The 144,179-nt window shown below is 50.1% G+C and overlaps 2 protein-coding genes across 3 annotated transcripts in view; both read right to left on the reverse strand.

Moving 5' to 3' along the window:
* Nucleotides 1-35,852: 35,852 nt before the first annotated feature.
* TIMMDC1 (translocase of inner mitochondrial membrane domain containing 1) lies at nucleotides 35,853-97,172 on the reverse strand. Of its 2 annotated transcripts, none has more exons than XM_063956889.1 (8): nucleotides 96,973-97,172; nucleotides 95,438-95,585; nucleotides 67,077-67,242; nucleotides 50,127-50,215; nucleotides 38,149-38,216; nucleotides 36,582-36,660; nucleotides 36,403-36,513; nucleotides 35,853-36,332 (listed from the first exon to the last, which is right to left on the reverse strand). In XM_063956889.1, the coding sequence occupies exons 2-8, from the start codon at nucleotides 95,539-95,541 to the stop codon at nucleotides 36,182-36,184; spliced, it is 768 nt and encodes a 255-aa protein (XP_063812959.1). In that variant the 5' UTR covers nucleotides 95,542-95,585; nucleotides 96,973-97,172; the 3' UTR covers nucleotides 35,853-36,181. The 2 variants fall into 2 exon arrangements, with proteins under 2 accessions (XP_063812959.1, XP_063812958.1); XM_063956888.1 differs by having other exon boundaries at nucleotides 96,963-97,170.
* A 24,974-nt stretch (nucleotides 97,173-122,146) lies between these two features.
* The window catches only part of POGLUT1 (protein O-glucosyltransferase 1), a 56,880-nt gene continuing 34,847 nt past the window's right edge, over nucleotides 122,147-144,179 (reverse strand). The window contains exon 11 of the mRNA XM_063956895.1: nucleotides 122,147-123,769. Within this exon, the coding sequence (XP_063812965.1) occupies nucleotides 123,766-123,769 (4 nt within the window). The 3' untranslated portion in view covers nucleotides 122,147-123,765. The remainder of the gene's footprint in view (nucleotides 123,770-144,179) is intronic.

A 144,179-nucleotide genomic window follows, 5' to 3' on the forward strand; every position in this document is an offset into this window, starting at 1 on the left:
GGGGAAGCATATGTAACATGTGCAGAGTGAGTAAGATTTGGGTGGGGTGTGTTAAAGCATCTCAATAATTTGCTGTGTTTAAATTAAACAGCCTGTATTTTCCATGCCCATAATTGAAAAAGTAAAACCAAATCTAACTCTCTCTGCACATGTTATATATGCAACCCCTGCAGAGCACATGCTTTTGGACAATTGCAAACTAAATTCCAGCTGTAATCCCCTTTGAATTACCTACATTTTACAGTAAGTGGTAGGCTAATTGCAACCTTCAGTCTCCTTTTTAGGAAATTAGGTCAGTGTGTGTGGTTAGGGGAAACAGTACTGACTGTAGTAAAGTGACACGAAACAAGTGCATGTTTCCAAGAAATAAGAAGCAGCCAGGAAACTGGTCCAAAATACTTGATAAGTGCTGGCTATATAATAAGGGCCCTTGAATAGTAATCTGGTGATGTTGCCTAGACAAATCACTATGACTCAATGGACTAGATTAAGGAATGAGCTTCAAAGTTAAAGTTTGGCTTCATTTTGTTTGCTATGGCCAACATGAAGAGGATCTTAACATGTTTGATTTTCTATTTTAAATTTTTTAAACAAAAACATGTAACATAACATTTATATTTAAAAATCAATACTATGTAATTTGGCATGATTAAAAAATGTGGACAATATTTTCATTCTAGGACAACAACGGCACAACTCCCCACCCCCTTCCCCTTCCCACTCCCCCTCCCCTTCTCACTCCCCCTCCCCTTCTCACTCCCCCTCCCCTTCTCACTCCCCCTCCCCTTCTCACTCCCCCTCCCCTTCACACTCCCCCTCATCTTCACAGTCCCCCTCAGCTTCCCAGTCCCCCTCAGCTTCCCTGGCCCACTCCACTTTCCATTCCCCTTCTCACCACACCTCTCCATCTCTTTCTGGGACCCCTTCTCCTCCTTCCCATACCCCTTCTCCTTCCACTTCGACATCCCCATCTGAACCCCCCTCACCCTCTATTGCTTTAAATTTCTCTCCGCCCCCCTCGCCCTCTCAATCAGACCCCCCCTCTGAAATTGCGGCACTAATCCAGCCTCCTTCCCCCATCCAGCCTCCTGCCCCAATCCCTCCTCCTTCCCCAATCCCTCCTCCTTCCCCAATCCCTCCTCCTTCCCCAATCCCTCCTCCTTCCCCCATCCAGCCGCCTTCCCCCATCCAGCCGCCTTCCCCCATCCAGGCAACATCCCCACCAAGTGAATGGGCAGAGGAAGCCCCTGCAGAACATTCCGGGAGTCTGGATGTTTCCGAGGAAAGTAAGTTTATTTAAATTTTATACAATAAGATTACCCACTTACACTTACAATGGCAAAACATGCAGTGTTGTACTGTTTGAATTCTTGGACCCTGGAAAAATATTTAAACATTTCATCATGGTGTACATGTTGCCTTTACATATTTGTGAGTGTCATTATATGTACAGTGTGTATGTGTGCAATGTTTTGTGTGTCCACTCTAGGTTGACACTCATTAGGTAGCCAGGGTTGCCAGGACAACAGGGTTTATATGTGTTACTTTTTCAGTGAAACAGTTAGACCTGAGTGGAGTTTAGTATGTTGTTTGCCTTTTACACTTGGGCCTGTGTAGTCTGAATATTTACACTTACAAATCACATGCTTCACTTTGTTATGCAGCCTAATGACACACTGTTTTTTTGTGTGAAAGTTACATTCTCAAAATTAATAATTGTTCGAGTCAAACATGTTTCCACTTATTTAGTAAGGGCAGCTTTCAGGGAGTGTGGGAATGCTATGATATGTTGGGCTGCTGAAGATGTGTTTATGCAGTGTGATGATGCAGGACCAACCCCCTAAAAAAATAAAAAAAAATAAACAACAAATGGGAATGAATGCCAACATGGTGTCACATTGACGAAGATGGTAGTTATCTTTAACATGGGATGTCGGACATAGCAACCAATAAGATTATACTTAAAAAATTGGGAGCCACTTCTACAATATAATAATCATATTTTGGCTTGATTGCTATGGGCAACGTTCCATCTTAAATATAACTCACATAGTACTAAATGTAACACATGGTCTGGAACACTTTAAAATCTGAAAAAAAGGCTGAGCAGGCTTGTGTGTTCTGCTAATGATTGTACCATAAAACAGCCAGGATGTAGTAACTTTGCCATTAAAGCAGACCTGTCCAAACTGCGGCACTCCAACTGTTGAGAAACTACACATCCCAGCATGCCCTCACACAGCTTTGCCATTCCCTGACCACAAAACTGTGTAAAGGCATGCTGGTATATGTAGTTTCACAACAGCTGGAGTCCAGCAGTTTGTACATGCCAGCATTTAAGTGTGCTTTGCGCCTTGCTTGGCTAATAAGTAATGTAATTAAGTTATTAATGTTTGTGTTGCATCTTAATTTCAGATGTTGCAGTTGGAGATCCCACAAGTTTTGCAGGGATTCTAAACACCATGCGCCAACACCTGCAAGCAATGCTGGATTGTGTGGACCATTTGGAAAAATTTGCATAATTTAGAATATTTGATTTACCAAAAAAACAAAAAAAAAACAAAAAAAAATAAAAAAAAAGTTGTTTAAAGTTAACCGGGTGTTGTGTTTCTTAATGCAAAAAAGGATCAGCAGATTTGCAGGTAGAATTTTTATGACAAAAAAATTACACACATCTAACGTTACATTTTTACCCAAAAAAAAAGGATAATATTGTGTTAAGAAACATGTAAACACCTTCATTCACAAACAACACCTTTAAAAATTAAAAAAGTGAAGAAAAAAAAAAAAAATTTACACTTTGACATGTTGATGGGCAATTATGGCAACAAAGTGTTAATCTGGTTTTGTTCACAGACTTAATTGTTTTTGAACATTAACAATCAAAACACTAATTGGGTTCGTAATTGAAAAGGGCTTGTGGTCTTTAAAAGGAAAGGTGTAATTGCACTTAATAGTCCAAAAAAACATTTTTGTGCGTTTTACCTTAAAAGTGTGCACTTTTACGCCAAACTTTGTAAATATACTCAAACTTAGTATTTTTACGATTAAGTATGTGTTATTGCGATGATTTCGCAATGCTGCGATGGTTTTGCATTACTGCGATGTCATTTGGCGTACGCCCACTTTGTGTAATACTGCGTGCGAATTTGCAAAAATACGTTGAGGGCGGAAGTTCGCAAAATTACTACATTAACGCAACTTTGCGAATATGTTGTGCGTCCGAAAAACTTAGCGATCAACTCGGAATGAGGGCCATTACACGTATCCCCCCCATTACCTGTGTCTTCCATGTGTCCCCAGCACATCACACGTATCCCCCCCATTACCTGTGTCTTCCATGTGTCCCCAGCACATCACACGTATCCCCCCCATTACCTGTGTCTTCCATGTGTCCCCAGCACATCACACGTATCCCCCCCCATTACCTGTGTCTTCCATGTGTCCCCAGCACATCACACGTGTTCACCCATTACCTGTGTCCCCAGCACATCACACGTGTTCACCCATTACCTGTGTCCCCAGCACATCACACGTATCCCCCCATGACCTGTGTCTTTCATGTGTCCCCAGCACATCACACGTATCCCCCCCCCATTACCTGTGTCTTCCATGTATCCCCAGCACATCACACGTATCCCCCCCATTACCTGTGTCTTCCATGTGTCCCCAGCACATCACACGTATCCCCCCCCCATTACCTGTGTCTTCCATGTGTCCCCAACACATCACACGTATCCCCCCATTACCTGTGTCTTCCATGTGTCCCCAGCACATCACACGTATCCCCCCCATTACCTGTGTCTTCAATGTGTCCCCAGCACATCACACGTATCCCCCCATTACCTGTGTCTTCCATGTGTCCCCAGCACATCACACATATCCCCCCCCATTACCTGTGTCTTCCATGTGTCCCCAGCACATCACACGTATCCCCCCATTACCTGTGTCTTCCATGTGTCCCCAGCACATCACACGTATCCCCCCCATGACCTGTGTCTTCCATGTGTCCCCAGGCACATCACACGTATCCCCCCATTACCTGTGTCTTCCATGTGTCCCCAGCACATCACACGTATCCCCCCCATTACCTGTGTCTTCCATGTGTCCCCAGCACATCACACGTATCCCCCCATTACCTGTGTCTTCCATGTGTCCCCAGCACATCACATGTATCCCCCCCCCCATTACCTGTGTCTTCCATGTGTCCCCAGCATATTACACGTATCCCCCCATTACCTGTGTCTTTCATGTGTCCCCAGCACATTACACGTATCCCCCCATTACCTGTGTCTTCCATGTGTCCCCAGCACATCACACGTATCCCCCCATTACCTGTGTCTTCCATGTGTCCCCAGCACATCACACGTATCCCCCCATTACCTGTCTTCCATGTGTCCCCAGCACATCACACGTATCCCCCCCATTACCTGTGTCTTCCATGTGTACCCAGCACATCACACGTATCCCCCCCATGACCTGTGTCTTCCATGTGTCCCCAGCACATCACACGTATCCCCCCCCATTACCTGTGTCTTCCATGTGTCCCCAGTACATCACACGTATCCCCCCCATTACCTGTGTCTTCCATGTGTCCCCAGCACATCACACGTATCCCCCCATTACCTGTGTCTTCCATGTGTCCCCAGCACATCACACGTATCCCCCCCATTACCTGTGTCTTCCATGTGTCCCCAGCACATCACACGTATCCCCCCCCCCATTACCTGTGTCTTCCAGGTGTCCCCAGCACATCACACGTATCTCCCCCATTACCTGTGTCTTCCATGTGTCCCCAGCACATCACACGTATCCCCCCCATTCCCTGTGTCTTCCATGTGTCCCCAGCACATCACACGTATCCCCCCCATTACCTGTGTCTTCCATGTGTACCCAGCACATCACACGTATCCCCCCCATGACCTGTGTCTTCCATGTGTCCCCAGCACATCACACGTATCCCCCCCCATTACCTGTGTCTTCCATGTGTCCCCAGCACATCACATGTATCTCCCCCCCCCATTACCTGTGTCTTCCATGTGTCCCCAGCACATCACACGTATCCCCCCATTACCTGTGTCTTCCATGTGTCCCCAGCACATCACACTTATCCCCCCCATTACCTGTGTCTTCCATGTGTCCCCAGCACATCACACGTATCCCCCCCATTACCTGTGTCTTCCATGTGTCCCCAGCACATCACACGTATCCCCCCATTACCTGTGTCTTCCATGTGTCCCCAGCACATCACACATATCCCCCCCATTACCTGTGTCTTCCAGGTGTCCCCAGCACATCACACGTATCCCCCCATTACCTGTGTCTTCCATGTGTCCCCAGCACATCACACGTATCCCCCCATTACCTGTGTCTTCCATGTGTCCCCAGCACATCACACGTATCCCCCCCATTACCTGTGTCTTCCATGTGTCCCCAGCACATCACACGTATCCCCCCATTACCTGTGTCTTCCATGTGTCCCCAGCACATCACACGTATCCCCCATTACCTGTGTCTTCCATGTGTCCCCAGCACATCACACGTATCCCCCCCCATTACCTGTGTCTTCCATGTGTCCCCAGCACATCACACGTATCCCCCCATTACCTGTGTCTTCCATGTGTCCCCAGCACATCACATGTATCCCCCCCCATTACCTGTGTCTTCCATGTGTCCCCAGCATATTACACGTATCCCCATTACCTGTGTCTTCCATGTGTCCCAAGCATATTACACGTATCCCCCCCATTACCTGTGTCTTTCATGTGTCCCCAGCACATTACACGTATCCCCCCATTACCTGTGTCTTCCATGTGTCCCCAGCACATCACACGTATCCCCCCCATTACCTGTGTCTTCCATGTGTCCCCAGCACATCACACGTATCCCCCCATTACCTGTCTTCCATGTGTCCCCAGCACATCACACGTATCCCCCCCATTACCTGTGTCTTCCATGTGTACCCAGCACATCACACGTATCCCCCCCATGACCTGTGTCTTCCATGTGTCCCCAGCACATCACACGTATCCCCCCCCATTACCTGTGTCTTCTATGTGTCCCCAGCACATTACACGTATCCCCCCTATTACCTGTGTCTTCCATGTGTCCCCAGCACATCACACGTATCCCCCCATTACCTGTGTCTTCCATGTGTCCCCAGCACATCACACGTATCCCCCCCCATTACCTGTGTCTTCCATGTGTCCCCAGCACATCACACGTATCCCCCCCCCCCATTTACCTGTGTCTTCCAGGTGTCCCCAGCACATCACACGTATCTCCCCCATTACCTGTGTCTTCCATGTGTCCCCAGCACATCACACGTATCCCCCCCATTACCTGTGTCTTCCATGTGTCCCCAGCACATCACACGTATCCCCCCCCCCATTACCTGTGTCTTCCATGTATCCCCAGCACATCACACGTATCCCCCCCCATTACCTGTGTCTTCCATGTGTCCCCAGCTCATCACACGTATCCCCCCCATTACCTGTGTCTTCCAGGTGTCCCCAGCACATCACACGTATCCCCCCCATTACCTGTGTCTTCCATGTGTCCCCAGCACATCACACGTATCCCCCCCCATTACCTGTGTCTTCCATGTGTCCCCAGCACATCACACGTATCCCCCCCATTACCTGTGTCTTCCAGGTGTCCCCAGCACATCACACGTATCCCCCCCATTACCTGTGTCTTCCAGGTGTCCCCAGCACATCACACGTATCCCCCCCATTACCTGTGTCTTCCATGTGTCCCCAGCACATCACACGTATCCCCCCCCATTACCTGTGTCTTCCATGTGTCCCCAGCACATCACACGTATCCCCCCCATTACCTGTGTCTTCCAGGTGTCCCCAGCACATCACACGTATCCCCCCCCCATTACCTGTGTCTTCCATGTGTCCCCAGCACATCACACATATCCCCCCCATTACCTGTGTCTTCCAGGTGTCCCCAGCACATCACACGTATCCCCCCCATTACCTGTGTCTTCCAGGTGTCCCCAGCACATCACACGTATCCCCCCCCATTACCTGTGTCTTCCATGTGTCCCCAGCACATCACACATATCCCCCCCATTACCTGTGTCTTCCAGGTGTCCCCAGCACATCACACGTATCCCCCCCCCATTACCTGTGTCTTCCATGTGTCCCCAGCACATCACACATATCCCCCCCCCATTACCTGTGTCTTCCAGGTGTCCCCAGCACATCACACGTATCCCCCCCCCCATTACCTGTGTCTTCCATGTGTCCCCAGCACATCACACGTATCCCCCCCATTACCTGTGTCCCCAGCACATCACACGTATCCCCCCCATTACCTGTGTCCCCAGCACATCACACGTATCCCCCCCATTACCTGTGTCTTCCATGTGTCCCCAGCACATCACACGTATCCCCCCCCATTACCTGTGTCTTCCATGTGTCCCCAGCACATCACACGTATCCCCCCCATTACCTGTGTCTTCCATGTGTCCCCAGCACATTACACGTATCCCCCCCATTACCTGTGTCTTCCATGTGTCCCCAGCACATCACACGTATCCCCCCCATTACCTGTGTCTTCCATGTGTCCCCAGCACATCACACGTATCCCCCCATTACCTGTGTCTTCCATGTGTCCCCAGCACATCACACGTATCCCCCCCATTACCTGTGTCTTCCATGTGTCCCCAGCACATCACACGTATCCCCCATTACATGTGTCTTCCATGTGTCCCCAGCACATCACACGTATCCCCCCATTACCTGTGTCTTCCATGTGTCCCCAGCACATCACACGTATCCCCCCATTACCTGTGTCTTCCATGTGTCCCCAGCACATCACACGTATCCCCCCATTACCTGTGTCTTCCATGTGTCCCCAGCACATCACACGTATCCCCCCCATTACCTGTGTCTTCCATGTGTCCCCAGCACATCACACGTATCCCCCCCATTACCTGTGTCTTCCATGTGTCCCCAGCACATCACACGTATCCCCCCATTACCTGTGTCTTCCATGTGTCCCCAGCACATCACACGTATCCCCCCATTACCTGTGTCTTCCATGTGTCCCCAGCACATCACACGTATACCCCCATTACATGTGTCTTCCATGTGTCCCCAGCACATCACACGTATCCCCCCCATTACCTGTGTCCCCAGCACATCACACGTATCCCCCCCATTACCTGTGTCCCCAGCACATCACACGTATCCCCCCATTACCTGTGTCTTCCATGTGTCCCCAGCACATCACACGTATCCCCCCCATTACCTGTGTCTTCCATGTGTCCCCAGCACATCACACGTATCCCCCCCATTACCTGTGTCTTCCATGTGTCCCCAGCACATCACACGTATCCCCCCCATTACCTGTGTCTTCCATGTGTCCCCAGCACATCACACGTATCCCCCCCCATTACCTGTGTCTTCCATGTGTCCCCAGCACATCACACGTATCCCCCCCATTACCTGTCTTCCATGTGTCCCAAGCACATAGCACTTATCCCCCCATTACATGTGTCTTCCATGTGTCCCCAGCACATCACACGTATCCCCCCATTACCTGTGTCCCCAGCACATCACACGTATCCCCCCATTACATGTCTTCCATGTGTCCCCAGCACATCACACGTATCCCCCCCATTACCTGTCTTCCATGTGTCCCCAGCACATCACACGTATCCCCCCCATTACCTGTGTCTTCTATGTGTCCCCAGAACATCACACGTATCCCCCCAATTACCTGTGTCTTCCATGTGTCCCCAGCACATCACACGTATCCCCCCTTTACCTGTGTCTTCTATGTGTCCCCAGAACATCACACGTATCCCCCCAATTACCTGTGTCTTCCATGTGTCCCCAGCACATCACACGTATCCCCCCCATTACCTGTGTCTTCCATGTGTCCCCAGCACATCACACGTATCCCCCCCATTACCTGTGTCTTCCAGGTGTCCCCAGCACATCACACGTATCCCCCCCCATTACCTGTGTCTTCCATGTGTCCCCAGCACATCACACGTATCCCCCCCCCCATTACCTGTGTCTTCCATGTGTCCCCAGCACATCACACGTATCCCCCCCATGACCTGTGTCTTCCATGTGTCCCCAGCACATCACACGTATCCCCCCCATTACCTGTGTCTTCCATGTGTCCCCAGCACATCACACGTATCCCCCCCATGACCTGTGTCTTCCATGTGTCCCCAGCACATCACACGTATCCCCCCCCATTACCTGTGTCTTCCATGTGTCCCCAGCACATCACACGTATCCCCCCATTACCTGTGTCTTCTATGTGTCCCCAGCACATCACACGTATCCCCCCATTACCTGTGTCTTCCATGTGTCCCCAGCACATCACATGTATCCCCCCCCATTACCTGTGTCTTCCATGTGTCCCCAGCATATTACACGTATCCCCCCATTACCTGTGTCTTTCATGTGTCCCCAGCACATTACACGTATCCCCCCATTACCTGTGTCTTCCATGTGTCCCCAGCACATCACACGTATCCCCCCATTACCTGTGTCTTCCATGTGTCCCCAGCACATCACACGTATCCCCCCATTACCTGTGTCCACAGCACATCACACGTATCCCCCCTTTACCTGTGTCTTCTATGTGTCCCCAGAACATCACACGTATCCCCCCAATTACCTGTGTCTTCCATGTGTCCCCAGCACATCACACGTATCCCCCCATTACCTGTGTCTTCCATGTGTCCCCAGCACATCACATGTATCCCCCCCCCCATTACCTGTGTCTTCCATGTGTCCCCAGCACATCACACGTATCCCCCCATTACCTGTGTCTTCCAGGTGTCCCCAGCACATCACACGTATCCCCCCCCCCATTACCTGTGTCTTCCAGGTGTCCCCAGCACATCACACGTATCCCCCCCATTACCTGTGTCTTCCATGTGTCCCCAGCACATCACACGTATCCCCCCCATGACCTGTGTCTTCCATGTGTCCCCAGCACATCACACGTATCCCCCCCCATTACCTGTGTCTTCCATGTGTCCCCAGCACATCACACGTATCCCCCCATTACCTGTCTTCCATGTGTCCCCAGCACATTACACGTATCCCCCCCATTACCTGTGTCTTCCATGTGTCCCCAGCACATCACACGTATCCCCCCCATTACCTGTGTCTTCCATGTGTCCCCAGCACATAACACGTATCCCTCCATTACTTGTGTCTTCCATGTGTCCCCAGCACATCACACGTATCCCCCCATGACCTGTGTCTTTCATGTGTCCCCAGCACATCACACGTATCCCCCCATGACCTGTGTCTTTCATGTGTCCCCAGCACATCACACGTATCCCCCCCCCATTACCTGTGTCTTCCATGTATCCCCAGCACATCACACGTATCCCCCCCATTACCTGTGTCTTCCATGTGTCCCCAGCACATCACACGTATCCCTCCATTACTTGTGTCTTCCATGTGTCCCCAGCACATCACACGTATCCCCCCATTACCTGTGTCCCCAGCACATCACACGTATCCCCCCATTACATGTCTTCCATGTGTCCCCAGCACATCACACGTATCCCCCCCATTACCTGTCTTCCATGTGTCCCCAGCACATCACACGTATCCCCCCCATTACCTGTGTCCCCAGCACATCACACGTATCCCCCCTTTACCTGTGTCTTCTATGTGTCCCCAGAACATCACACGTATCCCCCCAATTACCTGTGTCTTCCATGTGTCCCCAGCACATCACACGTATCCCCCCCATTACCTGTGTCTTCCATGTGTCCCCAGCACATCACACGTATCCCCCCCATGACCTGTGTCTTCCAGGTGTCCCCAGCACATCACACGTATCCCCCCCCATTACCTGTGTCTTCCAGGTGTCCCCAGCACATCACACGTCTCCCCCCCATTACCTGTGTCTTCCATGTGTCCCCAGCACATCACACGTATCCCCCCCCATGACCTGTGTCTTCCATGTTTCCCCAGCACATCACACGTATCCCCCCCCATTACCTGTGTCTTCAATGTGTCCCCAGCACATCACACGTATCCCCCATTACCTGTGTCTTCCAGGTGTCCCCAGCACATCACACGTATCCCCCCCATTACCTGTCTTCCATGTGTCCCCAGCACATCACACGTATCCCCTCCATGACCTGTGTCTTCCATGTGTCCCCAGCACATCACACGTATCCCCCCCATTACCTGTGTCTTCCATGTGTCCCCAGCACATCACACGTATCCCCCCATTACCTGTGTCTTCCATGTGTCCCCAGCAAATTACACGTATCCCCCCCCCAATTAGCTGTGTCTTCCATGTGTCCCCAGCACATCACACGTATCCCCCCCATTACCTGTGTCTTCCATGTGTCCCCAGCACATCACACGTATCCCCCCCCATTACCTGTGTCTTCCATGTATCCCCAGCACATCACACGTATCCCCCCCATTACCTGTGTCTTCCATGTGTCCCCAGCACATCACACGTATCCCCCCATTACCTGTGTCTTCCATGTGTCCCCAGCACATCACACGTATCCCCTCCATGACCTGTGTCTTCCATGTGTCCCCAGCACATCACACGTATCCCCCCCATTACCTGTGTCTTCCATGTGTCCCCAGCACATCACACGTATCCCCCCATTACCTGTGTCTTCCATGTGTCCCCAGCAAATTACACGTATCCCCCCCCCCATTACCTGTGTCTTCCATGTGTCCCCAGCACATCACACGTATCCCCCCCATTACCTGTGTCTTCCATGTGTCCCCAGCACATCACACGTATCCCCCCCCCATTACCTGTGTCTTCCATGTATCCCCAGCACATCACACGTATCCCCCCCATTACCTGTGTCTTCCATGTGTCCCCAGCACATCACACGTATCCCCCCCATTACCTGTGTCTTCCATGTGTCCCCAGCACATCACACGTATCCCCCCCCATTACCTGTGTCTTCCATGTGTCCCCAGCACATCACACGTATCCCCCCATTACCTGTGTCTTCCATGTGTCCCCAGCACATCACACGTATCCCCCCCCATTACCTGTGTCTTCCATGTTTCCCCAGCACATCACACGTATCCCCCCATTACCTGTGTCTTCCATGTGTCCCCAGCACATCACACGTATCCCCCCCATTACCTGTGTCTTCCATGTGTCCCCAGCACATCACACGTATCCCCCCCATTACCTGTGTCTTCCATGTGTCCCCAGCACATCACACGTATCCCCCCATTACCTGTGTCTTCCATGTGTCCCCAGCACATCACACGTATCCCCCCATTACCTGTGTCTTCCATGTGTCCCCAGCACATCACACGTATACCCCCATTACATGTGTCTTCCATGTGTCCCCAGCACATCACACGTATCCCCCCCATTACCTGTGTCCCCAGCACATCACACGTATCCCCCCCATTACCTGTGTCCCCAGCACATCACACGTATCCCCCCATTACCTGTGTCTTCCATGTGTCCCCAGCACATCACACGTATCCCCCCCATTACCTGTGTCTTCCATGTGTCCCCAGCACATCACACGTATCCCCCCCATTACCTGTGTCTTCCATGTGTCCCCAGCACATCACACGTATCCCCCCCATTACCTGTGTCTTCCATGTGTCCCCAGCACATCACACGTATCCCCCCCATTACCTGTGTCTTCCATGTGTCCCCAGCACATCACACGTATCCCCCCCATTACCTGTCTTCCATGTGTCCCAAGCACATAGCACTTATCCCCCCATTACATGTGTCTTCCATGTGTCCCCAGCACATCACACGTATCCCCCCATTACCTGTGTCCCCAGCACATCACACGTATCCCCCCATTACATGTCTTCCATGTGTCCCCAGCACATCACACGTATCCCCCCCCATTACCTGTGTCTTCCATGTGTCCCCAGCACATCACACGTATCCCCCCATTACCTGTGTCTTCCATGTGTCCCCAGCACATTACACGTATCCCCCCCATTACCTGTGTCTTCCATGTGTCCCCAGCACATCACACGTATCCCCCCATTACCTGTGTCTTCCATGTGTCCCCAGCACATTACACGTATCCCCCCCATTACCTGTGTCTTCCATGTGTCCCCAGCACATCACACGTATCCCCCCCATGACCTGTGTCTTTCATGTGTCCCCAGCACATCACACGTATCCCCCCCATTACCTGTGTCTTCCATGTGTCCCCAGCACATCACACGTATCCCCCCCATTACCTGTGTCTTCCATGTGTCCCCAGCACATCACACGTATCCCCCCATTACCTGTGTCTTCCATGTGTCCCCAGCACATAACACGTGTTCACCCATTACCTGTGTCCCCAGCACATCACACGTATCCCCCCATGACCTGTGTCTTTCATGTGTCCCCAGCACATCACACGTATCCCCCCATGACCTGTCTTCCATGTGTCCCCAGCACATTACACGTATCCCCCCCATTACCTGTGTCTTCCATGTGTCCCCAGCACATCACACGTATCCCCCCCATTACCTGTGTCTTCCATGTGTCCCCAGCACATCACACGTATCCCCCCCATTACCTGTGTCTTCCAGGTGTCCCCAGCACATCACACGTATCCCCCCCCCATTACCTGTGTCTTCCAGGTGTCCCCAGCACATCACACGTATCCCCCCCATTACCTGTGTCTTTCATGTGTCCCCAGCACATCACACGTATCCCCCCCATGACCTGTGTCTTCCATGTGTCCCCAGCACATCACACGTATCCCCCCCATTACCTGTGTCTTCCATGTGTCCCCAGCACATCACACGTATCCCCCCCATGACCTGTGTCTTCCATGTGTCCCCAGCACATCACACGTATCCCCCCCCATTACCTGTGTCTTCCATGTGTCCCCAGCACATCACACGTATCCCCCCATTACCTGTGTCTTCCATGTGTCCCCAGCACATCACATGTATCCCCCCCCATTACCTGTGTCTTCCATGTGTCCCCAGCATATTACACGTATCCCCCCATTACCTGTGTCTTTCATGTGTCCCCAGCACATTACACGTATCCCCCCATTACCTGTGTCTTCCATGTGTCCCCAGCACATCACACGTATCCCCCCATTACCTGTGTCTTCCATGTGTCCCCAGCACATCACACGTATCCCCCCCATTACCTGTGTCCCCAGCACATCACACGTATCCCCCCTTTACCTGTGTCTTCTATGTGTCCCCAGAACATCACACGTATCCCCCCAATTACCTGTCTTCCATGTGTCCCCAGCACATCACACGTATCCCCCCCCCCCATTACCTGTGTCTTCCAGGTGTCCCCAGCACATCACACGTATCCCCCCCATGACCTGTGTCTTTCATGTGTCCCCAGCACATCACACGTATCCCCCCCATTACCTGTGTCTTCCATGTGTCCCCAGCACATCACACGTATCCCCCCCATTACCTGTGTCTTCCATGTGTCCCCAGCACATCACACGTATCCCCCCCCATTACCTGTGTCTTCCATGTGTCCCCAGCACATCACACGTATCCCCCCCCATTACCTGTGTCTTCCATGTATCCCCAGCACATCACACGTATCCCCCCCATTACCTGTGTCTTCCATGTGTCCCCAGCACATCACACGTATCCCTCCATTACTTGTGTCTTCCATGTGTCCCCAGCACATCACACGTATCCCCCCATTACCTGTGTCCCCAGCACATCACACGTATCCCCCCATTACCTGTCTTCCATGTGTCCCCAGCACATCACACGTATCCCCCCCATTACCTGTGTCCCCAGCACATCACACGTATCCCCCCTTTACCTGTGTCTTCTATGTGTCCCCAGAACATCACACGTATCCCCCCAATTACCTGTGTCTTCCATGTGTCCCCAGCACATCACACGTATCCCCCCCATTACCTGTGTCTTCCATGTGTCCCCAGCACATCACACGTATCCCCCCCCATGACCTGTCTTTTCCAGGTATCCCCAGCACATCACACGTATCCCCCCCCATTACCTGTGTCTTCCAGGTGTCCCCAGCACATCACACGTCTCCCCCCCATTACCTGTGTCTTCCATGTGTCCCCAGCACATCACACGTCTCCCCCCCATGACCTGTGTCTTCCATGTGTCCCCAGCACATCACACGTATCCCCCCCCATTACCTGTGTCTTCCATGTGTCCCCAGCACATCACACGTATCCCCCCATTACCTGTGTCTTCCATGTGTCCCCAGCACATCACACGTATCCCCCCATTACCTGTGTCTTCCATGTGTCCCCAGCACATCACACGTATCCCCCCCCATTACCTGTGTCTTCCATGTATCCCCAGCACATCACACGTATCCCCCCCATTACCTGTGTCTTCCATGTGTCCCCAGCACATCACACATATCCCCCCCATTACCTGTGTCTTCCATGTGTCCCCAGCACATCACACGTATCCCCCCCATGACCTGTGTCTTCCATGTGTCCCCAGCACATCACACGTATCCCCCCCATTACCTGTGTCTTCCATGTGTCCCCAGCACATCACACGTATCCCCCCATTACCTGTGTCTTCCATGTGTCCCCAGCACATTACACGTATCCCCCCCCATTACCTGTGTCTTCCATGTGTCCCCAGCACATCACACGTATCCCCCCCATTACCTGTGTCTTCCATGTGTCCCCAGCACATCACACGTATCTCCCCCCATTACCTGTGTCTTCCATGTATCCCCAGCACATCACACGTATCCCCCCCATTACCTGTGTCTTCCATGTGTCCCCAGCACATCACACGTATCCCCCCCATTACCTGTGTCTTCCAGGTTTCCCCAGCACATCACACGTATCCCCCCCATTACCTGTGTCTTCCATGTGTCCCCAGCACATCACACGTATCCCCCCCATGACCTGTGTCTTCCATGTGTCCCCAGCACATCACACGTATCCCCCCCCATTACCTGTGTCTTCCATGTGTCCCCAGCACATCACACGTATCCCCCCATTACCTGTGTCTTCCATGTGTCCCCAGCACATTACACGTATCCCCCCCATTACCTGTGTCTTCCATGTGTCCCCAGCACATCACACGTATCCCCCCCATTACCTGTGTCTTCCATGTGTCCCCAGCACATCACACGTATCCCCCCCATTACCTGTATCTTCCAGGTGTCCCCAGCACATCACACGTATCCCCCCCCCCATTACCTGTGTCTTCCAGGTGTCCCCAGCACATCACACGTATCCCCCCCATTACCTGTGTCTTCCATGTGTCCCCAGCACATCACACGTATCCCCCCCATGACCTGTGTCTTCCATGTGTCCCCAGCACATCACACGTATCCCCCCCATTACCTGTGTCTTCCATGTGTCCCCAGCACATCACACGTATCCCCCCCATGACCTGTGTCTTCCATGTGTCCCCAGCACATCACACGTATCCCCCCCCATTACCTGTGTCTTCCATGTGTCCCCAGCACATCACACGTATCCCCCCATGACCTGTGTCTTCCATGTGTCCCCAGCACATCACACGTATCCCCCCCATTACCTGTGTCTTCTATGTGTCCCCAGCACATCACACGTATCCCCCCATTACCTGTGTCTTCCATGTGTCCCCAGCACATCACATGTATCCCCCCCCCATTACCTGTGTCTTCCATGTGTCCCCAGCATATTACACGTATCCCCCCATTACCTGTGTCTTTCATGTGTCCCCAGCACATTACACGTATCCCCCCATTACCTGTGTCTTCCATGTGTCCCCAGCACATCACACGTATCCCCCCCATTACCTGTGTCCCCAGCACATCACACGTATCCCCCCTTTACCTGTGTCTTCTATGTGTCCCCAGAACATCACACGTATCCCCCCAATTACCTGTGTCTTCCATGTGTCCCCAGCACATCACACGTATCCCCCCCCCCCATTACCTGTGTCTTCCAGGTGTCCCCAGCACATCACACGTATCCCCCCCCATTACCTGTGTCTTCCAGGTGTCCCCAGCACATCACACGTATCCCCCCCATTACCTGTGTCTTCCATGTGTCCCCAGCACATCACACGTATCCCCCCCATGACCTGTGTCTTCCATGTGTCCCCAGCACATCACACGTATCCCCCCCCATTACCTGTGTCTTCCATGTGTCCCCAGCACATCACACGTGTTCACCCATTACCTGTGTCCCCAGCACATCACACGTGTTCACCCATTACCTGTGTCCCCAGCACATCACACGTATCCCCCCATGACCTGTGTCTTTCATGTGTCCCCAGCACATCACACGTATCCCCCCCCCCATTACCTGTGTCTTCCATGTATCCCCAGCACATCACACGTCTCCCCCCCATTACCTGTGTCTTCCATGTGTCCTCAGCACATCACACGTCTCCCCCCCATGACCTGTGTCTTCCATGTGTCCCCAGCACATCACACGTATCCCCCCCCATTACCTGTGTCTTCAATGTGTCCCCAGCACATCACACGTATCCCCCATTACCTGTGTCTTCCAGGTGTCCCCAGCACATCACACGTATCCCCCCCATGACCTGTGTCTTCCATGTGTCCCCAGCACATCACACGTATCCCCCCCATGACCTGTGTCTTCCATGTGTCCCCAGCACATCACACGTATCCCCCCCCATTACCTGTGTCTTCCATGTGTCCCCAGCACATCACACGTATCCCCCCATTACCTGTGTCTTCCATGTGTCCCCAGCACATCACACGTATCCCCCCATTACCTGTGTCTTCCATGTGTCCCCAGCACATCACACGTATCCCCCCCATTACCTGTGTCTTCCATGTGTCCCCAGCACATCACACGTATCCCCCCCATTACCTGTGTCTTCCAGGTGTCCCCAGCACATCACACGTATCCCCCCCATTACCTGTGTCTTCCATGTGTCCCCAGCACATCACACGTATCCCCCCCATTACCTGTGTCTTCCAGGTGTCCCCAGAACATCACACGTATCCCCCCCATGACCTGTGTCTTCCATGTGTCCCCAGCACATCACACGTATCCCCCCCATTACCTGTGTCTTCCATGTGTCCCCAGCACATTACACGTATCCCCCCCCATTACCTGTGTCTTCCATGTGTCCCCAGCACATCACACGTATCCCCCCCATTACCTGTGTCTTCCATGTGTCCCCAGCACATCACACGTATCCCCCCCCATTACCTGTGTCTTCCATGTATCCCCAGCACATCACACGTATCCCCCCCATTACCTGTGTCTTCCATGTGTCCCCAGCACATCACACGTATCCCCCCCCATTACCTGTGTCTTCCATGTATCCCCAGCACATCACACGTATCCCCCCCATTACCTGTGTCTTCCATGTGTCCCCAGCACATCACACGTATCCCCCCCATGACCTGTGTCTTCCATGTGTCCCCAGCACATCACACGTATCCCCCCCATTACCTGTGTCTTCCATGTGTCCCCAGCACATTACACGTATCCCCCCCCATTACCTGTGTCTTCCATGTGTCCCCAGCACATCACACGTATCCCCCCCATTACCTGTGTCTTCCATGTGTCCCCAGCACATCACACGTATCCCCCCCCATTACCTGTGTCTTCCATGTATCCCCAGCACATCACACGTATCCCCCCCATTACCTGTGTCTTCCATGTGTCCCCAGCACATCACACGTATCCCCCCATTACCTGTGTCTTCCATGTGTCCCCAGCACATCACACGTATCCCCCCATTACCTGTGTCTTCCATGTGTCCCCAGCACATCACACGTATCCCCCCCATTACCTGTGTCTTCCATGTGTCCCCAGCACATCACACGTATCCCCCCCATGACCTGTGTCTTCCATGTGTCCCCAGCACATCACACGTATCCCCCCCATTACCTGTGTCTTCCATGTGTCCCCAGCACATTACACGTATCCCCCCCCATTACCTGTGTCTTCCATGTGTCCCCAGCACATCACACGTATCCCCCCCATTACCTGTGTCTTCCATGTGTCCCCAGCACATCACACGTATCCCCCCCCATTACCTGTGTCTTCCATGTATCCCCAGCACATCACACGTATCCCCCCCATTACCTGTGTCTTCAATGTGTCCCCAGCACATCACACGTACCCCCCCCCCCATTACCTGCGTCTTCCAGGTTTCCCCAGCACATCACACGTATCCCCCCCATGACCTGTGTCTTCCATGTGTCCCCAGCACATCACACGTATCCCCCCCATGACCTGTGTCTTCCATGTGTCCCCAGCACATCACACGTATCCCCCCCCATTACCTGTGTCTTCCATGTGTCCCCAGCACATCACACGTATCCCCCCATTACCTGTGTCTTCCATGTGTCCCCAGCACATCACACGTATCCCCCCCATTACCTGTGTCTTCCATGTGTCCCCAGCACATCACACGTATCCCCCCCATTACCTGTGTCTTCCAGGTGTCCCCAGAACATCACACGTATCCCCCCCATTACCTGTGTCTTCCATGTGTCCCCAGCACATCACACGTATCCCCCCCATTACCTGTGTCTTCCAGGTGTCCCCAGCACATCACACGTATCTCCCCCCCCCATTACCTGTGTCTTCCAGATGTCCCCAGCACATCACACGTATCCCCCCCATTACCTGTGTCTTCCATGTGTCCCCAGCACATCACACGTATCCCCCCCATTACCTGTGTCTTCCATGTGTCCCCAGCACATCACACGTATCCCCCCCATTACCTGTGTCTTCAATGTGTCCCCAGCACATCACACGTACCCCCCCCCCCCATTACCTGCGTCTTCCAGGTTTCCCCAGCACATCACACGTATCCCCCCCATGACCTGTGTCTTCCATGTGTCCCCAGCACATCACACGTATCCCCCCCATGACCTGTGTCTTCCATGTGTCCCCAGCACATCACACGTATCCCCCCCCATTACCTGTGTCTTCCATGTGTCCCCAGCACATCACACGTATCCCCCCATTACCTGTGTCTTCCATGTGTCCCCAGCACATCACACGTATCCCCCCATTACCTGTGTCTTCCATGTGTCCCCAGCACATCACACGTATCCCCCCCATTACCTGTGTCTTCCATGTGTCCCCAGCACATCACACGTATCCCCCCCATTACCTGTGTCTTCCAGGTGTCCCCAGCACATCACACGTATCCCCCCCATTACCTGTGTCTTCCATGTGTCCCCAGCACATCACACGTATCCCCCCCATTACCTGTGTCTTCCATGTGTCCCCAGCACATCACACGTATCCCCCCCATGACCTGTGTCTTCCATGTGTCCCCAGCACATCACACGTATCCCCCCCATTACCTGTGTCTTCCATGTGTCCCCAGCACATTACACGTATCCCCCCCCATTACCTGTGTCTTCCATGTGTCCCCAGCACATCACACGTATCCCCCCCATTACCTGTGTCTTCCATGTGTCCCCAGCACATCACACGTATCCCCCCCCATTACCTGTGTCTTCCATGTATCCCCAGCACATCACACGTATCCCCCCCATTACCTGTGTCTTCCATGTGTCCCCAGCACATCACACGTATCCCCCCCATTACCTGTGTCTTCAATGTGTCCCCAGCACATCACACGTACCCCCCCCCCCATTACCTGCGTCTTCCAGGTTTCCCCAGCACATCACACGTATCCCCCCCATGACCTGTGTCTTCCATGTGTCCCCAGCACATCACACGTATCCCCCCCATGACCTGTGTCTTCCATGTGTCCCCAGCACATCACACGTATCCCCCCCCATTACCTGTGTCTTCCATGTGTCCCCAGCACATCACACGTATCCCCCCATTACCTGTGTCTTCCATGTGTCCCCAGCACATCACACGTATCCCCCCATTACCTGTGTCTTCCATGTGTCCCCAGCACATCACACGTATCCCCCCCATTACCTGTGTCTTCCATGTGTCCCCAGCACATCACACGTATCCCCCCCATTACCTGTGTCTTCCAGGTGTCCCCAGCACATCACACGTATCCCCCCCATTACCTGTGTCTTCCATGTGTCCCCAGCACATCACACGTATCCCCCCCATTACCTGTGTCTTCCATGTGTCCCCAGCACATCACACGTATCCCCCCCATGACCTGTGTCTTCCATGTGTCCCCAGCACATCACACGTATCCCCCCCATTACCTGTGTCTTCCATGTGTCCCCAGCACATTACACGTATCCCCCCCCATTACCTGTGTCTTCCATGTGTCCCCAGCACATCACACGTATCCCCCCCATTACCTGTGTCTTCCATGTGTCCCCAGCACATCACACGTATCCCCCCCCATTACCTGTGTCTTCCATGTATCCCCAGCACATCACACGTATCCCCCCCATTACCTGTGTCTTCCATGTGTCCCCAGCACATCACACGTATCCCCCCCATTACCTGTGTCTTCAATGTGTCCCCAGCACATCACACGTACCCCCCCCCCCATTACCTGCGTCTTCCAGGTTTCCCCAGCACATCACACGTATCCCCCCCATGACCTGTGTCTTCCATGTGTCCCCAGCACATCACACGTATCCCCCCCATGACCTGTGTCTTCCATGTGTCCCCAGCACATCACACGTATCCCCCCCCATTACCTGTGTCTTCCATGTGTCCCCAGCACATCACACGTATCCCCCCATTACCTGTGTCTTCCATGTGTCCCCAGCACATCACACGTATCCCCCCATTACCTGTGTCTTCCATGTGTCCCCAGCACATCACACGTATCCCCCCCATTACCTGTGTCTTCCATGTGTCCCCAGCACATCACACGTATCCCCCCCATTACCTGTGTCTTCCAGGTGTCCCCAGCACATCACACGTATCCCCCCCATTACCTGTGTCTTCCATGTGTCCCCAGCACATCACACGTATCCCCCCCATTACCTGTGTCTTCCAGGTGTCCCCAGAACATCACACGTATCCCCCCCATTACCTGTGTCTTCCATGTGTCCCCAGCACATCACACGTATCCCCCCCATTACCTGTGTCTTCCAGGTGTCCCCAGCACATCACACGTATCTCCCCCCCCCATTACCTGTGTCTTCCAGATGTCCCCAGCACATCACACGTATCCCCCCCATTACCTGTGTCTTCCATGTGTCCCCAGCACATCACACGTATCCCCCCCATTACCTGTGTCTTCCATGTGTCCCCAGCACATCACACGTATCCCCCCCATTACCTGTGTCTTCCAGGTGTCCCCAGCACATCACACGTATCCCCCCTATTACCTGTGTCTTCCATGTGTCCCCAGCACATCACACGTATCCCCCCTATTACCTGTGTCTTCCATGTGTCCCCAGCACATTACACGTATCCCCCCATTACCTGTGTCATCCATGTGTCCCCAGCACATCACACGTATCCCCCCATTACCTGTGTCTTCCATGTGTCCCCAGCACATTACACGTATCCCCCCATTACCTGTGTCATCCATGTGTCCCCAGCACATCACACGTATCCCCCCCCCCCATTACCTGTGTCTTCCAGGTGTCCCCAGCACATCACACGTATCCCCCCCCATTACCTGTGTCTTCCATGTGTCCCCAGCACATCACACGTATCCCCCCCATTACCTGTGTCTTCCATGTGTCCCCAGCACATCACACGTATCCCCCCATTACCTGTGTCCCCAGCACATCACACGTATCCCCCCCCATTACCTGTGTCTTCCATGTGTCCCCAGCACATCACACATATCCCCCCCATTACCTGTGTCTTCCATGTGTCCCCAGCACATCACACGTATCCCCCCATTACCTGTGTCTTCCAGGTGTCCCCAGCACATCACACGTATCCCCCCCATTACCTGTGTCTTCCATGTGTCCCCAGCACATCACACGTATCCCCCCCATTACCTGTGTCTTCCATGTGTCCCCAGCACATCACACGTATCCCCCCCATTACCTGTGTCTTCCAGGTGTCCCCAGCACATCACACGTGTCCCCCCCATTACCTGTGTCTTCCATGTGTCCCCAGCACATCACACGTATCCCCCCCCATTACCTGTGGAAACGTGTGTCCTACGTCCTGGAGGTAAGCAGCGGTCGGTGTGCCAAAGTATCGGTGCATTTCCGCTGTAAATACCTGGGAACCAGGCCGCGGGAGTATACAGCGCCGCATAGGGGGGGTGATGGAGACGCAGCACGGCATGTCCTCTGGACAAAAGAGTGCTGCCGCTCAGTCTTCTAATAAAAGCTTTCTTCAATTTCTTCAATTTTTTCTTCTGTGAGTGACCTGCACTGCAGGCACCAACTTTAAAACTGAGCTCCTGTGCACAGAGGAGGGGTTATATAGAGGAGGCGGTGCAGTGCATCCTGGGAACAGTCAAAGCTTTTAGCCTGTTGGTGCGTCGGATCAAGATCCAACTCTACACCCCGATGTTATTCCCTGTGGAAACCAGTGTACCCCGCAGCAGAAATAAAAGTTTAAAAGAAATTGAAGAAAAAACTTGCAGAGTGTGCATCCTCATCCTCTTAAGTGACCTGTCCTTTGCTCCTTTGGACCCGTCTATACCCCATCATACTAATCTGTCCCCCAATCTCCCTTATGGATGCTAGAGAAAATAGGATTTTGGTTACCTACCGGTAAATCCTTTTCTCGTAGTTCGTAGAGGATGCTGGGGTCCATATTAGTACCATGGGGTATAGACGGGTCCACCAGGAGCCATTGACACTTTAAGAGTTTAATAGTGTGGGCTGGCTCCTCCCTCTATGCCCCTCCTACCCGACTCAGTCTAGAAACTGTGCCCGAGGAGACGACATACTTCGAGAGAAGGAATTACACAGATAGTGGCGAGATTCATACCAGCTCACACAAACATGAGAATCCGGCCAACATGCCGAAACAACTCAGCAACAGCTGAAACATAAATAACGCAGAACTTACCTAGTAACCAGGTAACAATGAACCATAAGACCAATGCAGGAAAACGAAGCCCTGGGCGGGTGCCCAGCATCCTCTACGGACTACGAGAAAAGGATTTACCGGCCGGTAACCAAAATCCCATTTTCTCTTACGTCCTAGAGGATGCTGAGGTCCATATTAATACCATGGGGATGTACCAAAGCTCCCAGAACGGGAGGGAGAGCGTGGAGGCTCCTACAACACTGCTTTACCAAACCGGAGGTCATCAGAGGCCAAAGTATCGAACTTGTATAACTTGGGAAACGTGTTCGCTCCAGACCAAGTAGCTGCTCGGCAGAGTTGTACCGCCGAGACACCCCGGGCAGCCGCCCAGGAAGAGCCCATTTTACGAGTAGAGTGGGCCTTTACAGATTTTGGACACGGCAATCCTGCCGTGGAATAGGCATGCTGGATAGTGAACCTGATCCAGCGGGAAATCGACTGCTTAGAAGCAGGACATCCAATTTTCTTGGGATCATAGAGGACAAACAGAGTCACTTTTCCTATGACGAGCCGTTCTCTTCACGTAAATCTTCAAAGTCCTCACTACATCCAAGACCTTTGAAGTAATTGAGGAGTCAGTAGCCACAGGCACCACAATAGGTTGGTTGATATGGAAAGCCGACACAACCTTAGGCAGAAACTGTGGACGAGTCCTAAGTTCCGACCTGTCCTCATGGAAGATCAGATAGGGGCTTTTACAAGATTAAACCCCCAATTCCGACACGCGTCGTGCAGAAGCCAAGGTCAACAAGGTGACCGCCTTCCATGTGAGAAACTTGAGATCGGCCTCGTGTAGAGGCTCAAACCAAGCAGATTGCAGGAACTGCAACACCACATCAAGATCCCATGGTGCCGTAGGTGCCACAAAGGAAGGCTGGATGTGCAGAACCCCTTTCAAAAAGGTCTGAACCTCAGGAAGAACAGCCAATTGCTTTTGGAAGAAGATGGACAAAACAGAGATCTGGACCTTGATGGAGCCCAATCTCAGTCCCATATCCACCCCTGCTTGCAGGAAAAGAAGAAAATGTCCAAGTTGAAACTCCACCAAGAAACATTTTTCTTCCAAATGCGATGGTAATTGTGACAGGACGGTACCGTACGGAAGCACTCGCCGCTTGCCGCGTCCCGTCGACTGCGCACAGAATGGAAGGTCAAGCCGCACGAGGCCTGACCACATAGGGGATTCCCGCTTACCGTCAGTAACCGCCTGTTACTGATTCCACCCACTGCGCTGTGGGCGGGTTCTCGCTGCCACCACCAAACTCCTAACCTGCCGTGGCGTTTGGAACCACGGTTCTGCTCTGTATGTGCCGACGCACTGCTTTACCACAGCTGTGTGGTGCTGACGAATCCCCACTAGCCACTTGCTAGGCCTCTACCGGTAGCTGGCGGAAGGCGGAGCTTGGAGACGCTAGGTGCTTCCCTGGACAGCCGGAGGACGGGGCTAGGTTTGGCCTAACCCTGTTGGTCACAAGATGAAGCAGTCTTCTTGAGGCAAAGATGTTTATTTGCTCAATAGTTCTAAAGAGAACCCTTCCCTATTGCTAGGGGCAACAGCATACAATCAGATGTTTCAGCAGAATAAAGATGGTACAACTACAACTCTGGAGGCACGCAGGTCTCCTTTTTATGTCAGTTTTCCACACAGTACCACAGGGGGGTAAGCCCTCCCTGTCTTCTCCAACCAATCAGGTTATTTTACAAAATACCAATAAATTACATTTTACAAGGATATAAGTGCAATAAAACAATATCCTCCTTCCTGTCACCCAGACAACGTTTGGTATCAGATTAACATTCACTATTGATAAATTTATCACATATCTTCAAAATACAAATGTGTCTGGTCATTCCCATCTGCAGGCAATCCCAGTGTTTAAGATTACAACAGGAATGGCTACAATACAAACAAACAGTCTTCCTTCCTTTATCTGCCATTCACGGATCGTAAATCAATTACATCCCCTACATGAAACAGATTCCAAGCCCATAGACCCAGTGATTAGTATCTCTCTCTAAGGAACTTACACATCAAAAGGTTTTGTCCTTCACACCTCTCTGCTAGCACAGAGCCATTTTTCCTTTAAATACATTTCATTTAAACACGTGTTTCCCTTTAAATATACACCAAGCTTGTCTTGAATATAAAATAAATACATTTAAACATGTCTTCCTACAATGGTGCACAGAGCACTACATATGACATGTTAAAACACATCATTCAACAAACTTTTAAACAGTCCGCAACATGGCGCTGGGCACGAGGGTTAACCCCTTCAGTGCCGCAGACGCCATTACACGTGTGGCTGGCTTGTCTCTCCGGTCACATTCCTTCCCCCCCATTCAAGCGGGTCAACCAGGGACCCATGGCCCAACGATTTGGGTCCTGGTCCCGCAGTCCGTTGGGGTGAAGGGGACGCTACTTGGGGGGTGTAGGCTCTGGCCTAGACAGTTCATCCATAGTGTAGTGGGCCTCTCTTCGTGGGTGCACAATGTTCAAATAGTCCACCTGAAGTCCAAGTTCAAGGCTCCACCACAAAAGTCTGTCCAATTCCCACAAGGTAGGTTGCAGCCACCTAACAGGTAGGTGGTAAGTCACCACGGTGGAGGGCCGGTTACAAACAAGTGCCACCCACGGTGTCCCAACTGTGGCATACCCCACCTCCCACAATAGCAGTATACTGCTCAACCAGGCCACAGGGTGCTCCTGCCCATATGGCTCTTTCTGGCTCGGTACGGCTCCCAGTCCGTGCAGTGGCGCAATGGTTCGTAACACACAGTCCTGGTCAAGAATGTGCGCCATCAGCACTGGAGCGGGTACCCGAGCCTCCTTCAATGACTGGAATGCCAACTCGCAAGCGGGTGCAAAGTCCACTGACTTGGGAATGCCCTTCCTAGCCATCTCTGTCAAGGGGTTCACTACAGGACTAAAGTCAATGACAACATGTCCGTAGGGCCTTACAGGTTCTAAGGTCAGTACCGGTCTGGGTGATGTGGGTCGGGGACAGCCTCTGGTTGCCTCCACCCCCTCTGGGTTGGGCCTACCCCTGTCTCCTCCCACATGGTGCCCCAGGCACTGCACCTCCGTCATACCTATCTGGCAACGGTCTGCCCTAACTGTCAGACCTGCCCTCCAATCCTCTTCTGTCGACCTATGACTCGGGACACCTACCCTGTCACCTAGGCCTACTCCTTCCTCCTCGTCCGCTACCTGTGCCACAGTGATGGCGGCCAGACCACCAGCCTCTGGATCCTGTGTGGCATCCACTACAGGGAGGCTGCGTGTCTTCCCCGATCTACTGCGCACAGGCAGGGGACCTGCTATGTCCACAGCAACTTGCTGCAAGGGTTCTCCTATGGGCAGAGGCCCAGAGACAACACAACCGCTGGAGTGCCCCGGCTGCCAACGCATGGCACCAGCCTTACATGCGGTCTGGGCGTCATCCGACATTCCAGACCAGGGTAAGCTCTGTGTCAGGCACTTCAGGGTACGGTCTGTCTCCGGGTTGCTGTCCAAAGGGGTTTCGCTGGCAACCGACACCGGTTGCACAGGAACGTTCCCTGAGGGGACCAGTTGGACACATTCCCTATCTGGTCTATCCCCTCCCACTTTCCTGGCTAACCTGTACCTTAACCCTTCCCGCCAGGTCAAACTTCCCGCCCCAACCCTGTCAAGGCCGCTGCCAGAGTGGCGCCTCATGCCTTTCGGGAATGGGTCAGAGAGTTGAGCCTCCCGTAACTCCTGCCTGTGGCCCTCAATCTCTCCTAAATTGGGACACTCTACAGGGGGATCTAGGTGGGGACTACTAGGGTCAGTCATGGAAAAGTCAGTGTGGTTTTTCATACTCACCGCCGGAGTTGGCAAACCACTTGGGTCAGGAGCATCATTGGGCACCCCCACAGGATCAAACGAGCTGGAACCGACATCCTCTGCGTTGCTAGGGGACGTAGGCATACCAGAGGCAAAAGGCATGCGGGGTCGATGTACTGATCTAGCCGCTGTGATCTTTTCCTCTGGGCTGGTTGATGCTGTGGTTGGCTGTGCTGGCAGTTGTCTAGCAGCTGTAGTCTTTTCCTCTGGGCTGGGCTGGAGTAGCTGATGTCAACGGTGGTTTTGGAACTTGACTCCGGGGAATGGCGCCAACAAACATAGTGACGATCCCACCACCCAGATCATTTCCTAGGACCACATCAGTTGGGAGACCATCCATGACGGCAACTTCTCGCAACTCTGGTCCAGCTCCCCAGTCCAGGTAGACTCTTGCCATGGGAACCGCTTTTTCTGTTCCTTCTGCCAGGGTGATCGTGGCAGTGCGACCCTGCAATACTGCAGCAGGATCTATAAGGTGGGGGCTCACCACAGTGATTGAGGCCCCAGAGTCTCTTAGGCCTTCTCCCTGCAGGGGTCCCACGTGGACTGGCTGCAGGTGCCTCCACATGTTGTGTAGGGGCTGTTTGGCCATGCAGGTGACTCTCTCCGCAGAGTGCACCTGTCTCTCGCCACACTCCATCGGACTGACTGGAGGGTGAACAGTCTCTGTAGGCTCATCTCCTCTCGTCAAACAAGCGAGCCGGGCTCCAGCACTCGGATTTGGGGCACGAGTCTGGGGTGCTTGGGATGCAGGACAGTTCATCCTCAGATGTCCGATTTTCCCACAGCCGTAGCACTTCTTCTCCAGTCGTGGCACCGATGATCTCTGATCAGTTGCAGGGACGCTGCGGTGCGGTTGCTGGCCAAGAGCACCCGGGTTGGAAGATGCTTGTCTTTGGGGTTGATGAGCTGAAGAGGGTGGTCCCCTTGGTGGTACAGTCTGTTGGAGCTGGCTGCTGGCGGGGCGCTTCTGCCCCCGTGGCCGAATTGCCACATATATGTCGGCTAGTTGGGCAGCCATTTTTAAGCTGGGTGGCTCCCGATCTAGCACCCACTCCTTCACTTCTTGGGCGCACCTGCGGTAGAATTGCTCCCTGCATATCAGGTCGATCAGTGCGTCCCATGTAGTGGCTTCCGAATCCTTCACCCACTTCACCACGTACTGCCGCAGCTGGGTGGCGAACTGCTCAAGGGTGCTGCTAGGATTCTTGGGCAAGTCTCTGAACTTCTTCCTGTAAGACTCGGGAGTGATGAAGAATCGCTGGAGGAGGGCCTTCGCGACTTCGTCGTAGTTCCCGCAGTCCTCCGTGTCCACTCCTCGATAGGCCTCCAAGGCCTCTCCATGCAGAGTGGGCACAAGGTGTCTCACCCACTCTGACTTGGGTAGATCGTGTAGTTTACAAGTCCTTTCAAAAACTTGCAAATGTCCATCAATGTCCCCATCACTGTCTGCAAACTTGGCAAACTGAATACGTCCTGATCTGTGTACAACAGCTGACAACGGCTCCTGGGGTACCACGGCCTGTGGTGCCCGCTCCGCATGCCACATCCGAATGACATGCATGCGTTCTTGCTCCGTTGCCCTTTCCCCCAATTCCGCTAGCTGATCTGCTAGGGTATCCGGGCCGCCCCTGGGACGTTGGGATCCTGGCCCTGCTAGGGATTGCTGGGAAACATTGCTGCTGTGAGAGAGGGCGGGGCTTGTGGTTCTCACCGTTTCCTTACGAAGGTCCACTGTTGGGCCGCCCTCTGCGATGCTGACGCCGTCAGTGCTTTCCACCTCCGCCCGATGAGACTCCTCCACGCTCCTGAGCGCCGCCTTCATGACGCTTCTGGACGCGTTGGAAGGGATATCCACACCCTTCCCCTGGCATACGATCTCCAGATCCTCCTTGGACATTCCGCCATCTTGTGCGTTCTCCTGCGCTGCAGTTACTCCTCTCCTGCGTGAAAAGCCGCCTGGGAATATCCCACCACTATGCCACCAATTTCTGTGACAGGATGGTACCGTACGGAAGCACTCGCCGCTTGCCGCGTCCCGTCGACTGCGCACAGAATGGAAGGTCAAGCCGCACGAGGCCTGACCACATAGGGGATTCCCGCTTACCGTCAGTAACCGCCTGTTACTGACTCCACCCACTGCGCTGTGGGCGGGTTCTCGCTGCCACCACCAAACTCCTAACCTGCCGTGGCGTTTGGAACCACGGTTCAGCTCTGTATGTGCCGACGCACTGCTTTACCACAGCTGTGTGGTGCTGACGAATCCCCACTAGCCACTTGCTAGGCCTCTACCGGTAGCTGGCGGAAGGCGGAGCTTGGAGACGCTAGGTGCTTCCCTGGACAGCCGGAGGACGGGGCTAGGTTTGGCCTAACCCTGTTGGTCACAAGATGAAGCAGTCTTCTTGAGGCAAAGATGTTTATTTGCTCAATAGTTCTAAAGAGAACCCTTCCCTATTGCTAGGGGCAACAGCATACAATCAGATGTTTCAGCAGAATAAAGATGGTACAACTACAACTCTGGAGGCACGCAGGTCTCCTTTTTATGTCAGTTTTCCACACAGTACCACAGGGGGGTAAGCCCTCCCTGTCTTCTCCAACCAATCAGGTTCTTTTACAAAATACCAATAAATTACATTTTACAAGGATATAAGTGCAATAAAACAATATCCTCCTTCCTGTCACCCAGACAACGTTTGGTATCAGATTAACATTCACTATTGATAAATTTATCACATATCTTCAAAATACAAATGTGTCTGGTCATTCCCATCTGCAGGCAATCCCAGTGTTTAAGATTACAACAGGAATGGCTACAATACAAACAAACAGTCTTCCTTCCTTTATCTGCCATTCACGGATCGTAAATCAATTACATCCCCTACATGAAACAGATTCCAAGCCCATAGACCCAGTGATTAGTATCTCTCTCTAAGGAACTTACACATCAAAAGGTTTTGTCCTTCACACCTCTCTGCTAGCACAGAGCCATTTTTCCTTTAAATACATTTCATTTAAACACGTGTTTCCCTTTAAATATACACCAAGCTTGTCTTGAATATAAAATAAATACATTTAAACATGTCTTCCTGCAATGGTGCACAGAGCACTACATATGACATGTTAAAACACATCATTCAACAAACTTTTAAACAGTCCGCAACATGGCGCTGGGCACGAGGGTTAACCCCTTCAGTGCCGCAGACGCCATTACACGTGTGGCTGGCTTGTCTCTCCAGTCACAGTAATGTTTAGACGTTACCCCCTTCCTGGCCTGTATCAGGGTAGGAATGACCTCACTCGGGATACCTTTCTGAGCTAAGATCTGGCGTTCAACCGCCATGCCGTCAAACGTAGCCGCGGTAAGTCTTTGTAAGCGAACGGCCCCTGCAGAAGCAGATCCTCCCGAAGAGGTAAAGGCCGTGGATCTTCCAGCAGAAGAGCCAGTAGATCCGCGTACCAAGCCCTTCTTGGCCAGTCCGGAGCAATGAGTATTGCCAGGACTTTTGTTCTTCTCATGATCTGAAGAACCTTTGGCATCAGAGGAAGTGGAAGGAACACATACACTGACTTGAACACCCGCGGTGTTACCAGTGCGTCCACCGCCACTGCCTGTGGGTCTCTTGACCTGGAACAGTACCTCCGTAGCTTCTTGTTGAGACGTGAGGCCATCATGTCTATGTGAGGAACCCCCCACCAACCGGTTACCTCGTCGAACACCTCCGGATGGAGGCCCCACTCCCCTGGATGGAGATCATGTCTGCTGAGGAAGTCTGCTTCCCAGTTGTCTACGCCCGGAATGAAGATTGCCGACATCGCAACCGCGTGTCTTTCTGCCTAGATGAGGATTTTTGACACCTCTGACATGGCAGTGCTGCTCTTCGTTCCACCTTATCGGTTTATGTAGGCCACTGTGGTCACATTGTCCGACTGCACCTGAACAGCCCGATCCTGTAGAAGGTGTGCTGCTTGCAGAAGGACGTTGTTTACGGCCCTGAGTTCCAGGATGTTTATTAGGAGAAGTGACTCTTGATCCGACCATCGTCCCTGAAAGGTTTCCCCCAGAGCGACTGCTCACCCAACCTCTTAGACTTGCATCTGTGGTTAAAAGGATCCAGTCTTGAATTCCAAACCTTCTCCCTTCCAGAAAGTGCAGCCACCAGAGGAGTGAAATCCTGGCTTTCAGAGACAGGCGTATCCTCTTGTGCATGTGTAGGTGAGAGCCCGACCACTGGTCCAATAGGAGGTACAGCTGAAAAGGTCGAGCATGAAACCTGACGTACTGCAGAGCCCCGTAGGCGGCAAACATCTTCTCCAGAAGTCGTATGCATTGATGAACCGATACCCGGGTAGGCTTTAGGACATCCCGGACCATTGCTTGAATCACCAACGCTTTCTCCACCGGGAGAAATACCCTCTGCACTTCCGTGTCGAGGATCATTCCCAGGAAAGACAGCCGCCTTGTCGGCTCCAGATGAGACTTTGGAAGGTTTAGGATCCAACCGTGCCTCCTGAACAGCTGTGTCGTGAGCGCGATGGACCGCAACAACCTATCCCTGGACGACGCCTTGATCAGGAGATCGTTCAGATATGGAATTATGTTCACCCCGTTTGCGGAGAACCATCATCTCCGCCATCACCTTGGTGAAGATCCTCATGCTATGGAGAGGCCAAATGGCAGCGCCTGGAACTGATAGTGATTGTCCATCAGCGCAAACATGAGATATGCTTGATGCGGCGCCCAAATGAGAATGTGGAGGTAAGCATCCTTGATGTCCAGAGACACCAGGAATTCCCCCTCCGACAGTCCTGAGATGACAGCTCTCAGAGATTCCATCTTGAATTTGAACTCCCTGAGATAAGGGTTCAAAGATTTTAAGTTTAGAATAGGCCGTACCGAACCATCCGGTTTTGGTACCACAAAAAGGTTCGAATAATAACCCTTGTTCCACTGCTGAAGTGGGACCGGAACAATGACCTCTGACACCACCAATTTTCTGATGGCCTCCAGAAGAATGGTCCTGTCTGCCAATAGAGCTGGCAAGCCTGACTTGAAGAAACAGTGAGGCGGGGGATCTCGAAACTCCAGTCTGTACCCTCTGGACACTATATCCAGGACCCAGGGGTCCAGACCCGACGACACCCAGACGTGGCTGAACTGCCGGAGTCTTGCCCCCACCTGACCTTCCTCCAGGCCTAGCTGTCTACCGTCATGCGGAGGACTTAGGGGTATCAGAAGCGGGCTTCTGGGTCTGGGAACATGCGGGAGCAGGCTTCTTTCCTTTGGCACGACCACCTCTGAAGAAAGTATTCGAAGGCTTATTCTTTCTAGGCCTCGCGGGCCGAAAGGACTGTGACGTGGTAGATGAAAAAGGCTTCTTCGTAGAAGAAAAGGCGACTTACCCGCGGTAGCCGTGGCAATCCACGCATCCAGCGCCTCCCCAAAGAGAGCATGACCTTTGTATGGGAGGCCCTCCACACACTTCCTGGATTCCGCGTCCACAAACCAGTTGCGCAGCCAGAGACCCCTGCGAGCCGAGATGGACATGGAGGAGATTCCCGTAGCCATGGAACCCAGGTCCTTCATGGAATCCACCAGGAACCATGCAGAATCCTGAATATTACGTAAAAATAAATCAACGTCACCTTTGTCCAGCGTAGTCGATTCCTCCTGCAGAGTGATTGACCACCTGGCAATAGCTTTAGCAATCCAAGCACAGGCTATAGCAGGCCGTAATATAGCCCCGGAAGCCGTGTAAATGAATTTCAGCGTAGCATCCACCTTGCGATCTGCCGGGTCCTTTAACGGGGTAGATCCCGGGACCGGTAATAGCCTGGAGACAGAGGCGTCGACTATCGGTGGGGACTCCCACCTCTTCCTATCTTCCTCTGGGAAGGGAAAAGCCACCAAGACTCTCTTGGGAATCTGGAATTTCTTTTCCGGAGTTTCCCATGCCTTTTCAAAGATAGCATTTAATTCTTTGGATGCCGGGAAGGTGAGGGGGGGCTTCTTATTATCTGTAAAGAAGGCCTCCTCCACCTGTTCCGGAGCTGTGTCCGAAATGTGTAAAACATCCCTAACAGCCTCAATCATCAACTGCACCCCCTTGGCAAGGGATGCTGTCCCTCTCAATACATCCCCGTCACCGTCTGCAGCGTCAGAGTCGCCGTCCGTGTCATAATGCATAATTGCAAGTGCACGTTTGTGAGAATGTACCGCAGGGGACCCCGAGGAGTCAGTATCAGACCATACCACCATAGAGGACTGGAGGACCTGAGTGGCATGCTCAGTCCTAGCCACCCTATCAGAAATCTGAGAAATAGTCCCCCTCAGAGAGACTAACCATTCTGGCTCTCTAGCTGGGATCTGTGCTAAAACAGTGCAATCCTGATTGCATGGAATGGAGTCTTCCTGGGAAGACAAATCCTCTGCAGCATATGAAACAGTGTCCCTAGACATGTTGTCACACACCCTCAAACACACAGGGTATTATGTAGATAGAGTTTCCCCCCCAAGAATGGCAGAGAGACACCGAGATTTGAGCCAACCCACACACAGCGCTGTTAGAGTATAGGGAGTCCCCAACCAGCGCTGACTGTGTCCCTTAATAGGTGACACAGCCTTAACACAGTCTTCCCCCCGTTCTACCACCCCCTGGTACCGTACAGATAGCTGGAGTCGTTCAGGAGGGACCTGGCATCCACTGGCAGTGAGCTGCAGGCTGGAAAATGGCGCTGAACGCTGCAGGGTCCACTGAGAAGCTCCGCCCCCTCAATGGCGCTGTCTTCCCGCTCAATGAAGATTATACTGGCCGGAGGAATTTATGCTGGCCTGGATCCACAGACCCCGACAGGCTGCTTGTGGTCAGTGTAGGGTCCGGAGCTGGGCCAGGGCGCCCCCCATCCCCAGCGCCGCACTGCACCGCACCGCAGTACCGTTTAGACTTCCAGGAGCCTCTAGCCGCCTTCTTCACACTGTCCCCCCGCTTGCATGGGGGGACAGTGACTCACTCGCCATCTTCAGCTCCCTGAGGGGGTGGCGGTTGGCTGCCGGGGCAAGCGTTCCCCTCCGGCGGGGGCGATCAGACCCCTCTGGAGTTCAACGTCCAGTCAGCGGGGGCAGTGGCTCAAGACCCCGCAGGGCGGACACTGCTCCCCCCCCTCAGTCCCAAGCTGCAGGGAGGCTGTCGCCAGCAGCCTCCCTGTAAAAAAAATAAACTCTGAAATAAAGAAAATAAACTTTTCTGTAGAGCTCCCCTAGCCGTGACCGGCTCCTACGGGCACATTTACTAAACTGAGTCTGGTAGGAAGGGTATAGAGGGAGGAGCCAGCGCACACTATTAAACTCTTAAAAGTACCAATGGCTCCTGGTGGACCCGTCTATACCCCATGGTACTAATATGGACCCCAGGATCCTCTAGGACGTAAGAGAAATAAACACTTAGCAGTGGGACACTCTCATTGCTGAGGTTATGCGTTAAGCCCGCCATCTGGTCCTCAGATGAGAAAAACACATTTCATTTTTCCACTAAGTCATTATTGTCTTTGATCAGGACGCCCAACGTGTCCTGTAAGGGCCTATGCTCTACTTCTTTAAATCTTTTGCTGTTGATATATTTAAAAAACCTTATTGGGTTTGATTTACTATCCTTTGCTATTAGCTTTTCAATTTCTACATTAGCCGCTCTTATTTCTTTGTTGCATATTTTGTTACAATCCTTATAGTACTGGAGTGACTCCGCCTGCCGTCAGATTTATACATTTTGAATGCTCGCCTTTTTTTGCCCATTAGTTCCTTAATCTTTCTGTTAAGCTACATTGGTTTTGCATTATTACTCCTTCGTTTGCTGCCCATGGGAAAGAATATGCCTCTATGTACAGTAAGGAGAGTAGCCCCATACCCCCAAGTATGTGTCACAGTTACCCTTTCCTAGATCGCACCAGGGAGACCCACGCGCAGTTACCGCTGGTGACGGAGGAGGCGCACCTGTAGTGATTACACCAATGATGCAGAATCACCGGCGACTGCCCAGCGCTGATCCGCAGGATGACTTTGCTTTCCTCTCTCTGCTCATGAAAGGGTTGATGCGTTCGTAATAAGGAACCCACTTCATCAGTCAGGACCACAGCTTACTTTTCAGTTTTGGACACAATATATTGTAAGAAAGAAGCCTCTGTACATATTATGGCACAAGTCATAGGTCTATAGTCTATTATCTGCCTTTCTACCCCCACCATACATGTAACACGTTCCCCTGGGACCAGAGAAGCTTCATGTGGAGATTGCGGCGTGGATTCTGTTCCTCATATTGCAGTGGGGTAGCGGGTCTTCCGCCCTCTCGCATCATGGTGACGGCGCGGCCACGTACACAGGCTCACGCCACATTATATGCTAGCATTACAGAACACGGATAACCGTACACGTGTGTCGGCGAGGCGGTGGCAGCTGTTCCGATGGGTCACGGTTCCTCGCTCTGCTGCGGGGCTGGGCCGGGGTTACTGGGCAAATTTAGCAGATGATTGATTCTCTCCGCCTCAGTCATGGCCGACTCTCTATCCGCCTGGCTCAGGTCCTTCACCACTGTGTCTGTGAGCTGAAGCTGGGCGGCCCTGCGGAGGAGAATACAGCGGTACAGTGTACAGCCGGTGCGCGGTCCTGACCCCCCGTATGTATACTCACCACTGCTGCAGATTACTCTCATATAACTCTCTCCGATGTCTGCGCTTCTGCTCATACAGATCCTCTCCTGTCAGAGTCTGTAACCCTGATATTACAGCTCCGAAGGGGACCCTGAGGACAGAGCCAGAGGTAAGTGACACAGAAACCAACACAGACTGTTCCCACTGAGCGTCACTTACCCACATAACGCTCCAATGACCGAGCCGCCAATCAGTCCCCGGAGTCCCAGATTCAGCCGGAACAGTCCCCCGGTGACCGCTGTGAGGGACAAAGCAAACTCTGTCCCATACTCATATGTGAGCACACACTACACAGACACTCACTCTACTGGCACACTACACAGACACTCATTCACACACTCACTCTGCCGGACACACTACACGGACACTCACTCACTCTACTGGCACACTATGCAGATACTCATTCACCCACTCACTCTGCCGGACACATAACATGGACACTCACTCTACTGGCACACTACACAGACACTCATTCACACACTCACTCTGCCGGGCACACTACACGGACACTCATTCACCCACTCACTCTGCCGGACACATAACATGAACACTCACTCTACCGGGCACACTGCCAAAACTGCACAGACACTCAGGGGGGGATTCAGAGTTGATTGCAGCTGTGCTAAATTCAGTCCCTGCCCCGTCGCACAAGCACAAAAGCATGGCACAGCGGCAATGCTTTTGTACTTCAGGAGTAGCTCCCAGGCCAGCACAGCTTTTGCGTGCTGGCCGGGAGCTACACGTCGCTTCCCGGGTCACGGTGGCTGCGTGACGTCACGCAGCCGCTGCGGACCGTACCCCACAGGGTCCGGACACGATTGCGCTGGCCGGACCCCACCCACAAAACGACGATCAAACGCTGCCGTGCCGCCCCCTCCCGCCCAGCGAACGCCTCTGCCTTTCAATCAGGCAGAGGCAATCGCTAGGCAACGACAGTCATCGGCTGTCAGCCATGCGCCGGCGCATTTCTGACCTGATTGCTGCGCTGCAATGAACGGCAGTCAGCGATCAGCTCAGAATGACCCCCCTCAGTCATTCTACCGCTCACACTACACAGACACTCATTCACACACTCACTCTGCCGACACACTCAGTCATTCTACTGCTCACACTACACAGACACTCATTCACACACTCACTCTGCCGCCACACTCAGTCATTCTACTGCTCACACTACACAGACACTCATTCACACACTCACTCTGCCGACACTCAGTCATTCTACTGCTCACACTACACAGACACTCATTCACACACTCACTCTGCCGGGCACACTACACGGACACTCATTCAGTCACTCATTCTACCGGACACACTGCACGGGCACTCAGTTACTCTACTTGGCACACTGCAGGGACACTCCGTCACTGACTCACTCTACCAGTCACTCACTCAGTCTACTGGGCACTCTGCACGGACACTCAATCACTTTCCTGGGCACATTGCAGGGACACTCAGTCACTGACTCACTCTGCCACAAACAGACACGCGTTCACTCTACCGCCCACACCGCAGGATCACGCAACACTATTACAGGACACTTTTACTACTCAGAGGGCACTTAAGCACACTCACTACACTGTGCTCACACTCATGATCATATGAGTCATAATCACAATGCAACAAGTCATTCTGCTCACACTCAGAAAGGTGTCTCTGTGTCATTTCCCAGAGTCAGATCATACATACAGACATACAAAACACATACACACACGTGTCACATTACCTCCAGCTACTGCAAAGTGAGTGATCGCAACTTTATCCCGATACGCTGACAGGCCGCAATTCACACTACTGGAAGACAGAGACCGAGACAGCAATAAGCTAGAGGGCGAGATTGCTGGGAAACAGGACAGAGGCCGGGAGCGAGAGGAGCAGAGAAACCGGACAGAGGCCGGGAGCGATAGGAGCAGAGAAACCGGACAGAGGCCGGGAGCGAGAGGTGCCGAGAAACAGGACAGAGGCCGGGAGCGAGAGGAGCAGAGAAACCGGACAGAGGCCGGGAGCGAGAGGTGCCGAGAAACCGGACAGAGGCCAGGAGCGAGAGGTGCCGAGAAACAGGACAGAAGCCGGGAGTGAGAGGAGCAGAAAAACAAAACAGAGGACGGGAGCGAGAGGAGCAGAGAAACCGGACAGACAGAGGCCGGGAGCGAGAGGAGCAGAGAAACCGGACAGAGGCCGGGAGCGAGAGGAGCAGAGAAACCGGACAGAGGCCGGGAGCGAGAGGTGCCGAGAAACAGGACAGAGGCCGGGAGCGAGAGGAGCAGAAAAACAAAACAGAGGCCGGGAGCGAGAGGTGCCGAGAAACCGGACAGAGGCCGGGAGCGAGAGGTGCCGAGAAACAGGACAGAGGCCGGGAGCGAGAGGAGCAAAGAAACCGGACAGAGGCCGGGAGTGAGAGGAGCAGAGAAACCGGACAGAGGCCGGGAGCGAGAGGTGCCGAGAAACAGGACAGAGGCCGGGAGCGAGAGGTGCCGAGAAACAGGACAGAGGCCGGGAGCGAGAGGAGCAGAGAAACAGGACAGACAGAGGCCGGGAGCGAGAGGAGCAGAGAAACAGGACAGAGGCCGGGAGCGAGAGGAGCAGAGAAACAGGACAGAGGCCGGGAGCGAGAGGAGCAGAGAAACAGGACAGAGGCCGGGAGCGAGAGGAGCAGAGAAACAGGACAGAGGCCGGGAGCGAGAGGAGCAGAGAAACAGGACAGAGGCTGGGAGCGAAAGGAGCCGAGAAACAGGACAGAGGCCGGGAGCGAGAGGAGCCGAGAAACAGGACAGAGGCCAGGAGCGAGAGGTGCCGAGAAACAGGACAGAGGCCGGGAGCGAGAGGTGCCGAGAAACAGGACAGAGGCCGGGAGCGAGAGGAGCAGAGAAACAGGACAGACAGAGGCCGGGAGCGAGAGGAGCAGAGAAACAGGACAGAGGCCGGAAGCGAGAGGAGCCGAAAAACAGGACAGAGGCCGGGAGAGAGAGGAGCCGAGAAACAGGACAGAGGCCGGGAGCGAGAGGAATAGAGAAACAGGACAGACAGAGGCCGGGAGCGAGAGGAGCAGAGAAACAGGACAGACAGAGGCCGGGAGCGAGAGGAGCAGAGAAACAGGACAGAGGCCGGGAGCGAGAGGAGCAGAGAAACAGGACAGAGGCCGGGAGCGAGAGGCGCAGAGAAACCGGACAGAGGCCGGCAGCGAGAGGAGCAGAGAAACAGGACAGAGGCCGGGAGCGAGAGGAGCCGAGAAACAGGACAGAGGCCCGGAGAAAGAGGTGCCGAGAAACAGGACAGAGGCCGGGAGCGAGAGGAGCAGAGAAACAGGACAGACAGAGGCCGGGAGCGAGAGGAGCAGAGAATTAGGACAGAGGCCGGGAGCGAGAGGAGTAGAGGAACAGGACAGACAGAGGCCGGGAGCGAGAGGAGCAGAGAAACAGGACAGACAGAGGCCGGGAGTGAGAGAATCAGAGAAACAGGACAGAGGCCGGGAGAAAGAGGTGCCGAGAAACAGGACAGAGGCCGGGAGCGAGAGGAGCAGAGAAACAGGACAGACAGAGGCCGGGAGCGAGAGGAGCAGAGAAACAGGACAGACGCCGGCAGCGAGAGGAGCCGAGAAACAGGACAGAGGCCCGGAGAAAGAGGTGCCGAGAAACAGGACAGAGGCCGGGAGCGAGAGGAGCAGAGAAACAGGACAGACAGAGGCCGGGAGCGAGAGGAGCAGAGAATTAGGACAGAGGCCGGGAGCGAGAGGAGCAGAGAAACAGGACAGACAGAGGCCGGGAGTGAGAGAAGCAGAGAAACAGGACAGAGGCTGGGAGCGAGAGGTACCGAGAAACAGGACAGAGGCCGGCAGCGAGAGGAGCAGAGAAACAGGACAGAGGCCGACAGCGAGAGGAGCAGAGAAACAGGACAGAGGCCGGGAGCGAGAGGAGCAGAGAAACAGGACAGAGGCCAGCAGCGAGAGGAGCAGAGAAACAGGACAGAGGCCGGCAGCGAGAGGAGCAGAGAAACAGGACAGAGGCAGGCAGCGAGAGGAGCAGAGAAACAGGACAGAGGCCGGCAGCGAGAGGAGCAGAGAAACAGGACAGAGGCCGGCAGCGAGAGGAGCAGAGAAACAGGACAGAGGCCGGCAGCGAGAGGAGCAGAGAAACAGGACAGAGGCCGGCAGCGAGAGGAGCAGAGAAACAGGACAGAGGCCGGGAGCGAGAGATCCCGTAAAGTAGGACTGGGAGTGAGAGGAGACAGATAACAGGACAGAGACAGGGAAAGGAGTAAGGGTCCAGTAATGGGCAACATAAAACGGTAAATCCTTTTCTCGTAGTCCGTAGAGGATGCTGGGGTCCACATTAGTACAATGGGGTATAGACGGGTCCACTAGGAGCCATTGGCACTTTAAGAGTTTGAGAGTGTGGGCTGGCTCCTCCCTCTATGCCCCTCCTACCAGACTCAGTCTAGAAACTGTGTCCGAGGAGACGGACATACTTCGAGAGAAGTAAATACACAGATAGAGGCGAGATTCATACCAGCTCACACACAAGGCAAACCAAGCTAACTAGCTGGAAACAACAGCAACAGCTGAGCAGGATTACTTACCAAGTAACAATGCAGTACATACCCAAAACTAAGCAGTACTGAACTAAATAACCACTGCAGGATAACGAAGCGCTGGGCGGGCGCTCAGCATCCTCTACGGACTATGAGAAAAGGATTTACCAGTAGGTAATTAAAATCCTATTTTCTCTTACGTCCTAGAGGATGCTAGGGTGCACATTAGTACCATGGGGATGTACCAAAGCTCCCAGAACGGGAGGGAGAACGCGGAGGCTCCTGAAGAACCAATTGACCAAACTTAAGATCCTCAGAGGCCAAAGTATCGAACTTGTAGAACTTTGCGAACGTGTTCGACCCCGACCAAGTAGCTGCACGGCAGAGTTGCAATGCCGAGACACCCTGGGCAGCCGCCCAGGAAGAGCCCACCTTACGAGCAGAATGGGCCTTAACAGACATAGGACACGGCAATCTTGCCGTAGAATACGCATGCTGGATAGTGAACCTGATCCAGCGAGAGATCGTCTGCTTAGAAGCAGGACACCCAATTTTCTTGGGATCACACAGGACAAACAGAGAGTCCGCTTTTCGGTGACGAGCAGTCCTCTTCACATAGATTTTTATAGACCTTACAACAGCTAAGGACTTTGCTGAAATTGAGGAGTCAGTCGCAACTGGCACCACAATAGGTTGGTTGATATGAAATGCCGACACAACCTTCGGAAGAAACTGCTGACGTGTCCGAAGCTCAACTCTATCTTCATTGAAGATCAAGTATTTTACAAAACGAAGCCCCCAACTCCGACACACGTCTAACAGAAGCTAAGGCCAACAAAGTAACAGCCTTCCACGTGAGAAACTTGACCTCAACCTCCTGTAGAGGCACAAACCAGTCCAACTGGGGAACTGCAACACCACGTTAAGATCCCAGGGCGCCGTAGGCAGTACAAAGGGAGGTTGGATGTGCAGAACTCTCTTCAAAAAAGTCTGAACCTCAAGGAGGGCAGCCAACTGTTTCTGGAAGAAAATGGATAGAGCCAAAATCTGGACATTTATGGATCCTAACCTCAGGCCCATATCCATATCTGCTTGCAGGAAGAGGAGAAAATGTCCCAGTTGAAACTCCACTGTAGGAAGCTTCTTGGACTCACACCAAGACACATTTTTTCCAAATACCATGGTAAGGTTTAGACATTACTCCTTTTCTAGCCTATATCAGGGTAGGAATGACCTTGTTCGGAATACCCTTCTGAGCTAGTCTCTGGCGTTCAACCTCCATGCTGTCAAACGTAACCATGGTAAGTCTTGATAGGCGAATGGCCCCTGCTGCAGCAGGTCCTCCCGAAGAGGAAGAAGCCTCAGCTCTTCTAGCAGTAGATCCAGAAGATCCGCGTACCAAGCCCTTCTTGGTCAGTGCGGAGCAATGAGGATTGCCTGAACTCCTTTTCTCTTTATGAGTTTGAGAACCCTTGGAATGAGTGGAAGTGGAGGAAACACGTACACCGACTGGAACACCCAGTGAGTCACTAGGGCGTCCACCACCACTGCTTGCGGGTTCCTCGACCTGGAACAATACCGCTGAAGCTGTTTGTTGAGACGAGAGGCCATCATGTCGATTTGGGGTACACCCCAAAGATCGGTTACCTCCTTAAACAACTCCGGATGGAGACCCCACTCCACTGGATGGAGATTGTGTCTGCTGAGGAAGTCCGCTTCCCAGTTGTCTACTTACGGAATGAAGATTGCTGCCAGCGCCAACGTTTGTTTTTCTGCCCAGAGGATGATTCTTGTTACCTCTGCCATTGCAGCTCTGCTCTTCGTTCCGCCCTGTCGGTTTATGCAAACCACTGTCGTTACATTGTCCGACTGTACTTGAACGGCCTGATTTCTCAGAAGATGGGCCACTTGGAGAAGACCGTTGTATACGGCTTTTAGTTCCAGAATGTTTATCGACAGCCCGGCTTCCAGACTTGACCACCTTCCTTGGAAGGTTTCCCCTTGAGTGACTGCGCCCCAGCCCCGGAGACTTGCTTCCGTGGACAGGAGGATGCAGTCCTGAATCCCGAACCTGCGGCCCTCCAGAAGGTGAGGTAATTGCAGCCGCCAAAGAAGTGAAATCCTGGCCTTTGGTGACAGACGTATTCTCTGGTGCATGTGTAGATGGGATCCCGACCACTTGTCCAGGAGATCCAGTTGGAAGGACCGAGCGTGAAACCTCCCATACTGCAGAGCCTCGTAAGAGGCCACCATCTTCCCCAGAAGGCGAATGCACTGATGAACGGACACCCGGGCTGGCTTCAGGACATCCCGGACCATTGATTGTATCACCAACGCTTTTTCCTCTGCACCTCCGTGTCGAGGATCATTCCCAGAAAGGACAACCTCCTGGTTGGTTCCAAATGTGATTTTGGGATATTCAGGATCCAAACATGTTCCTTGAGAAGCTGGGTCGTGAGAGTTATTGACTGAAATAGCTTCTCCTTGGATGATGCCTTTATCAGCAGATCGTCCAGATACGGAATTATGTTCCCCCCCTGTCTGCGTAGGAGAACCATCATTTCTGCCAATCACCTTGGTGAATACCCTCGGTGCTGTGGAGAGGCCGAATGGCAGGGCCTGGAACTGAAAATGACAGTCCAAAAGAGCGAATCGGAGATAAGCCTGATGCGGCAGCCAAATCGGAATGTGGAGGTACGCATCATTGATATCCAGGGATACCAGGAATTCCCCCTCTTTCAGACCTGATATCACTGCCCTTAGAGACTCCATTTTGAACTTGAACTCCCTCAGAAAGGGGTTTAGTAATTTTAAGTTCAGAATGGCCCTTACCGAACCATCTGGTTTCGGTACCACGAAAAGGTTTGAATAGTAACCTGTGTTCTGCATTTGAGGAGGGACTGGTACAATGACCTGTGCCTCCACCAACTTCTGGATGGCTCCCTGTAGGGTAGCCCTGTCTGCCGGCAAAGCTGGCAAGCCCGATGTGAAGAACCGATGAGGAGGGAGATCTTGAAATTCCAGCTGGTACCCGACCCCTGGGACACAATATCTAGTACCCAGGGGACCAGGTCGGATGACATCCAGACGTGACTGAAATGTCTGAGTCTTGCCCCCAACGTCCCTACCTCCAGGCTGCGCTGTCCACCGTCATGCAGAGGACTTTGTCGCACCTGAAGCAAGCTTCTGTTCTTGGGAACCTGCCGAAGCAGGTTTCTTGGATTTTGGTCGGCCCCCTCTAAAGATGGTGTAGGCCGGTGTGGTCTTTCTTGGTTTAGAAACCCGAAAGGACTGAGATGCAGGTTAAGAAAAAAGGTTTCTTCGTAGCCGGAGCTGCTGAGGGAAGAAAAGGGGACTTACCCGCTGTAGCCGTGGAGATCCGCGCATCCAATGCTTCCACAAAGAGAGCCTGACCTGTGTAGGGTAGGGTCGCCACACCTCTTATGGATTCCGCGTCGGCAGACCACTGGTGCAGCCACAGTCCTCGACGAGCTGAGACGGACATGGAAGAAATTCCTGAAGCCATTGCACCCAGGTCTTTCATGGATTCCACCATAAAACCTGCAGAATCCTGAATGTTACAGAGAAACAATTCAATGTCACTCTTATCTAACGTATCCAAATCCTCAAGTAACGTGCCTGACCACTTTACTATAGCTTTGGAAATCCATGCACAGGCAATAGTAGGACGTAGAATCGCCCCTGAAGCCGTGTATATGGATTTCAGCGTAGTATCAATCTTGCGATCAGCCGGCTCCTTTAAGGCGGTAGATCCTGGGACAGGTAAAACCTTTTTTTGAGAGTCTGGATACAGACGCATCCACTATGGGAGGGTTTTCCCATTTCTTTCTATCCTCCTCAGGGAAGGGGAAAGCAACCAGACACCTCTCCTAGGGATCTGGATTTTTTTTATCTGGGTTTTCCCATGCTTTTTCAAATATAGCATTTCATTCCTTAGACCATGGGTTCCCAAACTGTGCGCCGCGGCTCCCTGGGGTGCCGCAGCGCTGTCACAGGGGAGCCGCACCATGAAGTTAGCCGGAGGATGGAAGGGGAGACTGTGTGCTGCATGAGCGGCGGCCGGGCAGTGAGGAGTCAGCCGGGTTCCGGGGAGTGCTGGCGGCAGGGCAGAGCGGCCGTCCAGTGTGTGTAGTTAGCCGGGGGGGGGGGAGGAAGTGCGGGGACAGGAGCGGCCATCTAGTATGTAATCAGCGGAGGGGGGGGAGCACGGGCGGCTCGAGCGGCCGTCTGGAGCGGGGGGGAGAGGAGAGCGCGGCCATCTCGTAAGTGATCAGCGGGGGGGGAGCGCGGGCGGCTGGAGCTAGGTGCTGCCGAAGTCAGCCGTGATGTGTAATCAGCTGGCGCCGTGGGGGGGGGGGGGGGTGCGGGATGTCTGCGGCTAGTTCAACGGCTGCAGGGGGGGAATGTCACTGGTCACAGAGTCACCCGGCGGGGGGATGTTGTGCTCTCAGGTGCAGGGGGGGTGTAACCGATGACTGGAGTCACCCGGCAGGGATGGGTTGGTGTTGTACGGGATGTGTTTGTGTGCACGGGGAACCTGTGAGTGTAATCAGTGGAGAATGCAAGCAGGCTGGAGTGGCCAAGTAGTGCGCTCCAGTGACCAAGGAGTCCGCTGGGCAAGGATCCTGACGGCTCATTGAAGTACTGGCCGGCGTGACAGAGGAGCTGGCTGAAAAAGTGAGTAAAATATTAATATATGATACTGTGGGCGGGATGTACTAAGCGGAAAATGCGGTAAACTCCCTGTTTACCGCATTTTCCTAATGTACTAACCCCCGGCCGGCAGGACAGCGCCGCGGCGGGGTACGAAGCCTATGGGCTTCTCTCCGCGGCGCTGTGTGAGGGATCCGATCGGATCCCTCCCAGCATGCCCTGCGGCCGCCCCCATCACCCCGCGCATGCGCAGACTGACTTCTGGGGCCGAATCCCGGAAGTCAGGCTGTCGCTGCGCATCGCGGAGGACAGCTCTTATCGGAAGAGCTGTCCTCTGCAATGCTGATCGCATATGTTAGTACATATGTGATCAGCATCGTGGGGCAGGGCGGCGATGTACATTAGTACATCCCGCCCCTCATGTGAGATGCTGCATAGGGAAATCTATAGGAGGGGGGTGCCTGCTGTAAGTGACTTAAGGGGCCTACACACTCGGCGACCCGCCGCCGAGCTGCCCGACAGCCGATATGGCCGTCAAACGACCCGGTGGCAGAGGGGGAGGTGACGGGGGGGAGTGGAAGTTTCTTCACTCCCCCCGTCACCCGGTTCCATAGCCCTGCATGCTAATTTGGACGAGATTGTCCATAATGGCCTGCAGGTATGAGCGAGCCGGCACCAACGATGAACGAGCGCTGGGCCGCGCATCGTTCATCGGTGGTGCCTACACACTGAAAGATATGAACGAGTTCTCATTCATTAATGAACGAGAACGTTCATATTGTTCAGTAAAATCTTTAAGTGTGTATGTAGGGCTCTTTATGTGACGACAAGCTGGTAAGCAGGTGGGGGGTGGGGGGCTGGTCTTGGTGCATGGATGCACAGGAGCCTTTTTAGATTGATTTATTTGACTGCAAAAAAACCTGTTATTTTATACAAAGCCTGTTTTTTTTTTTTAAATGAATGCAGGTGCAGGTGACCAGTATCGCACTGCAAAAAGACATAGGGGGTCATTCCGAGTTGATCGCTAGCTGCATTAATTCGCTGTGCAGCGATGAGGCTAAAAAATGGCACTTCTGCGACCCAACTACTTTAAAAAAGGGACAGTTTGGTAAATATTTTGGCGTAAGGGTGCCTTGAAAAAGTCAGGGATACCCAAAGGGTGCCTTGGACTAAAAAAGTTTGGGAACCACTGCCTTAGACGCAGAGAAGGTTAGCGAGGCTTTCTTACTATCAGTGAAGTAAGCCTCCTCAACCTGCTCAGGTGTTGTGTCAGTAATATTCAACACATCTCTAATAGCCTCTATCACCAACTGCACCCCTTTTGCAAGAGATGCGGCCCCCTGAGCACATCCCCATCACTGTCTGCCGTGTCAGAGTCGGTATCCGTGTCGTCTTGCATGATCTGGACAAGAGCACGTTTGTGGGAACCCACAGAGGGGGGCCTGAGGTAACAGAACCGGACCAAACTGCCACAGAGCTCTGTAATACCCGAGTCACAGATTCCTTCTGAGCAACCCTAGCAGAAATCTGAGAAATCATAGATTTGATAGAGGATAACCATTCCGGCTCCCTTGCTGGTATCTGCGCTACAACAGTGCAATCCTGATTACATGGAATGGGATCATCCTGAGAGGACATATCCTCTGCAGCATATGGCACAGAGTCCCTGGACATAGCTGAATGGAAACCCCAAACACTCCACACACACACAGGGGATACAGACAGAGTTTCCCCCCTGAGAATAGCAAGAGAGACACAGAGATCAGAGCCAACCCACACACAGCGCTGTTATATATAAAGGACACCCCTTATCAGCGCCCACTGTGTACTGTAATAGTTACACAGATCTAATTCAGCGCCTCCCCCCTTCTACAACCCCCTGGTACCACCGCACAGGATAGCTGGAGTTGCTTTGAGGGACAGTTCTGTCAGCGTCTGTGTACAGGAACTGCAGGCAGGAAAATGGCGCTGAACGCTGCTGGGTCGGCTCTGAGGAGAAGCTCCGCCCCTTGAAGATGGCACGTCTTCCCACACAAATTCTTTATACTGAACTGAGGACCCCGTCGCAAGGCGGGGGATTTCGTCCCCTGTGAGCGTTTGAGTACGGAGGATTGTGACGCTAGCCTGGGGATTCAGTCTCAGGTTAGCGTCTCTGACCAGTGTAGGGTATTAGGTCCCTGCCTCAGGACGCCCCTCAAAGCACCAACACTGTGTGCCGCTGAGCCTTCCCGGAGCGCAGCCGCTCAGAGCTGCGCTCCTACCCTTGTGCCGCCATATCTCTCGCCTCTTCTGATCTTCTGGCTCTGTAAGGGGGTGGGGGCATGTTGCCGGGGTGAGCGATCACCTGTGGCGGGGAACGTTCGATCCCCTCAGGAGCTCAGTGCCCTGTCAGCAGAGATAGTGACTCAGACCCCGCAGGGCGGACACTACTCCCCCCCTCAGTCCCTCGCTGCAGGGAAGCTGTTGCCAGCAGCCTCCCTGTGCCTTAACTCTAACAAAAATAATAAAACTAAAAGAACTCCAATGGAGCTCCCCTAGCTGTGAGCGGCTCCTCCGGGCACATTTTCTAAACTGAGTCTGGTAGGAGGGGCATAGAGGGAGGAGCCAGCCCACACTATTAAACTCTTAAAGTGTCAATGGCTCCTGGTGGACCAGTCTATACCCCATGGTACTAATATGGACCCCAGCAAACTCTAGGACGTAAGAGAAAGATAAATGAGCGGAATTAGCATTAACAGGTGCAAAGCATCGAGGAAAAGAGAGAAGGGATTACCAGGGAAGGGGAGACGGAGAAGGGATTACCAGGGAAGGGGAGACGGAGAAGGGAATACCAGGGAAGGGGAGACGGAGAAGGGATTACCAGGGAAGGGGAGACGGAGAAGGGATTACCAGGAAAGGGGAGAAGGGATTACCAGGGAAGAGGAGACGGAGAAGGGATTACCAGGGAAGGGGAGAAGGAGAAGGGATTACCAGGGAAGGGGAGACTGAGAAGGAGAAGGGATTACCAGGGAAGAGGAGACGGAGAAGGGATTACCAGGGAAGGGGAGACGGAGAAGGGATTACCAGGGAAGGGGAGACGGAGAAGGGATTACCAGGGAAAGGGAGACGGAGAAGGGATTACCAGGGAAGGGGAGACGGAGAAGGGATTACCAGGGAAGGGGAGACGGAGAAGGAGAAGGGATTACCAGGGAAGGGGAGACGGAGAAGGGATTACCAGGGAAGAGGAGACGGAGAAGGGATTACCAGGGAAGGGGAGACGGAGAAGGGATTACCAGGAAAGGGGAGACGGAGAAGGGATTACCAGGGAAGGGGAGACGGAGAAGGGATTACCAGGGAAGGGGAGACTGAGAAGGGATTACCAGGGAAGGGGAGACTGAGAAGGGATTACCAGGGAAGGGGAGACGGAGAAGGGATTACCAGGGAAGGGGAGAAGGAGAAGGGATTACCAGGGAAGGGGAGACTGAGAAGGGATTACCAGGGAAGGGGAGACGGAGAAGGGATTACCAGGGAAGGGGAGACGGAGAAGGAGAAGGGATTACCAGGGAAGAGGAGACGGAGAAGGGATTACCAGGAAAGGGGAGACGGAGAAGGGATTACCAGGGAAGGGGAGACGGAGAAGGGATTACCAGGGAAGGGGAGACTGAGAAGGAGAAGGGATTACCAGGGAAGAGGAGACGGAGAAGGGATTACCAGGGAAGGGGAGACGGAGAAGGGATTACCAGGGAAGGGGAGACGGAGAAGGGATTACCAGGGAAGGGGAGACGGAGAAGGGATTACCAGGGAAGGGGAGACTGAGAAGGAGAAGGGATTACCAGGGAAGGGGAGAAGGAGAAGGGATTACCAGGGAAGGGGAGACGGAGAAGGGATTACCAGGGAAGGGGAGACGGAGAAGGAGAAGGGATTACCAGGGAAGGGGAGACGGAGAAGGGATTACCAGGGAAGGGGAGACGGAGAAGGGATTACCAGGGAAGAGGAGACGGAGAAGGGATTACCAGGGAAGGGGAGACGGAGAAGGGATTACCAGGGAAGGGGAAACGGAGAAGGGATTACCAGGGAAGGGGAGACTGAGAAGGAGAAGGGATTACCAGGAAAGGGGAGACGGAGAAGGGATTACCAGGGAAGGGGAGACGGAGAAGGGATTACCAGGGAAGGGGAGACGGAGAAGGGATTACCAGGGAAGGGGAGACGGAGAAGGGATTACCAGGGAAGGGGAGACTGAGAAGGAGAAGGGATTACCAGGAAAGGGGAGACTGAGAAGGAGAAGGGATTACCAGGAAAGGGGAGACGGAGAAGGGATTACCAGGGAAGGGGAGACGGAGAAGGGATTACCAGGGAAGGGGATATGGAGAAGGGATTACCAGGGAAGGGGAGACGGAGAAGGGATTACCAGGGAAGGGGAGACGGAGAAGGGATTACCAGGAAAGGGGAGACGGAGAAGGGATTACCAGGGAAGTAGGAGAAATGAAGATGAGAATATGGTAACAGAATAGGGACCAAACTTACTTAAAAATGGTAACAAACGCTGCAATTCTCCAGCCCCAGCGGAACCCATAGCGAACAAATCCTCGATTAGCTGCATGTCGCGCTGATATCTAGGGATACATGGAACAGTCAGGAGATTCAGGAAGGGGTGTTCCGGGGCCACACGGAAGACACAGGTAATGGAGGGGGGGATACATGTGATGTGCTGGGGACACATGGAAGACACAGGTAATGGGGGGATACGTGTGATGTGCTGGGGACACATGGAAGACACAGGTAATGGGGGGGGATACGTGTGATGTGCTGGGGACACATGGAAGACACAGGTAATGGGGGGGATACGTGTGATGTGCTGGGGACACATGGAAGACACAGGTAATGGGGGGATACGTGTGATGTGCTGGGGACACATGGAAGACACAGGTAATGGGGGGGGGGGGATACGTGTGATGTGCTGGGGACACATGGAAGACACAGATAATGGGGGGGGGGGGATACGTGTGATGTGCTGGGGACACATGGAAGACACAGGTAATGGGGGGGGATACGTGTGATGTGCTGGGGACACATGGAAGACACAGATAATGGGGGGAAACGTGTGATGTGCTGGGGACACATGGAAGACACAGGTAATGGGGGGATACGTGTGATGTGCTGGTGACACATGGAAGACACAGGTAATGGGGGGGGATACGTGTTATGTGCCGGGGACACATGGAAGACAAAGGTAATGGGGGGATACGTGTGATGTGCCGGGGACACATGGAAGACAAAGGTAATGGGGGGATACGTGTGATGTGCTGGTGACACATGGAAGACACAGGTAATGGGGGGGGATACGTGTTATGTGCCGGGGACACATGGAAGACACAGGTAATGGGGGGGGATACGTGTGATGTGCTGGTGACACATGGAAGACACAGGTAGTGGGGGGGATACGTGTGATGTGCTGGGGACACATGGAAGACACAGGTAATGGGGGGATACGTGTGATGTGCTGGTGACACATGGAAGACACAGGTAATGGGGGGGATACGTGTAATGTGCCGGGGCCACACGGAAGACACAGGTAATGGGGGGGGGGGGGGGGATACGTGTGATGTGCTGGGGACACATGGAAGACACAGGTAATGGGGGGATACGTGTGATGTGCTGGGGACACATGGAAGACACATGTAATGGGGGGGGATACGTGTGATGTGCTGGGGACACATGGAAGACACAGGTAATTGGGGGATACGTGTGATGTGCTGGGGACACATGGAAGACACAGGTAATGGGGGGATACGTGTGATGTGCTGGGGACACATGGAAGACACAGGTAATGGGGGGGGGATACGTGTGATGTGCTGGGGACACACGGAAGACACATGTAATGGGGGGATACGTGTGATGTGCTGGGGACACATGGAAGACACAGGTAATGGGGGGGGGATACGTGTGATGTGCTGGGGACACATGGAAGACACAGGTAATGGGGGGATACGTGTGATGTGCTGGGGACACATGGAAGACACAGGTAATGGGGGGGATACGTGTGATGTGCTGGGGACACATGGAAGACACAAGTAATGGAGGGATACGTGTGATGTGCTGGGGACACATGGAAGACACAGGTAATGGGGGGATACGTGTGATGTGCTGGGGACACATGGAAGACACAGGTAATGGGGGGGATACGTGTGATGTGCTGGGGACACATGGAAGACACAGGTAATGGGGGGATACGTGTGATGTGCTGGGGACACATGGAAGACACATGTAATGGGGGGGATACGTGTGATGTGCTGGGGACACATGGAAGACACAGGTAATGGGGGGGATACGTGTGATGTGCTGGGGACACATGGAAGACACAGGTAATGGGGGGGGGGATACGTGTGATGTGCTGGGTACACATGGAAGACACAGGTAATGGGGGGATACGTGTGATGAGCTGGGGACACATGGAAGACACAGGTAATTGGGGGATACGTGTGATGTGCTGGGGACACATGGAAGACACAGGTAATTGGGGGATACGTGTGATGTGCTGGGGACACATGGAAGACACAGGTAATGGGGGGATACGTGTGATGTGCTGGGGACACATGGAAGACACAGGTAATGGGGGGGATACGTGTGATGTGCTGGGGACACATGGAAGACACAAGTAATGGAGGGATACGTGTGATGTGCTGGGGACACATGGAAGACACAGGTAATGGGGGGATACGTGTGATGTGCTGGGGACACATGGAAGACACAGGTAATGGGGGGGATACGTGTGATGTGCTGGGGACACATGGAAGACACAGGTAATGGGGGGATACGTGTGATGTGCTGGGGACACATGGAAGACACATGTAATGGGGGGGGATACGTGTGATGTGCTGGGGACACATGGAAGACACAGGTAATTGGGGGATACGTGTGATGTGCTGGGGACACATGGAAGACACAGGTAATGGGGGGATACGTGTGATGTGTCGGGGACACATGGAAGACACAGGTAATGGGGGGATACGTGTGATGAGCTGGGGACACATGGAAGACACATGTAATGGGGGGATACGTGTGATGTGCTGGGGACACATGGAAGACACAGGTAATGGGGGGGGGATACGTGTGATGTGCTGGGGACACACGGAAGACACATGTAATGGGGGGATACGTGTGATGTGCTGGGGACACATGGAAGACACAGGTAATGGGGGGGGGATACGTGTGATGTGCTGGGGACACATGGAAGACACAGGTAATGGGGGGATACGTGTGATGTGCTGGGGACACATGGAAGACACAGGTAATGGGGGGATACGTGTGATGTGCTGGGGACACATGGAAGACACAGGTAATGGGGGGGATACGTGTGATGTGCTGGGGACACATGGAAGACACAGGTAATGGGGGGGATACGTGTGATGTGCTGGGGACACATGGAAGACACAGGTAATGGGGGGGGGGATACGTGTGATGAGCTGGGGACACATGGAAGACACAGGTAATGGGGGGATACGTGTGATGTGCTGGGGACACATGGAAGACACAGGTAATGGGGGGGATACGTGTGATGTGCTGGGGACACATGGAAGACACAGGTAATGGGGGGGGGGATACGTGTGATGTGCTGGGGACACATGGAAGACACAGGTAATGGGGGGGATACGTGTGATGTGCTGGGGACACATGGAAGACACAGGTAATGGGGGGGGGGATACGTGTGATGTGCTGGGGATACATGGAAGACACAGGTAATGGGGGGATACGTGTAATGTGCTGGGGACACATGGAAGACACAGGTAATGGGGGGATACGTGTGATGTGCTGGGGACACATGGAAGACACAGGTAATGGGGGGGATACGTGTGATGTGCTGGGGATACATGGAAGACACAGGTAATGGGGGGATACGTGTAATGTGCTGGGTACACATGGAAGACACAGGTAATGGGGGGATACGTGTGATGAGCTGGGGACACATGGAAGACACAGGTAATGGGGGGATACGTGTGATGTGCTGGGGACACATGGAAGACACAGGTAATGGGGGGGATACGTGTAATGTGCTGGGTACACATGGAAGACACAGGTAATGGGGGGATACGTGTGATGAGCTGGGGACACATGGAAGACACAGGTAATGGGGGGATACGTGTGATGTGCTGGGGACACATGGAAGACACAGGTAATGGGGGGGATACGTGTGATGTGCTGGGGATACATGGAAGACACAGGTAATGGGGGGGATACGTGTGATGTGCTGGGGACACATGGAAGACACAGGTAATGGGGGGGATACGTGTGATGTGCTGGGGATACATGGAAGACACAGGTAATGGGGGGGGGATACGTGTGATGTGCTGGGGATACATGGAAGACACAGGTAATGGGGGGATACGTGTGATGTGCTGGGGACACATAGAAGACACAGGTAATGTGGGGATACGTGTGATGTGCCGGGGACACATGGAAGACACAGGTAATGGGGGGATACGTGTGATGTGCCGGGGCCACACGGAAGACACAGGTAATGGGGGGGATACGTGTGATGTGCTGGGGACACATGGAAGACACAGGTAATGGGGGGGGATACGTGTGATGTGCTGGGGACACATGGAAGACACAGGTAATGGGGGGATACGTGTGATGTGCTGGGGACACATGGAAGACACAGGTAATGGGGGGGGATACGTGTGATGTGCTGGGGACACATGGAAGACACAGGTAATGGGGGGATACGTGTGATGTGCTGGGGACACATGGAAGACACAGGTAATGGGGGGGGGATACGTGTGATGTGCTGGGGACACATGGAAGACACAGGTAATGGGGGGATACGTGTGATGTGCCGGGGCCACACGGAAGACACAGGTAATGGGGGGGGTTGGGGGGGGATACGTGTGATGTGCTGGGGACACATGGAAGACAAAGGTAATGGGGGGATACGTGTGATGTGCTGAGGACACATGGAAGACACAGGTAATGGGGGGATACGTGTGATGTGCTGGGGACACATGGAAGACACAGGTAGTGGGGGGGGATACGTGTGATGTGCTGGGGACACATGGAAGACACAGGTAATGGGGGGATACGTGTGATGTGCTGGGGACACATGGAAGACACAGGTAGTGGGGGGGGATACGTGTGATGTGCTGGGGACACATGGAAGACACAGGTAATGGGGGGATACGTGTGATGTGCTGGGGACACATGGAAGACACAGGTAATGGGGGGATACGTGTGATGTGCTGGTGACACATGGAAGACACAGGTAATGGGGGGGGATACGTGTAATGAGCAGGGGCCACACGGAAGACACAGGTAATGGGGGGGGGGGGGATACGTGTGATGTGCCGGGGACACATGGAAGACAAAGGTAATGGGGGGATACGTGTGATGTGCTGGGGACACATGGAAGACACAGGTAATGGGGGGATACGTGTGATGTGCTGGGAACACATGGAAGACACAGGTAATGGGGGGATACGTGTGATGTGCTGGGGACACATGGAAGACACATGTAATGGGGGGGGATACGTGTGATGTGCTGGGGACACATGGAAGACACAGGTAATGGGGGGATACGTGTGATGTGCTGGGGACACATGGAAGACACAGGTAATGGGGGGGGATACGTGTAATGTGCTGGGGACACATGGAAGACAGGTAATGGGGGGATACGTGTGATGTGCTGGGGACACATGGAAGACACAGGTAATGGGGGGATACTTGTGATGTGCCGGGGACACATGGAAGACACAGGTAATGGGGGGATACGTGTGATGTGCTGGGGACACATGGAAGACACAGGTAATGGGGGGATACGTGTGATGTGCTGGGGACACATGGAAGACACAGGTAATGGGGGGATACGTGTGATGTGCTGGGGACACATGGAAGACACAGGTAATGGGGGGGGGGGATACGTGTGATGTGCTGGGGACACATGGAAGACACAGGTAATGGGGGGATACGTGTGATGTGCTGGGGACACATGGAAGACACAGGTAATGGGGGGGGGATACGTGTGATGTGCTGGGGACACATGGAAGACACAGGTAATGGGGGGGGGGATACGTGTGATGTGCTGGGGACACATGGAAGACACAGGTAATGGGGGGATACGTGTGATGTGCTGGGGACACATGGAAGACACAGGTAATGGGGGGATACGTGTGATGTGCTGGGGACACATGGAAGACACAGGTAATGGGGGGATACGTGTGATGTGCTGGGGACACATGGAAGACACAGGTAATGGGGGGGGATACGTGTGATGTGCTGGGGACACATGGAAGACACAGGTAATGGGGGGGGATACGTGTGATGTGCTGGGGACACATGGAAGACACAGGTAATGGGGGGATACTTGTGATGTGCCGGGGACACATGGAAGACACAGGTAATGGGGGGATACGTGTGATGTGCTGGGGACACATGGAAGACACAGGTAATGGGGGGATACGTGTGATGTGCTGGGGATACATGGAAGACACAGGTAATGGGGGGGATACGTGTGATGTGCTGGGGACACATGGAAGACACAGGTAATGGGGGGGGGGATACGTGTGATGTGCTGGGGACACATGGAAGACACAGGTAATGGGGGGATACGTGTGATGTGCTGGGGACACATGGAAGACAGGTAATGGGGGGATACGTGTGATGTGCTGGGGACACATGGAAGACACAGGTAATGGGGGGGGATACGTGTGATGTGCTGGGGACACATGGAAGACACAGGTCATGGGGGCGATACGTGTGATGTGCTGGGGACACATGGAAGACACAGGTAATGGGGGGATACGTGTGATGTGCTGGGGACACATAGAAGACACAGGTAATGGGGGGGGGGGATACGTGTGATGTGCTGGGGACACATGGAAGACACAGGTAATGGGGGGATACGTGTGATGTGCTGGGGACACATGGAAGACACAGGTAATGGGGTAGATACGTGTGATATGCTGGATACACAGGTAATGGGGGGATACGTGTGATGTGCCGGGGACACATGGAAGACACAGGTAATGGGGGGATACGTGTGATGTGCTGGGGACACATGGAAGACACAGGTAATGTGGATACGTGTAATGTGCTGGGGACACATGGAAGACACAGGTAATGGGGGGGGGATACGTGTGATGTGCTGGGGACACAGGTAATGGGGGGGATACGTGTGATGTGCTGGGGACACATGGAAGACACAGGTAATGGGGGGGGGGATACGTGTGATGTGCTGGGGACACATGGAAGACACAGGTAATGGGGGGGGATACGTGTGATGTGCTGGGAACACATGGAAGACACAGGTAATAGGGGGGATACGTGTGATGTGCTGGGAACACATGGAAGATACAGGTAATGGGGGGGATACGTGTGATATGCTGGGGACACATGGAAGACACAGGTAATGGGGGGGGTACGTGTGATGTGCTGGGGACACATGGAAGACACAGGTAATGGGGGGGGTATACGTGTGATGTGCTGGGAACACATGGAAGACACAGGTAATGGGGGGGGGATACGTGTGATGTGCTGGGAACACATGGAAGATACAGGTAATGGGGGGGATACGTGTGATATGCTGGGGACACATGGAAGACACAGGTAATGGGGGGGGTACGTGTGATGTGCTGGGGACACATGGAAGACACAGGTAATGGGGGGGGGATACGTGTGATGTGCTGGGGACACATGGAAGACACAGGTAATGGGGGGGATACGTGTGATGTGCTGGGGACACATGGAAGATACAGGTAATGGGGGGGATACGTGTGATATGCTGGGGACACATGGAAGACACAGGTAATGGGGGGGATACGTGTGATGTGCTGGGGACACATGGAAGACACAGGTAAAGGGGGGATACGTGTGATGTGCTGGGGACACATGGAAGACACAGGTAAAGGGGGGGTACGTGTGATGTGCTGGGGACACATGGAAGACACAGGTAATGGGGGGATACGTGTGATGTGCTGGGGACACATGGAAAACACAGGTAAGGGGGGGATACGTGTGATTTGCTGGGGACACATGGAAGACACAGGTAATGAGGGGGACACGTGTGATTTGCTGGGGACACATGGAAAACACAGGTAAGGGGGGGATACGTGTGATTTGCTGGGGACACATGGAAGACACAGGTAATGAGGGGGACACGTGTGATGTGCTGGGGACACATGGAAGATACAGGTAATGGGGGGGATACGTGTGATATGCTGGGGACACATGGAAGACACAGGTAATGGGGGGGATACGTGTGATGTGCTGGGGACACATGGAAGACACAGGTAAAGGGGGGATACGTGTGATGTGCTGGGGACACATGGAAGACACAGGTAAAGGGGGGGTACGTGTGATGTGCTGGGGACACATGGAAGACACAGGTAAAGGGGGGATACGTGTGATGTGCTGGGGACACATGGAAGACACAGGTAAAGGGGGGGTACGTGTGATGTGCTGGGGACACATGGAAGACACAGGTAATGGGGGGATACGTGTGATGTGCTGGGGACACATGGAAAACACAGGTAAGGGGGGGATACGTGTGATTTGCTGGGGACACATGGAAGACACAGGTAATGAGGGGGATACGTGTGATGTGCTGGGGACACATGGAAGACACAGGTAATAGGGGGGGATACGTGTGATGTGCTGGGGACACATGGAAGACACAGGTAATGGGGGGGATACGTGTGATGTGCTGCGGACACAGGTAATGGGGGGATACGTGTGATGTGCTGGGGACACATGGAAGACACAGGTAATGGGGGGGGCGGGGACACGTGTGATGTGCTGGGGACACATGGAAGACACAGGTAATGGGGGGGATACATGTGATGTGCTGGGGACACAGGTAATGGGGGGATACGTGTGATGTGCTGGGGACACATGGAAGACACAGGTAATGGGGGGGGATACGTGTGATGCGCTGGGGACACATGGAAGACACAGGTAATAGGGGGGATATGTGTGATGTGCTGGGGACACATGGAAGACACAGGTAATGGGGGGATACGTGTGATGTGCTGGGGACACATGGAAGACACAGCTAATGGGGGGGATACGTGTGATGTGCTGGGGACACATGGAAGACAGGTAATGGGGGGGATACGTGTGGTGTGCTGGGGACACATGGAAGACACAGGTAATGGGGGGGATTCATGTGACGTGCTGGGGACACATGGAAGACACAGGTAATGGAGGGGGATACGTGTGATGTGCTGGGGACACAATGAAGACACAGGTAACGGGGGGATACGTGTGATGTGCTGGGGACACATGGAAGACACAGGTAATGGGGGGGGGATACGTGTGATGTGCTGGGGACACATGGAAGACACAGGTAATGGGGGGGGATATATGTGATGTGCTGGGGACACATGGAAGACACAGGTAATGGGGGGGATACGTGTGATGTGCTGGGGACACATGGAAGACACAGGTAATGGGGGGGATACGTGTGATGTGCTGGGGACACATGGAAGACACAGGTAATGGGGGGGATACGTGTGATGTGATACGCTGGGGACACATGGAAGACACAGGTAATGGGGGGATACGTGTGATGTGCTGGGGACACATGGAAGACACAGGTAATGGGGGGGGATACGTGTGATGTGCTGGGGACACATGGAAGACACAGGTAATGGGGGGGATACGTGTAATGTGCTGGGGACACATGGAAGACACAGGTAATGGGGGGGATACGTGCGATGTGCTGGGGACACATGGAAGACACAGGTAATGGGGGGATACGTGTGATGTGCTGGGGACACATGGAAGACACATGTAATGGGGGGGGGATACGTGTGATGTGCTGGGGACACATGGAAGACACAGGTAATGGGGGGATACGTGTGATGTGCTGGGGACACATGGAAGACACAGGTAATGGGGGGATACGTGTGATGTGCTGGTGACACATGGAAGACACAGGTAATGGGGGGGGGATACGTGTGATGTGCTGGGGACACATGGAAGACACAGGTAATGGGGGGATACGTGTGATGTGCTGGGGACACATGGAAGACACAGGTAATGGGGGGGGGGATACGTGCGATATGCTGGATACACAGGTAATGGGGGGATACGTGTGATGTGCTGGGGACACATGGAAGACACAGGTAATGGGGGGATACGTGTGATGTGCTGGTGACACATGGAAGACACAGGTAATGGGGGGATACGTGTGATGTGCTGGGGACACATGGAAGACACAGGTAATGGGGGGATACGTGTGATGTGCTGGGGACACATGGAAGACACAGGTAATGGGGGGATACGTGTGATGTGCCGGGGACACATGGAAGACACGGGTAACGGGGGGGGATACGTGTGATGTGCTGGAGACACATGGAAGACACAGGTAATGGGGGGGGGGATACGTGTGATGTGCTGGGGACACACGGAAGACACATGTAATGGGGGGGATACGTGTGATGTGCTGGGGACACATAGAAGACACAGGTAATGGGGGGGGGATATGTGTGATGTGCTGGGGACACATGGAAGACACAGGTAATGGGGGGAATACGTTTGATGTGCTGGGGACACATGGAAGACACAGGTAAAGGGGGATACGTGTGATGTGCCGGGGACACATGGAAGACACAGGTAATGGGGGGATACGTGTGATGTGCTGGGGACACATGGAAGACACAGGTAATGGGGGGATACGTGTGATGTGCCGGGTACACATGGAAGACACGGGTAATGGGGGGGGATACGTGTGATGTGCTGGAGACACATGGAAGACACAGGTAATGGGGGGGGGGGGGGGATACGTGTGATGTGCTGGGGAGACATGGAAGACACAGGTAATGAGGGGGGATACGTGTGATGTGCTGGGGACGCATGGAAGACACAGGTAATGGGGGGGGATACGTGTAATGTGCTGGGGACACAGGTAATGGTGGGACACGTGTGATGTGCTGGGGACACATGGAAGACACAGGTAATGGGGGGGGGGATACTTGTGACGTGCTGGAAACACATGGAAGACAAAGTTAATGGGGGGGATACGTGTGATGTACTGGGGACACATGGAAGACACAGGTAATGGGGGGGGGGGATACGTGTGATGTGCTGGGGACACGAAGACACAGGTAATGGGGAGATACGTGTGATGTGCTGGGGACACATGGAAGACACAGGTAATGGGGGGGGGATACGTGTGATGTGCTGGGGACACATGGAAGACACAGGTAATGGGGGGACACGTGTGATATGCTGGGGACACATGGAAGACACAGGTAATGGGGGGGATACGTGTGATGTGCTGGGGACACATGGAAGACACAGGTAATGGGGGGATACGTGTGATGTGCTGGGGACACATGGAAGACACAGGTAAAGGGGGGGTACGTGTGATGTGCTGGGGACACATGGAAGACACAGGTAATGGGGGGATACGTGTGATGTGCTGGGGACACATCGAAGACACAGGTAATGGGGGGATACGTGTGATGTGCTGGGGACACATGGAAGACACTGGTAATTGGGGGATACGTGTGATGTGCTGGGGACACATGGAAGACACGGGTAATGGGGGGGGGGGACACGTGTGATGTGCTGGGGACACATGGAAGACACAGGTAATGGGGGGATACGTGTGATGTGCTGGGGACACATGGAAGACACAGGTAATGAGGGGGACGCGTGTGATTTGCTGGGGACACATGGAAGACACAGGTAATGAGGGGGACACGTGTGATGTGCTGGGGACACATGGAAGACACAGGTAATGGGGGGGGATATATGTGATGTGCTGGGGACACATGGAAGACACAGGTAATGGGGGGATACGTGTGATGTGCTGGGGACACATGGAAGACACAGGTAATGGGGGGGGGGATACGTGTGATGTGCTGGGGACACATGGAAGACAGGTAATGGGGGGGGGATACGTGTGATGTGCTGGGGACACATGGAAGACACAGGTAATGGGGGGATACGTGTGATGTGCTGGGGACACATGGAAGACACAGGTAATGGGGGGGGGGATACGTGTGATGTGCTGGATACACATGGAAGACACAGGTAATGGGGGGGGGGATACGTGTGATGTGCTGGGGACACATGGAAGACACAGGTAATGAGGGATACGTGTGATGTGCTGGGGACACATGGAAGACACAGGTAATGGGGGGGGATACATGTGATGTGCTGGGGACACATGGAAGACACAGGTAATGGGGGGATACGTGTGATGTGCTGGGGACACAAGGAAGACACAGGTAATGGGGGGATACGTGTGATGTGCTGGGGACACATGGAAGACACAGGTAATGGGGGGATACGTGTGATGTGCTGGGGACACATGGAAGACACAGGTAATGGGGGGATACGTGTGATGTGCTGGGGACACATGGAAGACACAGGTAATGGGGGGATACGTGTGATGTGCTGGGGACACATGGAAGACACAGGTAATGGGGGGGATACGTGTGATGTGCTGGGGACACATGGAAGACACAGGTAATGGGGGGGGGATACGTGTGATGTGCTGGGGACACATGGAAGACACAGGTAATGGGGGGATACGTGTGATGTGCTGGGGACACATGGAAGACACAGGTAATGGGGGGATACGTGTGATGTGCTGGGGACACACGGAAGACACATGTAATGGGGGGGATACGTGTGATGTGCTGGGGACACATGGAAGACACAGGTAATGGGGGGATACGTGTGATGTGCTGGGGACACATGGAAGACACAGGTAATGGGGGGATACGTGTGATGTGCTGGGGACACACGGAAGACACATGTAATGGGGGGGATACGTGTGATGTGCTGGGGACACATGGAAGACACAGGTAATGGGGGGGATATGTGTGATGTGCTGGGGACACATGGAAGACACAGGTAATGGGGGGATACGTGTGATGTGCTGGGGACACATGGAAGACACTGGTAATTGGGGGATACGTGTGATGTGCCGGGGACACATGGAAGACACGGGTAATGGGGGGGGATACGTGTGATGTGCTGGAGACACATGGAAGACACAGGTAATGGGGGGGGGGGGGACACGTGTGATGTGCTGGGGAGACATGGAAGACACAGGTAATGAGGGGGGATACGTGTGATGTGCTGGGGACACATGGATGACACAGGTAATGGGGGGATACGTGTGATGTGCCGGGGACACATGGAAGACACAGGTAATGGGGGGATACGTGTGATGTGCTGGAGACACATGGAAGACACAGGTAATGGGGGGGGATACGTGTGATGTGCTGGGGACACAGGTAATGGTGGGATACGTGTGATGTGCTGGGGACACATGGAAGACACAGGTAATGGGGGGGGGGTACTTGTGACGTGCTGGGGACACATGGAAGACACAGGTAATGGGGGGGGGATACGTGTGATGTGCTGGGGACACGAAGACACAGGTAATGGGGAGATACGTGTGATGTGCTGGGGACACATGGAAGACACAGGTAATAGGGGGGGATACGTGTGATGTGCTGGGTACACATGGAAGACACAGGTAATGGGGGGGGATACGTGTGATGTGCTGGGGACACATGGAAGACACAGGTAATGGGGGGGATACGTGTGATATGCTGGGGACACATGGAAGACACAGGTAATGGAGGGGGATACGTGTAATGTGCTGGGGACACATGGAAGACACAGGTAATGGGGGGGATACGTGTGATGTGCTGGGGACACATGGAAGACACAGGTAATAGGGGGGATACGTGTGATGTGCTGGGGATACATGGAAGACACAGGTAATGGGGGGACACGTGTGATATGCTGGGGACACATGGAAGACACAGGTAATGGGGGGGGATATGTGTGATGTGCTGGGGACACAGGTAATGGGGGGATACGTGTGATGTGCTTGGGACACATGGAAGACACAGGTAATGGGGGGATACGTGTGATGTGCTGGGGACACATGGAAGACACAGGTAATGGGGGGGATACGTGTGATGTGCTGGGGACACGAAGACACAGGTAATGGGGAGATACGTGTGATGTGCTGGGGACACATGGAAGACACAGGTAATGGGGGGGATACGTGTGATGTGCTGGGGACACGAAGACACAGGTAATGGGGGGATACGTGTGATGTGCTGGGGACACGAAGACACAGGTAATGGGGAGATACGTGTGATGTGCTGGGGTCACATGGAAGACACAGGTAATGGGGGGGGATACGTGTGATGTGCTGGGTACACATGGAAGACACAGGTAATGGGGGGGGATACGTGTGATGTGCTGGGGACACATGGAAGACACAGGTAATGGGGGGGGATACGTGTGATGTGCTGGGGACACATGGAAGACACAGGTAATGGAGGGGGATACGTGTAATGTGCTGGGGACACATGGAAGACACAGGTAATGGGGGGGATACGTGTGATGTGCTGGGGACACATGGAAGACACAGGTAATGGGGGGATACGTGTGATGTGCTGGGGACACATGGAAGACACAGGTAATGGGGGGATACATGTGATGTGCTGGGGACACATGGAAGACACAGCTAATGGGGGGGGATACGTGTGATGTGCTGGGGACACATGGAAGACACAGGTAATGGGGGGGGATACGTGTGATGTGCTGGGGACACATGGAAGACACAGGTAATGGGGGGGATACGTGTGATGTGCTGGGGACACATGGATGACACAGGTAATGGGGGGATACGTGTAATGTGCTGGGGACACATGGAAGACACAGGTAATAGGGGGGATACGTGTGATGTGCTGGGGACACATGGAAGACACAGGTAATAGGGGGGATACGTGTGATGTGCTGGGGACACATGGATGACACAGGTAATGGGGGGATACGTGTGATGTGCTGGGGACACATGGAAGACACTGGTAATTGGGGGATACGTGTGATGTGCTGGGGACACATGGAAGACACGGGTAATGGGGGGGGGATACGTGTGATGTGCTGGGGACACATGGAAGACACAGGTAATGGGGGGGATACGTGTGATGTGCTGGGGACACATGGAAGACACAGGTAATGGGGGGATACGTGTGATGTGCTGGGGACACATGGATGACACAGGTAATGGGGGGATACGTGTAATGTGCTGGGGACACATGGAAGACACAGGTAATGGGGGGGATACGTGCGATGTGCTGGGGACACATGGATGACACAGGTAATGAGGGGGACACGTGTGATGTGCTGGGGACACAGGTAATGGTGGGACACGTGTGATGTGCTGGGGACACATGGAAGACACAGGTAATGAGGGGGACACGTGTGATTTGCTGGGGACACATGGAAGACACAGGTAATGAGGGGGACACGTGTGATGTGCTGGGGACACAGGTAATGGGGGGATACGTGTGATGTGCTGGGGACACATGGAAGACACAGGTAATGGGGGGATACGTGTGATGTGCTGGGGACACATGGAAGACACAGGTAAAGGGGGGGTACGTGTGATGTGCTGGGGACACATGGAAGACACAGGTAATGGGGGGGGGGGGACACGTGTGATGTGCTGGGGACACATGGAAGACACAGGTAATGGGGGGGGGACACACACGTGTGATGTGCTGGGGACACATGGAAGACACAGGTAATGGGGGGGGACACACGTGTGATGTGCTGGGGACACATGGAAGACACAGGTAATGGGGGGGGGATACGTGTGATGTGCTGGGGACACAGGTAATGGGGGGATACGTGTGATGTGCTGGGGACACATGGAAGACACAGGTAATTGGGGGGATACGTGTGATGTGCTGGGGACACAGGTAATGGGGGGATACGTGTGATGTGCTGGGGACACACGGACGACACAGGTAATGGGGGGATACGTGTGATGTGCTGGGGACACATGGAAGACACAGGTAATGGGGGGGGATACGTGTGATGTGCTGGGGACACATGGAAGACACAGGTAGTGGGGGGGGATACGTGTGATGTGCTGGGGACACATGGAAGACACAGGTAGTGGGGGGGGATACGTGTGATGTGCTGGGGACACATGGAAGACACAGATAATGGGGGGAAACGTGTGATGTGCTGGGTACACATGGAAGACACAGGTAATGGGGGGGATACGTGTGATGTGCTGGGGACACATGGAAGACACAGGTAATAGGGGGGATACGTGTGATGTGCTGGGGACACATGGAAGACACAGATAATGGGGGGAAACGTGTGATGTGCTGGGGACACATGGAAGACACAGGTAATGGGGGGATACGTGTGATGTGCTGGGGACACATGGAAGACACAGGTAATGGGGGGATACGTGTGATGTGCTGGGGACACATGGAAGACACAGGTAATGGGGGGGGATACGTGTGATGTGCTGGGGACACATGGAAGACACAGGTAATGGGGGGATACGTGTGATGTGCTGGGTACACATGGAAGACACAGGTAATGGGGGGAGATACGTGTGATGTGCTGGGGACACATGGAAGACACAGGTAATGGGGGGATACGTGTGATGTGCTGGGGACACATGGAAGACACAGGTAGTGGGGGGGGATACGTGTGATGTGCTGGGGACACATGGAAGACACAGGTAATAGGGGGGATACGTGTGATGTGCTGGGGACACATGGAAGACACAGGTAATGGGGGGATACGTGTGATGTGCTGGGGATACATGGAAGACACAGGTAATGGGGGGATACGTGTGATGTGCTGGGGACACATGGAAGACACAGGTAATGGGGGGGGATACGTGTGATGTGCTGGGGACACATGGAAGACACAGGTAATGGGGGGATACGTGTGATGTGCTGGGGACACATGGAAGACACATGTAATGGGGGGAAACGTGTGATGTGCTGGGGACACATGGAAGACACAGGTAATGGGGGGATACGTGTAATGTGCTGGGGACACATGGAAGACACAGGTAGTGGGGGGGATACGTGTGATGTGCTGGGGACACATGGAAGACACAGGTAATTGGGGGATACGTGTGATGTGCTGGGGACACATGGAAGACACAGGTAATGGGGGGGGATACGTGTGATGTGCTGGGGACACATGGAAGACACAGGTAATAGGGGGGATACGTGTGATGTGCTGGGGACACATGGAAGACACAGGTAATGGGGGGATACGTGTGATGTGCTGGGGACACATGGAAGACACAGGTAATAGGGGGGATACGTGTGATGTGCTGGGGACACATGGAAGACACAGGTAATAGGGGGGATACGTGTGATGTGCTGGGGACACATGGAAGACACAGGTAATGGGGGGGGATACGTGTGATGTGCTGGGGACACATGGAAGACACAGGTAATGGGGGGGATACGTGTGATGTGCTGGGGACACATGGAAGACACAGGTAATGGGGGGGGATACGTGTGATGTGCTGGGGACACATGGAAGACACAGGTAATGGGGGGGATATGTGTGATGTGCTGGGTACACATGGAAGACACAGGTAATGTGCTGGGGGACAGACATATCATGGTGTTGGTGGGGGATGGGGGGTACATGATATAAATGGGGGCATCTCACCAGAGCCTCCGCCCGGTGGCGGTAGATCTCGGCCTGGCTCTGCTTTATGTAGTGTTCCCGGCTATGACGAGCTGCTGGGACGCCGCCATAGACAAAACCGACCACAGCCCCAATCACCGCGCTCTTCACTATGAAGTCGGCTTCCTGTGAGTATTCACCGCGTTCACTGTGACAGAGGAGAGGGGGCAGATAGCAGGACCGTCACACATATGTTCTCAGTTACCCCAGCCTGGCTCGTTTCCTGACACAATACCATGTGCTAATTCTACATGTGTTACAGTCCTGCAACTTACACACGCATGTAACAGTGCTGGGAGCAGACACACAGACGCATGTAACAATGCTAGAAGCAGACACACAGACGCATGTAACAGTGCTGGGAGCAGACACACAGACGCATGTAACAGTGCTGGGAGCAGACACACAGACGCATGTAACAGTGCTGGGAGCAGAGACACACACGCATGTAACAGTGCTGGGAGCAGACACACAGAAGCATGTAACAGTGCTGGGAGCAGACACACACAGAAGCATGTAACAGTGCTAGGAGCAGACACACACAGAAGCATGTAACAGTGCTAGGAGCAGACACACACAGACGCATGTAACAGTGCTAGGAGCAGACACACACAGAAGCATGTAACAGTGCTAGGAGCAGACACACACAGACGCATGTAACAGTGCTGGGAGCAGACACACACAGACTCATGTAACAGTGCTGGGAGCAGACACACACAGAAGCATTTAACAGTGCTAGGAGCAGACACACACAGAAGCATGTAACAGTGCTGGGAGCAGACACACAGACGCATGTAACAGTGCTGGGAGTAGACACACAGACGCATGTAACAGTGCTGGGAGCAGACACACAGACGCATGTAACAGTGCTGGGAGCAGACACACAGACGCATGTAACAATGCTAGGAGCAGACACACAGACGCATGTAACAATGCTAGGAGCAGACACACAGACGCATGTAACAATACTAGGAGCAAACACATAGACGCATGTAACAGTGCTGAGAGCAGACACACAGACGCATGTAACACTACTAGGAGCAAACACACAGACGCATGTAACAGTGCTAGGAGCAGACACACACAGACGCATGTAACAGTGCTGGGAGCAGACACACAGACGCATGTAATAGTGCTGGGAGCAGACACACACAGACTCATGTAACAGTGCTGGGAGCAGACACACACAGAAGCATTTAACAGTGCTAGGAGCAGACACACACAGAAGCATGTAACAGTGCTGGGAGCAGACACACAGACGCATGTAACAGTGCTGGGAGTAGACACACAGACGCATGTAACAGTGCTGGGAGCAGACACACAGACGCATGTAACAGTGCTGGGAGCAGACACACAGACGCATGTAACAATGCTAGGAGCAGACACACAGACGCATGTAACAATGCTAGGAGCAGACACACAGACGCATGTAACAATACTAGGAGCAAACACATAGACGCATGTAACAGTGCTGAGAGCAGACACACAGACGCATGTAACACTACTAGGAGCAAACACACAGACGCATGTAACAGTGCTAGGAGCAGACACACACAGACGCATGTAACAGTGCTGGGAGCAGACACACAGACGCATGTAATAGTGCTGGGAGCAGACACACAGACGCATGTAACAGTGCTGGGAGTAGACACACAGATGCATGTAACAGTGCTGGGAGCAGACACACACGCATGTAACAGTGCTGGGAGCAGACACACAGACGCATGTAACAGTGCTGGGAGCAAACACACAGACGCATGTAACAGTGCTGGGAGCAAACACACAGACGCATGTAACAGTGCTGGGAGCAGACACACACAGAAGCATGTAACAGTGCTAGGAGCAAACACACAGACGCATGTAACAGTGCTGTGAGTAGACACACGCATGTAACAGTGCTGGGAGTAGACACACAGACGCATGTAACAGTGCTGGGAGCAGACACACAGACGCATGTAACAGTGCTGGGAGCAGACACACAGACGCATGTAACAGTGCTGGGAGCAGACACACAGACGCATGTAACAGTGCTGGGAGCAGACACACAGACGCATGTAACAGTGCTGGGAGCAGACACACAGACGCATGTAACAATGCTAGGAGCAGACACACAGACGCATGTAACAATGCTAGGAGCAGACACACAGACGCATGTAACAATACTAGGAGCAAACACATAGACGCATGTAACAGTACTGAGAGCAGACACACAGACGCATGTAACACTACTAGGAGCAAACACACAGACGCATGTAACAGTGCTAGGAGCAGACACACACAGACGCATGTAACAGTGCTGGGAGCAGACACACAGACGCATGTAATAGTGCTGGGAGCAGACACACAGACGCATGTAACAGTGCTGGGAGTAGACACACAGACGCATGTAACAGTGCTGGGAGCAGACACACACACGCATGTAACAGTGCTGGGAGCAGACACACAGACGCATGTAACGGTGTTGGGAGCAGACACACAGACGCATGTAACAGTGCTGGGAGCAGACACACAGACGCATGTAACAGTGCTGGGAGCAGACACACAGACGCATGTAACAGTGCTGGGAGCAGACACACAGACGCATGTAACAGTGCTAGGATCAGACACACAGACGCATGTAACAATGCTAGGAGCAGACACACAGACGCATGTAACAGTGCTAGGAGCAGACACACAGACGCATGTAACAATGCTGGGAGCAGACACACACCTGTAACAGTGCTAGGAGCAGACACACAGACGCATGTAACAGTGCTGGGAGCAGACACACAGACGCATGTAACAATGCTAGGAGCAGACACACAGACGCATGTAACAGTGCTAGGAGCAGACACACAGACGCATGTAACAGTGCTGGGAGCAGACACACAGACGCATGTAACAGTGCTAGGAGCAGACACACAGACGCATGTAACAGTGCTAGGAGCAGACACACAGACGCATGTAACAATGCTGGGAGCAGACACACAGACGCATGTAACAGTGCTGGGAGCAGACACACAGACGCATGTAACAGTGCTGGGAGCAGACACACAGACGCATGTAACAGTGCTGGGAGCAGACACACAGACGCATGTAACAGTGCTAGGAACAGACACACAGACGCATGTAACAATGCTGGGAGCAGACACACAGACGCATGTAACAGTGCTGAGAGCAGACACACAGACGCATGTAACAGTGCTGGGAGCAGACACACAGACGCATGTAACAGTGCTAGGAACAGACACACAGACGCATGTAACAGTGCTGAGAGCAGACACACAGACGCATGTAACAATGCTGGGAGCAGACACACACCTGTAACAGTGCTAGGAGCAGACACACAGACGCATGTAACAATGCTGGGAGTAGACACACAGACGCATGTAACAATGCTGGGAGCAGACACACACCTGTAACAGTGCTGGGAGCAGACACACAGACGCATTTAACAGTGCTAAGAGCAGACACACAGACGCATGTAACAGTGCTAGGAGCAGACACACAGACGCATGTAACAGTGCTAGGAACAGACACACAGACGCATGTAACAATGCTGGGAGCAGACACACAGACGCATGTAACAGTGCTGGGAGCAGACACACAGACGCATGTAACAGTGCTGGGAGCAGACACACAGACGCATGTAACAGTGCTGGGAGCAGACACACAGACGCATGTAACAGTGCTGGGAGCAGACACACAGACGCATGTAACAGTGCTAGGATCAGACACACAGACGCATGTAACAGTGCTAGGAGCATACACACAGACGCATGTAACAGTGCTAGGAGCAAACACACAGACGCATGTAACAGTGCTGGGAGCAGACACACAGACGCATGTAACTGTGCTAGGAGCAGACACACAGACGCATGTAACAGTGCTATAGAGCAGACACACAGACGCATGTAACAGTGCTAGGAGCAGACACACAGACGCATGTAACAGTGCTGGGAGCAGACACACAGACGCATGTAACAGTGCTAGGATCAGACACACAGACGCATGTAACAGTGCTAGGAGCAGACACACAGACGCATGTAACAGTGCTAGGATCAGACACACAGACGCATGTAACAGTGCTAGGAGCAGACACACAGACGCATGTAACAATGCTAGGATCAGACACACACAGACGCATGTAACAGTGCTAGGAGCAGACACACACAGACGCATGTAACAATGCTGGGAGCAGACACACAGACGCATGTGTGGCCGGAGAGACAAGCCAGCCACACGTGTAATGGTGTCTGTGGCACTGAAGGGGTTAACCCTCGTGCCCAGCGCCATGCTGCGGACTGTTTAAAAGTTTGTTGAATGATGTGTTTTAACATGTCATATGTAGTGCTCTGTGCACCATTGCAGGAAGACATGTTTAAATGTATTTATTTTATATTCAAGACAAGCTTGGTGTATATTTAAAGGGAAACACGTGTTTAAATGAAATGTATTTAAAGGAAAAATGGCTCTGTGCTAGTAGAGAGGTGTGAAGGACAAAACCTTTTGATGTGTAAGTTCCTTAGAGAGATACTAATCACTGGGTCTATGGGCTTGGAATCTGTTTCATGTAGGGGATGTAATTGATTTACGATCCGTGAATGGCCGATAAAGGAAGGAAGACTGTTTGTTTGTATTGTAGCCATTCCTGTTGTAATCTTAAACACTGGGATTGCCTGCAGATGGGAATGACCAGACACATTTGTATTTTGAAGATATGTGATAAATTTATCAATAGTGAATGTTAATCTGATACCAAACGTTGTCTGGGTGACAGGAAGGAGGATATTGTTTTATTGCACTTATATCCTTGTAAAATGTAATTTATTGGTATTTTGTAAAATAACCTGATTGGTTGGAGAAGACAGGGAGGGCTTACCCCCCTGTGGTACTGTGTGGAAAACTGACATAAAAAGGAGACCTGCGTGCCTCCAGAGTGTAGTTGTAACATCTTCTTCTGCTGAAAACATCTTGATTGTATGCTGTTGCCCCTAGCAATAGGGAGGAGCCTTTTTAAAGGTTATTTGAGCAATAAACATCTTTGCCTCAAGACTGCTTCATCTTGTGACCTACAGGGTTAGGCCAAACCTAGCCCCGTTCTCCGGCTGTCCAGGGAAGCACCTGACGTCTCCAAGCTCCGCCTTCCGCCAGCTACCGGTAGAGGCCTAGCAAGTGGCTAGTGGGGATTCGTCAGCACCACACAGCTGTGGTAAAGCAGTGCGTCGGCACATACAGAGCAGAGCCGTGGTTCCAAACGCCACGGCAGGTTAGGAGTTTGGTGGTGGCAGCGAAAAACCCGCCCACAGCGCAGTGGGTGGAGTCAGTAACAGGCGGTTACTGACGGTAAGCGGGAATCCCCTATGTGGTCAGGCCTCGTGCGGCTTGACCTTCCATTCTGTGCGCAGTCAACGGGACGCGGCAAGCGGCGAGTGCTTCCGTACGGTACCGTCCTGTCACAGCATGTAACAATGCTAGGAGCAGACACACAGACGCATGTAACAATGCTAGGATCAGACACACACAGATGCATGTAACAGTGCTATGAGCAGACACACACAGACGCATGTAACAATGCTGGGAGCAGACACACAGACGCATGGAACAGTGCTAGGAGCAGACACACAGACGCATGGAACAATGCTAGGATCAGACACACACAGATGCATGTAACAGTGCTATGAGCAGACACACACAGACGCATGTAACAATGCTGGGAGCAGACACACAGACGCATGGAACAGTGCTAGGAGCAGACACACAGACGCATGGAACAATGCTAGGAGCAGACACACAGACGCATGTAACAGTGCTAGGATCAGACACACAGACACATGTAACAATGCTAGGAGCAGACACACAGACGCATGGAACAGTGCTAGGAGCAGACACACAGACGCATGGAACAGTGCTAGGATCAGACACACAGACGCATGTAACAGTGCTAGGAGCAGACACACAGACGCATGTAACAGTGCTAGGAGCAGACACACAGACGCATGTAACAGTGCTGGGAGCAGACACACAGACGCATGTAACAGTGCTAGGAGCAGACACACAGACGCATGTAACAATGCTGGGAGCAGACACACAGACGCATGTAACAGTGCTGGGAGCAGACACACAGACGCATGTAACAGTGCTGGGAGCAGACACACAGACGCATGTTACAGTGCTGGGAGCAGACACACAGACGCATGTAACAATGCTGGGAGCAGACACACAGACGCATGTAACAGTGCTAGGAGCAAACACACAGACGCATGTAACAGTGCTGGGAGCAGACACACAGACGCATGTAACAGTGCTAGGATCAGACACACAGACGCATGTAACAGTGCTAGGAGCATACACAGAGACGCATGTAACAGTGCTAGGAGCAAACACACAGACGCATGTAACAGTGCTGGGAGCAGACACACAGACGCATGTAACTGTGCTAGGAGCAGACACACAGACGCATGTAACAGTGCTATAGAGCAGACACACAGACGCATGTAACAGTGCTGGGAGCAAACACACAGACGCATGTAACAGTGCTGAGAGCAGACACACAGACGCATGTAACAGTGCTAGGAGCAGACACACACAGACGCATGTAACAGTGCTGAGAGCAGACACACAGACGCATGTAACAGTGCTAGGAGCAGACACACACAGACGCATGTAACAGTGCTAGGAGCAGACACACACAGACGCATGTAACAATGCTGGGAGCAGACACACAGACGCATGTAACAATGCTAGGAGCAGACACACAGACGCATGGAACAGTGCTAGGAGCAGACACACAGACGCATGTAACAATGCTAGGAGCAGACACACAGACGCATGTAACAGTGCTAGGATCAGACACACAGAAACATGTAACAATGCAAGGAGCAGACACACAGACGCATGTAACAGTGCTAGGATCAGACACACAGACGCATGTAACAATGCTAGGAGCAGACACACAGACGCATGGAACAGTGCTAGGAGCAGACACACAGACGCATGGAACAGTGCTAGGAGCAGACACACAGACGCATGTAACAGTGCTGGGAGCAGACACACAGACGCATGTAACAGTGCTGGGAGCAGACACACAGACGCATGTAACAGTGCTGGGAGCAGACACCCAGACAAATGTAACAGTGCTAGGAACAGACACACAGACGCATGTAACAATACTAGGAGCAGACACATAGACGCATGTAACAATGCTAGGAGCAGACACACAGACGCATGTAACAGTGCTGGGAGCAAACACACAGACGCATGTAACAGTGCTAGAAGCAGACACACAGACGCATGTAACAGTGCTGGGAGCAGACACACAGACGCATGTAACAGTGCTGGGAGCAGACACACAGACGCATGTAACAATGCTAGGAGCAGACACACAGACGCATGGAACAGTGCTAGGAGCAGACACACAGACGCATGGAACAGTGCTAGGAGCAGACACACAGACGCATGTAACAGTGCTGGGAGCAGACACACAGACGCATGTAACAGTGCTGGGAGCAGACACACAGACGCATGTAACAGTGCTGGGAGCAGACACCCAGACAAATGTAACAGTGCTAGGAACAGACACACAGACGCATGTAACAATACTAGGAGCAGACACATAGACGCATGTAACAGTGCTAGAAGCAGACACACAGACGCATGTAACAGTGCTGGGAGCAGACACACAGACGCATGTAACAGTGCTAGGAGCAGACACACAGACGCATGTAACAGTGCTAGGAGCAAACACACAGACGCATGTAACAGTGCTGGGAGCAGACACACAGACGCATGTAACAGTGCTGGGAGCAGACACACAGACGCATGTAACAGTGCTAGGAGCAGACACACAGACGCATGTAACAGTGCTGGGAGCAGACACACAGACGCATGTAACAGTGCTGGGAGCAGACACACAGACGCATGTAACAATGCTAGGAGCAGACACACAGACGTATGTAACAGTGCTAGGAGCAAACACACAGACGCATGTAACAGTGCTAGGAGCAGACACACAGACGCATGTAACAGTGCTAGGAGCAGACACACAGACGCATGTAACAGTGCTGGGAGCAGACACACAGACGCATGTAACAGTGCTAGGAGCAAACACACAGACGCATGTAACAGTGCTAGGAGCAAACACACAGACGCATGTAACAGTGCTGGGAGCAAACACACAGACGCATGTAACAGTGCTAGGAGCAGACACACAGACGCATGTAACAGTGCTGGGAGCAAACACACAGACGCATGTAACTGTGCTGGGAGCAGACACACAGACGCATGTAACAGTGCTGGGAGCAGACACACAGACGCATGTAACAGTGCTAGGATCAGACACACAGACGCATGTAACAGTGCTAGGAGCAGACACACAGACGCATGTAACAATGCTAGGATCAGACACACACAGACGCATGAAACAGTGCTAGGAGCAGACACACACAGACGCATGTAACAGTGCTGTGAGCAGACACACAGACGCATGTAACAATGCTAGGAGCAGACACACAGACGCATGTAACAGTGCTAGGAGCAGACACACAGACGCATGTAACAATGCTAGGAGCAGACACACAGACGCATGTAACAGTGCTAGGAGCAGACACACAGACGCATGTAACAGTGCTAGGATCAGACACACAGACGCATGTAACAATGCTAGGAGCAGACACACAGACGCATGGAACAGTGCTGGGAGCAGACACACAGACGCATGTAACAGTGCTAGGAGCAGACACACAGACGCATGTAACAATGCTGGGAGCAGACACACAGACGCATGTAACAATGCTGGGAGCAGACACACAGACAAATGTAACAGTGCTGGGAGCAGACACACAGACAAATGTAACAGTGCTAGGAACAGACACACAGACGCATGTAACAGTGCTAGGAGCAGACACACAGACGCATGTAACAATGCTGGGAGCAGACACACAGACGCATGTAACAATGCTGGGAGCAGACACACAGACGCATGTAACAGTGCTAGGAGCAGACACACAGACGCATGTAACAGTGCTAGGATCAGACACACAGACGCATGTAACAATGCTAGGAGCAGACACACAGACGCATGGAACAGTGCTGGGAGCAGACACACAGACGCATGTAACAGTGCTAGGAGCAGACACACAGACGCATGTAACAATGCTGGGAGCAGACACACAGACGCATGTAACAATGCTGGGAGCAGACACACAGACGCATGTAACAGTGCTGGGAGCAGACACACAGACGCATGTAACAGTGCTAGGAGCAGACACACAGACGCATGTAACAGTGCTGGGAGCAGACACACAGACAAATGTAACAGTGCTAGGAACAGACACACAGACGCATGTAACAGTGCTGGGAGCAGACACACAGACGCATGTAACAGTGCTGGGAGCAGACACACAGACGCATGTAACAGTGCTGGGAGCAGACACACAGACGCATGTAACAGTGCTAGGAGCAGACACACAGACGCATGTAACAGTGCTGGGAGCAGACACACAGACGCATGTAACAGTGCTAGGAGCAGACACACAGACGCATGTAACAATGCTGGGAGCAGACACACAGACGCATGCAACAGTGCTGGGAGCAGACACACAGACGAATGTAACAGTGCTAGGAACAGACACACAGACGCATGTAACAATGCTGGGAGCAGACACACAGACGCATGTAACAGTGCTGGGAGCAGACACACAGACAAATGTAACAGTGCTAGGAACAGACACACAGACGCATGTAACAATGCAGGGAGCAGACACACAGACGCATGTAACAGTGCTGGGAGCAGACACACAGACGCATGTAACAGTGCTGGGAGCAGACACACAGACAAATGTAACAGTGCTAGGAACAGACACACAGACGCATGTAACAATGCTGGGAGCAGACACACAGACGCATGTAACAGTGCTGGGAGCAGACACACAGACGCATGTAACAGTGCTGGGAGCAGACACACAGACGCATGTAACAGTGCTAGGAGCAGACACACAGACGCATGTAACAATGCTGGGAGCAGACACACAGACGCATGTAACAGTGCTGGGAGCAGACACACAGACGCATGTAACAGTGCTGGGAGCAGACACACAGACAAATGTAACAGTGCTAGGAACAGACACACAGACGCATGTAACAATGCTGGGAGCAGACACACAGACGCATGTAACAGTGCTAGGAACAGACACACAGACGCATGTAACAATGCTGGGAGCAGACACACAGACGCATGTAACAGTGCTGGGAGCAGACACACAGACGCATGTTACAGTGCTGGGAGCAGACACACAGACGCATGTTACAGTGCTGGGAGCAGACACACAGACGCATGTAACAGTGCTAGGAGCAGACACACAGACGCATGTAACAATGCTGGGAGCAGACACACAGACGCATGTAACAGTGCTGGGAGCAGACACACAGACGCATGTAACAGTGCTAGGAACAGACACACAGACGCATGTAACAATGCTGGGAGCAGACACACAGACGCATGTAACAGTGCTGGGAGCAGACACACAGACGCATGGAACAGTGCTAGGAGCAGACACACAGACGCATGTAACAGTGCTAGGAGCAGACACACAGACGCATGTTACAGTGCTGGGAGCAGACACACAGACGCATGTAACAATGCTGGGAGCAGACACACAGACGCATGTAACAGTGCTAGGAGCAAACACACAGATGCATGTAACAGTGCTGGGAGCAAACACACAGACGCATGTGTGGCCGGAGAGACCAACCAGCCACACGTGTAATGGCGGCTGCGGCACTGAAGGTGTTAACCCTCGTGCCCGGCGCCATATTAAGGGACAATGGGCGCTGGGCGTCACTGTTAAACGTACTTACGGCGCTGGGCACGGACTGTTTAAAAGTTTGTTTAATGATGTGTTTTACTTTTAACATGTCATATGTAGTGCTCTGTGCACCATTGCAGGAAGACATGTTTAAATGTATTTATTTTATATTCAAGACAGGCTTGGTGTATATTTAAAGGAAAAATGCAGTTACTATAGCTGTCTGAATAAGCAACTCTTATCCTCTGGAAATAGGAAGTGGCATGCTAATGGCTCTGTCCTAGCAGTGAGGTGTGAAGGACAATACCTTTTGATGTGTAAGTTCCTTAGAGAGAGATACTAATCACTGGGTCTATGGTCTTGGAATATATGTTTGATGTAGGGGATGTAATTTATATACGTTCCGTGAATGGCAGATAAAGGAAGGAAGACTGTTTGTTTGTATTGTAGCTATTCCTGTTGTAATCTTAAACACTGGGTTTGCCTGCAGATGGGAATGACCAGACACATTTGTATTTTGAAGATATGTGATAAATTTATCAATAGTGAATGTTAATCTGATACCAAACGTTGTCTGGGTGACAGGAAGGAGGATATTGTTTTATTGCACTTATATCCTTGTAAAATGTAATTTATTGGTATTTTGTAAAATAACCTGATTGGTTGGAGAAGACAGGGAGGGCTTACCCCCCTGTGATACTGTGTGGAAAACTGACATAAAAAGGAGACCTGCGTGCCTCCAGTGTGGAATTGTAACATCTTCTTCTGCTGAAAACATCTTGATTGTATGCTGTTGCCCCTAGCAATAGGGAGGAGCCTTTTTAAAGGTTATTTGAGCAATAAACACCTTTGCCTCAAGAAGACTGCTTCATCTTGTGACCTACAGGGTTAGGCCAAACCTAGCCCCGTTCTCCGGCTGTCCAGGGAAGCACCTGACGTCTCCAAGCTCCGCCTTCCGCCAGCTACCGGTAGAGGCCTAGCAAGTGGCTAGAGGGGATTCGTCAACACCACACAGCTGTGGTAAAGCAGTGCGTCGGCACATACAGAGCAGAACCGTGGTTCCAAACGCCACGGCAGGTTAGGAGTTTGGTGGTGGCAGCGAGAACCCGCCCACAGCGCAGTGGGTGGAGTCAGTAACAGGCGGTTACTGACGGTAAGAGGGAATCCCCTATGTGGTCAGGCCTCGTGCGGCTTGACCTTCCAATCTGTGCGCAGTCGACGGGACGCGAAAGCGGCGAGTGCTTTCGTACGGTACCGTCCTGTCACAGAAATTGGTGGCATAGTGGTGGGATAATCCCAGGTGGCTTTTCATCACCCGATTGGAGAAGCCGAGTTACTCAGGAGAGGAGTAACTGCAGCGCAGGAGAACGCACAAGATGGCGGAATTCAGCGGAATGTCCAAGGAGGATCTGGAGATCGTATGCCAGGGGAAGGGTGTGGATATCCCTTCCAACGCGTCCAGGAGCGTCATGCAGGCGGCGCTCAGGAGCTGGGAGGAGTCTCATCGGGCGGAGGTGGAAAGCACTGACGGCGTCAGCATCGCAGAGGACGGCCCACCAGTGGACCTTCGTGAGGAACCGGTGAGAACCACAAGCCCCGCCCTCTCTCACAGCAGCCATGTTTCCCAGCAATCCCTAGCAGGGCCAGGATCCCAACATCCCAGGGGGGGGCGACCCGGATACCCTAGCAGATCGGCTAGCGGAATTGGGGGAAAGGGCAACGGAGCAAGAACGCATGCTTGTCATTCGGATGTGGCATGCGGAGCGGGCACCACAGGCCATGGTACCCCGGGAGCCGTTGTCAGCTGTTGTACACAGATCAGGACGTATACAGTTTGCCAAGTTTGCAGACAGTGATGGGGACATTGATGGACATTTACAAGTTTTTGAAAGGACTTGCAAACTACACGATCTACCCAAGTCAGAGTGGGTGAGACACCTTGTGCCCACTCTGCATGGAGAGGCCTTGGAGGCCTATCGAGGAGTGGCGACGGAGGACTGTGGGAACTACGACGAAGTCGCGAAGGCCCTCCTCCAGCGATTCTTCATCACTCCAGAGTCTTACAGGAAGAAGTTCAGAGACTTGCCCAAGAATCCTAGCAGCACCCATGAGCAGTTCGCCACCCAGCTGCGGCAGTACGTGGTGAAGTGGGTGAAGGATTCGGAAGCCACTACATGGGACGCACTGATCGACCTGATCTGCAGAGAGCAGTTCTACCGCAGGTGCGCCCAAGAAGTGAAGGAGTGGGTGCTAGATCGGGAGCCACCCAGCTTAAAAATGGCTGCCCAATTAGCCGACAAATATGTGGCAATTCGGCCACGGGGGCAGAAGCGCCCCGCCAGCAGCCAGCTCCAACAGACTGTACCACCAAGGGGACCCCCCTCTTCAGCTCATCAACCCCAAAGACAAGCATCTTCCAACCCGGGTGCTCTTGGCCAGCAACCGCACCGCAGCGTCCCTGCAACTGATCAGAGATCATCGGTGCCACGACTGGAGAAGAAGTGCTACGGCTGTGGGAAAATCGGACATCTGAGGATGAACTGTCCTGCATCCCAAGCACCCCAGACTCGTGCCCCAAATCCGAGTGCTGGAGCCCGGATCGCTTGTTTGACGAGAGGAGATGAGCCTACAGAGACTGTTCCCCCTCCAGTCAGTCCGATGGAGTGTGGCGAGAGACAGGTGCACTCTGCGGAGAGAGTCACCTGCATGGCCAAACAGCCCCTACACAACATGTGGAGGCACCTGCAGCCAGTCCACGTGGGACCCCTGCAGGGAGAAGGCCTAAGAGACTCTGGGGCCTCAATCACTGTGGTGAGCCCCCACCTTATAGATCCTGCTGCAGTATTGCAGGGTCGCACTGCCACGGTCACCCTGGCAGAAGGAACAGAAAAAGCGGTTCCCATGGCAAGAGTCTACCTGGACTGGGGAGCTGGACCAGAGTTGCGAGAAGTTGCCGTCATGGATGGTCTCCCAACTGATGTGGTCCTAGGAAATGATCTGGGTGGTGGGATCGTCACTATGTTTGTTGGCGCCATTCCCCGGAGTCAAGTTCCAAAACCACCGTTGACATCAGCTACTCCAGCCCAGCCCAGCCCAGCCCAGAGGAAAAGACTACAGCTGCTAGACAACTGCCAGCACAGCCAACCACAGCATCAACCAGCCCAGAGGAAAAGATTACAGCGGCTAGATCAGTACATCGACCCCGCATGCCTTTTGCCTCTGGTATGCCTACGTCCCCTAGCAACGCAGAGGATGTCGGTTCCAGCTCGTGTGATCCTGTGGGGGTGCCCAATGATGCTCCTGACCCAAGTGGTTTGCCAACTCCGGCGGTGAGTATGAGAAACCACACTGACTTTTCCATGACTGACCCCTACCAGACTGACCCTAGTAGTCCCCACCTAGATCCCCCTGTAGAGTGTCCCAATTTAGGAGAGATTGAGGGCCACAGGCAGGAGTTTAGGGAGGCTCAACTCTCTGGCCCATCCCCGAAAGGCATGAGGCGCCACTCTGGCAGCGGCCTTGACAGGGTTGGGGCGGGGAGGTTGACCTGGCGGGAAGGGTTAAGGTACAGGGTAGCCAGGAAAGTGGGAGGGGATAGACCAGATAGGGAATGTGTCCAACTGGTCCCCTCAGGGAACGTTCCTGCGCAACCGGTGTCGGTTGCCAGCGAAACCCCTTTGGACAGTAACCCGGAGACAGACCATACCCTGAAGTGCCTGACACAGAGCTTACCCTGGTCTGGAATGTCGGATGACGCCCAGACCAACTGTAAGGCTGGTGCCATGCGTTGGCAGCCGGGGCACTCCAGCGTTTGTGTTGTCTCTGGGCCTCTGCCCATAGGAGAACCCTTGCAGCAAGTTGCTGTGGACATAGCAGGTCCCCTGCCTGTGCGCAGTAGATCGGGGAAGACACGCAGCCTCCCTGTAGTGGATGCCACACAGGATCCAGAGGCTGGTGGTCTGGCCGCCATCACTGTGGCACAGGTAGCGGACGAGGAGGGAAGAGTAGGCCTAGGTGACAGGGTAGGTTTCCCGAGTCATAGGTCGACGGAGGAGGATTGGAGGGCAGGTCTGACAGTTAGGGCAGACAGTTGCCAGATAGGTATGATGGAGGTGCAGTGCCTGGGGCACTATGTGGGAGGAGACAGGGGTAGGCCCAAACCAGAGGGGGTGGAGGCAACCAGAGGCTGTCCCCGACCCACATCACCCAGACCGGTACTGACCTTAGAACCTGTAAGGCCCTACGGACATGTTGTCATTGACTTTAGTCCTGTAGTGAACCCCTTGACAGAGATGGCTAGGAAGGGCATTCCCAAGTCAGTGGACTTTGCACCCGCTTGCGAGTTGGCATTCCAGTCATTGAAGGAGGCTCGGGTACCCGCTCCAGTGCTGATGGCGCACATTCTTGACCAGGACTGTGTGTTACGAACTATTGCGCCACTGCACGGACTGGGAGCTGTACCGAGCCAGAAAGAGCCATATGGGCAGGAGCACCCTGTGGCCTGTTTGAGCAGGAAACTGCTATGGTGGGAGGTGGGGTATGCCACAATTGGGACACCTTGGGTGGCACTTGTTTGTAACCAGCCCCCCGCCGTGGTGACTTACCACCCACCTGTTAGGTGGCTGCAACCTACCTTGGGGAAATTTGACAGACTTTTGTGGTGGAGCCTTGAACTTGGACTTCAGGTGGCCTATTTGAACATTGTGCACCCACGAAGAGAGGCCCACTACACTATGGATGAACTGTCTAGGCCAGAGCCTACACATCCCAGGTAGCGTCCCCTTCACCCCAACGGACTGCGGGACCAGGACCCAAATCGTTGGGACATGGGTCCCTGGTTGACCCGCTTGAATGGGGGGGGAGGAGTGTGGCCGGAGAGACCAACCAGCCACACGTGTAATGGCGGCTGCGGCACTGAAGGTGTTAACCCTCGTGCCCGGCGCCATATTAAGGGACAATGGGCGCTGGGCGTCACTGTTAAACGTACTTACGGCGCTGGGCACGGACTGTTTAAAAGTTTGTTTAATGATGTGTTTTACTTTTAACATGTCATATGTAGTGCTCTGTGCACCATTGCAGGAAGACATGTTTAAATGTATTTATTTTATATTCAAGACAGGCTTGGTGTATATTTAAAGGAAAAATGCAGTTACTATAGCTGTCTGAATAAGCAACTCTTATCCTCTGGAAATAGGAAGTGGCATGCTAATGGCTCTGTCCTAGCAGTGAGGTGTGAAGGACAATACCTTTTGATGTGTAAGTTCCTTAGAGAGAGATACTAATCACTGGGTCTATGGTCTTGGAATATATGTTTGATGTAGGGGATGTAATTTATATACGTTCCGTGAATGGCAGATAAAGGAAGGAAGACTGTTTGTTTGTATTGTAGCTATTCCTGTTGTAATCTTAAACACTGGGTTTGCCTGCAGATGGGAATGACCAGACACATTTGTATTTTGAAGATATGTGATAAATTTATCAATAGTGAATGTTAATCTGATACCAAACGTTGTCTGGGTGACAGGAAGGAGGATATTGTTTTATTGCACTTATATCCTTGTAAAATGTAATTTATTGGTATTTTGTAAAATAACCTGATTGGTTGGAGAAGACAGGGAGGGCTTACCCCCCTGTGATACTGTGTGGAAAACTGACATAAAAAGGAGACCTGCGTGCCTCCAGTGTGGAATTGTAACATCTTCTTCTGCTGAAAACATCTTGATTGTATGCTGTTGCCCCTAGCAATAGGGAGGAGCCTTTTTAAAGGTTATTTGAGCAATAAACACCTTTGCCTCAAGAAGACTGCTTCATCTTGTGACCTACAGGGTTAGGCCAAACCTAGCCCCGTTCTCCGGCTGTCCAGGGAAGCACCTGACGTCTCCAAGCTCCGCCTTCCGCCAGCTACCGGTAGAGGCCTAGCAAGTGGCTAGAGGGGATTCGTCAACACCACACAGCTGTGGTAAAGCAGTGCGTCGGCACATACAGAGCAGAACCGTGGTTCCAAACGCCACGGCAGGTTAGGAGTTTGGTGGTGGCAGCGAGAACCCGCCAACAGCGCAGTGGGTGGAGTCAGTAACAGGCGGTTACTGACGGTAAGAGGGAATCCCCTATGTGGTCAGGCCTCGTGCGGCTTGACCTTCCAATCTGTGCGCAGTCGACGGGACGCGAAAGCGGCGAGTGCTTTCGTACGGTACCGTCCTGTCACAGCATGTAACAGTGCTGAGAGCAGACACACAGACGCATGTAACAGTGCTAGGAGCAGACACACACAGACGCATGTAACAGTGCTGAGAGCAGACACACAGACGCATGTAACAGTGCTAGGAGCAGACACACACAGACGCATGTAACAGTGCTGAGAGCAGACACACAGACGCATGTAACAGTGCTAGGAGCAGACACACACAGATGCATGTAACAGTGCTGGGAGCAGACACACACAGACGCATGTAACAATGCTGGGAGCAGACACACAGACGCATGTAACAATGCTAGGAGCAGACACACAGACGCATGGAACAGTGCTAGGAGCAGACACACAGACGCATGTAACAATGCTAGGAGCAGACACACAGACGCATGTAACAGTGCTAGGATCAGACACACAGACACATGTAACAATGCTAGGAGCAGACACACAGACGCATGGAACAGTGCTAGGAGCAGACACACAGACGCATGTAACAGTGCTAGGATCAGACACACAGACGCATGTAACAATGCTAGGAGCAGACACACAGACGCATGGAACAGTGCTAGGAGCAGACACACAGACGCATGTAACAGTGCTAGGAGCAGACACACAGACGCATGTAACAGTGCTGGGAGCAGACACACAGACGCATGTAACAGTGCTGGGAGCAGACACACAGACAAATGTAACAGTGCTGGGAGCAGACACACAGACGCATGTAACAATGCTGGGAGCAAACACACAGACGCATGTAACAGTGCTAGGAACAGACATACAGACACATGTAACAATGCTGGGAGCAGACACACAGACGCATGTAACAGTGCTGGGAGCAGACACACAGACGCATGTAACAGTGCTGGGAGCAGACACACAGACGCATGTAACAATACTAGGAGCAGACACACAGACGCATGTAACAGTGCTGGGAGCAAACACACAGACGCATGTAACAGTGCTAGAAGCAGACACACAGACGCATGTAACAGTGCTGGGAGCAGACACACAGACGCATGTAACAGTGCTAGGAGCAGACACACAGACGCATGTAACAGTGCTAGGAGCAAACACACAGACGCATGTAACAGTGCTGGGAGCAGACACACAGACGCATGTAACAATGCTGGGAGCAGACACACAGACGCATGTAACAGTGCTAGGAGCAGACACACAGACGCATGTAACAGTGCTGGGAGCAGACACACAGACGCATGTAACAGTGCTGGGAGCAGACACACAGACGCATGTAACAGTGCTAGGAGCAGACACACAGACGCATGTAACAGTGCTGGGAGCAGACACACAGACGCATGTAACAGTGCTGGGAGCAGACACACAGACGCATGTAACAATGCTAGGAGCAGACACACAGACGTATGTAACAGTGCTAGGAGCAAACACACAGACGCATGTAACAGTGCTAGGAGCAGACACACAGACGTATGTAACAGTGCTAGGAGCAGACACACAGACGCATGTAACAGTGCTGGGAGCAGACACACAGACGCATGTAACAGTGCTAGGAGCAGACACACAGACGCATGTAACAGTGCTAGGAGCAAACACACAGACGCATGTAACAGTGCTGGGAGCAGACACACAGACGCATGTAACAGTGCTGGGAGCAGACACACAGACGCATGTAACAATGCTAGGAGCAGACACACAGACGTATGTAACAGTGCTAGGAGCAAACACACAGACGCATGTAACAGTGCTGGGAGCAAACACACAGACGCATGTAACTGTGCTGGGAGCAGACACACAGAGGCATGTAACAGTGCTGGGAGCAGACACACAGACGCATGTAACAGTGCTAGGATCAGACACACAGACGCATGTAACAGTGCTAGGAGCAGACACACAGACGCATGTAACAATGCTAGGATCAGACACACACCGACGCGTGAAACAGTGCTAGGAGCAGACACACACAGACGCATGTAACAGTGCTGTGAGCAGACACACAGACGCATGTAACAGTGCTAGGAGCAGACACACAGACGCATGTAACAGTGCTAGGAGCAGACACACAGACGCATGTAACAATGCTAGGAGCAGACACACAGACGCATGTAACAGTGCTAGGAGCAGACACACAGACGCATGGAACAATGCTAGGAGCAGACACACAGACGCATGGAACAGTGCTGGGAGCAGACACACAGACGCATGTAACAGTGCTAGGAGCAGACACACAGACGCATGTAACAATGCTGGGAGCAGACACACAGACGCATGTAACAATGCTGGGAGCAGACACACAGACAAATGTAACAATGCTGGGAGCAGACACACAGACAAATGTAACAGTGCTAGGAGCAGACACACAGACGCATGTAACAGTGCTGAGAGCAGACACACAGACGCATGTAACAGTGCTGGGAGCAGACACACAGACGCATGTAACAGTGCTGGGAGCAGACACACAGACGCATGTAACAGTGCTGGGAGCAAACACACAGACGCATGTAACAGTGCTGAGAGCAGACACACAGACGCATGTAACAGTGCTAGGAGCAGACACACACAGACGCATGTAACAGTGCTGAGAGCAGACACACAGACGCATGTAACAGTGCTAGGAGCAGACACACAGACAAATGTAACAGTGCTGGGAGCAGACACACAGACAAATGTAACAGTGCTAGGAACAGACACACAGACGCATGTAACAGTGCTAGGAGCAGACACACAGACGCATGTAACAATGCTGGGAGCAGACACACAGACGCATGTAACAATGCTGGGAGCAGACACACAGACGCATGTAACAGTGCTAGGAGCAGACACACAGACGCATGTAACAGTGCTAGGATCAGACACACAGACGCATGTAACAATGCTAGGAGCAGACACACAGACGCATGGAACAGTGCTGGGAGCAGACACACAGACGCATGTAACAGTGCTAGGAGCAGACACACAGACGCATGTAACAATGCTGGGAGCAGACACACAGACGCATGTAACAATGCTGGGAGCAGACACACAGACAAATGTAACAGTGCTAGGAACAGACACACAGACGCATGTAACAGTGCTGAGAGCAGACACACAGACGCATGTAACAGTGCTAGGAGCAGACACACACAGACGCATGTAACAGTGCTGAGAGCAGACACACAGACGCATGTAACAGTGCTAGGAGCAGACACACAGACAAATGTAACAGTGCTGGGAGCAGACACACAGACAAATGTAACAGTGCTAGGAACAGACACACAGACGCATGTAACAGTGCTAGGAGCAGACACACAGACGCATGTAACAATGCTGGGAGCAGACACACAGACGCATGTAACAATGCTGGGAGCAGACACACAGACGCATGTAACAGTGCTAGGAGCAGACACACAGACGCATGTAACAGTGCTAGGATCAGACACACAGACGCATGTAACAATGCTAGGAGCAGACACACAGACGCATGGAACAGTGCTGGGAGCAGACACACAGACGCATGTAACAGTGCTAGGAGCAGACACACAGACGCATGTAACAATGCTGGGAGCAGACACACAGACGCATGTAACAATGCTGGGAGCAGACACACAGACAAATGTAACAGTGCTAGGAACAGACACACAGACGCATGTAACAGTGCTGGGAGCAGACACACAGACGCATGTAACAGTGCTGGGAGCAGACACACAGACGCATGTAACAGTGCTGGGAGCAGACACACAGACGCATGTAACAGTGCTAGGTGCAGACACACAGACGCATGTAACAGTGCTAGGGGCAGACACACAGACGCATGTAACAGTGCTGGGAGCAGACACACAGACGCATGTAACAGTGCTAGGAGCAGACACACAGACGCATGTAACAATGCTGGGAGCAGACACACAGACGCATGTAACAGTGCTGGGAGCAGACACACAGACGCATGTAACAGTGCTGGGAGCAGACACACAGACAAATGTAACAGTGCTAGGAACAGACACACAGACGCATGTAACAATGCTGGGAGCAGACACACAGACGCATGTAACAGTGCTGGGAGCAGACACACAGACGCATGTAACAGTGCTGGGAGCAGACACACAGACGCATGTAACAGTGCTGGGAGCAGACACACAGACGCATGTAACAGTGCTAGGAGCAGACACACAGACGCATGTAACAGTGCTAGGGGCAGACACACAGACGCATGTAACAGTGCTGGGAGCAGACACACAGACGCATGTAACAGTGCTAGGAGCAGACACACAGACGCATGTAACAATGCTGGGAGCAGACACACAGACGCATGTAACAGTGCTGGGAGCAGACACACAGACGCATGTAACAGTGCTGGGAGCAGACACACAGACAAATGTAACAGTGCTAGGAACAGACACACAGACGCATGTAACAATGCTGGGAGCAGACACACAGACGCATGTAACAGTGCTGGGAGCAGACACACAGACGCATGTAACAGTGCTGGGAGCAGACACACAGACGCATGTTACAGTGCTGGGAGCAGACACACAGACGCATGTAACAGTGCTAGGAGCAAACACACAGACGCATGTAACAGTGCTGGGAGCAAACACACAGACGCATGTAACAGTGCTGAGAGCAGACACACAGACGCATGTAACAGTGCTAGGAGCAGACACACACAGACGCATGTAACAGTGCTGAGAGCAGACACACAGACGCATGTAACAGTGCTAGGAGCAGACACACACAGACGCATGTAACAGTGCTAGGAGCAGACACACACAGACGCATGTAACAGTGCTAGGATCAGACACACAGACACATGTAACAATGCTAGGAGCAGACACACAGACGCATGGAACAGTGCTAGGAGCAGACACACAGACGCATGTAACAGTGCTAGGATTAGACACACAGACGCATGTAACAATGCTAGGAGCAGACACACAGACGCATGGAACAGTGCTAGGAGCAGACACACAGACGCATGGAACAGTGCTAGGAGCAGACACACAGACGCATGTAACAGTGCTAGGAGCAGACACACACAGACGCATGTAACAGTGCTGAGAGCAGACACACAGACGCATGTAACAGTGCTAGGAGCAGACACACAGACAAATGTAACAGTGCTGGGAGCAGACACACAGACAAATGTAACAGTGCTAGAAACAGACACACAGACGCATGTAACAGTGCTAGGAGCAGACACACAGACGCATGTAACAATGCTGGGAGCAGACACACAGACGCATGTAACAATGCTGGGAGCAGACACACAGACGCATGTAACAGTGCTAGGAGCAGACACACAGACGCATGTAACAGTGCTAGGATCAGACACACAGACGCATGTAACAATGCTAGGAGCAGACACACAGACGCATGGAACAGTGCTGGGAGCAGACACACAGACGCATGTAACAGTGCTAGGAGCAGACACACAGACGCATGTAACAATGCTGGGAGCAGACACACAGACGCATGTAACAATGCTGGGAGCAGACACACAGACAAATGTAACAGTGCTAGGAACAGACACACAGACGCATGTAACAGTGCTGAGAGCAGACACACAGACGCATGTAACAGTGCTAGGAGCAGACACACACAGACGCATGTAACAGTGCTGAGAGCAGACACACAGACGCATGTAACAGTGCTAGGAGCAGACACACAGACAAATGTAACAGTGCTGGGAGCAGACACACAGACAAATGTAACAGTGCTAGGAACAGACACACAGACGCATGTAACAGTGCTAGGAGCAGACACACAGACGCATGTAACAATGCTGGGAGCAGACACACAGACGCATGTAACAGTGCTAGGAGCAGACACACAGACGCATGTAACAGTGCTAGGATCAGACACACAGACGCATGTAACAATGCTAGGAGCAGACACACAGACGCATGGAACAGTGCTGGGAGCAGACACACAGACGCATGTAACAGTGCTAGGAGCAGACACACAGACGCATGTAACAATGCTGGGAGCAGACACACAGACGCATGTAACAATGCTGGGAGCAGACACACAGACAAATGTAACAGTGCTAGGAACAGACACACAGACGCATGTAACAGTGCTGGGAGCAGACACACAGACGCATGTAACAGTGCTGGGAGCAGACACACAGACGCATGTAACAGTGCTGGGAGCAGACACACAGACGCATGTAACAGTGCTAGGAGCAGACACACAGACGCATGTAACAGTGCTAGGGGCAGACACACAGACGCATGTAACAGTGCTGGGAGCAGACACACAGACGCATGTAACAGTGCTAGGAGCAGACACACAGACGCATGTAACAATGCTGGGAGCAGACACACAGACGCATGTAACAGTGCTGGGAGCAGACACACAGACGCATGTAACAGTGCTGGGAGCAGACACACAGACAAATGTAACAGTGCTAGGAACAGACACACACGCATGTAACAGTGCTGGGAGCAGACACACAGACGCATGTAACAGTGCTGGGAGCAGACACACAGACGCATGTAACAGTGCTGGGAGCAGACACACAGACGCATGTAACAGTGCTGGGAGCAGACACACAGACGCATGTAACAGTGCTAGGAGCAGACACACAGACGCATGTAACAGTGCTAGGGGCAGACACACAGACGCATGTAACAGTGCTGGGAGCAGACACACAGACGCATGTAACAGTGCTAGGAGCAGACACACAGACGCATGTAACAATGCTGGGAGCAGACACACAGACGCATGTAACAGTGCTGGGAGCAGACACACAGACGCATGTAACAGTGCTGGGAGCAGACACACAGACAAATGTAACAGTGCTAGGAACAGACACACAGACGCATGTAACAATGCTGGGAGCAGACACACAGACGCATGTAACAGTGCTGGGAGCAGACACACAGACGCATGTAACAGTGCTGGGAGCAGACACACAGACGCATGTTACAGTGCTGGGAGCAGACACACAGACGCATGTAACAATGTTGGGAGCAGACACACAGACGCATGTAACAGTGCTAGGAGCAAACACACAGACGCATGTAACAGTGCTGGGAGCAAACACACAGACGCATGTAACTGTGCTAGGAGCAGACACACAGACGCATGTAACAGTGCTAGGAGCAGACACACAGACGCATGTAACAGTGCTGGGAGCAAACACACAGACGCATGTAACTGTGCTGGGAGCAGACACACAGACGCATGTAACAGTGCTGGGAGCAGACACACAGACGCATGTAACAGTGCTAGGATCAGACACACAGACGCATGTAACAGTGCTAGGAGCAGACACACAGACGCATGTAACAATGCTAGGATCAGACACACACAGACGCATGAAACAGTGCTAGGAGCAGACACACACAGACGCATGTAACAGTGCTGAGAGCAGACACACAGACGCATGTAACAGTGCTAGGAGCAGACACACACAGACGCATGTAACAGTGCTAGGAGCAGACACACACAGACGCATGTAACAATGCTGGGAGCAGACACACAGACGCATGTAACAATGCTAGGAGCAGACACACAGACGCATGGAACAGTGCTAGGAGCAGACACACAGACGCATGTAACAATGCTAGGAGCAGATATACAGACGCATGTAACAGTGCTAGGATCAGACACACAGACACATGTAACAATGCTAGGAGCAGACACACAGACGCATGGAACAGTGCTAGGAGCAGACACACAGACGCATGTAACAGTGCTAGGATTAGACACACAGACGCATGTAACAATGCTAGGAGCAGACACACAGACGCATGGAACAGTGCTAGGAGCAGACACACAGACGCATGGAACAGTGCTAGGAGCAGACACACAGACGCATGTAACAGTGCTGGGAGCAGACACACAGACGCATGTAACAGTGCTGTGAGCAGACACACAGACAAATGTAACAGTGCTAGGAACAGACACACAGACGCATGTAACAATGCTGGGAGCAGACACACAGACGCATGTAACAGTGCTGGGAGCAGACACACAGACGCATGTTACAGTGCTGGGAGCAGACACACAGACGCATGTTACAGTGCTGGGAGCAGACACACAGACGCATGTAACAATGCTGGGAGCAGACACACAGACGCATGTAACAGTGCTAGGAACAGACACACAGACACATGTAACAATGCTGGGAGCAGACACACAGACGCATGTAACAGTGCTGGGAGCAGACACACAGACGCATGTAACAGTGCTGGGAGCAGAGACACAGACGCATGTAACAATACTAGGAGCAGACACATAGACGCATGTAACAATGCTAGGAGCAGACACACAGACGCATGTAACAGTGCTGGGAGCAAACACACAGACGCATGTAACAGTGCTGGGAGCAAACACACAGACGCATGTAACAGTGCTAGAAGCAGACACACAGACGCATGTAACAGTGCTGGGAGCAGACACACAGACGCATGTAACAGTGCTAGAAGCAGACACACAGACGCATGTAACAGTGCTAGGAGCAAACACACAGACGCATGTAACAGTGCTGGGAGCAGACACACAGACGCATGTAACAATGCTGGGAGCAGACACACAGACGCATGTAACAGTGCTAGGAGCAGACACACAGACGCATGTAACAGTGCTGGGAGCAGACACACAGACGCATGTAACAGTGCTGGGAGCAGACACACAGACGCATGTAACAGTGCTAGGAGCAGACACACAGACGCATGTAACAGTGCTGGGAGCAGACACACAGACGCATGTAACAGTGCTGGGAGCAGACACACAGACGCATGTAACAATGCTAGGAGCAGACACACAGACGTATGTAACAGTGCTAGCAGCAAACACACAGACGCATGTAACAGTGCTAGGAGCAGACACACAGACGCATGTAACAGTGCTAGGAGCAGACACACAGACGCATGTAACAGTGCTAGGAGCAGACACACAGACGCATGTAACAGTGCTAGGAGCAAACACACAGACGCATGTAACAGTGCTAGGAGCAAACACACAGACGCATGTAACAGTGCTGGGAGCAAACACACAGACGCATGTAACTGTGCTAGGAGCAGACACACAGACGCATGTAACAGTGCTAGGAGCAGACACACAGACGCATGTAACAGTGCTGGGAGCAAACACACAGACGCATGTAACTGTGCTGGGAGCAGACACACAGACGCATGTAACAGTGCTGGGAGCAGACACACAGACGCATGTAACAGTGCTAGGATCAGACACACAGACGCATGTAACAGTGCTAGGAGCAGACACACAGACGCATGTAACAATGCTAGGATCAGACACACACAGACGCATGAAACAGTGCTAGGAGCAGACACACACAGACGCATGTAACAGTGCTGTGAGCAGACACACAGACGCATGTAACAATGCTAGGAGCAGACACAGACGCATGTAACAGTGCTAGGAGCAGACACACAGACGCATGTAACAATGCTAGGAGCAGACACACAGACGCATGTAACAGTGCTAGGAGCAGACACACAGACGCCACACAGACGCATGTAACAATGCTAGGAGCAGACACACAGACGCATGGAACAGTGCTGGGAGCAGACACACAGACGCATGTAACAGTGCTGGGAGCAGACACACAGACGCATGTAACAGTGCTGGGAGCAGACACACAGACAAATGTAACAGTGCTAGGAACGGACACACAGACGCATGTAACAATGCTGGGAGCAGACACACAGACGCATGTAACAGTGCTGGGAGCAGACACACAGACGCATGTTACAGTGCTGGGAGCAGACACACAGACGCATGTAACAGTGCTGGGAGCAGACACACAGACGCATGTAACAATGCTGGGAGCAGACACACAGACGCATGTAACAGTGCTGGGAACGGACACACAGACGCATGTAACAGTGCTGGGAGCAAACACACAGACGCATGTAACAGTGCTAGAAGCAGACACACAGACGCATGTAACAGTGCTGGGAGCAGACACACAGACGCATGTAACAGTGCTAGGAGCAGACACACAGACGCATGTAACAGTGCTAGGAGCAAACACACAGACGCATGTAACAGTGCTGGGAGCAGACACACAGACGCATGTAACAGTGCTGGGAGCAGACACACAGACGCATGTAACAGTGCTAGGAGCAGACACAGACGCATGTAACAGTGCTGGGAGCAGACACACAGACGCATGTAACAGTGCTGGGAGCAGACACACAGACGCATGTAACAGTGCTGGGAGCAGACACACAGATGCATGTAACAGTGCTGGGAGCAGACACACAGACGCATGTAACAGTGCTGGGAGCAGACACACAGACGCATGTAACAGTGCTGGGAGCAGACACACAGACGCATGTAACAGTGCTGGGAGCAGACACACAGACGCATGTAACAGTGCTGGGAGCAGACACACAGACGCATGTAACAGTGCTGGGAGCAGACACACAGACGCATGTAACAGTGCTGGGAGCAGACACACATACGCATGTAAATGTGCTGGGAGCAGACACACAGACGCATGTTACAGTGCTGAGAGCAGACACACAGACGCATGTAACAGTGCTGGGAGCAGACACACAGACGCATGTAACAGTGCTGGGAGCAGACACACAGATGCCTGTAACAATGCTAGGAGCAGACACACAGACGCATGTAACAATGCTGGGAGCAGACACACAGACGCATGTAACAGTGCTGGGAGCAGACACACAGACGCATGTAACAGTGCTGGGAGCAGACACACAGACGCATGTAACAGTGCTAGGAGCAGACACACAGACGCATGTAAATGTGCTGGGAGCAGACACACAGACGCATGTTACAGTGCTGGGAGCAGACACACAGACGCATGTAACAGTGCTAGGAGCAGACACACACAGAAGCATGTAACAGTGCTGGGAGCAGACACACAGACGCATGTAACAGTGCTGGGAGCAGACACACAGACGCATGTAACAGTGCTGGGAGCAGACACACACAGAGCATGTAACAGTGCTGGGAGCAGACACACAGACGCATGTAACAGTGCTGGGAGCAGACACACAGATGCCTGTAACAATGCTAGGAGCAGACACACAGACGCATGTAACAATGCTGGGAGCAGACATAGAGACGCATGTAACAATGCTAGGAGCAGACACACAGACGCATGTAACAGTGCTAGGAGCAGACACACAGACGCATGTAACAGTGCTAGGAGCAGACACACAGACGCATGTAACAATGCTAGGAGCAGACACACAGACGCATGTAACAGTGCTAGGAGCAGACACACAGACGCATGTAACAGTGCTAGGAGCAGACACACAGACGCATGTAACAGTGCTGGGAGCAGACACACAGACGCATGTAACAGTGCTGGGAGCAGACACACAGACGCATGTAACAGTGCTGGGAGCACCAGTCACTACAGAGGGAAGAACACATAGACAGTGATCAGTTATCGCCCTGCGGATGACACTTACTTGCGCTGGTAGAGCTCTCTGACCCGGTCCCAGCCGCTCTGCACAGAATCCGGGTCCTGTATGCCGCCAGGAAGGGAAGGGCCGGGCCCCTGGGGAGCGTCCATCAGGTGCACCTATCTGTCACTGTACCGGATGTGAGGCCCCTGCACTGTGTAATAGAGGGGAGACAGACCGCTCTTACCAGCACACACATCCCTTATGCTGTAATGTCCTGGCTTTCCCCTCACCCTCAGGACACTGCTCTGACCTGTATATAGTAACATCAGACCTGTATGCAGTCACCCTGTATATAGTAACATCAGACCTGTATGCAGTCACCCTGTATATAGTAACATCACACCTGGATACAGTCACCCTGTATATAAGACCTGTATATAGGAACACCAGATCTGTATATAATATAGAAGACCTGTATATAGTAACATCAGACCTGGATACAGTCACCCTGTATATAGTAACATCAGACCTGGATACAGTCAACTTGTATACAAGATCGGTATATAATAACACCTGATCTGTATACAGTCACCCTGTATATAAGACCTGTATATAGTAACACCATATCTGTATATATAATATATAAGACCTGTAGATAGTAAAATCAGACCTGTATGCAGTCACCCAGCATATAAGACCGGTATAGAGTAACATCAGATCTGTATATATAATATAGAAGACCTGTATATAGTAACATTAGACCTGTATGCAGTCACCCTGTATATAGTAACATCAGACCTGGATACAGTCACCCTGTATATAGTAACATCAGACCTGGATACAGTCACCCTGTATATAAGACCTGTATATAGGAACACCAGATCTGTATATAACATAGAAGACCTGTATATAGTAACATCAGACCTGGATACAGTCACCCTGTATATAGTAACATCAGACCTGGATACAGTCACCTTGTATACAAGATCGGTATATAATTACACCTGATCTGTATAGAGTCACCCTGTATATAAGACCTGTATATAGTAACACCATATCTGTATATATAATATATAAGACCTGTATATAGTAAAATCAGACCTGTATGCAGTCACCCAGCATATAAGACCGGTATAGAGTAACATCAGATCTGTATATATAATATAGAAGACCTGTATATAGTAACATTAGACCTGTATGCAGTCACCCTGTATATAGTAACATCAGACCTGGATACAGTCACCCTGTATATAGTAACATCAGACCTGGATACAGTCACCCTGTATATAAGACCTGTATATAGGAACACCAGATCTGTATATAATATAGAAGACCTGTATATAGTAACATCAGACCTGGATACAGTCACCCTGTATATAGTAACATCAGACCTGGATACAGTCACCCTGTATATAGTAACATCAGACCTGGATACAGTCACCCTGTATATAAGACCGGTATATAATAACACCAGATCTGTATAATCACCCTGTATATAAGACCTGCATATAGTAACACCAGATCTGTATATATAATATAGAAGACCTGTACATGATAAATGACCTGTGTATAAGAACATGTATATTACATTTAATCACCAGGAGAATCGTTTATTCTACCCATCACTGCTTTCCGAGGTCACTCCTTACTGGGCGCCGCCATCTTGACGCGTGAAATCACGTGACCAGACTCCCACCCTCTTCATCTCTGAGGCATGTCACCGCACAGGCGCTTCCGCCATTTTGTTGGTGGTAAAACCTTCCTGCGACGCGCTATCTCCGACTGCTGGAGAGCACCGGTAGTGCGGTGTCACACTCATCCCTGTCCCCCGGCTTCCTGTGTCACACTTATCACTGTCCCCAGCTTCCCGTGTGCAACACTCATCCCTGTCCCCTCTGCTCCCAGTGTCCCCCAGTTCCTGTCACACTCATCCCCATCCTTTATCTTCCTGTGTCACACTGATCCCCGTCCCCAGCTTCCTGTGTGCCACACTCATCCCTGTCCCCCAACTTCCTGTGTCACACTGATCCCCGTCCCCAGTTTCCAGTGTGCCACACTCATCCCCATAGTTGCCAATTCAGCTTATAACAAGCAAAATTGGGCTTGTTTTTTTTTTTCAAGTTGCTTTATTTTTTTGATGGTTGCTTGTTTTTGGGTTTATAATTTTTTTTGCTGCTTGTTTTTGGCCTTTTTTTATTTTTATTTTTTTAAAGGTACCACTGGCACCGCCCATCATTCATGGTTGAGGCAAGATCCAAGTGGCCTAAGGGACCTTTTCCGTCAGGGGGAGGAGCCACGACACTAGGGGGAGGAGCTACGCCAGTGGGTCAGTTGCTCTAGTATCCACGCCACCAACTATTACCTTTAGTAATTAGGTGGCGAGCGAAGCGAGCCCGCGAGGGTACTTTTCGGGTACCTTGTTCGGCCGTAGCTCCTCCCCCTAGTGAAGGGTCTCCTCCCCTAGATACTTCAGAAGGTCCCTTCTCCCACTCCGATATAGAATCAACCAGTCATTCATACAGTCATTCAACACAGATGCCCACAAAGGGTATCCGGACTCCAGGTCGACAACAAAAAGGTCGACACACCTTAGGTCGACACCAATTGGTCGACACACCTTAGGTCGACATGGACAAAAGGTCGACAGGAACAAGTTCGACATGGAAAAAGGTCGACATGAGTTTTTCACAATTTTTTTCTTTTTTGGAACTTTTTCATACTTAACGATCCATGTGGACTACGATTGGAATGGTAATCTGTGCCGAGCGAAGCGAAGGCACCATGCCCGAAGCATGGCGAGCGAAGCGAGCCATGCGAGGGGACGCGGTGCACTAATTGGGGTTCCCGGTCACTCTACGAAGAAAACGACACCAAAAAAACATTAAAAACTCATGTCGACCTTTTTCCATGTCGACCTTGTTCCTGTCGACCTTTTGTCCATGGCGACCTTTTGTCCACGTCGACCTAAGGTGTGTCGACCAATTGGTGTCGACCTAAGGTGTGTCGACCTTTTTGTTGTCGACCTGGAGTCCCAGACCCCCCACAAAGACATAGGTGAGAAGCTGTGGATGAATAGATTAATTGGGGGGTCTTAAATTGTGTCAAATGGCTGTGAAGTAACAGTGAAGAAATGATAGTAAGCGAGCACTTTTCTGCAAGATAAGAAGATTATTCAGAGTTTGACGCAGATTTTGCTATTTTAGCAAAATCTGCGACCACCAAAATCGCACGTTGGGGGCCGCCCAGAATAGGGCAAGGCCACCCAGCGTGTGTGGTACTGCCCTGCAATGCGATCTCAATTCAAATAGCGATTGACCCCTGACTATGCAGCATAAGCAGGGGCACCGCCGCCATGTTTCCAATCACAGAAACGCAGGCGACATCATTGGCCGGCCCTGAAAACAGCCCCCAATGTCGCAACACTACCCATAGACAACCATCGCCTGTCACTTATAATGCAAATGATGCGTTGCATCCTTCCGGGATACAATCCCATCATGACAGCGTGCGCAGGTGGCTGAAAATTAGTCTGTATCAAAGTCTGAATAAGGCCCATAATGTCTACCACCGACTGGAGGGGATGTAGTTACCCGGCTGTCAGGATCCCGGCATTATGGATCCTGATGTCGAAGTCCTGACAGATGGGAATGCCGACAGCACTCGCCATGGGTTTTCCCACTCGTATGTGTCCACAACACACATGGGGGGTAATTCTGAGTTGATCGCAGACGGAACTTTGTTAGCAGTTGGGCAAAACCATGTGCACTGCAGGCATACTTGCCTACTCTCCCGGAATGGCCGGGAGGCTCCGGAAAATCGGGTGACCCTCCCGGCCCCCCGGAAGAGCAGGCAAGTCTCCCGATTTGCGGGGTCCCCCCTGCCCGTCCGCCCACGTAGTATGTAAAGTGGGCGGTCTGGGCAGTCGATGACGCGATTCTTACTGAATCGCGTCATCATAGCCACGCCCCCTGCAGTGTAATGCCGGTGATCGCGGCATTACAGAGCGGGGGCGTGGCTTAAAGGTGGTGTCACTGTGGCCCCACCCTTGCTCCGCCCCCGTCCCGACCTTGCTCCACCCCTGTCCCGCCTCCGGCCACCCCCTCCTTTACATCACAGCCTCCCCTGCCCGCCCGCTGAGCCGACCTGGCTGCTCTCTCTCGCAGAGAGCAGCCAGAATATCGGTAAGTATGACTGCAGGGGAGGCAGATATAACATGTGCAGAGAGAGTTAGATTTGGGTGGGTTATTTTGTTTCTGTGCTGGGTAAATACTGGCTGCTTTATTTTAACACTACAATTTAGATTGCAGATTGAACTCACCACACCCAAATCTAACTCTCTCTGCACATGTTATATCTGCCTCCCCTGCAGTGCACATGGTTTTGCACAACTGCTAAAAAAGGGGGTGATTCCGAGTTGTTCGCTCGCTAGCTGCTTTTAGCAGCTTTGCACACGCTAAGCCGCCGCCCTCTGGGAGTGTATCTTAGCCATACTTGCCTACCTGCCCCTCTCCATGAGGGAGAAAATGCTCTGTCCCTGGACTTTCCTGGTAATGTATGATTGCCATCACCTGTGGTGAAACACCTTTCTTATCAATTAACTAGCTCACCACAGGTGATGGCAATCATACATTACCAGGAGAGTCCAGGAACAGAGCATTTTCTCCCTCATGGAGAGGGGCAGGTAGGCAAGTATGATCTTAGATTAGCAGAATTGCGAATAGAAATTTCTTAGCAGTTTCTGAGTAGCTCCAGACTTACTCAGCCATTGCGACCGGCTCAGTCCTTTTCGTTCCTGGTTTGACGTCACAAACACACCCAGCGTTTGCCCAACCACTCCCCCGTTTCTCCAGCCACTCCTGCGTTTTGCAACTAGAACGCCTGCGTTTTTCCACACACTCCCATAAAACGGGCAGTTTCCGCCCAGAAACACCCACTTCCTGTCAATCACACTACGATCACCACAGCGATGAAAAATCTTTGTTATGCCGTGAGTAAAATACCTAACTTTTGTGTAAAATAACTAAGCGCATGCGCTCTGCGAACCTTGCGCATGCGCAGTAAGCGACTAATCGCAGTATTGCGAAAAATCGGCAATGAGCGCACAACTCGGATTGGCCCCCAAAGTTCCTCCAACATTCTGTGTCACACTGATCCCTGTCCCCAGCTTCCTGTGTGCAACACTCATCCCTGTCCCCTCTGCTCCCAGTGTGTCACACTCATCCCCGTCCCATACCTCCCAACATGACCTCTCCAGGAGGACACAATACTCTGCTCCTGCTCTTCCCTCTTACTGTATGATTACCATCACCTGTGCTGTACCCTAATACTGACCCGTGCTCATACCTATGTCATACCCCCCAACATGACCTCTCCAGGAGGACACAATGCTCTGCTCCTACACTTCCCTCTTACTGTATGATTACCATCACCTGTGCTGTATCCTAATACTGACCCAGTGCTCATACCTATGTCATACCTCCCAACATGACCTCTCCAGGAGGGCACAATGCTCTGCTCCTGCTCTTCCCTCTTACTGTATGATTACCATCACCTGTGCTGTACCCTAATACTGACCCTGTGCTCATACCTATGTCATACCTCCCAACATGACCCTCTCCAGGAGGACACAATGCTCTGCTCCTGCTCTTCCCTCTTACTGTATGATTACCATCACCTGTGCTGTACCCTAATACTGACCCAGTGCTCATACCTATGTCATACCTCCCAACATGACCCTCTCCAGGAGGACACAATGGTCTGCTCCTGCTCTTCCCTCTTACTGTATGATTACCATCACCTGTGCTGTACCCTAATACTGACCCAGTGCTCATACCTATGTCATACCCCCCAACATGACCTCTCCAGGAGGACACAATGCTCTGCTCCTACACTTCCCTCTTACTGTATGATTACCATCACATGTGCTGTACCCTAATACTGACCCAGTCCTCATACCTATGTCATACCTCCCAACATGACCCTCTCCAGGAGGACACAATGCTCTGCTCCTGCTCTTCCCTCTTACTGTATGATTACCATCACCTGTGCTGTACCCTAATACTGACCCAGTGCTCATACCTATGTCATACCTCCCAACAGGACCCTCTCCAGGAGGACAGAATGCTCTGCTAATGCACTTCCCTCTTACTGTATGATTACCGTCACCTGTGCTGTACCCTAATATTGACCCAGTGCTCATACATATGTCATACCTCCCAACATGACCTCTCCAGGACACAATGCTCTGCTCCTGCTCTTCCCTCTTACTGTATGATTACCATCACCTGTGCTGTACCCTAATACTGACCCAGTGCTCATACCTATGTCATACCTCCCAACATGACCCTCTACAGGAGGACACAATGCTCTGCTCCTGCTCTTCCCTCTTACTATATGATTACCATCACCTGTGCTGTACCCTAATACTGATCCAGTGCTCATACCTATGTCATACCTCCCAACATGACCTATCCAGGAGGACACAATGATCTGCTCCTGCTCTTCCCTCTAACTGTATGATTACCATCACCTGTGCTGTACCCTAATACTGACCCAGTGCTCATACCTATGTCATTCCTCCCAACATGACCTCTCCAGGAGGACACAATGCTCTGCTCCTGCTCTTCTCTCTTACTGTATGATAACCATCACCTGTGCTTTACCCTAATACTGACCCAGTGCTCATACCTATGTCATACCTCCCAACATGACCTCTCCAGGACACAATGCTCTGCTCCTGCTCTTCCCTCTTACTGTATGATTACCATCACCTGTGCTGTACCCTAATACTGACCCAGTGCTCATACCTATATCATTCCTCCCAACATGACTTCTCCAGGAGGACACAATGCTCTGCTCCTGCTCTTCCCTCTTACTATATGATTGCCATCACCTGTGTTGTACCCTAATACTGACCCAATACTCATACCTATGTCATACCTCCCAACATGACCCTCTCCAGGAGGACACAATGCTCTGCTCTTCCCTCTGACTGTATGATTACCATCACCTGTGCTGTACCCCAATACTGACCCAGAGCTCATACCTATGTCATACCTCCCAACATGACCTCTCCAGGAGAACACAATGCTCTGCTCCTGCTCTTCCCTCTTACTGTATGATTACCATCACCTGTGCTGTACCCCAATACTGACCCAGCGCTCATACCTATGTCATACCTCCCAACATGACCTCTCCAGGAGGACACAATGCTCTGCTCCTACACTTCCCTCTTAATGTATAATTACTATCACCTGTGCTGTACCCTAATACTGACCCAATGCTCATACCTATGTCTTACCTCCCAAAATGACCTCTCCAGGAGGACACAATGCTCTGCTGCTGTACTTCCCTCTTACTGTATGATTACCATCACCTGTCCTGTGCCCTAATACTGACCTAGTGATCATACCTATGTCTCACCTCCCAACATGACCTCTCCAGGAGGACACAATGCTCTGCTACTGCTCGTCCCTCTTACTGTATGATTACCATCACCTGTGCTGTACCCTAATACTGACCCAGTGCTCATACCTATGTCATACCTCCCAACATGACCTTCTCCAGGATACAATGCTCTGCTCTTCCCTCTTACTGTATGATTACCATCACCTGTGCTGTACCCTAATACTGACCCAGTGCTCATACCTCCCAACATGTCCTCTCCAGGAGGACACAATGCTCTGCTCCTGCACTTCCCTTTTACTGTATGATTACCATCACCTGTGCTGTACCCTAATACTGACCCAGTGCTCATACCTATGTCATACTTCCCAACATGACCTCTCCAGGAGGGATACAGTGCTCTGCTCCTGCTCTTCCCTCTTACTGTATGATTACCATCACCTGTGCTGTACCCTAATACTGACCCAGTGCTCGTACCTATGTCATACCTCCCAACATGACCCTCTCCAGGAGGACACAATGCTCTGCTCCTGCTCTTCCCTCCTACTGTATGATTACCATCACCTGTGCTATACCCTAATACTGACCCAGTGCTCATACCTGTCATTCCTCCCAACATGACCTCTCCAGGAGGACACAATGCTCTGCTGCTGCTCTTCCCTCTTACTGTATGATTACCATCACCTGTCCTGTGCCCTAATACTGAACTAGTGATCATACCTATGTCTCACCTCCCAACATGACCTCTCCAGGAGGACACAATGCTCTGCTACTGCTCGTCCCTCTTACTGTATGATTACCATCACCTGTGCTGTACCCTAATACTGACCCAGTGCTCATACCTATGTCATACCTCCCAACATGACCCTTTCCAGGAGGACACAATGCTCTGCTCCTGTACTTCCCTCTTACTGTATGATTACCATCACCTGTGCTGTACCCCAATACTGACCCAGTGCTCATACCTATGTCATACCTCCCAACATGACCTCTCCAGGAGGACACAATGCTCTGCTCCTGCTCTTCCCTCTTACTGTATGATTACCATCACCTGTGCTGTACCCTAATACTGACCCAGTGCTCATACCTATGTCATTCCTGCCAACATGACCTTTCCAGGAGGACACAATGCTCTGCTCCTGTACTTCCCTCTTACTGTATGATTGACATCACCTGTGCTGTACCCCAATACTGACCCAGAGCTCATACCTATGTCATACCTCCCAACATGACCCTCTACAGGAGGACACAATGCTCTGCTCCTTCTCTTCCCTCTTACTGTATGATTACCATCACCTGTGCTGTACACTAATACTGACCCAGTGCTCATACCTATGTCATACCTCCCAACATGACTTCTCCAGGAGGACACAATGCTCTGCTCCTGCTCTTCCCTCTTACTGTATGATTACAATCACCTGTGCTGTACCGTAATACTGACCCAGTGCTCATACCTATGTCATACCTCCCAACATGACCCTCTCCAGGAGGACACAATGCTCTGCTCCTGCTCTTCCCTCTTACTGTATGATTACCATCACCTGTGCTGTACCCCAATACTGACTTAGTGCTCATACCTATGTCATACCTCCCAACATGACCTCTCCAGGAGGACACAATGCTCTGCTCCTGCACTTCCCTCTTACTGTATGATTACCATCACCTGTGCTGTACCGTAATACTGACCCAGTGCTCATATTTATGTCATACCTCCCAACATGACCTCTCCAGGAGGACACAATGCTCTGCTCCTGCTCTTCCCTCTTACTGTATGATTACCATCACCTGTGCTGTACCCTAATACTGACCCAGTGCTCATACCTATGTCATACCTCCCAACATGACCTCTCCAGGAGGGACACAATGCTCTGCTCCTGCTCTTCCCTCTTACTGTATGATTACCATCACCTGTGCTGTACCCTAATACTGACCCAGTGCTCATTTCTATGTCATACCTCCCAACATGACCCTTTCCAGAAGGTCACAATGCTCTGCTCCTGCACTTCCCTCGTACTGTATGATTACCATCACCTGTGCTGTACCCCAGAGCCGGCCATAGGCATAGGCAAACTAGGCAAATGCCTAGGGCATTTGGTATGCCTAGGGGCATCAGCAGCTTCTGCTGATTAAAATGATATGCAGCATGCCTATATTCTGTGCGTAGCATTTCATATGCAGATACAGTCTCACACAGTATGTAGGCATGCTGCATATCATTTTAATAAGCAGAAGCTGCTTGTGCATCCTAGCCACATATGATTGCAAATAAGTTGCATTTATGAGGACACATCTGTATCCAAGCAGAGGCAGAGGTCAGTGTTAGCAGCTGTGTGAGTGCTGTGTGTGAGTGGGTTGGTTGTGCAGTAGTGTTCAGCATATGTGTAAGGGGCACTATGTGTGTCATTATGTGTATAAGTGCATTAATAATGTGCAGAATATGTGTAAGGGACATTATGTGTGTCATTTTGTGTATAAGGCCACTAATAATGTGCGGCATATGTGTAAGGGGCATTATGTGTATAGGGGCATTAATAAAGGTTGTCATAATGTGTAAGGCGCATTATGGGGGTCATTCCGAGTTGTTCGCTCGCAAGCTGCTTTTAGCAGCTTTGCACACGCTAAGCCGCCGCCTACTGGGAGTGAATCTTAGCTTATCAAAATTGCGAACGAAAGATTCGCAATATTGCGAAAATACTTCTCTGTGCAGTTTCTGAGTAGCTCGAGACTTACTCTGCCAGTGCGATCAGTTCAGTGCTTGTCGTTCCTGGTTTGACGTCACAAACACACCCAGCATTCGCCCAGACACTCCTCCGTTTCTCCAGCCACTCCCGCGTTTTTCCCAGAAACGGTAGCGTTTTTTCGCACACACCCATAAAACGGCCTGTTTCCGCCCAGAAACACCCACTTCCTGTCAATCACATTACGATCACCAGAACGAAGAAAAAACCTCGTAATGCCGTGAGTAAAATACCTAACTGCATAGCAAATTTACTTGGCGCAGTCGCACTGCGGACATTGCGCATGCGCATTAGCGACTATTCGCTCCGTTGTGACAAAAAAATAACGAGCGAACAACTCGGAATGACCCCCTATATTTATAAGGACATTAAGAATGTTTGTCATATGTGTAAGGGGCATAACTGTGTGGTATTATGTGTATAAATGCCTTACTAATGTGTGGCATTATGTGTATAAGGTGTTCTATTGTGTGGCGTGATGTATAAAAAGAGCGCTACTGTGTGGTGTAATGTGAATAAAGAGCAATTCAGTGTGGTGTAATGTGAATAAGGGGCACTACTGAGAGGAGTATATAAGGTATAGTGGTACTACTGTGTGATATAACGTGAATTAGGGACACTATTGCATGATAAAATGTAAATAAAAGTTGCAGTACTGTGTGGCATAATTTGAATTAGGGGTACTATTGTCTGGCCATGCCCCTTGCCAGCAAAAACACACCCCTTTTTGGTCTGTGCGCCGACTGTTCTTATTTAAAATATAGGGGTAGGAAACTCAAAATAAGGACTGTTATGGGTGAGGGGTGATGGTGCTGGGAAAGGGGTGCACTGTCAGAGGCGGAACTAGTGGTGGTGCTAGGGGGCACCAGCCAAAATCTTGCCTAGGGCATCATATTGGTTAGGGCCGGCTCTGGACGAACTGATCACTAGGGATTTGCCAGATTCCTTAGAAGAGTTGATCTCACTCTGTGTAAAGGTGGATCTTCGTATGCAGGAACGAGGTGGCGAACGTAGTCGGACAGAACGATCCAGAATCCGGTCTCTCCTGACTAAGCAAACGATCACCCCAAGTCCAGACGAACCTATGCAAATTAATCGATCTCGGCTGTCCCCGGAAGAACGACAGCACCGTCGTGAGGGTAGACTCTGCCTCTACTGTGGAGCTGCAGATCACTTTCTCAAGTTTTGTAAGTCCCGTCCGGGAAACGGGCAGTCCTAGCTTGTTCCGGAGTTGAGTTAGGGGTTACATCTAAACCTTCTCCGACAGTGGACTGTTTACTCTCCGTGTCTCTGTTTTCTGGGTCTATAGCCAAACCTGTTAAGGCCCTGCTGGACTCCGGGGCTGCAGGGAATTTTGTTTCTCTTTCTTGCGTCCAAAAACTGGGTTTACAGTTACAGTCCGTCGAACGACCTATTACGCTGACTGCCATCAATGGTACCCAAATTTCTAATGGTCTTATTTCAAGTCGCACAGTGCCAAACTGCAGGTTGGAGCTCTGCATCAAGAACATCTGGAGTTCCTAGTGATTCGGGAGATGCCTCACGATCTGGTTCTTGGTCTTCCTTGGCTTAAAGTACACAACCCTCACGTCGACTGGAAGTCGTCACAAATAGTATCCTGGAGTTCATTCTGTCATTCTAATTGTCTCACTCCTGTCTACCCGCTCCGTGTATCTTCCAAGTCGGATGAGGAGCTCATTCCGGAGGCCTATCGGGAGTTCGCAGACGTGTTTTCGGAACAGGCAGTTACCACCCCATAGACCCTGAGACTGTCCCATTGAGCTCATCCCAGGGAAGATGCCACCCCGGGGGCGCATTTATCCCTTGTCATTGCCCGAGACCCAAGCCATGTCGGACTATATCAAGTCTAATCTGCAGAAAGGATTCATTTGCCCCTCTACTTCCACGGCGGGAGCAGGCTTCTTTTTTGTGAAGAAGAAGGACGGAGGGTTGAGACCATGCATTGACTACCGCGGCTTAAATGAGATCACCATTAAGAACAAATATCCTTTGCCGCTCATCACGGAACTATTTGATAGGGTTCGCGGAGCCCATGTCTTCACGAAGCTCGACTTAAGGGAGTTTATAATTTGATTCGTATTCGACAGGGGGACGAATGGAAGACGGCCTTCAATGCCAGGGACGGGCATTACGAATATCTGGTAATGCCGTTTGGGTTCAGCAATGCCCCTGCCGTCTTCCAAGGTTTTGTGAATGAAATCTTCCGAGATATGTTATACCTAAGTGTAGTGGTATACTTGGATGACATTCTGATATTTTCTAAGAATCTCACGGAGCATAGAATTCAGGTCAAGGAGGTACTTCTTCGTCTACGAAGGAATCATCTCTACGGTAAGATCTCCAAATGTACCTTTGAGGTTCCTTCAATTCCATTTCTTGGTTACGTGTATCTCAGGTACGGAGCTTCGCATGGATCCGGAAAAACTCACTGCTATTCGGGACTGGACTCAGCCTCTTTCTTTGAAAGCGGTGCAAAGATTTCTGGGTTTTGCGAATTACTACCGGAAATTCATAAACGGATTCTCTACCATTGTGGCACCTATCACTGCTCTAACCAAAAAGGGGTCTGACCCAAGTCACTGGTCTTCTGAAGCTGTAGCAGCGTTCGCCCAGTTGAAAGCAGCCTTTATGTCCGTTCCGGTACTCCAGCAACCGAATTTTTCAAAACCATTCTTCTTGGAGGTCAATGCTTCCTCGGTCGGCATCCGTGCCGTGCTTTCACAGTACTCCTCTGACGGGAAGTTACATCCGTGTGGTTTCCATTCTCGCAAGTTCTCTCCTGCTGAACGAAACTACACCATCGGAGACCAGGAACTCTTGGCAATAAAATCTGCCCTGGAAGAATGGAGATATCTATTGGAAGGTGCTAAACACCTAATTACGATTTATACCGATCACAAGAACTTGCTGTATCTCAAGACAGCCCAGTGCTTGAATCCCCGTCAAGCTAGATGGGCGCTCTTCTTCACTCGATTCTCGTTTGTCATTAAGTACCGGGCCGGGACGTTTAACACCAAGGCTGATGCTTTATCTCGTTCCTTGACGGCTTCAGATGAGGAGAATTCCGTTGGAAAGGCTTTGATTCTCAGTCCAGTTTCTATTTCGGCAGCTCCCACCGCTTTGGGTCCTCCTCCTGGGAGAATGTCTGTACCAGCTGAATTTCGACCGAAGTTGTTGCAGTGGGCTCATACCTCCAAGTTTTCCGGTCATCCTGGAGTTCAAAAATGTGGGAGTTTCTACGAAGGTCATACTGATGGGACACTATGAAGGACATACAAGATTATGTCAACTCATGTCCTCAATGTGCTCAGCACAAAATTCTTCGTCTGCCTCCTGCAGGGTTGCTTCATCCACTGTCCATTCCTAAGAGGCCTTGGACCCATATCTCTATGGACTTTGTCACCGAACTGCCCCTCTCCAAGGGTCACAATACCGTCTGGGTGATTATTGACCGCTTTTCTAAAATGGCACATTTTGTTCCTTTGACCGGGTTACCGTCAGCTCCCAAATTGGCTTTATTATTTATCTGTAAACACTTCCGCCTGCATGGGTTACCTCAGGAAATAGTCTCTGATTGGGGGGTGCAGTTCACTGCAAGATTCTGGAGGGCTCTCTGTTCAGCCTTACAAATAAAACTTAAGTTTTCATCTGCCTACCATCCTCAGACCAATGGGCAAACTTAACGCGTCGATCAAGATTTAGAGACTTTTCTCCGCGTTTATCTCTCTCCTTCGCAAGATGATTGGGTGGAACTGTTGCCCTGGGCCGAGTTTGCCCATAATCATTTGTAACACTCTTCCACTGGTGAGTCCCCATTCTTCATTAATTATGGATTCCATCCTCAAGTTCCAAAATTACCCGTCTGTCCTCCAGAAGATGTTTCTGCTGCAACTTCTACTCTTCGGCACTTCAGTCAAATCTGGAGTAGGGTTCACGTTAACCTCAAGAAAATCTCCGGCCGCTACAAATTCTTTGCGGATAGGAAGCGACGGGCAGCTCCCCAATACAAAGTTGGTGATAGAGTATGGCTCTCTACCCGCAATCTCCGTTTAAGAGTACCCACTATGAAGTTTGCCCCGAGGTTCATTGGTCCTTATCCCGTGTTGCAAGTTCTGAACCCGGTTTGCCTTCCCACTTTCGGGTACCAAATTCCTTCCATGTTTCTCTCCTTAATCCCCTTATTTTAAATCGGTTCCATTCAGAGTCACCTAGGCCAACCTCTGTAGAGACTGAAGCCGGAACGGAATTTGAAATTAAAGCTATTCTTGACTCTCGTTATCTTCACAAGAATCTGCAGTACTTGGTGGAATGGAAGGGTTATGGCCCTGAGGAGAGGAGCTGGGTCAAAGCTACTGATGTTACGGCCCCCCGACTGGTGCGGATCTTCCATTCCAGACATCCAACAAAGCCCGGGAAGTGTCCAGGGGCCACTCCTGGAGGAGGGGGTACTGTCACACGCCAGGGGCAGCGGCCGACGCGCTTACCCCAGCGTGGCTGCTGGTCCGTTTGGCGGTCCTCACCTCCGGTGGTCCTCGGGTCCCGGCGTCTGGCTGGCGCGGCTCCCGGCGGTTCCCCGGAGCTTGGGCGCCGCCATGACTGCCGGCGTCACTTGGGCGGGGAGCAGGTGATGTCACAAACCCGCTTCACCAATCCAGTAGAGGCGGGAGATTCAAAACCGGACGCCGGGCAGAGCCTCGGCGCCTGAGTATCGTCTCTTTTCTGAAGTAGATGCCAGAGCTCCCGTACGCAGTGTGTTTCCCAGCAGCTATACTCCAGTGCATCTAGCATTCAGGGTGCCTGCCTGCAGCACAGTCTCCAGTGATCCGAGCAACTAGTGTATTCCTCTGCAGTGCAGTTGCCAGCGCTCCCTGGATTCAGCAAGGCCTGCGGGCCGAACCAACTTTAGTATTTCCAGCGTTCAGTGTCATTTACCATCGCTCACAAGTTCCTCATTCATCAGTGTCCTTAAACGTCGCTCACCAATTCTTCAGTGTCATTCACCATCGCTCACAAGTTCCTCATTCATCAGTGTCCTTAAACATCGCTCACCAATTCTTCAGTGTCATTCACCATCGCTCACAAGTTCTTCATTCATCAGTGTCTTTAAACATCGCTCACAAATTCTTCAGTGTCTTTCATCATCGCTCACAAGTTCTTCATTCATCAGTATCCTTGAAAACATCACTCACAAATTCTTCAGTGTCTTTCATCATCGCTCACAAGTTCTTCATTCATCAGTATCCTTGAAAACATCACTCACAAATTCTTCAGTGTCTTTCATCATCGCTCACAAGTTCTTCATTCATCAGTTGAACATTGCTCACGAATTCTCCAGTAACTTTTTGACATTGCCCACAAGTTCACTTTCTTTCATGTGCCGCTGTATTGCTCCCTTCCCTTAATAAAGTTCCTCAGCATTCTTTCACCAAACCTAACTATCAGAGTCTTGTATGAGGAAATCCTATATCCGACCATCCCTGCTCCGACCCACCTGTGGTTCCTTTTCCCGACCATCGGAAGAACCCCCGAGTCCACAACATCCCCAACCCTGGTCAGTGACAGCCCATAACATTTTAAATATGGCGCCTAGCGCCAGGGCACATTTAAATTTGGCGCCAAGCGCCCATTGTCCAGTAAAATGGCGTCAGGCACTTAAGGTTTAACCCCTTCAGTGCTGCGGCCGCCATTACACATGTGGCTGGTGGGTCTCTTCAGCCACAGTCACACTCATCCCTGTCTGCAGCTTCTGTGTACCACACTCATCCCTGTCCCCAGCTTCCTGTGTGCCACACTCATCCCTGTCCCCTAGATTCCTGTCACTTTTCCTCGTCCCCAGCTTCCTGTGCCACACTCATCCCTGTCCCCCAGATTCCTGTGTCACACTCATCGCCGTCCCCAGCTTCCTGTGTGCCACACTCGTCCCTGTCCTTTTGCTTCCTGTGTCACACTCTGTCCCCAGCTTCCTCTGTCACACTCATCCCTGTCCCCTCTGCTTCCAATGTGGCACACTCATCCCCATCCCCCAGTTTCCTGTGTGTGCCACACTCATCCACTCATCCTTGTCCCCAGGCTGTGTGTGCCACCATCATCACCATCCCCCAAATATCTGTGTGAGCCACACTCATCACTGTCCCTGGCTTTCTGTTTAAAACTCATCACCGTCTCCCAGCTTCCTGTGTGCCACAATCATGCCCATTGTCGAATACTGTGACAGAGACAACCTGCTGAAGGCCTAACAGTTATATATATGTACTACGGGATAGTACGTATATTATGAATACACCTAATAATCACAATATCAAAGGTGATCTACATTCACTAGTATAGTATAAAAGCATAAGAGAATCCATTTTGTTTCTAGCTAGATGATACAGCAGATTCATCTTGAATTTTGTACAGACTAAAAGACGAAAAACAACTTTGTTGGCTAGTATTAATTCCTCATACGCACATCCGAAAAGCTCATAGTGTCCAGCTTAATTCCTAATATGGACACACAGTTTAAGATCACGAGTTTCTTTTAGTTTTCTTTGCCAATTGTCCTAATATTGCATAACACTGTATTTCAGATTAATGAACTCATATGGGAGGGTTATAAGAATGGGGCGTAACTGGTATGTTATAAAAATCATTGTTTTTACGTGTATCTGTTGTTGAAGCATTTTGACCCAGGCTTGAGAGCATGTTCCCTCTCAACCTGTATACGGGCGTGGCCTTTTTAATAAATAATTATTGATGTTGCTAAATCTAATTTTAATTCATTCTTTTACCTAACAACTCAAACAGCAACATGAGGGTTAATTTAATTAACCCTAAAAGGTATCCAACAGGTGGGGGCTCGTTCCGTGCGACCTCCAATTGGTCCTTTCATCGACTTCTCACAAAGGGTGGAGACGACCAGCCAGACGAGCTGAGGACGGCACCAATCCTAACATCACTACTACGGGCACTGGTAAGTATAAAATATGACATGCTAATATGTTATGCATGGTGCTTTTATACTTACTGGTTACCTATGTGATGTACTTAGTAATTGCATTACTGATTAGTTGTGCTCAAGTCGGTTGAAGGACCAAGTAGCGAGGAATAGTAACTCGGGAATGATGATTGACAGATGCTGTTGCATGAAAATAGAATAAATAAGAATACTAAAATTAATTAATTAATTCAAAGTTTGTATTTGGGCAGAAAAATAGTGACCTGGGTTTTTAACTCTATGAGTAATTTGAGTAATTGTGTGAATAAGTGCTGTGGACCATCTTCACGAGGTCTGAATGAGTTCCAATCTGAGTTTGCAGTATTACGTGCCCTCGTTAACGCTGTGTCAGATAAGATAGGAGCCAAATTAAGTAAAAGCACATAGACCACCTTCCCCTTTTAGTCAGCTACACGTGTGCAAGAAGGGTAAATGAAATAAATAAGGTGATTACCCGAGGTTATAGATGATTATAAGTAATTTGATTGAAAGTTTATACTGTAATACTGTGCAGCTGCTGATTGTTTTAATCATATATGGATTCTGGTAAATAACGAAATCTCCGGACTAAAGTCCCAAGTATATTCTGAGTCTGTTTATTAACATTGTTTATTGTGCACAAAAGAACTGAGCAACTCTAAAGAGGTGTTGTGTTAACCATAACCTAAGTCTATTTGCTAACATTGTAGTGCTTGGCATTAAATTGGCATGTTGCTTTGTGATTGTAGTTTATTATAAGAGGGACTACTGCAGTTTCCCAGTTGACAGACGTGTCACGTGTGTGAAAGATTGCAGGGATTGCAAATTTTTCAGCGTATGGGAAGGGCAGGGAGGATTAACCCTAAGTGTGCATGTCATGTTATGGAAGAAATATTCCATATATGCATAGAGTTTGTACAGTACTGTGACCTAAGGGTACAGTCTACAGAAAATGTGAAAGAAAAACTAACTATGTTTCAATTATGCATTTCAATTATGCTGTATAATATTGGCCTGATCAACCAATACTAAGCGTATTTTGAAATCGGCAAAACTGTTGAAATCTGCAAGATATTAAAGTCTGCAAACAGTTAAAATTTGCAAACTGATTTTTTATTTAAATTATGGGCGTTCAACTTATGAAACTATAAAACTATGGTATTCAACAGGTACCAAAGGAACATGCCCTTGCGCTGGCGAATCTGTATGTTTTGTGTTTTATGGTGTCTTGTGTGTGGGACATAAAAGTTCAGTGTTTGTTCCGTTAAGTATATTCTCAGATCTGTGTCTAATAGAAACCTTCTGTCTGTGACTGTTTGGCATGGTTACAAGTTTTGTAAATAAGGTATATATATATATATATATATATATGTGGTGAACTGAGGAAACAAAAGAGTTAATGTCCGTGTTCAAATGGCTTTTGGAAGATCTGTAGTTAAAAATATGTGTTTATCTGATGTTAGTATTTAACTATGAAGCAAAGTTTCCCATATGGGTTTAATACGTAAATCTTCTTTAATGCAATATATTGTGAGACGGTCTGCCAGCAAATTAATGGCTGGATGCCGTGTGTTGTATTGCGATATAAAGAAGGGGAAAAAAAAGTTTTTCTTCCCTGTAAAATAAGTAAAAAAAAAAGCCTTCAGTTTCCAATGCTGGGTATCACGGAGAGCTAGGGAGCTGTGACAGCCCAACTCGTGTGCCTAACCCCCCCTTCCAGCAGCAGCATAAGCCATGAGAGAGAAGGAAAAAAAAGTGTTCAGTGAGCTTTGATTTTTTTCATCTAATAAGATGGATCATAATAAGCAGCACTCTAAATATATTTTGTGCTACAAATGCTGTCGGAAGACAATGATTTGCAATTTTAAATGTTTGTTATACAAATGATCTACTCTAGTTTTAATATAAAAACTAATATCTTAAACAGTAGAAAAAGCTGCCAATAATAATAATAATAAAAAAAAAAGTGTGGCTACGGGAGCATAACTGTAATCAGGAAAAATCCCAGCAACATATGCAGGCTGGAAATGTCAGCGCTAACAGCGTTAAAGCTAACAGATCTGCATCTGGCAGACAGTCAAGAAGACAACGCCCTATCGCTGCATGGGGAGAGTTTTCAAAGCTGCTGCAGCTAAAATTATAGGAAAAGATAAAGATATCTGTCTGTAAAGTATATGCTGTAAATCACAGATTACTACAAGCAATTAATCACTACGCTTCCAGTATTAACATACTTTTAGCCAATTCTTCAAAGTTATTTGGAAGAAACCTAATTTGTAAGTTACAGATTCCAGAAAGTATAGAGTAGGGACAGATTCAGTTGGATACATAGCATACATATATATCACTTACCCTGTGATTCTATGAATGGAGGTAAAGGATATGCTTGCTAAAATCCATAACAAAGTATAGGCATTGATATATTAGATATAGATTGCAAAAGTTCTTAGTGGACTGCACGATATGCAGTGATGAACCAGGTTCCGTAGCCAGAAAGTGTGGGGATATGATTGTATAAAAAAAAAAGTTATACAGATAATGTGAGCGGTGTTGTTAAGTTTGTAAGTTTTCAGGGAATCCGTGTATGTGGCAAGGCATTCCATAGAATGGATGCAGTCCAAGGAAAGTTTATAGTTGTGCTTGAAAGCAAGTAAGGAGTGTGGATGAGAGAAGTAGATCTTGTGAAAAGTGGATTGAGTGGACTGGCCAGTCTGAAAGATATTTTGAGATAAAAAAAAAATGTATAGTATGTTGATGTAGTATGATTACTAACCTGGTGTGTAAGTAATGGTAAAATACAGACTACCCAATGAAAAATGTAATGTTGATAAAATAGATTACACTGTAGTGGACTAGACTATGCAAAAGATTTATAGACAATCTTTCTTTGTACTTGCAAAAATAACCTACATTCTTTTTACCTACAGATGGTGTAACCAGTATGTGGATGATCTACTGTGGTGCTATAAATTATCTGAAGTGTTGGTGTCAGATACTAAACAGTTATGTTTTCTTGCAGAACAGGACACAAGGTGCCGCAAGACAAAATTCAACGGTGTGATGACATAGTTAACTACCTAGGTCATTATTTGGCGCTAAGCCAAAGATAGTTAAAACCCTTAAACGGTGGAGCCTTGGTATACATTTATTGATAGATATATATGTATGACCAGATGATAAATCTCTTGATACAGTAATTTTTTTGTAAATGCTATGTGCATGCATTCAAGTTCATAACCAAAGAAATTATAGAAGGTAATACAATATTACACTTTATCATGAATAAGACATTATGGATACACAGTCAGAGCCAAACCATCAACTTATGTATAAGCAAGAACAAAAGAAAAAAAATATGTTTAAAACTGTGGTTAAGCAGTAGATTTTGTATAATGTGTACATTTTACCTCTGACAGTATACAACTTAGATACAGCTGCATACCTGTCTTCCTCACCCCCAAAAGTGGGGAGTATAAGGAATATAATGTGGATGAGTAAGACAATTATAATGATTACATCGCATTTTACATTGCATTTAAGAAAAAAAACTGACAGTAACAGGAGAATAATTTCTCTAGCATCCATAGGGGATAATGGGAAAGTGAATTAGTATTAGTAATAATAAAGTGTTGCTGCCAACTTTTATTAAGGGGAAATGTCATGAGTTATGCACATCTAAGGGTAACTAGCATGAAATAGATTCACAAGCTTTCTATGGTAGGATGAAGTTTAATGGAGAAGTGTACATTGTGTTCTGGCATATAACCAAAATAACAAATTATGTGATAATGAGAGGGATAGTGATGGCGATAAAGAAAGCTATAGCATGTTTACTGCAGATGTTTGGGTTGATTAAAAAACGACATTGTTTTAATACAACATAGTTTTATGTTAAAAAGGAACTATAGTATGTGTAACAGGTGTTAATGGGTAAAGTAAAGCAACGGTGTTCTATGTGTGATCTATTGTTTCAAAGACAGTAAAGTTTCTTTACTGATAGAAAAAGTTATAGGAGTTTGAAAAAATATTTTGTGTTTAATATGGGTAATGTTGAGAAAAAAAATAAAAATAAAGTCATAATTGACCGGGAAGGTTTAAAGAATTAAGCATTATTAATCTACAAAAGAGACAGGAAAGGCAGAATTTGAATCATGGCATGGTCCAATCGTTGGTTCAATAGTGGTAGAATTACACCTAAGCCTCTGCTTAGTCTCTCTTCTATATAATTTTTTTGTTATTCTTTTTGGAATCCAGCAAAGATATATTATCCAGAGCAAAGATATATTATCCAGAGCAAGATATATTATCCAGAGACTGATTCAAAACTACAAAATGATTTGACAGTTCAAATGTGTCACACAAATTATTTAAACAGTTACAAGAATATCAAAATCTGCAAGAACCTTGGAAAAATATTTAACCAACACGAAAACACACAGTCCGGCACAGGACAATCACTAAAGAGAGTGAAGACCGTGTTATGGTGAGAAGTTGCTTATGTTTCGGTTCCATTACAGATCGCATAGGATGGTCCTTGGCAAGTACCGCTGACTACTGATACAGCCGTTGCAAAGGCTGCAGAAGGACACCTAGATCCATGAGCTTGCAATGAAATGAAAAGGTCAGAGACCAGAGCTTAAAGGAACCTAAAACAAAAAACAATTGTATGGAGATACAGAGACTTTTACTACTGTTACTATCACAGAGTTATATTTGAATGAACCCTTCAATCGAGATGGAGATGATTATGATCATTGATAATAGACTATGTGCTTATAAGCTAATATCCTACAGAACTTTTAACATTTGGAGCGACGTTATTTATAACAGTATTAGGACTTGATTTCTTTTTCTTTGAAGAGAGAGCGAGCAAACGTGTGGTGTAGGTATGAGTACTCATCCATTATTGTGGATGGGAATTATTTCAATAAGACCCTTCCTTCCTCTTTTCTTTTCTAAGCAGGAAATCCAGAGAGATTTATGACCGGTGTAACGAACACACTTTGAAAAACGTGGTTGTGAGTATTATACTCCACTTGAAGAGAGATGTATAGATTAATGTATGGATAATTTAATAATTTAAGATATTATTCTGAGGAGTATCCAGTCCAGCAATACCATTAATTGTTGGAAAGATTTTGGGTACTGCTGCTAAATAAATATTATTGCTAATTATTATTATTATTATTATTATTATAATTGTTAGATATGTATACATAAACACTAGCATTGTATAGTAACAGGCCAAAGTTCTCTATGTAAGTTACATTTGATGTGATTACCAAAACTTTATAGAGTCGTGATAATAGTGAAACAGTTACATGTGTATAAGATACAACAGTATCTCAAGAAAGAACCACTGGTGATAATATCAGCTACACATATCGGGTGTATTTCAGTTAGTGGAAATAAAATAGGTCAATAATACAGAAAAAAAATATTAACTTATGCAAATAGAAAAGATTAATTTAGGGGAATGTGAAAGAATTGTTACAATATACTAACCTAATGTTTCTAGATGTGCTAGATATAATGAGTTAGGTATATAAATAGTAATGGTTACATATGATGTTCATTAAAGTTTATGATTTAATAAATGTATTTTACCAGGAGTAGATTCAAAGGTTAAAAGAGATATCATACATAACGGGGAATGTTAGTTGTCACTATGTCCTTAGGATATGATATATAATTGGTTACCTATTAATTCTGAAGATGTTTGTTATTTAAGAAGATTGATTTAGCAATTTTATACAAAAACACATAATAACTTGAGAAAAGTTTTCTTGCAGGATGAACTATTCCTAAAAAGAGTAATTGACTCAGTAATCAGGAAACATGTTCCTGCCACCAGAGCATCAATAAAACCTTGAATTGGTAAAGGTGGCTAATAAGTTCTCCTATGGCTAATGAAGTCGTGTGATTAATCAACTGGTAGTTGATGTTTTATTTCATTTAAATTATTGATAACATGATTGAACTTTATGATAGGAACTTCCAGGACTGTGGACATTTATGATGATTCCAGGACATTGGACATGAACTATTACGATACCACATTGTTCTACATTCTTTAATACCACAAATTGGAGGATATTGTTGATTTCCGGAAACAGCACTTTGAGCTCACTGCTGTGCTTATTTGACCAAAGACATTACGGATCCTGATACGTGTATTGCCAAGTATATAAAGGAGGTCCATGATATAAAAGAAGAACTTTAACCAAGGCATTATGATATGGACTGGAAAAGATAAATGTTTAAATCCTAGGGGTATATATACTAAGATTCGTATTTTCCCGTTTGAGGTCAAAGTTCAATCACGAATGACATCGAAAGTGTAAATATGCAACTTTTTGAATTGATTACGACTAATTTACTAAGCTGCCGTATTCTGCATTTTCGGGTTTTCCGATGTCGATGTCATTCGTTTTTTTTGGCAGTGTTTTACGTGAGTGACTTGTAAAACACTGCCGACTTTAATACAATGAATCTCGGCCGGATCTGAGAGATCCGTGCTGGGCTTCATTGTGCACTTTGTTTAACAAAAAAATAAAGTTTAAATGTAAAAAAAAAATTGCGTGGGGTCCCCCCTCCTAAGGCAAACCAGCCTCGGGCTCTTTGAGCCGATCCTGGTTGCAGAAATATGGGGGAAAAATGGACAGGGGTTCCCCCATATTTAAGCAACCAGCATCGGGCTCTGCGCCTGGTCCTGGTTCCAAAAATACGGGGACAAAAAGAGTAGGGGTCCCCCGTATTTTTGAAACCAGCACCGGGCTCCACTAGCTGGACAGATAATGCCACAGCCGGGGGTCACTTTTATACAGTGCCTTGCGGCCGTGGCATCAAATATCCAACTAGTCACCCCTGGCCGGGGTACCCTGGGGGAGTGGGGACCCCTTCAATCAAGGGGTCCCCCCCAGCCACCCAAGGGCCAGGGGTGAAGCCCGAGGCTGTCCCCCCATCCAATAGGCTGCGGATGGGGGGCTGATAGCCTTTGTGAAAAGTGATTGATATTGTTTTTAGTAGCAGTACTACAAGACCCAGCAAGCCTCCCCCGCAAGCTGGTACTTGGAGAACCACAAGTACCAGCATGCAACGGAAAAACGGGCCCGCTGGTACCGGTAGTACTACTACTAAAAAAATACCCCAATAAAGACAACACACACACACCTTGAAAGTATAACTTTAATACATCCATCCACACCACCATATACACATACTTACCTTATGTTCCCACGCAGGTCGGTCCTCTTCTCCAGTAGAATCCATGGTGTACCTGTAGAAAAAATTATACTCACATAATCCAGTGTTTTCGGCTCCTCGGTAAATCCTTTTGTAATCCACGTACTTGAAAAAATAAAAAAAATGGATACCCGACCACGAACTGAAAGAGGACCCATGTTTTCACATGGGTCCCCTTTCCCCGAATGCCAGAAACCCACTCTGACTGATGTCTAAGTGGGTTTCTTCAGCCAATCAGGGAGCGCTACGTTGTGGCACCCTCCTGATCGTCTGTGTGCTCCTGTACTGTCTGAAAGGCGGCACACGGCAGTGTTACAATGTAGCGCCTATGCGCTCCATTGTAACCAATGGTGGTAACTTTCAGGTCAGCGGTTGACCGAAAGTGACCTCACCGCTGACCTCAAAGTTCCCACCATTAGTTACAATGGAGCGCATAGGCGCTACATTGTAACACTGCCGTGTGCCGCCTGTCAGACAGTACAGGAGCACACAGCCAATCAGGAGGGTGCCACAACGTAGCGCTCCCTGATTGGCTGAAGAAACCCACTTAGACATCAGTCAGAGTGGGTTTCTGGCATTCGGGGAAAGGGGGCCCATGTGAAAACATGGGTCCCCTTTCAGTTCGTGGTCGGGTATCCGTTTTTTTATTTTTTCAAGTACGTGGATTACAAAAGGATTTACCGAGGAGCCGAAAACACTGGATTATGTGAGTTTAATTTTTTCTACAGGTACACAATGGATTCTACTGGAGAAGAGGACCGACCTGCGTGGGAACATAAGGTAAGTATGTGTATATGGAGGTGTGGATGGATGTATTAAAGTTATACTTTCAAGGTGTGTGTGTGTTGTCTTTATTGGGGTATTTTTTTAGTAGTAGTACTACAGGTACCAGCGGGCCCGTTTTTCCGCCGCATGCTGGTACTTGTGGTTCTCCAAGTACCAACTTGCGGGGGAGGCTTGCTGGGCCTTGTAGTACTGCTACTAAAAACAATATCAATCACTTTTCACAAAGGCTATCAGCCCCCCATCCGCAGCCTATTGGATGGGGGGGACAGCCTCGGGCTTCACCCCTGGCCCTTGGGTGGCTGGGGGGGGACCCCTTGATTAAAGGGGTCCCCTCTCCCCCAGGGTACCCCGGCCAGGGGTGACTAGTTGGATATTTGATGCCACGGCCGCAAGGCACTGTATAAAAGTGACCCCCGGCTGTGGCATTATCTGTCCAGCTAGTGGAGCCCGGTGCTGGTTTCAAAAATACGGGGGACCCCTACTCTTTTTGTCCCCCGTATTTTTGGAACCAGGACCAGGCGCAGAGCCCGATGCTGGTTGCTTAAATATGGGGGAACCCCTGTCCATTTTTTCCCCATATTTCTGCAACCAGGATCGGCTCAAAGAGCCCGAGGCTGGTTTGCCTTAGGAGGGGGGACCCCACGCAATTTTTTTTCCAGAAAATTTATAACATTTCCCCCCCGTTCCCACTGAAAAACATGCACGGATCTCATGGATCCGTGCATGCCTATACAAACACGGGATAAAAAAGCAGGTCTGGTTTTTTTTAGCACTTTTTCACGATTTGTATTTTATCACGGCAGTGTTTGGCTATTGTCGGCAGTGTTTGTGTTTTGCACTTTTTAGTAAATTCACGATTTCTGGCAAATTGCAGGCGTATTTGACCGATGGTGTACTGATTCGTGATTTTTTCCTAGGACTTCCAAAATATTACGAATGCCCTCATCACTGCCGTGATTTTTGCTTAGTAAATTACCGAGATGACACTTTGATGAAAAAACGGCATCTCGGTCAAAATCGGGACCTTAGTAAATATACCCCCTAGTATTCAATTTTCAGGATTAGGAAAATGTTTTTTAAGTATATTGTATGTGATGTATTCTGTGATAAAGCCAAATATTTATCTTACTTAAAACCCTTTAAGAGGCCTAAGAACACTGTACGCTATTGACGTCTGGAGTACCGTAAGGGTACGCACGTTGCGTAACAATCGCTTAGCCGTAATCGAGACGCTCACGCGTTACGTTCGCTCACGGCCAAGAGATCACAGGTAGGCCCGCTATCGGCTGCCGACTAACGTTATGGTTCGCTATAGCGTAGCGGACGCTCGGGACCACGAGGAGATCACCAGCGGCGCAGACGCTCACAATGTTAAACCTTTATAACTATACCATAAAACAGTGTATTATGCAGTAAACCTTGGTGTAGTGATAAGATGAGAATACAACACTGTGTAAGCGGGTTTACACTAAAGCTGTTTGAGCGATAGAGACGCTCCTATTACCCACTGCAATATAATGATCACACAATACCGGTCTAAGGGTCTAACGCCTTTTAAGGAAATGAATGAACGTTCAAAAAGAATAATACAATACAAGTCATACACTACCAATATAACATAGACTACCTAACCAGATAACTACACATGAAATACAATATCAGTACAATAATAATATAAGAGAAACGAGAGAGAAAAAGAAGAGAGAGAGAGAGAGATATGGCTCACAATAACAAGAAAGACAATATGATTGCGGAGAAAACTTACGCACAAAGGGGAACGATCGCATGCGCCTCTGGATATCCAGCTCCCGATTATCAGCAATGAGAACCGTTGAAGAGTGAGAGCTGGATATGATCGGCTTGTCTATTTATGCCCCACACACAATACAATTCAATGGTCCCTACAATCTCATTGTTCATTGGACACAGGAATTCGTCTTCGCATTATAACAAAAGGTCATAGGTTGATTCATACAGGTGGGCTGTGTCTACTTCCAACTGCTCAGGTGGGTGGGAAACTAGGTTTCCCGCCGCATGGATAAGTAAGTGCAAATAATAGTAAATGGACATAAACTTCTTATGTCCATAACTATTCGCACGAGCGATTAATCCGCTTCAAACCAACACCGGAATATTGCTAATTAAATACTCTTCCGATGGATACTAAACACCACTGTATAATCCCTGTCTGACCCTTTGTATCAAACAAAGAGGGATCTCTTTGTCCATGAACATGCTATATTAACTAAACTTTCAGAATCTATCAAAGGGACCATGATCTACAAAATACGTTATACAGTTAAAATATGTTATGAACGAGTCGCCCGCTAGACGCACATAAACTTTACCGTAAATGCGCACACCGTGCGCCTGCGGGTGCCCGCAACGGCGAGTATGCGCACGCACGGCAGGGCTCACGAACGTGCAACAGGCACTCGCATGAGGTGCAAATATGGCAGTGTGCATAGTGATATTTTTCTGACTTTGACAGTCCACCCTTTGGCAGTCAACAATAACTGCCACTTCCTAAAACATTTCAAAACGAGGAAAATATATGTCAAGTGTAAATATTTCTATGGTTGGGTAGGGGAGGAGAAGGTAGGAAAAGGATATGACCTAGTGAGATAGCAGAAGCATGTGTGTATGAATCCATGTTTGGGGGGGTCATGTATCATCGTGCCGCACATGTTCTAAATCAAGCTTCGAGGTATTGCGAAGTATACATTTTAATTCCTTCTTATCCCGTGGTACGGGTCTGTGGATGGGCTGTCAAACTTTACCGAGCTCTTTTCGGCTGTGGTTGTAACAAAATGGGGAAGCACATTTTAGTTGATGATACATGAATGGGGGAATATGTGATTGCTGATATCTGTGCCTGTATTCCCTATCGACTATGTGTGTCATTACCTGAAGGTTGTAGAGATGAAGATAAGACACAATTATGGTAAATGCAGTGGTATTCTATGTCAGGTTAATGAACATTTGTCGGTTGAAGTCTTGTTCGGTGTCTGTTGAATGCAGTCTTCTTTGGGCTTTTGCCAATAGGTGTGAGCAAAAGCTTTGTCAATGTCCATAGACTTACAAAAAGTGTTGGGCTAGCGTAATTTTAAAATTTCTAGGGAAACTGGGGGTCTATGGCATAGTTCATCAAATATCTGTGTATAAGGTTGTCAAAACTTCTTCTTTAATCCATCTGTTGTCTGTATACAGGCTCGTCAAATTTCTCGTCCAAGTGGGTCTTTTTACCTTGGAGAAAACGGAAAAACAGGTGAAAGAAACGGACCGTATAATCGCATTTTCATCACATCATTGTTTCTACCGTTGGGTCATAAATCAAATCCATTGGAATTACAATTTCCTCACTCCTTAGACTCATTACCCTGGTACTACGTTTGCACTTCATTAAAGCCTGACCGCATCTAAATATCAAGCCAATCGTTATGACAACACCTAAGATACATAGGAGAAACTTCCCTACATCCATTATGACTCCTTGAGCCCATTCTCCTAAACCAGAGAACCAATTTTGTGGGTTCAACCATGACACCCAACCAGTCAGCTCATTACCTACAGCAGCAAGGGTGAGATTGTGTCTCCTGCGAAATTCCCACTTTAATTGGAGAATATCGTCCATCTTTTGGTCTATGACCTCGACCGGATCCTCGGTACTATTCGTTATATATGTGCAGCATTTCACGCCGTACTGCGTTGCCAGTGTGACACAATATCCACCTGTCACTGCCGTGAGATAATTGAGAACCATTCTATGCTGAACCAGTTCTGTTTTATAAGCTTGAAGCTCTCTTCCAGTATACCTAAAAGTGTCATCATACATTTCTGTGATATTGTCTAACAAATTTGCGAGCGCAGATATGTATTTATAATTCAACACTCCTCTGGCGGTGCAAGTGATGTCTAACGCGAGTAGAACCTGAATCCCGGTGGATTCATGGATCATGTCAGAGGCCGAATGCTCTGTTCTTTCTATCAGGTGCCGTTTAACTACGTGCTCGTAATGAGTGTGAGTATAAGGAGCTTGGGCACCACGGTGTATATCTTTCATTTTGGCATGTGATACAGTCATTACTTCAGGCAGTACTTTTCCAATATAACACAATCCTTCAGAGTTTGGGGCAAGCCACTTATACGCCTTCCTCCCGCATATGAAATATGCATCATCGGGGAGAACATATGGGACGGAGTAGGACATAACCATATTACACATTTTCCATGTGAAATCTCCTAACCCTAATTCTCCCATCTGTCTAGTACACGTATCAGTTTGTACGATATGTGCGCAGTATCCTGGTGATACCTCTCCAACTCTCGTAATCCTACTTCCTAGGGTATACCTATATCGGAAAGATTTTCCTCTACTGGCTATGTGGCGTATAAGTTCTGTATCTGTTGGCATTCTATCTGCTCTATATGAAAAGGTCATGGTTTGGTTACTCCATGACACTTCCCAATTTCCCGGCTTTCGGGGGTTGGAAATGTTAAAACATATTAGGGATCTATCCACATGGTATTGGTGGAGCTTCAAACTAGGAGGACTGGAGATATTAAACCTCCTGTCCACCGGTCTCCCACCCTTTAGCTCAAGTACCTCCCCTACCGTTAAAGGAAAAGGTACTAGTCCTGATTTGCTATGACCTTGAGGTACTTGAGAACATACCCAACAATCTGTTTGATTTAACACACTACCCACTAAGGAGTGATAGTCACTCAAGGGATGCCGGTCCATGTGGATATTAAAACTGGATTGGCATTTCTTGATGCACCCATCCTCAACTACATTGTCACAGAGCCAGGGCCGAAACTAGGATTTTTGTCACCCGGGGCAAGGTAGTCATTTGACACCCCCCCCCCCCCCCCCCCCCGCAAAAAAAAAAAAATATATTTTACAATAAATAAATAAAAATAATAAAATAAAATAAAAAAAATAAAAAATAAATGAATAAAAATATTATATATATATATATATATATATATATATATATATATATATCTCTTTCAGAACTTTTTTACCTGAAAAACTGCCTTTTCTAACATATATTTCATATCCAGGAAAAAGTGTCCCCATTTTACACAGTACGACAGGCAAGTGTCCCCATTCCCCATTTTACACATTGCGGCAGACAGGTGACCCCATTTTACACATTGCGGCAGACAGGTGTCCCCATTTTACACATTGCGGCAGGAAAAAGTGTCCCCATTTTACACATTGCGGCAGGAAAAAATGTCCCCATTTTACACATTGCGGCAGGCACAGGTCCCCATTTTACACATTGTGGCAGGCACAGGTCCCCATTTTACACATTGCGGCAGGCACAGGTCCCCATTTTACACATTGCGGCAGGCACAGGTCCCCATTTTACACATTGCGGCAGGCACAGGTCCCCATTTTACACAGTACGCTGGCAAGTGTCCCCATTTTACACATTGCGGCAGGCACAGGTCCCCATTTTACACATTGCGGCAGGTACAGGTCCCCATTTTACACATTGCGGCAGGTACAGGTCCCCATTTTACACAGTACGCTGGCAAGTGTCCCCATTTTACACATTGCGGCAGGCACAGGTCCCCATTTTACACAGTACGCTGGCAAGTGTCCCCATTTTACACATTGCGGCAGGCACAGGTCCCCATTTTACACATTGCGGCAGGTACAGGTCCCCATTTTACACATTGTGGCAGGCACAGGTCCCCATTTTACACATTGCGGCAGGTACAGGTCCCCATTTTACACATTGCGGCAGGTACAGGTCCCCATTTTACACAGTACGCTGGCAAGTGTCCCCATTTTACACATAGCGGCAGGCACAGGTCCCCATTTTACACATTGCGGCAGGCACAGGTCCCCAATTTACACATTGCGGCAGGCACAGGTCCCCATTTTACACATTGCGGCAGGCACAGGTCCCCATTTTACACAGTACGCTGGCAAGTGTCCCCATTTTACACATAGCGGCAGGCACAGGTCCCCATTTTACACATTGCGGCAGGCACAGGTCCCCATTTTACACAGTACGCTGGCAAGTGTCCCCATTTTACACATAGCGGCAGGCACAGGTCCCCATTTTACACAGTACGCTGGCAAGTGTCCCCATTTTACACATTGTGGCAGGCACAGGTCCCCATTTTACACATTGTGGCAGGCACAGGTCCCCATTTTACACATTGCGGCAGGCACAGGTCCCCATTTTACACATTGTGGCAGGCACAGGTCCCCATTTTACACATTGTGGCAGGCACAGGTCCCCATTTTACACATTGTGGCAGGCACAGGTCCCCATTTTACACATTGTGGCAGGCACAGGTCCCCATTTTACACATAGCGGCAGGCACAGGTCCCCATTTTACACATAGCGGCAGGTACAGGTCCCCATTTTACACATAGCGGCAGGTACAGGTCCCCATTTTACACATAGCGGCAGGTACAGGTCCCCATTTTACACATTGTGGCAGGCACAGGTCCCCATTTTACACATTGTGGCAGGCACAGGTCCCCATTTTACACATAGCGGCAGGCACAGGTCCCCATTTTACACATAGCGGCAGGCACAGGTCCCCATTTTACACATTGTGGCAGGTACAGGTCCCCATTTTACACATTGTGGCAGGCACAGGTCCCCATTTTACACATTGTGGCAGGCACAGGTCCCCATTTTACACATAGCGGCAGGCACAGGTCCCCATTTTACACATTGCGGCAGGCACAGGTCCCCATTTTACACATTGTGGCAGGCACAGGTCCCCATTTTACACATAGCGGCAGGTACAGGTCCCCATTTTACACATTGCGGCAGGCACAGGTCCCCATTTTACACATTGTGGCAGGCACAGGTCCCCATTTTACACATAGCGGCAGGCACAGGTCCCCATTTTACAAATTGCGGCAGGCACAGGTCCCCATTTTACACATTGTGGCAGGCACAGGTCCCCATTTTACACATTGTGGCAGGCACAGGTCCCCATTTTACACATTGCGGCAGGCACAGGTCCCCATTTTACACATTGCGGCAGGCACAGGTCCCCATTTTACACAGTACGCTGGCAAGTGTCCCCATTTTACACATAGCGGCAGGCACAGGTCCCCATTTTACACATTGCGGCAGGCACAGGTCCCCATTTTACACATTGTGGAAGGCACAGGTCCCCATTTTACACATTGTGGCAGGCACAGGTCCCCATTTTACACATTGTGGCAGGCACAGGTCCCCATTTTACACATTGTGGCAGGCACAGGTCCCCATTTTACACATTGTGGCAGGTACAGGTCCCCATTTTACACATAGCGGCAGGTACAGGTCCCCATTTTACACATTGTGGCAGGCACAGGTCCCCATTTTACACATTTCGGCAGGCACAGGTCCCCATTTTACACATTGCGGCAGGCACAGGTCCCCATTTTACACAGTACGCTGGCAAGTGTCCCCATTTTACACATAGCGGCAGGCACAGGTCCCCATTTTACACATTGCGGCAGGCACAGGTCCCCATTTTACACATTGCGGCAGGCACAGGTCCCCATTTTACACAGTACGCTGGCAAGTGTCCCCATTTTACACATAGCGGCAGGCACAGGTCCCCATTTTACACATTGTGGCAGGCACAGGTCCCCATTTTACACATAGCGGCAGGTACAGGTCCCCATTTTACACATTGCGGCAGGCACAGGTCCCCATTTTACACATTGTGGCAGGCACAGGTCCCCATTTTACACATTGTGGCAGGCACAGGTCCCCATTTTACACATAGCGGCAGGCACAGGTCCCCATTTTACACATTGCGGCAGGAACAGGTCCCCATTTTACACATTGTGGCAGGCACAGGTCCCCATTTTACACATAGCGGCAGGTACAGGTCCCCATTTTACACATTGCGGCAGGCACAGGTCCCATTTTACACATTGTGGCAGGCACAGGTCCCCATTTTACACATTGTGGCAGGCACAGGTCCCCATTTTACACATAGCGGCAGGCACAGGTCCCCATTTTACACATTGCGGCAGGCACAGGTCCCCATTTTACACATTGTGGCAGGCACAGGTCCCCATTTTACACATTGTGGCAGGCACAGGTCCCCATTTTACACATTGCGGCAGGCACAGGTCCCCATTTTACACATTGCGGCAGGCACAGGTCCCCATTTTACACAGTACGCTGGCAAGTGTCCCCATTTTACACATAGCGGCAGGCACAGGTCCCCATTTTACACATTGCGGCAGGCACAGGTCCCCATTTTACACATTGTGGAAGGCACAGGTCCCCATTTTACACATTGTGGCAGGCACAGGTCCCCATTTTACACATTGTGGCAGGCACAGGTCCCCATTTTACACATTGTGGCAGGCACAGGTCCCCATTTTACACATTGTGGCAGGTACAGGTCCCCATTTTACACATAGCGGCAGGTACAGGTCCCCATTTTACACATTGTGGCAGGCACAGGTCCCCATTTTACACATTTCGGCAGGCACAGGTCCCCATTTTACACATTGCGGCAGGCACAGGTCCCCATTTTACACAGTACGCTGGCAAGTGTCCCCATTTTACACATAGCGGCAGGCACAGGTCCCCATTTTACACATTGCGGCAGGCACAGGTCCCCATTTTACACATTGCGGCAGGCACAGGTCCCCATTTTACACAGTACGCTGGCAAGTGTCCCCATTTTACACATAGCGGCAGGCACAGGTCCCCATTTTACACAGTACGCTGGCAAGTGTCCCCATTTTACACATAGCGGCAGGCACAGGTCCCCATTTTACACAGTACGCTGGCAAGTGTCCCCATTTTACACATAGCGGCAGGCACAGGTCCCCATTTTACACATTGCGGCAGGTGGTGGAGGGAGAGAGAGAGAGAGGAAGGGAGAGGGGCTGACTTACATTTGAAGCGGTTCTCGCCGCTCTTCAGCCGCCTCTCCCTCCTCGTCTGCGCGGCTCCGGGCTCCCCCTTCTCCCTCCTCCGGCGGGGTTTCGTGGAATGACGCGTTTGCGCCGTGACGTCACGACGCAATCGCGTCATTCCGCGAAACCCCGCCCCCCGAGCTGGGCACTCGGGAGAAGGGGGTTTAAAAGTGTTAAAAGTGCCGCGGCGGGTGTTAGGGGGTCTCGGCGCCCCCTCCAATCTGGCGCCCAGGTCGCCTGCCCCCCTAGCCCCCCCCTAGTTTCGGCACTGACAGAGCCTACAGATACAGTTTTCTTCAGCTAACAATCCTTCACAATTCCTTCTATGGTCTATGTTATCGGATCGTTTTCTGATACTCGCCTTTGCTTGTTGATTATGTTGTTCTTGGAAAACTACGCCTCCATCTCCGTCATCAGAACCCATTCCAGAACCTCTCTCGACCTCCATGGTACTCTCGCCGGAACAGACTGCTCTGGTCAACATCATGGTCAACAGGAAAATCCGGATCACAGTCTCTTGAGGCAAGTCCATCTTGTAGGAGGAAACAGAGAAGAATGAGAAGGGGGAAAAAAATAGTTGAGGGAGAGGGGATGGGAAGTGGAGAAAAACAATAAAAGGGAACAGGGAATCGACAACTGCTTTTGATCTTGTGATTTTCAATGCTCAGGTGCCGCCTCAGTCCTCCTGGAACAGACACTCCAGTGATACAACTTCCTCTACCGTCTGTTCCTTATCACGGGACCTCTCTGGATCAGCAACCTTCTTACAATGGGACGAATGAACCCAAGTCTCTCTCTCGGCAACCTTCAATGCTGTAGTGCTAGTCAATAAGACTTGGTATGGTCCTTCCCATCTGTCAATGAGGCAACCTGAGCGTAGAAAATTCCGTATCATTACATAATCCCCAGGTTCAATGTCATGACAATTACTATCTGGTAAATCAGGAATCACCAACTTCAAATTATCATTTTGATTCCTTAGCTGTTTACTCATGTTAATCAAGTATTTTACAGTCACTTCATTGTTACACTTCAAATCATCCTGAGGGTTAATCATAACATGCGGTTGTCGACCAAACAAGATTTCAAAGGGAGACAGATTAAGAGGGGACCTGGGAGTGGTTCTGATGCTGTATAGTACAATGGGTAAAGCTTCTGGCCATGTCAATCCTGTTTCTGCCATAACTTTGCTCAGTTTATTTTTAATAGTGCTGTTCACTCTTTCCACCTTCGCACTCGCCTGTGGACGGTATGGAGTGTGCAGCTTGCTATCAATTCCCATCAACTTACACATTCCTTGAAAGACATCACCTGTAAAATGGGTACCCCTATCACTTTTAATTATTCTAGGGATACCATATCTACATACAAATTTCTGCACAATTTTCTTAGCAGTAAACATAGCGGTATTTGTGGCCGCAGGAAATGCTTCGACCCAATTTGAGAACACATCTATACAAACAAGTACATATTTCAAATTTCGACAAGGGGGTAATTGGATAAAGTCAATCTGTATTACCTGAAAAGGTCCGCCTGTAGGTGGGATATGAGATGGTTCTGTTGGTATTGCCTTTCCGATATTCTTTCTCAAACAGGTAAGGCATGACATTGCTCTCTTACCTGCATGGGATGAAAATCCTGGGGCGCACCAATATGCTCTTACCAACTTACACATTCCCTCCTTGCCCAGATGAGTCAGCCCATGTGCTGCCTCAGCTAAACATGGAAGATATGTTCTGGGGGCCACTGGTTTACCTTGTCCATCCGTCCAGAGTACTCCTGGCCATATCCTTTTGCCTTCCAGACTGCCTTTTCCTGTGTGGAACACAAATTTTGCATCTCACACAACTTCTGTGTGTTGATGGTATTGAATACCATCAATTGTGTGGTGTCTGTCTGTCTGGGGGTACCAGCTGCTAACTTAGCAGCTTCGTCTGCTCGGCAGTTACCAAGTGATACTGGGTCCTGGCTATATGTGTGTGCTTTACACTTGATAACAGCCACTCTGTCGGGTTCCTGTATCGCTGTTAGAAGCCTTTTTATGTGAGCTGCATGCGCTACCGGTGTACCAGCTGCCGTCATGAAATTTCTGAGGCGCCATAGGGCTCCGAAATCATGGACTACCCCGAATGCGTATCTAGAGTCGGTGTAGATATTGGCTGACTTGCCCTTAGCCAATTCACATGCTCTGGTTAGGGCGACCAGTTCAGCAACCTGGGCTGAGTGAGGTGGGCCTAGCGGTTCTGCTTCTATGGTGCCTTGGTCATCTACGACTGCGTATCCAGTACACAAGTCTCCCGAGTCCGACTGTCTGTGACAACTACCATCCGTGTAGAAGGTAAGATCTACATCTTCCAGTGGGTTGTCACTGATGTCAGGCCTTGCGGTAAAATTTTGGGTCAAATATTCCATACAATCATGTGTGTCCTCCTTTGTATTAAATTCTCCTTCCCCACCACTCTCATCCTCCACCCTTTGTGCCTGTCCAGGCACACCTGGGAGATATGTTGCAGGATTTAATGCACTGCATCTCCTTATGGTGATGTTTACGGGGGCCATTAGTGCCAATTCCCATCTTGTAAACCGCGCTGATGAGACGTGCCTGGTTTGGGCAGAATTTAGCAAGGCTGACACTGCATGTGGTGTATGAATTGTGAGGTTGTGACCTAGCACTACATCTTCGCTTTTCGTTACTAGCAATGCTATCGCAGCAACGCTTCGCAAGCATGTGGGGAGGGATCGCGCTACCGTATCTAGCTGAGCGCTGTAGTATGCTACTGGCCTGCTGGCATCACCGTGCTTTTGGGTTAGGACGCCTGCCGCGCAACCAGCACTTTCTGTTCCGTACAGCTCAAAGGGTTTCCCATAGTCTGGCATACCTAATGCTGGCGCTTGTGTTAGGCACTGTTTAAGTTTCTCAAATGCCTTCTCGGACTCGTCTGTATGCGAAATCCGATCCGGTTTGTTTGAGGAGGCCATCTCCTGCAAAGGTAACGCTAGAATGGAAAACCCTGGGATCCAGTTACGGCAATACCCACACATTCCTAAAAACGTTCTGATCTGTTGCTGGGTTTGTGGCAGAGTCATGTCTCTAATTGCTTGAATTCTATCAGCGGTCAGGTGTCTCAGTCCTTGTGTTAGACAGTGTCCCAAATATTTTACTTTAGTTTGGCATAATTGTAACTTGTCTTTGGAAACCTTGTGTCCTGTGTCTGAAAGATGAAACAGGAGCTGTTTCGTATCCTTCAGGGATGCTTCCACTGAATCAGAACACAGTAGTAAATCATCCACGTACTGTATCAATACTGATCCACTCTCTGATTGGAAAGACTGTAAACAATCATGCAAAGCCTGGGAAAATATACTTGGACTGTCTATGAAACCTTGTGGTAATCGAGTCCATGTGTATTGGACTCCTCTGTATGTAAATGCAAACAAATATTGGCTGTCAGGATGCAGGGGTACCGAAAAGAAAGCGGAGCAGAGGTCAATAACAGTGAAAAATTTCGCAGTGGGAGGGATTTGCATAAGGATGACAGCTGGATTTGGCACTACGGGGAACTGACTCTCAACTATTTTGTTAATCCCCCTTAGATCCTGCACTAGCCGGTAACCCCTCCCCCCACTCTTTTTCACAGGGAAGATGGGACTATTAGCAGTGCTGGACGTTCTTACCAGAATGCCCTGTTGTAGCAAGCGCTCTATTACTGGGTATACTCCTAACTCCACCTCTGGCTTCAGAGGGTACTGTGGGATTTTTGGAGCTATCCTACCATCTTTTACTTGCACAACTACTGGAGCTACGTTTGCCATCAATCCAGTGTCTTGTCCATCTTTAGTCCAAAGTGACTCTGGTATCTGGGATGTCATTTCTTCTACTTGGGATGGAGTCCTATTTGTCATAATGGTATGTGACATTAATTTTGATGGGGAGTCTAACATGTCTCGCACTTCCTGAGCGTGATTCTCAGGTATGTCCAAGAATACACCTTCAGGAGTACAATAAATGACGCACCCCATTTTACACAATAAGTCTCTTCCCAGGAGATTTGTCGGTGCCGATGCAGCCAGCAAAAAGGAATGCTTGGTATGTAAAGGCCCTATTGTAATCTCGGCTGGTTTGCTAACAGGGTAATGCTGGACTACTCCCGTTACTCCCATGGCTGGAATTGTCTTACCAGTGGTTCTCATGCCCACTGTCGAATTTATCACTGATTTGGCCGCCCCCGTATCTACAAGAAAGTTTAATGATTTACCAGCTACATTATTTGCAATTTCGGGTTCACTTCCAAGACTTGCAATCAATTTTACTGGCTGCAGATTACAGGTATGGCCACACCCCTATTGGGTATGGTGACCTCCCTGGATCCCGCTGGCAGCAACTACTTGTGAAGGGGTTAAATGGGAACTACCAGAGGCTTGCCAGTCTCTGTTCGGGGGGTATCTTTTTGTTTCCCCTGCATGTGGCTCATAACTCCGTTTCTGCGGACCCTGCTCCCAATGTCGTGTGTCGTGTCGTTGTCTAGGGGGTTGATAAGACTTTTGTATGTTTCTCGATTTACAGTCTCGTGCAAAGTGTCCCTCTCTATGACAGGAATAACAGGTTACCACATTTGACTTACCCACAGGGTTTGGTGATCTATACAAAGGCTGCCTTGTGGTCAGGGCCTGTATACTTACGGCCATTAACTTATCACTTTGTGACTCCCTGTGTCTGGTGATATTCCGATCGTGATCCACAGCTGCCTCTCTCAAAGTAGCCACCGACAGACCTCGCCAACATGGTTGCGTGGTCTGTACCCTTGTCTTTAATGCCTCTTTTAAACCATCCATTAGTACAGATACTGCTACTTCTCGATGGTTTATGTTTGTTTTAATGTCCTCTATGCCTGTGTATTTTGCCATATCTAGTAATGCCCTGTGAAAATATTCTGCAGCAGTTTCTGACTCTTTTTGTTTAATGGAGAAAATCTTCTTCCATTTAACTACAGCTGGAAAATACTCCTTTAACTGTAAACTTATCCTTTTTACATTGTCTTTGTTGTACACATCTGTAAGAGGTACATCCTGATCCAATCCACAGTCAGCTAAAAATTGAGCCGAGTCGACATTGGAGGGTAAACAAGCCCTCAGCAATACCTGCCAGTCTTTGTTATTGGGCTCTAAAGTGTTCCCTAGGTCTCTGATGTATTTCTGGCTAGCAACTAAGTCTTTCCTAGGGTCAGGGAATTCAGACACTATGGTTCTTAATTCCATTCGGGAAAACGGGCTGTACATGGCAATGTTTCTGATAGGAGTGACTCCTGTGGTGTCCGTTTTCCCATTGGGAACTGCGATTACCCTAACGGGAGCAAGTTTAATAACATTGTTCTGTGTAGATTCTACAGCCTGTGGTGAAATGGTTTCAGCATAGTGTATGGTGCCGTACTTACCCGTAGATACGACCTCACCTGTCCCTCCGCTAGGGGCCTTTGTTACTAATCTTAAGGGTTGGGCCGTGCCTACTGTTGTTTCTGATATGGTGGCTGCTAGAGAGAGCGCCGATATTGTTGCCGATTCGTCCTCTTGATCACACTCCTGGGGAAAGTTCAAAACAGGGTACAACTTGCACGGGTTAATACTTGCATTGGTTAACTTATTAACATTTACACAGTTGCTAAGTGTTTGTTTGTTACACCCTAATGCGTCATTCTCCGCAACCAATTTCTCTCCCGATATGTATGGTGGCGGCGGGGCCGTGGCTATCAGTTTCCTGATAGGATTAGATCCCGCCGCCTGAGCCAATCCTCTCTGTATTTCACCCTCCTGTTGCCATAACTGCAAATAATCATAATGTTTGATTCGTCTCTTTGTTGACTTAATGAGACATATCCTCCTCCTTAAATTTTGTAACACTTCTGGGCTAAAGCTGCCTACTCTTGGGAACTTCTCCCCGTCTTGTACCGTCATTCTCTCCCATTCATCACATAAAACCTCTGTGTGTGAACCGTATTTTTCACACATTACGTACCTTGCCGACCCGATTGGTCGGTTTACTGAATCAACCCGAACCGAGGTTGATTGCCCCCTACCTGAACAATTGGCCCCCATACCTGTAGGTGTTGCTTTCACCACCTCTGACCTTCAATCAGGGTCTTCAGCGAACCCTTACAAAACCAAAATGTTCAAGATAGGCTGACGGTGGCGGTTTACCGAGTACCCCACTCACTCGCCCACGCCGACCAATACGACCTACACACTGCCCTAGTGCTGGCGTACTCGACCCAGGGCCCCTATGAACCTTCGTTTACTGGAACATGTGAGTGTGATCCGCAGAGCATTAACCCTTTCCAGTAACTGTTGGTTGTTGGATAATTCCTGAGTGACCAGCGAACTTCCCTTTAGAAAATAAAAAATTACACAAATCACGTCAGAATGTACAAATAGTGTTTATGACCCGTTTCGTACACAAATGGTACTGGTCAGATTAACTAATGCACACAATTACGTGTGGTACAATCGTTCAGCACATAAGCAACTAATCTTATGTGCGGAGCGACCAGTGGAATCGAAAATTGCGGCTGCGAATTCCTTCAGCATGAGCTTTATTGGCCTATATGGGTTCTGCACCAACCCCCTGGGTTGTGCTCTTTTCTCTATTTATAGCGGACTTCTTTGTCCGCTGTACCTGGACCTCCTGGTCAATTCCGGACCTCCTGGTCTGTGCTACAATAGACCTCCTGGTCTGCTATACTCTAATGCTCAGATTTTATGTTTAACAAAGGATGCCTCCCTTGCCACCATGCACGTCACTTACATGTATGTACCCTGCGAGAACTCGACTTCTTGTGGTTCAACCTCAAAAAATTGTATAAACTTATATATGCAAACACTCACTCACCACATGTACACTTTTGTTTCTATTTCTATTTCTGCGCAGAAATTTTCTTTCCTTTAGACCAGATGTGTTGTAAATTTGGAGAAGGATCTGTTAGTCTAAATTTCGGACACTAAAATAGATTTGCGCTATTTATCGCGTTGCCACCTTTTCGCCTGTTACAATAACACTAGCGTGTGATTTGAGTTACGTGGGCGTACCCGGACGCTCCGTTGCGTAATATACGCTGCGTGCGTCGGCCTTTGAGTTGCGTACGCGAGTCTCATCCTTTGTTAGAGACACGTGTACACTACACAAAGCAAATATCCACCGTAACACAATTTTTTTTCACGTTTATCAATGTAGATGATCCTCGATCATCTACCGAACACCACACCAATCTCTCCTTGTATCTTTAGGTAGAGCTGCGTGCGTGTTTTGCAATTTATCCCTTAATGTATTACTTTTATACTTTAACTATGAAATAGCGACAAATTTCTCTTAGCACGTTTATCAATTATAAAATGGCAAACAGGAGAGTGATATATGAGAATACACAAATGAAAAGAAATGCAGATATATGCGTGCGTGCGTACGCAAAACAGAAATAAACAGTTTTAAAAGACACTAGCGTGTTGTTCTTACCTCCGGTTCCGGATTCCCTCAGCACCCTTTACTAAGCGAAGCAGACGCTTATCCAGACAGCACTGCGAGGAATATGATCTCCCGCCCTTTGCTGATGGATAATGTCTGCTGAAATTACCTAGTATAGATATGTGAAGGACGGACGAGCCGCCAATTGATAAAGCCAAATATTTATCTTACTTAAAACCCTTTAAGAGGCCTAAGAACACTGTACGCTATTGACGTCTGGAGTACCGTAAGGGTACGCACGTTGCGTAACAATCGCTTAGCCGTAATCGAGACGCTCACGCGTTACGTTCGCTCACGGCCAAGAGATCACAGGCAGGCCCGCTATCGGCTGCCGACTAACGTTATGGTTCGCTATAGCGTAGTGGACGCTCGGGACCATGAGGAGATCACCAGCGGCGCAGACGCTCACAATGTTAAACCTTTATAACTATACCATAAAACAGTGTATTATGCAGTAAACCTTGGTGTAGTGATAAGATGAGAATACAACACTGTGTAAGCGGGTTTACACTAAAGCTGTTTGAGCGATAGAGACGCTCCTATTACCCACTGCAATATAATGATCACACAATACCGGTCTAAGGGTCTAACGCCTTTTAAGGAAATGAATGAACGTTCAAAAAGAATAATACAATACAAGTCATACACTACCAATATAACATAGACTACCTAACCAGATAACTACACATGAAATACAATATCAGTACAATAACAATATAAGAGAAACGAGAGAGAAAAAGAAGAGAGAGAGAGAGAGATATGGCTCACAATAACAAGAAAGACAATATGATTGCGGAGAAAACTTACGCACAAAGGGGAACGATCGCATGCGCCTCTGGATATCCAGCTCCCGATTATCAGCAATGAGAACCGTTGAAGAGTGAGAGCTGGATATGATGGGCTTGTCTATTTATGCCCCACACACAATACAATTCAATGGTCCCTACAATCTCATTGTTCATTGGACACAGGAATTCGTCTTCGCATTATAACAAAAGGTCATAGGTTGATTCATACAGGTGGGCTGTGTCTACTTCCAACTGCTCAGGTGGGTGGGAAACTAGGTTTCCCGCCGCATGGATAAGTAAGTGCAAATAATAGTAAATGGATATAAACTTCTTATGTCCATAACTATTCGCACGAGCGATTAATCCGCTTCAAACCAACACCGGAATATTGCTAATTAAATACTCTTCCGATGGATACTAAACACCACTGTATAATCCCTGTCTGACCCTTTGTATCAAACAAAGAGGGATCTCTTTGCCCATGAACATGCTATATTAACTAAACTTTCAGAATCTATCAAAGGGACCATGATCTACAAAATACGTTATACACTTAAAATATGTTATGAACGAGTCGCCCGCTAGACGCACATAAACTTTACCGTAAATGCGCACACCGTGCGCCTGCGGGTACCCGCAACGGCGAGTATGCGCACGCGCGGCAGGGCTCACGAACGTGCAACAGGCACTCGCATGAGGTGCAAATATGGCAGTGTGCATAGTGATATTTTTCTGACTTTGACATCTGTGATAAGGTTTTTTTTTTATGACCCCGATGTGATTATAGCCATTTGTTTGATGTTCACTGCCTACAGGTGCGGTCTATGTTGTTCTTAGAAGGCTACTGTCAGACGCAGAATAGCAATACTACATGAAATGATTATTAGCGAACTATACGTTCCCAGAAATTCTCCTGAGATGACAGGGCACATGGATAATGTCCCTGATCAAAGGGTGGAGCTGTCGAATACTGTGACAGAGACAACCTGCTGAAGGCCTAACAGTTATATATATGTACTACGGGATAGTACGTATATTATGCATACACCTAATAATCACAATATCAAAGGTGATCTACATTCACTAGTATAGTATAAAAGCATAAGAGAATCCATTTTGTTTCTAGATAGATGATACAATAGATTCATCTTGAACTTTGTACAGACTAAAAGACGAAAAACAACTTTGTTGGCTAAGTATTGATTCCACATACGCACATCCGAAAAGCTCATAGTGTCCAGCTTAATTCCTAATATAGACACATAGTTTAAGATCACGAGTATCTTTTAGTTTTCTTTGCCAATTGTCCTAATATTGCATAACACTGTATTTCAGATGAATGAACTCATATAGGAGGGTTATAAGAATGGGGCGTAACTGGTATGTTATAAAAATCATTGTTTTTACGTGTATCTGTTGTTGAAGCATTTTGACCCAGGCTTGAGAGGATGTTCCCTCTCAACCTGTATACGGGCGTGGCCTTTTTAATAAATAATTATTGATTTTGCTAAATCTAATTTTAATTCATTCTTTTACCTAACAACTCAAACAGCAACATGAGGGTTAATTTAATTAACCCTAAAAGGTATCCAACACCATCCACCAGCTTCCTGTGTGTGCCACACTCATCATTGTCCCTGGCTTTCTGTTTCACGCTCATCCCCAGCTTCCTATGTGTCACACTCATCCCTGTCCCCCAAATTCCTGTGTCACACATCACTGTCCCCCAGCTTCCTGTGTGTGTCACACTCATCCTTGTCCCCAGCTTCCTGTGTGCCACACTCATCCTGATCCTCCAGCTTCCTCAGTGAGTCACACTCATACCCGTTCCCCAGCTTCATGTGTATGCCACTGTCAAAGTCAAAAAATATTGCAGAACACACATCACGTACAAACTGCACACACATGTCCACTGCGCGTGCACTTGTTCTGCCGTGCGTGCACATATCCGCAATTTGCGTATGGTCGCTCCCGCGGTCCTGCGCATCGGCGCGTGGTATGGGTATTTACGGCAGAATTTGTGTACGCATGGAGAGCCATCAAAACACATTACATATTTAATCCAAATAGTGCACAATGTACACATAGTCTCCTTGCACCACATCAGAAAGTTATAGCTGTTTAAATGGTTGCAGAACAAAGGGATTCACCTTTACAGGATAAGAGGGGACAGACTAAGGTTATAAGGTGGTGTTTGGTATCCAGCTGTAGGGTATTTTAAGGGTAACATTCCGGTGTTGGTCTGCGGAAGATCGCATGTTCCTGCGGATAGTTATGTACAGAAGCAGAATATAGATATAAACTGTATTTACTGTATATTATGTATGCGGCGGGAATCCAGAGGAGACCACCCACAAGAGTAGTTGAGAAAGACATCGCCTACCTTTTCAAATCAACCTACGACCTCTCCTGTACTGTAAAAGTGCATTCCTGTGTCCAATGGACAAAGAGATTACAGTATCCATTGTATTGCTTTTGGAAGACTTGTATAAATAAAGCCTGCTGCAGCCTGCCCAGACACAAGACTCTCAACGTTATCTATTTGATGACAGAGGACCGGACCGGGAAGCGCACACGAATATACTCACGTATGTACATTGACTGTAGCCATTATTCTGTAATATTGTCTTGTATTGTAGCGTATAATTTGTATTGTAAACCCCCTTTCAGAAATAATCCACTGTGGTGTTGGAACCCAGCGGTAAAATCACAATTGGTGTCGTGTCCTCATTGCCCTGCTAAGGTTTAAAGTGTATTATTATTGCATAGCATTGCTGTAGAAAGTTTAAAGTGTATCTCTGGGTGTGTATGCGCTGTGAGTGCGTACACACGCCGCGCTGACGGTACAAAGTAAAGTCCGTACACTGTACAGGACTCTGTACGCTAATAGCGTAAAAGGTGCGTAGAGTGTGAATTAAGTATAGCGGCCGCTGCGGCTAAAGGTTTAAAGTGTATTTAAGGTGTGTTTAAGGTATAGCTTTCATTCCTGTAAAGATAATCAGCTTTATCAATTGGAGGCATCGTCTGGTTTTCCACATTTTTACTGCTTAACAGGTCACAAGCAGACTTAATCTATCAGCATAAGGGTGGACAGGTATCCTACGTATCTTTTCTTGGTCGGTGGATGCACTGAAAACCCTACTTAATTGCTGATTAGATGGTGTCTGCTCTGTATGGTTTGTAGGGATGCTGGTCGAACTCATAAGATAAACAGGAAAAAAGCTATTTAAAATCTGTGAATTTATTTTTGGCGCCAAATGCGTACACAACAAAAGCGTACACCCATACCCTGTGCATACTCTCCCACATTGTTGCCATAACATTCAGATTACTAGATTTATAATATAAATATTAAGGAAGTAAGTGTAAAACACAAACGCAGTCTGGCCTAGTTATAAAGGTTTATACAGAGAAACTGTGTGGTGTGTTACGTGAGCAATTATAGTTAATATTGCTCACATTTATAGAAATTGTGCGTTGTTTTATTGCGTCCGCACATTTGTACACGTGGTACGGAACGTGAGGACAGCGTACACAAAACGTGCACGTAGCGCAAGGCAGCGCAAGGCCGCACACGTGGCATAAAGGTACGCACGGTTGCGTAATTACGCAAGCTTGCGTAGCGTTGTGTGCGCATAATAAAACCACACGATAGTTCGTTTAGTTTAAAGGTGGGACAGTAGCCACGCTACAATAACACAAGATTGCCCAGTTTCCAAAGTTTAGTATAAAACCCTTATTTACTGTATTGCCTCTGGGAGTAAAGCTGCTTGTCTGAATGATAATTTTCTGTACAGAAAAATAAAGTGTATTTGAGTGAGCGAATACAGGAGTGAGTGGATACTGAACCCAAGTACTAGGTGGACTAGGTGGACACACTGGGTTAGTAGAGGCCCGGTGGCATAGGTTTCGCAACCCTGCGTTATTAACTAAGTGGACTAGGTGGACTGAGTGGTATCCCATACAACTCTAGGTGGTCTACTAGGTGGTCTACAACAATCGTAGGGCATATAGATAACTAGTATCTATAGGCTGTGCTATTGCATCACATGTCCGTTTGTTCTGCATAGCGCAACGTGATATTATTGTGTCACATTTGCTGTGGAAGAGCATACGCAGACGTGATTGTATAGACAAAGGGGTTTTTCTTTGATAACTTCGGGAAATCTCCCTGGTGGGCTTCACTGGAAAGGGTGAAGGATAGTTATCTAATTTCTCTGTTTTTCACCCTACAAACAATTCCAGTTGAAAGATACCGAAAAGGAAATTTTCACTGCCTCTCTCAGGAAAATATTCCAAACAGAACTTCCACCGAAAGAAATTACGGTGTAAGGTCTGATAGGAGCCCTAAGTTGGGTACATTGCGATCCGCTATCAACAGTGTATCGTTGTATTGGCCAGCGTGGGCGTGAGCGAGTGGTAGGCGCTCAGGTATACTTCCACCGTCTACTTATATTGAGTATTTTGGTGTTTGTGGGAATTTTTTAAAGGTATTAGAAGAGACCCACAAATATGGGAGCCAGTTGCTCAAGTAAGAGGCGTTTAGACAGGGTTCAGGCAGAATTGTGGCCAAAAGGCTCAGCAAGGTTTATCATGTGTGAAAAATATGGTTCACACACAGAAGGTTTATGCGATGAGTGAATATGTATGACCAACAATGATAGGGAACCATTCCCTAAGGTGGGCAGCTTTGAACCAGAGGCATTACAGAACTTAAGGTTAAGGATATGTCTGATAAAATTCAAGAAACAAAGGATTAAACATACAGACTGGTTAAATTTATGGCAACAGGAGGGGGATATGCAAAAGGAATTAGCTCGCGCAGCAGGGCATATATCATCGTGCCGTATATGTTCTAAATAAGCTTCGAGGTATTGCGAAGTATACATTAAATCCTTCTCATCCCGTATTAAGGGTCTGAAAATGGGCAAACAAACACTACCGAGCTCTTTTCGGCTTCTTATTCCAACAAATGGGATGCACATATAGTTGATGATACATGTAGGGGGAACATATGTGAGTGCTACTATATGTGGATATCACCTGTCGACTATGTGTGCCATTAACTGAAGGTTGCAGAGATTATTATTATTATTATTAGCAGTTATTTATATAGCGCACACATATTCCGCAGCGCTTTACAGAGCATATTTGCCCATTCACATCAGTCCCTGCCCCAGTGGGGCTTACAATCTAGATTCCCTACCACATGAACACACACAGACACATTCACTAGGGGTAATTTTGTTGGGAGTCAATTAACCTGCCAGTATATATTTGGATTGTGGGAGGAAACCGGAGTACCCATAGGAAACCCACGCAAGTACGGGGAGAATATACAAACTCCGCACAGTTAGGACCATGGTAGGAATCGAACCCATGACCTCAGTGCTGTGAGGCAGTAATGCTAACCACTACACCAACCATACTGCCCTAAAGAGAGATGAAGATAAGACACATATATGAAAATACATTCACATAAACATTTTGGGTAGGGTTGACATCTTTTCCGGTTGGATGTATCTGGGCAGAGGGGGAGACAGAGAAAAACGGGTGAAAGAAACAGGCCATGAAATTCATTTTTACAATCCTTATATCACAGTTTCTATTGAGGGGTCATAAATTAAATCTGCTGCTGTAAAAGCGCCCTCGCTCCTTAGACTCAACAAATTTGTGCTGCGCTTGCTCCGCGTTAGAATTTGAACACACCTGAATATCAGACCAATAATTATGATGACTCCCAGGATACAAAGGAGAAACTTCCCCACACTCATAATGACATTTTGAGCCTACTCTCCTAACCCTGAGAACCATTTGCGTGGGTTCAACCATGAGACCCAGCCGGTCAGTTCATTACCCACAGTCGCTAAGGTAAGATTGTGCTTCCTCCTGAACTCCCACTTCAACTGTAAAATCTCATCCATCTTGTGATCGATGATCTCCGTGGGGTCGTGAGTGCTATTCGTGATATACGTACAACACTTCACGCCATATTCAGTTGCCAGAGTAACACAGTACCCACCTGTCACAGCTGTAACGTAATTAAGGACCATCCTGTGCTGTAGGCTTGTAACTCCCTTCCCGTATACCTGAAGGTGTCATCATACATCTCGGTGATATTGTCTATCAAGTTCGCTAGCGCATGGATGTACCTATAATTTATAGTTCCTCTGGCAGTACAGGTGATATCTAATGCGAGAAGGAACTGAATCCCGGTGGATTCATGGATCAAATCAGAGGCTGCGTGCTCTGTCCTATCTATGAGGTGTCTCTTGATGATGTGTTCATAGTGAGTGTGAGTATAAGGAGTCTGAGCACTGCGGTGAACATCTTTCATTTTATCGTGGGTTATGGTCATGACCTCTGGTAGTACCCTTCCAATGTAACACAATCCCTCAGAGCTCGGAGCAAGCCACTTGTACGCTTTCCTCCCACATATGAAAT

Source organism: Pseudophryne corroboree, chromosome 2, assembly GCF_028390025.1.
Source record: "Pseudophryne corroboree isolate aPseCor3 chromosome 2, aPseCor3.hap2, whole genome shotgun sequence".
NCBI lineage: Eukaryota > Metazoa > Chordata > Amphibia > Anura > Myobatrachidae > Pseudophryne > Pseudophryne corroboree.

What these genes read in the sequence shown, in the direction of transcription:
- TIMMDC1 (XM_063956889.1), bottom strand. Translation starts at nt 95,541, where the DNA reads ATGGACGCTCCCCAGGGGCCCGGCCCTTCCCTTCCTGGCGGCATACAG. An exon ending in GCGTTTGTTACCATTTTTAA is followed by an intron (nt 38,217 to 50,126) that starts GTAAGTTTGGTC and finishes TCTGTCTTCCAG; the next exon opens with TAGTGTGAATTGCGGCCTGT. An exon ending in GAGAGTAATCTGCAGCAGTG is followed by an intron (nt 36,333 to 36,402) that starts GTGAGTATACAT and finishes TCTCCTCCGCAG; the next exon opens with GGCCGCCCAGCTTCAGCTCA.